Genomic DNA, 144,179 nt, shown 5'->3' with positions numbered 1-144,179 from the left:
ATATAATATTCTGGGTCACACATATCAACAAAAATGACTATTAATGGCAAAATGCCACTGGGATTTTTTTTATTGCTTCTAATCTAAGCTTTATATTTTGTTTCTGTTTTTAAATAAAATTAAGTTCCCTGACAAGTTGTTTCACGAGGCATGCACCCAAACTAATTAAGCTTATTTTCTTAGGGATTTATAACTTATGGTTGATTGACTTTGTAACTGAACTACATAATCTTCTTGCTTTGAAACCCCTGATATTCGTGGCTTTACAATATTCATCTTGCCAGATAATATCTTTAGGAGTGTGTTTACAGAAACTATTGTTACTCTAGAGCACAAATTTAAAATAGTCTCAATGTTGCAATAGTGCACTATCTATATTATAGCAATAGAAATGCTTCCAATGTAGGGAGAAGCCCTATCGGAGCAATCGAATAATACACCCCAGCCACAACCATCATTAGACATTCAACCATTCAAAAGCAGATAATTTAGCTGCATATGATCAAGTCACAGAGGAATAAGCACAGTGAAATGAATGTATAATTGGTAGGACAAACCTTTTTGGACCCAGTATTGTGGTTTGAAAGAAGTTGTGATAATTGAGAGAGGCAAAACACCTAGTGCTTCCAGCTATGGAAAATTCTATAAATGTTTTATACAATATCATTTTGAACCTCCGCATGCAAAAGCTATAGAAAGCTGTTATCCTGTGCCAAGAATTTAATAATGAAAATGCCCTGATTTAAAAAGCATATCATCAGGCTTTGCTTTCAATTTACATTGTAAACGAGAGCTGAATCTAGGATCACCTGAAACATTGCATTTTAAATTATATCATGCATATTAGTTCACTCTAGTGGTCCTGTGTATATGAAGATTTGGTTGTGTCTTCGGTGGAATATCAACACTTTCTTACTTGGACCATAAATTATAAATTCTCAGAGTTTCCACCGTGGCACAGTGGTTAACGAGTCCGACTAGGAACCACGAGGTTGCAGTTCGATCCCTGGCCTTGCTCAGTGGGTTAAGGATCCGACATTGCCGTGAGCTGTGGTGTAGGTCGCAGATGCGGCTCGGATCCCGCATTGCTGTGGCTCTGGCATAGGCTGGTGGCTACAGCAGCTCCAATTAGACCCCTAGCCTGGGAACCTCCACATGCCGTGGTTGCGGCCCAAGAAGAAAAAAAAAAAAAGACAAATTATAAACTCTATAGAGATTAGGTGGGTTTCATACTTCTTACATGTACAGTATTATTTGGTCTAGCTATCAATTAGCTATCAATATAAGGTTTTGCTTCAAGCCTAGCTCTCTGTTGTCTAGGCCTGCTCTCTTTTTTCAGTCCTGAAGACTTATATTTCCACATTTCACCATCACTCCTATTCACAGTATCCATCTAAAATATTACTATCATTCTTACCTCAGTGAAATAAAAATAAGATCTGTTATCTATCTGTACACATTAGTCCAAGCAGATGTTGCCTGCTCCCAATTATAAAAATTCTAACCTGGTAATCAAGTTTCTGAATGCAGCTCAAAGATCTGTAGTCTAACAAGTGTTTTTGAGCCTTTAACTTCATAGCATAGAGAAAAAAAAAAACAATTTAGCTATTTGGAAAGTATATTTCCAGGCTCTTTCAGATAAGCAAGAGAAAAACTGATTGCCAAAAAAAATTCACAAAATGAAAACTGCTTTATTTTGTCTTATTGCAATTGAAAGACTTGATAGACATTTGTGTAACTATTAAGAAACAGAATAGGAGAATGTTTGAGATTACTTCCAGGGAAGGTAAACAGATAAAAGGCTTTTGTTGCTTCAGCTTTTAAATAAAAAAGACAGTGTCTACCAGGAAGCCTGGCCTTAACATCATCCACAGTCACACAGTGTGAACACACAGCCATTCAGTAAAAGGCCATGTGAATTCATACACACAGCGAGTCTGAACTATCAGCTATGCATTAACAATTGGCTTTTTCTTTAAAATTGTGATAAACTATATATACATGAAGTTTATCACTGTAACCATTTTAGAGTGTAGCTGTTTACTTTGATAGGCTTTTTTTTTGTATGTATCAGATTATTGGGGGCTAATAGTTGGGGGACCTTGTGTCCCATAAGTAGCAAAGTAATCATAGAAGCTCTCTGAACTGAATGGCAGGTAAATCCCTGCTCTGACTTATGCCAGAAAGCTGCAGGCAGAAACGCCCTGAATGGTCAAAGCAAACTCACACAACCCTGATATTAACCAGCACAAAAATCACTAATGATTAGAAGAGGATACAAACAAACAGCAGGCACAGATGAGGCATCAAACACTGGTTTCTTGAAGGGATCTAAACCATCAAACAGAGCTTTAAAAAAAAAGTTCCCTTTTCTACCTTGAGACGTGCCTGTCATTGCAAAGTTTAACAATGTGTGCAATAAGCGTTAGACAAGAAAGTGCCTCAGACTTGGGTTTCTTGGTGTTTATACTTCATTAGTCATTCAGATCGAGAACCCAGAGGACTAACTTTTGTTCTTCAACCAGCTGCATTCCACAGCCCCTAACTCCAGGTATGTTTCTAATAAGCCATCAAGACCAACCAGATACAACCTACTAAAAACATACTTCGATAATGACGTCCTTGGTTGTTTCTATGCCAGGAAGTGGCAACACAGTGTTGGGCTAGTCTAGTCAAAGTCAAGAGTGGCTTCTCACACCCCTCATGAGTGGAAAGCAGGTCACAAAACTGCGGCCACCACTTCTCTCCCTGTCCTAGCACCAGGAAGTTAACACACCCACACTTTGGCATCAGAGTCTCTGAGTTCAAATCTAGCCTCACTATTCGTTAGCCGAGTGACTTTGAGAAAGTTACAAAACTTCGGCAAGTCTTAGTGCCTCACTTGGAAAGTGAGGTGAATATTTGGTTCATGCAGCTATAGATGGTTAAATGAGCCAGTTTCAAAGATCTCTCATTACAGTGACTTCAATAGAAAGATAAACCACACAGGTACTAACCACAAACATACAAAGTTGGTAAATATTTCACCAGATATACACACACAAACACAATTTAATAGATAGAGCAGAAGGTAAATGCTGTTTGTTTTTTTCCCACAGACACATCCTCACCTCCTAGTATGGTGATTAACACATTGTTAGGCACGTATTAAAATTTTTTACCTCTATGATGAAATGAAGGCAAATTATTCTCTAAGGTATGTACCACCAAATGGAACTGCTGAATAATAAGGTCGTTATTTCCACTTTTACTAGGTATGGCCAAAGTAGTCTCCTAAATTGTTGTGAAAATCCTTTTCTATAAGCAATGTTTGCAAGTTTTCCTCTATCATACATACTTAATCACTACTCAGTAAGACTTTCAAAAAATACTATTTTGCTATATTTTTATTATTTTGTATCTCCTTATGTTTTGTAAACTCAAGTGCTTCTATCATGGTTACTGGCTGTTAAAGCTTCCTTTTCTGTATATTACCTATATCATTACCAAATTTTTATCAGCTATTGTAATTTTTCCCTATTGATTTGTACGTACTTTGCAGAATTCTGAACATCAACCCTTTTTTCTTACCTATTATTACATGTGCGAAAACACCTTTTTTCTACCTCATTTTTATCTTCCTTTACATTGTCTTTGCTTTATATGCTTTTAAATTTACTGTTCTAAATCAGTCAGCTATACCATTATGATTTATATTTTAATGCCATGTTAAAGAAAACCTTCAAGATTCCAGTGCCATAAAGATATGATCCTATAAAGAAAGGTAATACATTTTGCTTTTTTAAAAGTACAAGTAATTATTTTTGTTACTTTAGTTTGCATTTACTCGACAACTGCTAAGTTATGTATCTATAAGATTGTCAGTATTTTGGATTTGTTCCAAAATACATATCCCCTTTCCCTTTTACTATGTATTGCATTTTTCTTGTTAATTTGTAAGAGTTCCGTGTATATTATATACATTAACCTTTGACTGCTACCTATACTGTTAATATTTTATCCATAGTTTCATTTATATGTGGACTTTGTGTAGTGTATTTTGGAATGTTGGATTTTATTTTATTTATTTATTTATTTATTTTTGGTTTTAATTAATTAATTAATTTTTGTCTTTTTGCCTTTTCTAGGGCCACTTCCCACGGCATAGGGAGGTTCCCAGGCTAGGGGTTGAATTGGAGCTGTAGCCACTGGCCTACACCAGAGCCACAGCAACACGGGATCCGAGCCACGTCTGCAACCTACACCACAGCTCACGGCAACACCGGATCCTTAACCCACTGAGCAAGGGCAGGGATTGAACCCGCAACCTCATGGTTCCTAGTTGGATTCATTAACCACTGCTCCACGACGGGAACCCCTGGAATGTTGGATTTTAAATATATCAATATGTCTGTATTTTCTCTTAATTGCATTTGAATTTCTATTCTTCATCAGAAAGTTTTCTCCTATTCCTATAGGTTGCATATTATTACTTACATTTCTTTCAGTATTTTAATTCTTGTATGTTTAATATTTGATTACGTGGTCTCTTTAAATTTTATTATTTTGTGTAGTGAATAAGTCCACTTTTATTTTTTCCCAGATAGAGAGCCTGTTCTATAAGCACGATTTGTGAAGCAATTCATTCTTTTTCTAGTGAATTAAATGATTACCTTTGCCACATGTTAACTTCCAGTGTGAAATGTAAGGGTAAAGTGTTGCTAGAACTCTTGTGCCAAATCAGCAGTCTCCAAACAAGGGTGATTTTACGTTCTGGGGATTTCACGGCTGCCACAACCTGAACGGTACAGAACTCAGATGCTGCTGAGCACCCTACAATGCAAAGGACATCTCTGCACCCCCACCCCTACCCCCCCAACAAAAACCTACCCAGCTTCCATGTCAATAGTGATAAAATTGAGAAACCCTCCCTCGGCTCAGGATTGTTTGCAGGTATGATCCTGGATTTTCCTGGTGTGTGCTAAATCAAATAAATACAAAATATTCAGGTTGTATCTGGTTATCATAATTGTCAATAGTGAAATGCCTCATTAATGACCTATAGCCGCAATTAGAGGAAATCAAATTGGCAAGTATTCTCAGAGAATATATGTGGTAAGTGCTAATAAAAGATCAATAAAGATGAAGTTGGTAGCTTCCCTGGACTGAATGGATCTATGCAAGCTTCCAACATACGTCTTGCAACCACACTTTATGTTGGAATTTTTTGTATATGACTATTCCTATAAAAATTTACTCTGATCTGTAAATAAATAATTCCAAACAAGATATACTTCTAAAAACATTAGAGAATTCTCTAGTTCTCTTCAGTTTGCTAAGATATGTTTTTAATGATAGCTGCTTTCAAGAATGCATTGTAAAATATTTGTATTTGTTTACATACAGAATGTAAATCTTTAGTCCATGGCATAGAAAGACAAGAAAGTTGAGTTTGACAAACTCCTAAATCTCTTGCTGCAGTTGTCGATTCACCAGGAGCTCTGTTGTCTGTTGTATCCTTGACACAGCCATGTAAATTGGGAACATAAGTGTGTCTTGTGAGTTTTTCATCATTTCCAAGTAAAGGAGCATCTAATTAAGTCATCAGTCATGTCGAAGGCATAATTGTTTCTAATTCTGGATTCCCTTTTCTGTGACACTGATCCATTCTCTTATCCCTGCACCAAAATGTATTGTCTGAGTTGCCTTGATTTTAGGGTATGTTCTAATAATATGCAAAGAAATCGCCCACTATTCTCATTTTCATTGTCTCCTAGATATAACTTCCTGCATTTGCTCTTCATTTCAATCATCTGAATACTAATTTATTCTACCTCATTCCAAAAGAGAAAATAAAAAGGGTGGTGAAATTAACTTGTTATATTATACTTCAAATATAGTGCTTTTTTCTTTTTTTTCTCATAAATTGAAGGTTTCTGGAAACCCTGAGTCCAGCCAGTCTATTGTTACTATTTTTCCAACAGCATTTGTCCACCTCATGCCTCTTGTCACATTTTGGTAATACTCTTAATATTTCAAATGTTTTTACTATTATTATATGTTATACTAATCTGTGATCAGTGATCTTTGATGTTTTGTTTTGGCTTTTTTATGAATAAAGTATTTTTTAAATTAAGGTGTGTTTTTCTGACACACCTTAAAGAATGATATTCCACAAGTAGCAGACTATGATGTAGTATAAACATAACTTTTACATGCACTGGAAAACTAAAAAATCCATATGATTTGCTTTATTTCAATATTTGCTTTATTGTATCATCTGGAACCAAAGTTGCAGGTGTGCCTGTATTTGGAAAATGCTATTTTTGACATTCAGCCTTCCCATCAAGAATGTAAACTACCTGCATGTTTCAGGTACTTTTATCTTCAATTAAACTTTTATAGTATCTTCATTTCATTTCTGAGCTTTAATTACATGTATTCCAAAGTATTCTGCAGAATTATAGTGACTGATGTTCTTATGTTAAACTATCCAAGTATTCATGAAGTTAAACCTAAACTGTGTGCTTGTGAACTCACTCATGTGTGTGCGTCTCTATTCCTTAATGCATTACAGGATTTAGTTTGCTAATATTTTACATGCGTCTTTGTTGGTGATTTTGACCCATGATTTTCCTTTCTCATTTAATATTTGTCCTGTTGGTTTCTGAATATTCTGTTCAAAAACTTCTCAGTAATTTTATATCAAATAGTTACTTCTAAATTTACAAATGTGATGGAAAGAAACAATTAGTACTCTTTTTTTGCTAATAACCTGAATTTTCATAATACATGAACAACCTATATATTTATATCTATATGTTAAACATGTATTCAGGACAAGGTACTGTTAAGGTTATAGCTGGATGACTATAAAACAGTTATTCCTGTGTAAAGATTCACTGACCTCCATACAAATTAAATCTGAAAACTTAGCCCTATTCGTATCTTGTTTGAATTAAATTAACCATCTACTTATAAAATCTTCTCAAAAACATGGGTTATAGCATCATTAGATACAAAAGTTAATTATTCAAATAAAATGTTATAATGGTATGCAAATAATACCAAACAAGCTGCATTTAAAAAAACCAGAAAATTGTTATCTCCATATCAGTTTGCTCAGGCATATTTCTAATTACAGTTGCCTTCAAGAAATATATTATAAAATATTTATATTTATTGATACCTAGCGGGTAAATTTTGTACTGTTTGTGAAAAAAATGAATTTCTTAAGCACCAAACACAATAACTGGAACCAAAGCCAGCACAAGTGTTGCCAATGGTATTTTCATATGCTTAAGAATTGATCAGATATCACTCGCCCCTTACATAGGAGACTACTGTATAACATAAAAGGGCTACTAAGAAAGCTACATAGCAGTTCTTAAAACAGTAGTTATTTGCTTCATATAGCTCTCTGGAGATAAGATTGAAAATGTCACAACTATTCAAAAGTTGAAATAAGAAGCGAAGAGATCCAAACAGTTACGATTCACATGAAGAACTGATAGAGACTCATCCCGATTTCAGTGACATCCAAAGTCTGAAAGTCTTTGCTGGTAAAAAATTCAGTTTTTACTGAATATTTTTGATGTATTTTTTGATTTTTTGATAATTTTTTATTTTTTTAAAATAATTTTAATACATACTGGAAATTATATTTTAAAAGCCATCTTAGACAATTCCAACGCAGGTGCTATCAGAACACATTTTGAGAAACCCATTAAATGATCCAGATGCATCAGTTCATGGATATTGTGTTCATATTGTCACATATGAACGCACCTCTTCACTGTAGAAATTACCACCTGGTTTCCTAGTACTTAAATTACTGCATTAAAAGTACTTGGGAAACCATAATGATGAACATGGTGGTTGCAGCAAGCATTATGTTTATGTTTAATGTATTCTGTATGAATTATACAGTGGCCCATTTTTTTAATTGGCAATCCAGCTGTAGATGCTCTTTTTATCCATCATACTCAATTAAGCAGAACACCTCAATGCTCAAACACTTTGAAACAATAGAAGATAATTTCTTCTGTGGAAAAAAAGACTGTGAGGAAGGTCAGGCAGATGTTTTAACTACTTTAAGTGTTTTTTTGTGTGTGTAGTAATTATATTGGCTTTATTAAAACTGTTGAAATTATGTCAGTTGCTACTATTAAATAGTAAATGTGTATACTTTTGCTTACAATGTGTAGAGATCAAATATGGGAATCACTCTAAATCCTAAGGAAAAAAAGAATGATGCTGTATCATGAGCCAACTTTTTCTCCTTATTTTGAAGACATGGGATCTATCTCAGTTAGCAAGTAAATAATGACTTTACTCTAGGCTGCTGTGTTCTGTGTGGGACAGAATCATGTATCATATCTTTAAGTCACATATATATGAATTATGTATACACACACGTGAGTGTGTACTATACACAAAATGTAAATATATATTATATAATACACAGCTGTCCCTTACTTATGAGGGTTTGATTTATGATTTTCTGACTTTATGATGTGCAAAAGCAGTAAGCATTTATTGGATCTTTTTCCACAATAGCAATATTCAGAATAATATTCTCTCCTGATACTGGGTAGCAGCAACAAGCTACAGCTCCCAGTCAGCCATGTGATCCTGTGGGTAAGTAAGCAATATACTTATAATCATTCTGTACCCTTACAAACATCCTGAGTTTTTTCCTCACTGTCAGTGAGGTATTCAATGAGTTACATGAGATATTCAACACTGTATTATAAAATAAGCTTTGTGTTAGATAACTTTGTCCAACGTAGTTTAATATAAGTCTTCTGAGCATGTTTAGGTGAGTTAGGATAAGCTGTGGCATTCAGTAGGTTAGGTGTGTTAAATGCATTTTCAACTTACAACATTTTCCACACACATATACACCAGGGAGACATTCAGACAATTGTCAGATCCCAGGAGTAAAGTCTACTAGTTGCAACATCCATGTTGCAATCAGAGTATCAGTTAAAGTCACATTTCTTATAACATAAAAGAGAAACTGAGAGCTCTTGATAGATGTCTAGCTCTTTTCAGTATTTTGTTCCTGGTTGGAGTTCCAGGATCTGTGTCAAAGAAAAAACTAGGCAACTATCCTTCTGTGGTACATATACAGCTTTTCAGATGGTCTAAATGTGCATACGAGAGTACAGGTCATTTTATCTTTTATTCTGGGACCTTGATCCATGGGAAACAGCATATTACGAGGCAAATAAAATTGGTGGTATCACATTGCAACATTGGTAGTGTTGCTTCAACAAGTAAAGGCATTTATTACAAAAAGCCGCGCTAGCTCCACTCCCATCTCCCCTTTCCCAGAAAAAAAGTGTTCACATTAAAACAGAGAGGAAGAACATGAGGCCCCAAAGAGAAAATGATGTGGGGAGCCTCCAAAGCAGAATATATGAAGTAAATATTGATAAAATTGACTGGATAAAAATAAAAACACCAATATATCCAAGTGCTACCACTGCAACAAAGTTAAAAGATAAATAGCAAACTTGGGAAGAACATATGCTGCAATAATGGAAGGCAAATGTCACTGTCCTCACCACCGAGACAGTCACTACAACGGGAACAGATAAAGGGTGAACAGTGCTCAAGTCAAACAAAGAATAGGAACCTAAAATTTATAGCAGAAGTAAATGTGGTGGATGTGCCTAGAGAATATCTTACCAAGTGAAGTAAGTCGAGCGAAGACAAATATTATATCGTTTCACTCATATGTGGAATCTAAAAAATAATACAAATGAATTTATTGATGAAGACATAGCAGGCAAAATTATGATTACCAAAGAACAAATGAGAAAGGAGGAAGAAATTGAAGAGTATGGGATAAACAGAGAATCTACTATAAACAAAATAGAAAAACAGCAAAGATTTACTGTATACCACAGGGAACTATATGCAATATTTTATAATAACCTATATGGGAAAAGAATTTGAAAGATAATGGCTGTGTGTGTGTGTGTGTGTATAATTGAAAATAATCTGAAAAGATATATGTAATATGTGTGTGTATATATGTACATAAAACTGAATCACTTTGCTGTACACCTAAAATTAAAACAATATTGTAAATCAGTTATACTTCAATTTAAAAAAAAAGAGGAAATAAATGTGGATAAAAGATCACAAAAATTAATGAAAATGAAATTTAATGCAATTTCATCAGTTTAAACAAAATTGTATATCTTCTAGTAAAAGCAAGTTTCGGTATTATATCTAAATAAATTAGATTTTTTAAAAAGAAGAGAGGTAGAGAGAGAGAAATATTTTGTAAGTGTAATGCTATTTATCATCAAGAATTCTGTGTAATCAATTATTTAATTTTATTTTTATTTTTTTGTCTTTTCTAGGGCTGCACCCATGGCATATGGAGGTTCCCAAGCTAGGGGTCCAATCTGATCTGTAGCCACCAGCCTACACCACAGCCACAGCAATGCAGGATCCGAACCATGTCTGCGACCTACACCACAGCTCACGGCAACGCCAGATCCTTAACCCACTGAGCGAGGCCAGGGATCGATCCGGCAATCTCATAGTTCCTAGTTGGATTCGTTAACCACAACAGGAACTCCAGTAATCAACTATTTCATATGTTGCTATTGGAGGTGTAAATTTATATAAGCTACCTGGTTAATAATTTAGAAATCAAGAGTTCTATGTATTTTTTGACTAAGTAATTCTACTTTTTGGAATCTATACTAGAATGTAATGTCAAATAAGGGAAAAACAGGTATACACAAATATACTGAAACATTGTTTCTAAAAAGGCAGTTTAGACATTAATATTTAAGGATGGAGGAGTCACTCAGTAAATTATAATACATTAATATAATGGATTACTATGCACTTGCTTTTAAGATAAAATAATAAAACACTTCGGTTACTGGATACTGTATAGCAATGCATTATTAACTTTGCAGAAAGAAACCCAAGAGGAAATAAAATGAGAATAAAATATACCCAAAGGCCAGCAGCGGTCATCTCCAGATCTCCACGGCTACCTCAGAGATTCTGAACTGCAGTTTCATGGGGAGGATTAGACATCTCCTCCCAAGGTATCCTGATGCAGGCAGTCCATACTTTGGGGGGTCCTATTCTAAAGAATACAATCCATATCCCAATAAAATCCAAACTCGTCTATACGGCCCTTCATGAACTACTTCTTTCCCACTTCCAGTTTTATCTCTTACCCATTGCCACATACTACGTGCACATGGCAAGTGTCATTCTTTAAATAATTATTTCTTTCAGTGTGGACAAAGGTGAATACAGGAAGAGAATGTCTGGGGGAAGGACCTAGAACTCTGTATTTTTTTAACATGCCTAGTGATTCTGATACAGCAAGATGGTCTTAATATTCCCCTCAAATTGACTATACATTAGGCAAATTTCTTCTTTACTAGAATCCAATGATCTTTTTACTTAGAAAATTTAGAAAGTTTGCAATTGTAAATGCTTTCTGCGCCCCTGTGAAATGTATGTAAATCTCCCAGCCTCTTGCCAGGATTACATCCCAAGAAATATCTTTCTCAAGAAATCAGAAACCAGGAGTTCCTGCTGTGGTGCAGCAGGTTAAGAATCCAACTGCAAAGGCTCAAGTTCAACTCCAGAGCAGTGGGTTAAAGGCGACATTGCCACAGCTGGGGTGTAGGTCAGAGCTGTGGCTCAGGTTCATTCCCTGGCTTGGAAACTTACATGTGTCATGGGTGCAGCCATTTAAAAAAAAAAAAAAGCAAAAGAAATAGAAAATCATCTCTGAAATAAAAATATCAAATATCAAAAGAGAAAGCAACCCTCCCTCATACAGTCTTTGAAAGACTGAAAGAAGCTTCACTGGGGTAACAATTAGCAAACACAGATGGCCACATCACAGAAACAAGAATCTGTAAAATTAGGAAGAATTCCCTGGATAGACATACTTTTTTATTGGTCAACTTAATCCTTAAATGTCTTCCAGTACCTTACAACTCTCTCACTCCAGCACTTACTCTTCCACATTTTGTTTCAGGGCAGTTGGAGTCCAAACTCTCGCCCCCACTGCAGTCATCTAAGTGAAGACTTCCTGGCCTGTTTAACTTTGCCTGGTGCATCTTTGGCTTTGACAACACAAACACTGGAGACTTCCATGAAGGCCCTCAGCTCTTCTCTCTCCCTAGACGGTTTTCTTCGCCAGCCATGCTGCTCGCCTTGATAAGCGGGCCAACACCTACAGATTAACTTAGCTCTCAACCCCACAGAACGTTTTCTCTAACCTTCTCTAATCCTTTCTTCTCTCTCCAATCCCTGACAAATGATGATGTCTTCAACGTGTCTTGTTACATTGAAAAGAACATGAGTTTTGGAATCCTAAGCTATGATACATAGGATGACCTGTATCTACATCATGCAAGGTATTTTCACTACCCTCAACAACCTCTATGTTACACATATTCATTGGCCCTCACCCCAGCCACTCCTGACCCAATGCCTAGAAATCACTGATTTTTTTTTTTTACTATCTCCATAGTTTTGCCTTTTCCAGAATGTTACATAGTTAAAATCATATGGTATAAGCCTTTTCAGATGGGCTTCTTTCACTCAGTAATATGCATTTCAGTTTCCTTTTCATGTGGTATGAGTGAGGTTTCTCCTGGCACCAACCATGTATCTGCTTGTAGACTAGTAACAAGAGTTGGTGGACCTCAAATGGTTCATGGACAGACTTTGAGGAATACTGAGCTCCGCCCAGCTGTTCTCACATTGTTCTGATAGTACCCATTTCACAGATATCATCACATAACAGTATGAGAGAGAGGTTAGAGAGGGTTTCTGTCTCAGTTTGAGATTGTGTTTAGTATAAACACTGAGTCAGAAGCTGCGAAGATGACATTAAAATAAGGAAAGGTCACAGCTATAAGAGAAGTTTAGGAATACAAATTTCTTACGTAATGATGTATTATTCAAGATTCTCTACAAAACAGAATCAATAGGATTGTGTACATATATTGATTTATAAGAAGAGACGTATTACAAGAATTGGCTTATATGATTACGGAGGCTAAGAAGTCCCAAGACCTCCAGCTGGCAAGTTGGAGACCCAGGAGGGTTGAAGATGTAGTTCCAGTGAGAGTCTGAAGGCCTGAGAGCCAGGAAAGCCCAAGTTATAAGTTCTAGTCTGAAAATCGACAGGCTTGAGAACCAAGAACAGATGCCATTTCAGTTAGAGTCTCAAGTCAGCAAGAGACATTCAAGTAGGAGGAGTCCCCCTTCACTCAGTCTTTCTGTCTTTGTCAGGCCTTCTGCTGACTGGAGTCTTAGGAAAGGCAATCCGCTTTACTGAGTTTACGGATTCAGTGTTAGACGCATCCAGAAACACCCAGAATGTTTGATCAAATATCCCGAGCACCTTGCGGCCCAGCCAAGTTGACACATAAAATTACCATAATGAATGGCAAGAAAAATATGTCGAGTGCAAAGATTTGAAATGAATATTACTGACACTGATAATCAGATATTCTCATTTTTCATATCTTTCAAATTAGAATGATATATGGCCTAAAACACCTTTGTAGTAACAGTTTGGGAAAACTGTTTAGTATTACTATTACTTTAGTTTCTTTTTAAACAGTATTCTTTTTAAACAGTATTCCTATGACAGATCATCTAGAAAATCAAACTTTAAAATCAAACTTTAAAAATAAAAATGGAATCAACAGGATGCGCGCTATTGTCCTGATCAATGTGGCAGTGATAGTTCCAGAGCCACAGTCGCTCTGCTCTTCCTGGCCATTCCTCGCCCACCCACACATCCCTACAGTGGCTGCCATCCTGGAATAACTTGAACGTCACTTGAGAGGATGATTTAACAGCTGGTCCTGTCTCCAAAAATCTGTGATTCAGTGTATTTATTGGTTACGACAGCTAACGTCACAAAGGCAAAGAACTACAATAGACACATTTATTAGGAAAAAATTCACCAAATGCATGTTTTCTTTTACCAAAGAATAAACAGAAAATAGAAAACAAAGTCCAGATAGAAGAAAGGAATGAAACTCATTGCGGTATAAGCATTGAATAAAATATATTTTCGCTAAAATCTCATCTACTTAATTCCAATGGAATGGCAATAAATCCATCTCGTTCAGTCCCAACACGACATTTGGCCTGATGAGAGAACATTTAGTCATTTCAGTGTCCTGACTTTGCACATTTTCCCTACAAAAGCAGATTTCAGGACTCCAAATGACTTTCCGATCACTGATTCTACCGCCAGCTGTTGCAATACAACACAAGTTTTTGGCTATGAAACACATTTTTGTGTACTTCAATATTTATACTTTGGCGCATCTTTTTAACAGGTGTTAAGCTGTGAAGAGAGGCTTAGCATGAGAAGGCTAGAGAAAAGACTGCTGAAATAAAACCAACTTCGATTTGGAATAGACTTGCCTCTTGGCAGCTATGGCTTTTTAGCTATGGTTTTATCAATCTGCACTCAAATCTTTGGTTACTACAGCAGCTGATTTTGAGAGGCTGCCTAGTTTCAATTTTCCTACAATGGGATGGAGCATGAAGACTATCCTTGGGTTATTTATGCAGAAAAGCATTGGTTCTACCAATTATAATCTTAAAGCTAGCTGAAAGCTTAAAATAAAATCACATAAAATAATTTATGGGCTATTTGTTCCAAATAAAATAGTTTAAAGGAATTTATGATAGAATGTTGAAAATAATAATCTGGGTGAATTTTAAGTTTTTTGTGAAATGAGAAAATTTTCAATAGAAGGTGTTGAGCCAAAAAAATTACTGCATGAATTTTTCTACTGCCTCTTATGCAAATGCTTGCTTTGTAGATTTTTTTTTTAAGTTTTGAGTTTTTATAGCTCAAGGTCACTTTCCATTTAAAAACTCACTCCAGAAAGAGCTAAAGGAAGCCTCACAAAAATGCCTGGCCTATTCAGAGACCTGAGTAATTGCAAAGTGGATTTCTAAATGGAATCACTGTATTCATATATAAGGGACAGTGACGTTTGCCTGTAAAAGTTAGATTTAATACTAGAAATTTTTCCTTCACAAAATTACCTCTGTAACATGTTTTGAAGTATGCTGAATCAAAAACAATATATATTTTTTATTTATAGTTTTCTCTTAAAAATTATTCATTAAATTCTAATAAAGGCAAATATTTTGAGGGTGGGTCCAATAGTGACTGAATCATTTCTTTGCTTAAAGTTTGTCAATAATATTTCTTAACCTTAATATAAACTGAAATTCCTGCGAATGGAAAACACAATTTTTAGGACAGCCTTATAGCCTACACTCAAGTATCCTCTACAAATCTGTCATGTTACTTTCTATGCCTGAAATCCTCTAAATGCCATTCCTTCTCCTTAATGGTTTCATCTCACTCTTCAGGATCATTTAGAGGAACATTTTTTTTCTAGGTAGTCTCCCTGAAGAAACCCTCTCCTCATTTGCCCTTAACTCACTGCATCCTGGGTAGTTATATTGTGCCCAGCAGGCCTATCCAAGCTTCTGTCTCCCTTTCTGCTATGTGTTGCTCTGAATCTATCCAACTTCACCATGTTGACTGTAATTCCTCTTTACTCTCTGTTGTCTCAAAAGAATCTCTGAATTTCTTGGCAACAGAAACTATATCTACCTTGACTTTGAATGCCTAGCACCTATCTCTGTGACTGAGAAAGGATGAGTTCATTAATTATCTGCTGAATCAATATATAAATGAAGTACATACCTTGCCCCTGACCCCTGTTGTATCGGGGTTGACGGCATAAGGGTGATAAGCCCTTGGATTGCCTATGCTCTGATCATATAAACCGATCCAACACTGTAATAAAGTCATTGTGAATTCGTGGATGGCTTCTTCATTTAGGTCTATGTTTAAAAGGAGAAGTGAGTTATTCTGCATAAAATGCATATTTTTATGGCATGAAAAATAACTAAGAGTTGGGGGCAAGTGGGGAATACAAAAAAAAAAAAAAAGAAAAGAAAGAAAGAAGGGAGCAGGGAGAGAGAAGATGGGAGGAATGAGGGAAAGACCAGAATGACTGGCATCGGGCTAGAGCCGATGGGTAAAAGTGCCTCATAATTCATGCCGATGGATTAACCAGATGTTATTTAAGGCTAGTGATGTCTGCTTTTAATTCTAAGATATTAGCACTGCTGTGAAGTAAACACTTTCATTAATTGGAAATCTTAGGTTAAGTTCACCACAAAATACAAATATCTTCTGATTTTTTTTTTAGTGTTGCTTCTGTGTAAACAAGGGAAACAGGGCTGAGTTTCAAGTTAGGGCAAAGAAAAGAGATAAGAACAGCCTCAGGAGATGAAACACAAAGGATTTTCAGCAGCATCAGAAACCTGGAAGCAAAATGTGCCATGAAATTGCAAGCCCCAGAGAATTCACCAAAACCTGGGAAAAGTCATTGGGCAGGGATGTGGCTTAGGATGCTGCAATTTGTGTGTGTGTGTGTCAGTTTGTTGTGTGTATAAATGTCTTTGTGAAATAATAACAGAATTACAGCTGACTTTTAGGATATACATAACTTCCTGCAACTCTATTAAATCACTAAATTAACATCAAAAGCGATATATAACTTACCCTATTACATTCTCAAGGACATCAAAATACTACCACCAAAACTGACCTATCCACAGAGTAGCAATTAGAAAAATACCCCAAAGACTTATATATATTATAAAGACGAAGTTTTGACTTTAAGAAATAGTTGGAAAAGCTAAAAGTAAATTGATTTTTTCCTTTTATAAGAGAAAAACAGATTCATCCTACTACATAAAGTTTAAAACAACAATAAAGATATTAATTTTTTACTTGTACCATCATTTTTACAGTAATTTGAACCAGTCTTACTGTTTTTCCTATATTATTTAACAAACTTTCAAATATGTTAATGGAATTTTAATAGATGGTATACTATGTTTTATTTATAAATACCTGAAAATGAACAGTTATGCCTTGTGGCAGATGAGGTTTATTAAAATATGTTTTACTTAAAGTTAACCTATGAAATAAGTGTGGGAGTTCCTGTCGGGGCACAGCGGAAATGAATCCGGCTAGGAATCATGAGGTTGTGGGTTCGATCCCTGGCCTTGCTCAGTGGGTTAAGGATCCGGCATTACTGTGAGCTGTGGTGTAGGTCTCAGATGTGGCTCAGATCCAGCATTGCTGCGGATCTGGCATAGGCTTGAGACTACAGCTCAGATTGGATTCCTAGCTTGGGAACTTCCATGTGCCACGGGCGTGGCCCTAAGAAGACAAAATCAATCAATCAATCAATCAATAAATAAGAAAGAAAGAAAGAGAAGTAAAGAAATAAGTGTGGCCTGCTTTTCATATGGTATTAAAACAGATTGGTAAACTTTTATTTAAAAAGAACAAATATTTTGAGGTCAATTTAGTAAAGTACGGAATTCAGAGGAAAAATAACCACAGTGGTTCTTATAGTGCAAAGATCCCCTTCAGGCTAAATGATGGGATAAATGCCCACTACAATATGGACTATGTGTACATTGCTTTTCCTGTCATTGTTTCCACTTGGTGCATTTAATTTGACTGGCTCATGATGTGTCAAGATGAATTATGTCACACTTGTGCTCTTGTGAGAATGCATAAATTCCAGGGTATTTATGTCCTTTAACATCAGTTCAAAGCCCAAGAATTTTCATTTTACATGTTATGGGACCTGGACTTTCTCCAGATTTCTTGAACTCCCTCACTGTAATGAGATCCCATTTTGCCAAGTAACCTTCTTGAGTCATACACAACCATAAGCTGTTAAGTAAGCTCACCAAGTGCTGCCTTCAAAAAATTTATATGCCACCTTCTTTAGTATTAGCCTGTCCCATTTCTTCACTTGAATCATGCACAGCAGTGAAGTTAATAGTCCAGTGACATTCTAATCACTGTGAGGTCTTGAAGCTATCGCTGCTATACATAATTATGTAATTAGTTTTAAGAGTCTCTGTATCACTCTCAACAAGAAGTGAGTTTTAACTTATATTCTGGGAAAACAGACTTAAAATAATATCTATCTCCGACATGGTAAAAATTCCCATTAAATATACATATACTAAGATATTTCATTTATAAGGAATTTAATGATTTTCTTTCCCTCCCCTGCCTCCCAACATCTTCTGCTCCAGTAATCATGGGTATATAGCAACTAACTTTAAGCCTAGAGGAATAAAACAACCATTTTATAGACAGTATATGGGCTGACTGTATACCCTCTGATTGATATACTCAAGATTCTTAGAGTCGGCAGAGCATTTACCTAGCAGAAAATGAGGTTCATCAGACAGGGTACTGCAATACACAGTGTCCACCGTGGGCTGGACTCTGTCCTCCGAGCTGTTGGAGGGCCTCCCTAGGAATCAGCATGGAGACGGGTTTGGGAGCTCTCTGGCCATGGCGAGATGAAATGATCCTGTAATGCTATCACAGGATGAATCTGAGTGTGAGCTTGGGAGAGCCAGTGCAGTTCAGAGAAGATAGGAGATAGCATCAACCTGGCCGGACCTGATAAGGAGAGCCTGAATAACCTGATTTATCAAATGGAGTCTCACACGGAAGGGTTTTAAAGTTTCAAAGATGAAAATCGTTACCACGTCCTCCTGATAATCATTTCGGTACTTGCAAATTCCACAGTGCACTAACAAAGAAGGTCAGACTTCGCTGTTACATGCAAATTCTGGTGGTTTTTTCCCATCAATTATGTATTTTGTTTTAACAATTCTCTTTGCTTGACATTTCCTTTTTAATTCAGAGCTAAAAAAAAAGTTGTTAAAGTTTCTGGGAAAGAGGACTTTATAAAACTTCATGACTATGTGGACACTTTCAGCCTTGACATGCTCTGGTATACCCGGAAATGTGCCAGCTTGAGCTGTCCCCCGGGTTTGTTCTTTGTACCTCATTCTGGTAAGTAAACTGCTATCGTTTCTGCCAAACACCTGTGAGCAGTTCACCAAGCTGCATATTTTAATTCTGATGTTTATAAAGGTAAAAAATTATAGCCACCTGGACCGTCTTTTTTTTTTTTTAAGCCAAAACATAATTTTTACTGTGCAAATTGGTAAAACTATTTCATCATCACTAAGGTTTTGTCTCCTTGAACATAAAGTACTAAAAACTGGAAGCAACATCCCAAGGAGTTAGATACAAGGAAATTGCGTCAAAATATAAAAGGAAGTTTTTACAAATTGTGTTTTGTTATAGGTTCAGATTGTAATCATACAAAATGAGCCTCTAGATTGCATCTAACATATCTGCAGGGCCCTAGACTGTACCACTTTTCTTTAACTAGAACTTAATATCATGTCTGAAAATGTCTTTTATTTTTGTATTGTTATTTCCCCAATACAATTTTGTTTCTGGTTTTTGTTTGTTTGTTTGTTTGTTTGTTTGTTTGTTTTGGTGTTTGTGTGTGAAGAAATCAGACTTACGCTAAAAAGCACCAGGAAAGGAGAGTGTCATTTGTAAAAATTTAGGTAAGGTAATCAGGAGAAAGCCCTCATGGAAATGCAAGAACAGACCTGGAGGTCATAGAGAATTGAGCTGGAGGTTAATTTTGGTCTCAGGAGTCTTAGTCAGCTCGGGCCGACAAAACAATATATGTACGGTAGACTCAGCGGCTTAAACCACAAAAATGCATTTCTCACAATTCTGGAGTCTGGAAGTCCAGTAGATCAGGTTAGAGGTGAGAATTCTCTACCTGGCTTGCAAGCTTCTGAGTTTCCACTTTGTACATCAAGGTTCCCTTTTCTTCACATCCTCACCAATACTTGTTACTTGTCTTCTCGATAACAGCCATTCTGAGAGGCATGAAATGATAGCTCGTTGTGGGTTTGGTGTGTCTATCCCTGCTGATTAGTGATGCTGAGCAACTTTTCATGCCTGTTGTCCATCTGTATGTCTTCTCTGGAAAAATGTCTGTTCGAAGTTCATTTTTAATCTTTTTGTTTTGTTTTGTTTTTTATGTCGTGTGAGTTCTCTATATAGTTTAGATATTAACCCATTATTGAATATATTGTTTCTGAGTATCTTCTCTCATTCAGTAGGCAGGCTTTTCATTTCGTGGATAGTTTCCTTTACTGTGCAAAAGATTTTTAGTATAATGCAGTCCCATTTGCTTATTTTTACTTTTGTTTCCCTTACCTGAGGAGACACATCCAAAATAACATTACTGAGACTGTCAAAGAACACACTGCCTATGTTTTCTTCTGGAAGTTTTACGGTTTCAGGTTTTACAATTAAGTCTTTAATCCATTTTGAACTTGTTTTTGTGCATGGTGTGAAAGTGTAGTCCAGTTTCTTTCTTTTTTCTTTCTTTTTTTTCTTTTTTCTTTTTTTTTTTTTTTTTTTTTGCAGGCTCTCATCTATCGCCTGCCTTCTTCCCCCCCAACCCCCAAATGAAGGACAATTCTATGTTGTAACCTGCTTTTTTCCTACATGGGAATAAATGATCAATTTCTTTTTTTTTTTTGGTCTTTTTTTTTGTTGTTGTTATTGTTGTTGTTGTTGTGGTTGCTATTTCTTGGGCCGCTCCCGCGGCATATGGAGGTTCCCAGGCTAGGGGTTGAATCGGAGCTGTAGCCACCGGCCTACGTCAGAGCCACAGCAACGCGGGATCCGAGCCGCGTCTGCAGCCTACACCACAGCTCACGGCAACTCCGGATCGTTAACCCACTGAGCAAGCGCAGGGACTGAACCCGCAACCTCGTGGTTCCTAGTCGGATTCGTTAACCACTGTGCCACGACGGGAACTCCTCTTTTTTCTTTCTTTCTTTTTAAATACCTGTACAGTTTTCCCAACATCAGTTGTTGAAGAGAGAAGATGCTGTCCTTTCCTCCACTGTATTTTCTTGCCTCCTTTGTTGTAGATCGATCACCCATATAAGTGTGGATTCATTTCTAGGCTCTCTATTATGTTGATCTATAAGTCGGCTTTTGTGCCACTACAATACTGTTTTGATTACTGTAGCTTTATAGTATAGCTTGAAATCAGGAAGTGTGATACTTATACCTTTGTCTTCTTTCTCAAGATTGTTTTTCCTATCTGGAGTCTTGCGTTTCCACAAAAAATTTTAGAATTATTTGGTCTAGTTCTCTGAAAAATGCCATGGATATTTTGATAGAGATTACAGTGATTCTGCAGTTTGCCTTGGGTAGTCATTTTACTAATATTAGTTCTTTCAATCCATGAGAACAATATATCTTTTCATCTATTTATAACATCTTAAATTTCTTTCATCATTGTCTTTCAGCTTTCTGAGTATAAGTCTTTTACCTCCTTAATTAAATGCATTCCTAGATACTTTATTCTTTTCATTTATTCTATTTATTTAATTCTCTAAGATACTTAACTAATATTTATTGAAGGCCTAATTTAGTATTCTAAATTCTAAAGATAGAGTTCATGTTTTTACAGAGCTAGTGTTCGCAATAAGTAACTAAAAGGTAACAATGGGAGGAAAAATTATGTACACATGTTTCCATGCGGTACAGCGGAAAAAAAACAATACATACATACATACATACATAAAATAGTAAATGATATAATGATAAGATAAAAATGAAACAAAGAGAAAATGGAGTTGAGATGGGATGTTTTCAGCAGAATTTCATGAACAGTTTCAAGTTTAAGCAGAGGGCTTAAGGAAGTTAGGAAATCTGCCACTGGACTTCTGAGAAGACTATCTCAGGCACAAGTTAGAGCAAGAGCATAGGGTTTTTGGTGAAATTGAGTTTGGCAGGGTCTAGGTAATTCAGCTTTCATCTTCTTAATATATACCACTCTTGATAAAGAAATCACAACAAAAAGTCACAAATCCTTCAGTAGTAAAAATACGTTTGTATCTTTAAGAAATTAATAAATACATAATGCTTTACTGAACCAACACTGGCAGATTTGAAATGTATGTAAACAGTATTCTTTAAGGAAAACACCTTTAAGCTTACACTACACCCTATTTCTGGAGTATCTGCTTTTCCTAAATCTATGCTCTCTCCAGCCATCCCTGAATATCACCAGATGGTTTTTAGCAGAGTCCTCAGGTACGCCTTTTTATAATCGAAAACTTCTAATTAAAACATAATTATGAGATAGGATGTGAGTGCTCCCTTCATTTCTTTCTTACATGTAGATTTTAATAAATTATAAAATCATATTTTAAATTTTAAATCTACCCCCTTATCTTTTGCATCAACTTGTATCACAGTATGGATCTGTATCCTTCTCTAAGCTATGAACTTCCTGAGGGCAGGAAACATGTTTCATTTATCTTGGTACCTGTTTACCTATTACATACTTTCTTGCATAATATGTAGTCTTCAAATCTACTTGTTGAATAAGTGAAATGTAACTACATATAACTTCTCTAAGGAAAAGATTTGCAATATTAGAGATTCTAAACCTATCTCTATCTTTTTGAAAAAAGGAAATTAACAGTAAATAGTGTTATGAAGACTCTATTGTTTATTACCACTGACTCAGAATCTAGCATTCTTGGCCTGTGGTAGGCAACAAGTCTGTTTTGAATATTGAACTAAATTTTCTCTATAATCAATGGAGAGAATATTGGTCCTCAAAGAAATCAACTCAGGAATCCATCTGCTTTCTTCAAAGATTCAACCTTGCTCAAAAGGTATTAAAAAAAAAAAAAAAAAAGGAGCTCCCATCACAGCACAGCAGCAAAGAATCTGACTAGGGACCATGAAGTCGCAGGTTCAATTCCTGGTCTCGCTCAGTGCATTAAGGATTCAGTGTTGTCATGGGCTGTGGTGTAGGACGCAGATGCGACTCAGATTCTGCATTGCTGTGGCTGTGGCATAGGCTGGCAGCTGTAGCTCTGATTCGACCCCTAGCCTGGGAACCTTCATGTGCTGTAGGTGTGGCCCTAAAAAGCAAAGCAAACAAACAAACAAACAAAAAAACCCAAACTCATTGATTGGCTTCTTTACAGTTACATCTGATCATTGACCAGTCAGAGTCACTAAGTCTAAGTTCCAAAAATTGTTTCAGCAGAATTTCTATAATAAAGTGATAGCTGAGGAAGTGTTCACACTTAAATAGAAATGTATTCATTTAATGTAAAAATTGAGGTTTTAGAAACAATTATTAATCCATTAATGAGGAAACCAGCTCTTCTATAATACATCAATGCTGTCAGTAGAAAGAAAAAGTCCCAACATAATTACTGAGCCTAAACGTTTCATTAAATGATGAAACTCTTTTCAAGTGTGTATTATTAGCATACGTTTCTAATTGTCTCGCTGAACTTCGCTAACTCAAGATTCCTTCCTCTTTATCTGAGGAGTATCACAAGGCATCTCCTCTCTCTGAGAATCACAAAGCCCTGTCTACTGATCACAGGGAAAGCCCTTAGGTTGTACTCATACATAAATTTTAAAAGCCTGTAATCTTGATGAATCATAGAACTAGGATATGATGGTGGCTACTGCCTGTTTATCTCTCTCCTGAAATGCAGTTCTTAATCACAGAAAAGTGTTGGGGGAGTTTGCAATTCTGCATCTGTGGCCTTTATTTCCACCACAAAATCTAAGCTCTGATGTCATGTTATCAACATATAATATATTCTAAAGTATATGTGAGATCCTACTGTCTATAGCCTCTCAAGAGTCATTACCAATGCTCAGTCATCAAATTTATGTGCAATAACTAAGTATGCCCAGAAATATTGCCTTTTCCCTCTAGCAGACTCTTTTTGTTCAGATAACAGATCAAGGTGAGTTCAGTGAGGGGACTCATTTTCCTCTGTCAGTGATTGCGTTAGCTGTCACAACTGGAGCTAAAGTCATGTACTTTGGGTCACATTTTCCTTGATCCACTTCTGTTGCTGCCCTTGGCAATATCAGCAGCTGTGATTATTAGAACCACCCCCAGGGGATAGAATTTAGAATTTTGTTTTGGGGAGGGAAAGACAGTGAAAATGGAAGACTTAGTATCTGTGTGATGTTTATGACATTTTCAGGTATCATACAGTGAAGAGAACAAATACCATTTAATCATGCTTGCCTGGGCAAGAGCAGAGGCTACCATATATGGGCCATCGCTCAGGCAATAGCACATTAATAATTTCTTTTTCTCCCCAAGGAATTTGACTCATATTGGAAAAAAAAAAAAGATTGCATTTATGTCTAACCTTTTTCTAGCCTCAGTTCTACTGGATGTTATGTTGGTGTTCTTTTCATGGTTCTCTTCGTTTCTTATTCCTTTCCAGATCGAGGAGAAATCAATGCTTAAAAACAATCTTTTTAAAAATTTATGTCTATTCTGTAATCCAAAATAACAATCATTTTAAAAATGTGACTGAAGACCTAAAAAAAAGAAATGCTAATTCCCCTGAAAACTGAAGTTGCCTGTTTTCTTATTGGGCAACCCAGTGTAAGTTCACCTGCATGCCCCACAACAGTTTCTGAATCGTGTGAATAAAGAGTTTTGCAATTTAAAGTCACGCAAATATCTCACAGGTAAAATGTGCTGCCTCTTTAGAGCCCTAAGTATTTCTGCTGTTACATTTTGTGCCAGGTTTTAACAGTGGAAAAAACAAAACAAAGCAAAACAAAACAGTCCCCCCTCTACAGGGGACCAGGGTTCAATTGCAAATGTTTGCTTATCATTTTCTTATTATTTTAGCTGGATCCTTCCCTCCTTTATACAAAATCCATCCAGGTCCTTTCCTAGCTACTATTTTTGGAAGAAGGTGACCTGCTTTAAAAGCTTTAAATGATTGAAGTATTCTATTAGATCTGTCAGGAAGAAGAGTTTTTGTGAAGCAGGTAAATAAATACTTGTATAGAGGCATGCCCCAGCCCTTACGTCCTAAAGACACATGAAAAACTTCAATTTAGTTCCTAAGTCTAAACCAGTTTAATGTGGAGGCTCTTAATTCGCAATGGCAGAAATGATTTGAGAGAATGTTTTTACTTGTGTGAAATTTACCCACACACCTCATAAGCCCTGCAGATGCTACACCCCTTTTCCGCTTACATGCTTGGGTTCACATTCACAATTTGACTTTCTGCAAATAAACAATTAAATATCTCCAAGCTAAACTGGCCACCCTGGAGATGGCTTAGTTAAAATAAGAACTCAACATCTTAGTCATAGTTCATCTTGAGAGCAAGAGCCAAGGGGTGAAAGCATTAAATTCTGCTTCCACCTTTTGATACTTCCTTTTGTCTTTGTGCTGAGTACCCTTGAGGTCAAAGGTCAGCTGGGCTGCTTTGGTCTTGCCATAACTATGCTCATGTTTTTAGGGATGTGATACAAACATAAGACGAGTGGGGCTGAGGGAAATTCCTCTTGCCACTAAACTATACAGGGGCTTTATACAAATTGAAAATCCAGCATCTTTAATTCTACAGTACATTTTACTCTTTCCAGCCAGTTAGAGTTGTCATAGACATTTTAATGGCTTCTCACATGAAAGCTGTACACTTTTAACATCCGGATCATATTCTCAAGCTGAATTGTATTTACCTTAGGAAATATAAGCAATATTGGTGTCTTGCATAAAGAGTTAAGGTCTCTCAGATATCCAATTGTTATTCCACATTATAAAATAACTTAGTTGGAAGCATTTAGAAGTTAAAGTGCCTTTAATTTCTGAAAAAATATTAGTTTGCTCTCTGACCACAGTGATGTGTATGTAACCAATTTATAGAATACACTGAATTATGGGAAGGAGGGAGTGAGTGGGTACCAACAAGAAACGTGTTTCCCAGTTACAGTTTTCAACCAAGCTATGCTAATGTTATCACTCTGTTCACAGTCCTACGATAGGTTACAATGGCCTAAATGACTACGTCATCTGCACCCTCCCCTCCTTGCCCTGTTTATGTATGTGCTCTCTTCTTTCCCACAGCTGTCCTCCTGACTCCTTGTCCTCCAATACGCATGATAGTCGTGCTCCTTTCAGAGGACTTTGCATAGCTGTTCCCTGCTCCTGGAGTGTTGTTAGACTAACTCCCTTCAAGTCCTCATCTAAACCTCATCCTCTTATTGAGGTCCATGCTGATTAGTCTATTTAAAAATGAAATTACATAGATATACAATAGAGAAAAGACAGTCTCTTCAGTAAGTGGAGCCAGGAAAACCAGACACCTACAAGTAAAAGAAGGAAATTAGAATGTTCTCTAACATCACAAACAAAAATAAGGTTGAAATGAATTAAAGACCTAAAGGTAAGACCCAGATACTATAAAACTCCTAGAGAAAAGTATAATCAGATCACTCTGACATAAACTGCAGCAATATCTCTATGGATCCATCTTTAGAGTGATTGAAATAAAAACAAATGACCAAATAGGACCTAATTAAACCTAAAATCTTTTGCACAGCAAAGGAAACCATAAATAAAACATAAAGACAACATATAGAATGGGAGAAAATATTTGCAAATGATACAACCTAAGAGATTAATCTCTAAGATACATACTTTATGCAGCTCAATATCAAAAAACCAAACAACCCAATCAAAAAATGGGCAGCATATCTGAATAGACATTACTCCAAAGAAGACATACAAATGGCCAAAAGCCATATGAAAAGATGCTCAATAGCATTAATTATTAGATAAATGAAATCAAAACTACATTGAGGTATCACTTCACAGTAGTCAGAATGGCCACCATCAAAAAGTCTACAAACAATAAATGCTGGAGAGGGAATGGAGAAAAAGGAAACTTCCTACATTATTGGTGGGCATGTTAATTGGTAAAACCACTGTGGAGAACAGTAGGGAGGTTCCTTAAAAAATTATAGAACTACTATATGATCTAGCAACCTCATTCCTGGGCATATATCCAGAGAAAACACAATTTGAAAAGATATATGCACTCCAGTGTTCACTGCAGGACTTGTTTACAATAGCCAAGACACTGAAACAACATAAATGTCTATTGACAGAGGACTGGATAAGAAGATGTGGCATACATAGATATACCATGGAATATTACTTATACGTAAAAGAAATAAAACAGTGCCTTTTGCAGCAACATGGTGGGACCTAGAGCCAGAGAGAAAAAGACGTATATCACATGGTACTTTTCATATGCTGAGAAAAAAGAATGTATACATCTATGTGTAACTGGGTCATGATGCTATACAGTAGGAAAAAAAAATTGTACCGGGAAATAACAATTTAAAAAATTAAAAAAATAAAGTAAAATAAAAATTAACAAATAAAATAAATAAAAATTAAAAAATACAAATAAACTATAAACTCATATACAAAACTGAAATATAGGCATAGACATAGAAAACAAATTTATGGTTACCAGAGGGGAAAGGAGGGAGGGGAAGAGATAAATTAGGGGTTTGGAATTAATATATACACACCACTATACATAAAATGAATAACCAACAAGGACCTACTGAATAGCACAGGGAACTAGCCTCAATATTTTGTAATAACCTATAAGGGAAAAGAAGCTCATATATATATATATACATATTCAGTTATATATATAAACTGAACCTCTGGGATGTATACCTTAAACAAATACAGCACTGTAAATGAGCTATACTTCAATTTAAAAATGAAAACAAAACAAAAGCCTGTTCTCCTCATTAAATATCTGATTTACCTCACCTTGCAATGTTTTTTCACCTTCTAACATAGAATGCAACTTATTTTTATGTTTATTATTTATTATTTGTCTCATCCATGATATCACGATGTAATACCTATGATTACAGGAGCTTCATTCCATTCTGTGATGTATCTAAATTAACCAGAAAAGTTCATCTTATAACATGTGCTCAATAAATCTTTAAATGATGTATTTTGTCCTCAGGCTATGTTTGGCAGATGCTTAATTTCTAAATCCCTTTTAGGTGAAAGAAAAGATCAAGCCAATTTAACACAGTTTAAAATTTCAATCTCATATTTTCCTTTATGTCAGACATTCACTGTATTTCAGTCTAATGGACTTTGATTGAGCGCAGGATATTTTATTTTTTTCTCCCCCTGTGATGGCCAGTTTTTCGTTTGTTTGTTGGGTTGGTTGATTTTTTTTTTTTATTCTTTATATTTTTTAAAGCAATGATGGCCACTTACATGTGTCAATTTTATTAAGATATAGTCACCAGTTATTTACTCGAACACTGATCTAGGTGTGGTTGTGAAGGTATTTTGTAGATATGATTAAAGTTCTTCATCAGTTTACTTTAAGTAAGGGGTCATCCTAGATAATACAGATGGGCCTACGTCAATCATTTTAAAGGCCCTATAGGCAGACCTGGGGCTTCTTTTGAGAAAAAGAATGTTAGGCATTCTCTGGTAGTCTACTGGTCAGGACTTCATGCTTTGACCACTCTGGCCCAATTCAATCTCTCGTCTGGGAGTTGAGATCTCACACTAAGCCAATGCTCGCCATTATGACCGAGAAGAAGAAATCTGACTTGTGAATAGCAGGATTTTTTTTGGGGGGGGGGTGTCTTTTTTTTTTTTTTTCTGACGGATGCACCTGAGGCACATGGAAGTTCCCAGGATAGGGGTCGAATCAAAACTGTATCTACTGGCCTAAACCACAGCCATTGCAACACCACATCTGAGCTGAGTCTGTGACCTACACCACAGCTCACAACAAAGCCAGATCCTTAACCCACTGAGCGAAGCCAGGGATTGAACCCACATCCTCATGGATTCTACTAGGGTTTGTTCCTGCTGAGCCATGACGGGAATTCCTGGGTAGCAGTTTTAATTTGTGCCCAAGAGTTTCAGTCGGCCCTTACCAACAGCCTGACCACCAGATTTGAGAATTGCCTAACCTGACTTTGCAACTACATAGGGTCATTCCTTTCATTAAATCTCTTAATGCATATCTCCTACTGGCTCTATATCTCTGTATAACCCTGACAGATACGCCTCCTATACACTCACCCCTCTTCAATGTGTGTTGGGGCAACTCTTAATCAGGGAAAAGGAAAAAACCCTTTATTTCTTAAAAACTTACTAGGTGGTGTTGTTTTACTCACACTCAAAGACATCGGTGTCTCTTGAGAGGCACACTGGATAGTCAGCTGCAGCAGGGAGAACATCAGAAAGCTTTAAGGTACAAAGCATAGGTCTTCCTTCCGCATATTCCCCACAAAGGGAGATACGATTGGCTTTAACACTTCCCGGGCCACTTCAATTACCCTCAATAAAAAGTCTGCCCCACAGACGCTTGATTCTGCACTTTCTTCACCTGGAAGACTTCCCTCTCAGGTCAGGCGTTGCAAGATGTTTCAAATGTTGGTATTTTGATGACACCCACCTAAAGTTTATACATTATTTTTTCTTTTAATCTTTCTAGGGCCACATCCATGGCATATGGAGGGTCCCAGCTAGGGGTTGAATCACAGCTATAGCCGCTGGCCTACACCAGAGCCACAGCAACATCAGATCCGAGCTGTGCCTGCAACCTACACACAGAAGTTTATACACTGTTGACTCATCACATGGTAGGAGGGACAATGCCCCATATTCTCTCACAACACCATCTTTCTGCAGTCTTTTCTGCTCCAATACACACAAATCACAAGCTTGCTACCAAACTCCAACTTGAGAATCTACTGCTATTCTCTCCATCTCACAGCCACTATTGATATTTATGAGGGATTTGCTTGGCAACCTACTTACTTGGCATAGCTTGGGGGCTTCACACTGCAAGCACACAGAAGAGAGAGAAAAGCCACGGCAATTACCATGTAGATCAGTGATTCCTCACTCTCACCATTATTAAACATATTTTTATATGTTTATGTAAATATTTTCATATTTTCTGAATAGGAAAATGCAAACCAGGATGGAAAATCATGGTAAGGAGGAGATAATAATAACAGGGCCAGTTTTACAGCCTCTTTGTATATCCTGAAGAGATGTGTCAGCTGGTAGGATATTGGGACTCTTTTTAGGATATGAGCCATTTTGTGCCATTTGATTTCAGGTATGAGCCTTTAACCAAATTTCTGGGTAACAGAGAAAGCCTCATTCAGCATCTTGTTACATGATTCATCAATAGTTAAAGAGGAAGGAAATTCTGAAACATGCTACTACACAGATAAACCTGGAAAACATTGTATGTTAAGTAAGCCAGACACAGAGGGACAGATATTGCATAATTCCATTTATACGAAGCTCTAGAATCATTAACGACCTAGAGACAGGAAGTAAAATAGTGATTTTCACAGGACAACGGAAGAGAGGAAGAGGAAGTTACTGTTTGACAGATACAGATTTTCGGTTTGAGATGATGAAAAAGTTCTGGAAATGGACTATGGCGATGATTGCGCAATAGTGTGAATGCACTTAATGGCACTAAACTGTACACTAAAAATGGTTAAAATGGTGCATGTTATGTATATTTTACAGAGGGAGAGAGAGACAGATTCATTACAGTGACTTAATTCCTCTGAAGTTTAAGACCTTATTTGATGTGTTAAACCCACACCATAATCTAAGCAAGTTTCATAGGAATTTGGGTATTTTCTGTGCATCCAACAGAAATAACCATTACTAACTGGGGATATTTGAAGTGTTAAAGATATAATGTGCTACATATAAAACATATAGCATTGCTTGGAATTAAAAATATTCACCCATTAAGGACCTAATTTTGGATGAAGTATTGCTTTTCTGTGGCCCATAATAAAGTGCCACAAACTGAGTAGCCTGAAACAACAGAAGTTTATTCTCTCCAAGTCCTTAAGGCCAGAAGTATGAACTCAAACAGTTCACAGGGCCACTGTTCCTACAGAGGCTCAGGCGAGAATCTGTTCTTTGCCTCTCCCAGCTTCTATAGCAATGGTCAGTGTTCCTGGGCTTGTGGAGACATCACCTTCTCCTGTAGGAATTAATCCTTTCTGGGTGTCTCTCTTGTAAGGATATCTGTCACAGAATTTAGGGCCTACCTAAATAGTCCAAGATTATCTCATTTCAAGATACTTGATTTATTGCAACTAGAGATTCTCATACTAAGTGAAGTAAGTCAGAAAGAGAAAGACAAATACCATAGGATATCACCTATGTCTGCAATCTAAAATCTGGGACAAATGAACCTATCTATGAAACAGAAAATACTCACTGACATGGAGAACAGATCTGTGGTCGCCAAGGGGGAGAGGAAGCAGTGGGATGGATGGAGAGTTTGGGGTTAGCAGATGCAAACTACTACATTTAGAATGAATACGCAATGAGGCCCTATTGTACAGCACAGGGAACTATATCCAATCTCCTGGGACAGACCATGATGGAAGATTTTATATATGACTGAGTCACTTTGCTCTACAGCAGAAATTGGCACATTGTAAATCAACTATACTTAATTTCCTTACTTCTGAGTCAGAGGGAGCAGATGTACTTGGTGACAATGATAATCAGTGCTTCCCGTACCCTGTGCAGCAGTAATCCTGGAACATCATGTTCAAATTACATATGGGAGTAAAAGCCCTTATCCATGTGGAACTAAGACTTAGTCTACGACACCTGCTTCTTTCTGAGATTGTATCTAGATAACAGCACAAATATCTTTAGGATTCAAAAATTAGCTCATACTACTAACATACAAAGAAGTTAAGTGGAACATTTATTTTTCTGTGTGCAAATAGCAATGGCATATATTAGCTTTCTCTGGTTTTTGAAAGCTCCATATCAGTGTCATGAATCTTTAGCATCTGATTCTTAACCGTGCAGTCAGGAAGGATGCTGCATTATGCCTCTCTACAATTCAACTAAGCTTGTGATGAAGGTCTCTTTCAAAGCCCCTTAACCACATGGTAATTGTGTGTGTGGGTGTGTGTGTGGGTGTGTGTATGTGTGGGTGTGTGTAGGTTTTCCATCTAGGTGTAAAGAGCTCTGGTATCTGCCACATATTGTTTGTTCATGGCTCTACAAGATCTGAAGTATTGTAGAGCTTTGAAAAATCTGAAGGGGTTCGCAGGGGGTGAAGGTAAAGTTTTGGAAATGAGACTATATTAAAAAAAAATGCTTTTCTCTGGAAGAAAGGAAAAAACCCCATCAGAAACCACAAATATGCACTAAGCTACTTCTTCAAGTACTGCAAGTTGATTTGAGATTAATGAAGTAGTTTTGAAATATTTTGTGCGCAATAGAAAAAAATATGTTGAGGTAAGAGACATCCATGCAAACCTCCTCTGATGCTTTTTCAAAAGAAAACTAATTTCCCAAAGCAAAAAATAAACCATTCATCCAATTAATTCTCTGATCCTCCTAAGTTCAGCTACAAATAAATTCTATTAAAATATTAAATTAACAATGCTCAGAATGAATACTGTATTATTTTAAAGTCAAAATCATAATGTGGTCAAAGTGAAACTGTTACACCACATTTCTGTCTGTTACGTCATCATTAGCATAACATTTCTTCATCTGCTAATCTCCTCTGAAGGTCGAACAAGTTTTCGGCTCCATGTGTTTGAGATTATGGTCTTGGCATGCTATGGCTCATCCCTTCCTTTTCCTTGATCTTGGGACTCAATAATCAATCCACAGGAAATGCTCACTGTCTTTTGTTCCTCCACACTGTAAATTTTCAAGGGGCAGAAACCAGACCATAGAGAAGTTTGCAGTGTGTAAATCTGTATAAATCTGAGATTTAGAATTAGGTATCTTATTACTGTCACATGCTTACATTCCCCTGTACCACATCTTCAGTAATAAAAAGAGATATCTTATCTCCTTCTGCCTAGCTTCTTTATCTTATATTTCAATAAGTTTAGAACATGAGAGCGGAAGGAAAAGAAGATTGCTGGGTTTTGGTCCCCTTTCCAACTCCAATGATCAAATTATGTTTTCATTTGCTAAAAGTTTAATTTATATAGCATGGGATCTTCACTTATAAACAATATATGCAACGATGTCTCTTTTGAATAGCTCTCAATATTTCTAATATTTAAATAAATATTAAAGGTTTTGTTTGTTTGGGACATATGTGTGGCATATGAAGGTTCCCAGGCTAGGGGTGGAATCAGAGCTTTAGCTGCCAGCCTACAACACAGCCTCAGCAATGCAGGATCTGAGCCACATCTGTAACCTACACCACAGCGCACAGCAATGCCAGATACTTAAACCACGGATTGAGGCCAGGGATCATACCCCCATCCTCATGGGTAGTAGTTGTATTCGTTACTGATGAGCCACCACAGGAAGTTTCTGTATTGAGGGTTTTAATAGCCGGATGTCTCTTCCTATGAAATATTTTACCATATTAATTTATATATCTTTAATTTATATTTATGTAATATCAATATCAACAGGATGTCAAGAAGCTCCTGTTAAATTAATAACTCACCATAGGTTTGAAAGAGTTCAAAAGTCTCTCTTTTAGACTAATGAGTAAATGAGATTAGGGATCCCATCCTCAAAATAAACCCTGCTATTTGAATTTTCTTCTCACAGTTGCTGAGACTATTTTTATACATATTTTTAAAAATAACTAACTCTATATATAATCAGTATCTCTTTTTCCAAAAGAGGGAAATAAATAACTTTAGCACTTCAACTCCATACTGTACAAGTCCCATCAATAAAAATCTCATTACTGTTTTCTAGAATATCAGTTCTACCTCTTATTAAAGCACCAGTTTGTATTATTTTCTTCTGTGTTCTATTTAAAGCATTTCTTTCTTCTAAATCCCTAGTACTATCTCTTTTCAAATTGTAGTAGTGTCAGCATTCATTCAAATACAGAAGTTTTAACACAGGTAAATAGAGGCCTACACAGACCACGCAAGGGCTGAGTGATGGAAAGGTCAAGGAACCCTCCACAAAAAAGTCAAGCTGAAGTGCAAAAGCAGACCCTTTTTAGGAGCTTACTGGTAGCTATTAAAAATCTCAAGACTTGGGGGTGGGGTGGGGAAATCAGTGACAGTAACTTGTGTATTATTTGAATATCCCCAAATCGCCACATTAAACCAGGCAAACCAACAGCCAAGCTAACAACCCATGAACAATATTTATAACAAATATTATGTAGCAAACTCCAAATAACAAGAAGGTCAAAACAAACTACTGCTTTCCATAAGGCCAATATGGTATCAGAGCCAGAAGCAGAGGAAATCACCAGAGCCTCTGAAAGACGTGAAAACAGGAGATCATGAAAAATAGTCAATGTAATTTCACAGCAGCTAGAACTGGGTAATCATAAATGTCCCTCAGCAATGTCTGAAGATCACAAGGCAGATAACAATTTGTGAAATGTCAAAACTGACCAACCAGGGATCCCTTACAGGAAAGACTCCTCACCAAGGGAAGGGCATCTGGGATTGGAATAAATAAATAAATAAATTGAATAAAAAAGGGGATAATAGAGATGAAGGAAAGAGAAGGCTCATGTAAATGCGGGAGAGACAACAAAACTGGTGAACTTCAGAACATATTTGGCCTTTTTCTGAAAACTCATGGAAACAAGAGAAGACTATCTGAAGTTAAAAAAGATTATCTTGCATCCTAATTCCCTCTAAAATTTGGGGGATATAATTAAACCTTAAAAATAAGCATAAGAAAATAAGCAAAAAAATGAGACTATGTAGCAAAATATTATGGCTATGAATGATAACATACCAGGAAGAAATAAACAAAAAATAAATAATGAAACTGTAACGGACATAATTTTTTTCATCATTAAAAAATAAAACCTCTGGAAAATAAACAAATAAAGCATTTTTTTTTTCAGAAATGAAAACTAAGGTAGAAGAAATGCAAAACAAAACAAAACAAAATGACAATAACAAAACTAGAGAGTGAAAATAAGACTCTACATTCTTACATAGAAAGCAAAAAAAGAGATGAGGGTAATGTTTACATTTGGCAAAGAAGAGCCAACATATTTATAATTTCAATTTCTGAAGAAAATCAAATATGAGAACAAACAAATACTAAAAATTATTCCAGAAACTTTCCTGAAATATATATATGTAACTGAGAATATTAACCTGGAATCACCAAAAACAAAGTCATATTCTTATAAAATTACTCAAATTTAACAGTAAAAATTCCTTTGGTGATATAGAGAAAAAAGAACAAGTGACTTGCAAAGAAAAGGTAGCATACTATCATCAGACTGCATAAAAGCAATAGGCCATAAAATAAATGGAGTAACATACTTAAGATACTCGAGGGAAAATAATGTAAGCCACAGATTTTACATCCAGAAAAACTGACTTTTTAAGTACAAAGAGTAGAGCTAAATATTAATCACCAGAAATTTATTAATTGTTATTTTCATAGGCCTTTCCTGAAGAATTTACTAGAGAACAAGTTGAAGACAGCCAACATGACTGAACAGACAGTGCTAGAAATACCAGCAATTAGCACTAAGTGTATAATTACTCATTGAACTAAGATCAAATGAAAATTAAAAGGGAGAAATCATGATTAACGGCTTTATGTTCTGATAAGTTATAGTCAACTGTGAACTCTGGGTGGAGAATGGGGAGAGCCTATAGGAAAGAAAATGTTTACTGAGAGCTGAGTCATATAAGCATTGGTAATATTAGTATTGTTAATTTGAGATTTTTGTGAGTGTGTTGGCTAGGGCTGCCATAACAAAATTCCACAGATTGGGTCGCTTAAATGACAGACATGTATTTTCTCACATATTGGAGGCTAAAAGTTCAAGAAGCAGGATACTGTCTGGGTTGGCTTCTGGTGACTTCTCTTTCTACCTTCCAAATGGATGCCTTCTTTTGTATCCTCCCCGGCTTCTTTTCTGTGTGTGCATGCAGATATGAGAGACCTCTGGTATTTCTTACTTTTCTTATTAGGACAACAGTCCTATCACAACATTAAAACGACACCCTTATGACCTCACTAACTTTAATTACCTCCTTATATGCCCTATCTCCAAATACAGTAACATTGGGGGTTAGGGCTTAAACATATGAATTTCTAGGAGATAAAATTCAGTTCATATCAGCAAGTGTGATGTGGTAAAATAAATGAGTAATCATGAAATATTCTAATTTTATCATCTCCTGTGTACAAGTGCATGAGTAGTTTCTGGTTGCAACAAAAGTGATAAAAGATATAATATAGTGGAAGCTAAGTGTAAACCCTGTAATCCTGAATTTAATTCGGTAGTATCATTGTTTGCTTATGTAGTATTTTATGAACATACATACACATTTACTCACACACATCCTAGTTTTGACAATTTGAAAGACCTGGATGAAATTAATAATGCAATAGCAAAGAATACCTCTAACACCCAGATTGTAAATATCATTTGCTACTGAAAGAAATAGGGGTCCTTTAGATAAATGGCTGTGGTAGCAAGGATGCAATCAAATTCTACTAGAGTCATGTCAAAAAAAAATTGTCAGGGCTAATATTAAATTTACTCACTGGTAAAAGAAGGGAAATTTGAATATCAATAAGGAACACCATTTCAATGGATTGAAACTCATAAAAAAAAAACCTTTTAAATTAACGAGCTTTTACTTTGGAGAATAATAAGGGAACTTACTCATTTTCTTGACAAATGAGGGGGGAAAAAGAAAAAAACAAACGTGAATGTCCTATATTTTTTATTTGAGCTGTACCACTGGAAGACCAAATAATACTTTAAAGGAATTACCACTTTATAGAATTCTTTCTAGATGCTATTTCTAAATCATTAAAGTAGAATACCATCACTTTAAAGCCCCAGTGATTGAATGGATCTAAGCAGTTTACAATCTGCAGCTACTGGAGTTCCTGTGGTGGCGCAATGGTTAATGAATCCGACTAGGAACCATGAGGTTGTGGGTTCAGTCCCTGCCCTTGCTCAGTGGGTTAAGGATCCTGCGTTGCCATGAGCTATGGTGTAGGTCGCAGATGCGGCTGGGATCCCGCGTTGCTGTGGCTCTGGCATAGGCGGGTGGCTACAGCTCCAATTCAACCCCTACCCTGGGAACCTCCTTATGCCGCGGGAGTGGCCCTAGAAAAGACAAAAAAAAGAAAAAAAACAATCTGCAGCTACTGCTGTCACAAGAATAGCGTCAATCAGACATTATAAGCCTCCTGATGAAAGAATATACCACTATCTTTAGTTTTGTCAAAGGGTTGAAACTGGGGTCTGAACAAGCCTCTGAATGCACCTTCCTATATACAGAAAAAACGAAACAAAACAATGGATAGAAGTACGTCTTGAATTGCACAATGAGTATACAATCAGAAATATTTAGACCATGGGGAAATCTAGGTTAAACAGTTCTGGTTCTTAAACATCTTGAACTGCGTCATTAATGTGAAATCAGCAACATGCAAACAGTATATCAAAGAAAGGGATGAAGGGTGAGCCTGTAGAACAGTTCAGAATTAAAAGATATCAAATATTTTAAAAGGAGAGAGCAAGACACTATTATAGTATCTACTGTAATCAAAATTAGTTCCTTAGAGAGCAGTGGTATAGCCTTGTTAGTCTGTACCTCTGGGACTAACATGCTCAGTACATGAAAAGCTTTGAAAATGGGTTTTATGTGTTTTTGTCACTTGTGGGAGAATGTGTGTGTGTTATTTTATTATTCATGATTGTATTGGTGGCTGCAGATCATATTTGCAAAAAAATGCGTAAGAAAATATGTATCTTGCTTTAGTAACAAGTATCAGTTGTTAGATATAAATTTTCTCCCAAGTATTTCTTATATATATTAGAACACTCTCCAAGGCACTCAGACCTCAGAAAGAAATCAGATTCCCACTAGTTATCTGTAGACATAGAGAAGGTTGCAAACTATGCCATAATAAAAAACAAAAAACAAACCAAAAACCCCAAGAATATATAGTAAGAATTCAAAACTTCTACTCAGACTGAATTATCAATAAGAAAATCCCCAAAGAGGCTTTTTGGTGATATTGGCCCATTTACCCTCTGTTTGAGACTTTAAGAAAGGGAAAACTTATTGAGACCTTAGAAAATGGCTAATTTATTTCTTGGAAGATAGAAAAACAGCTTTAAAGAGAACTAGTTTCACTGACGTTTCTGGTTCTCTTTAATCTACTTGCATTCTTTTCTACCAAATAAATCACATTTCAGAGAGAACTGGAAAAGAGTCAGTGACTCTGGGATATATACTTGTTCCCCAACTCATTAAACAGTCCTCTCAGCTTCCATAAAATAAGTGCCTCTAGTGTCTGCCCAAGGAATTTTGGAAAGTTCTAGAATTACCATTCTTTTTGGGGGATTAGAAATGAAATATGTCTGTATCTATCCCTAGAGCCTCACCAACTGGGAATTTCCAACATTATGCCAAAGCCAGTAGCCAACTGTTTAAAAACAAAAAACAAAAATCAAAAACAAAAACAAAAATAAAACAAAGAAATCCTCAAGCCTATTTTCCTTAACAACAGACACTGGTCAATGATCATCTCTCATATTCTGAAATGTCCTAAAAGCCACCAAGTGAGCATAACTGCAGATTGTAATGTTAGCCATGATAATATTTTTTATTTATTTATAATTTTTGTGTGTGTGTCTTTTTGCCTTTTCTAGGGCCGCTTCCTGCAGCATATGGAGGTTTCCAGGCTAGGGGTCTAATCGGAGTTGTAGCCACCGGCCTACACGAGAGCCACAGCAACACAGGATCCGAGCCGTGTCTGCGACCTACACCACAGCTCATGACAAAGCCAGTTCCCTAATCCACTGAGCAAGGCCAGGGATCGAACCTGCAACCTCATGGTTCCTAGTCGGATTTGTTAACCACTGCGCCACGAATGGAACTTCTGATAATATTTTTTAAAGATCTAATTCATATTTATAAAACATATAGCTTTACTTTAATGAATTTATATTTATTTCTTCTATATATTTATTTTCAGCTCTTAAATATTAATATTTCTGAGTTAAATATCATGAAAAAAGTGTTTTAGTTCTTTGATAGTCTATAAGCTTAAGGACTTAAATCAGAATAATCATGTAAATGTCAAATAAAACACATAAAATGATAAAAAGTAATTATATCAAAACACCTATTAAAATATTTTAATCGTAATATTGTAAAATAATGTATGCACTTCTTGATTAATGTATTAAATATTAATATCTTGCAGTGAGTCTAATAACTACCATAACTTTAAAGTAGGAATATTTTAAGATTATCTGTGATGACTGCAATGAGCTATGAAGACATCTGATTGATACTGCTAACACTGTGTGGGGTCATCAAAATTCATGATTGAAACAAAGCTAAATTTCAGGAGAGGTTAATGAAAACAATGATGCAGTTTTTTTCCATCCAGTTATCTAAATTCTGCCCATCAACTCTTTAGGGATATTTAGCCCTTGGATGAAAAACCTCTGAATTAAGCCAACTTAATGAGACCTCTATTTCTTCAAGAGAAAAGAGTTCTCTTAAGTTGTTTCTTAATCATTTTATTTAACACATTATATATATTTATAATATTTCATATGACTATAACATTAGAAGTGTTATATTTAAATATTTTAGGTATGCTCAATTGCTTAAATAGTAAAGCAGTTATTAATAATTAACAGGTATACTTTCCGACCTTGATATTTCTTCTACATGTCACAGGAAAACTTTTACTTTCCTGGTGTAATTCTAATATTCATAACAAACAAAAAACCCAATTGAATAACCTAAGCTGTTTTCTTTTCAAAAATTTTCTCTCTTCTAATCTCATTTGAATACAACTTCTCTCCATCCAATTTAGATTTTATTACATTTCTAAGTAGATATATAGTTTTCCAAAGCTGAAATTAGCCATTTGTGTGTAACAAGTCATGGAGGATAATGGAATTTTCAGAAATCATATCACTAATCAGTTTCAATCCTGTATTGCTCCTTTCCTCTAACAGCCTAAAGAAAAGCAGAACGTGATTTTGCAATCCCTATCAAATTACCAATGAAATTCTTCACAGACCCAGAATGAACTATTTTAAAGTTCATATAGATAACACAAAAGATAACAAATAGCCAAAGCAATATTGATAAAGAAAAACTGAACTGGAGGAATCAGGCTGCCTGCCTTCAGACTATACCACAAATCTACCAGAACCCAAACAGTATGGAGCTGGCACAAAAACAGAAATAGAGATCCGTGGAATAGGATAGAAAGCCCAGAAATAGACCCAAGCACCTATGATCAACCAATCTATGACAAAGGAGGCAAGAACATACAGTGGAGGAAATGTAGTCTCTTCCATCAGTGGTGCTAGGAAAACTGGAAAGCTACAAATAAAAGAATATAATTATAACATTATCTAACACCATGCACAAAAATAAACTCAAACTGGATTAAAACATAAAATTAAGTCTAGATACTATAAAATTCCTAGAGGAAACGTAAACAGAACACACTTTGACATAAATCACGGCAACATCTTCTTTGATCCATCTGCTAGAATAATGACAATAAAAACAAAAATAAACCATGGGACCTAATTAAACTCAAAAGCTTTTAAACAGCCAAGGAAACCATTAAAAAAAAAAAAAAAGACAACATACAGAATGGGAGAAAGTCTCTGAAATGATACAACTAATATGGACTTAATCATATACAAACAACTCATACAACTCAACACAAACAACAAACAATCCAATTGAGAAATGGGCAGAAGACTTAAAAAAACATGTCTCCAAAGAAGACATATAGATAGCCAATAAGCACATGAAAAGCTGCTCAATATGCTAATTATTAGATAAATGCAAATAAAAACTACAATGAAACACCATTGCATGCTGGTCAACATGGCCATCTTTACCTTGTCTACAAATAACAAATGCTGGAGAGGGTGTGGAGAAAAGAGAACCTTCCTATACTGTTGGTGGGAATGTAAATTGGCATAACCACTTTGGAAAACAGCATGGCGATTCCTCAGAAAACTAAATATAGAACTGCCATATGATCCATCAATCCCACTCCTGGGTGTATATTCAGACCAAAAATTCAATCAAAAAGATAAATGCACTCCTATGTTCATAGAGGCACTATTCATGATAGCCAAGACATGGAAACAACATAAATGTTCAATGACAGATGAATGGATAAAGAAGATGTGGTACATATATACAATGGAATACTACTCAGCCATAAAAAAGAATGGAATAAGTCATTTGCAGCAACAAGGATGCAACTAGAGATTTTCATACAAGGTGAAGTAAGTCAGAAAGAGAAAGACAAATTCCATATGATATCATTTATATGTGGAATCTAAAATATGGTACAAATGAACCTATCTACAAAACAGAAACAGACTCACAGACTTAGAGAACAGACTTGTGGTTCTCCAAGGGGGGAAACAGGAGGGAGTGGGATGGATGGGGGTTTTGGGGTAGATAGATGCAAACTATTATGTTTAGGATGGATAAACAATGAGGTCCTACTGTCTAGCACAGGGAACTCTATCTAATCTCTTGGGATAGAACATAACAGAGGATAATATGAGAAAAAGAATGTAAATATATATATTCATATATATATTCATATATATATATGACTGGGTCAGTATGCTGTACAGCAAAAATTGGCACAATACTGTAAATCAACCATACTTTAATTAAAAAAAAAAGTAAGAGAAGAATGTGATCTTCAGGGACCACCAAATGGCCAAAGGATAAATTTAGAAATAGTTTTGTGATGTTTTCTCTAATGTTGTATTCTTTTATTATTTTGAGAATTTCTATATTAGGACTGAAAATACATTTAAATTATCTACGCATATCTTGGTTATCAGAAGACAAAACAATTCACATGATGGATCTCTTAAGTACTAACCTAGTGACCTCAAGTAAGTTATTTAGCCTTTTAAGAATGCAGTTTTCTTATTGAAAAATGGCAGTAATAGAAATCACCTCACAATTGTATCATGAGAAACAATATTACTAAAAACTTCCCATGCTATAAACCACTCTATTATTCTTGGTTATTTTTGCCATTATGAATTATTATAATTCATTTATTTATTCAACATATATGTATTCCATGTTCTCAATGTGGCAAGCATATCTTTAGATTTTGCATGTACATCAGTGAACAAGGCACTTTGATATTTCACTGTGTTGATGGTTGGAGGAACGACTTGATGTAAGATTGATGAGAATATCTTTACATGTATCCACATACCACACACAGACAAACCATAGTATGGCAGAAGAGAATGAATATAAATTTTTTAACAAAACCCACTAGATTCATATTTATAAGAAACTTATTTTTTATTTGCATCTAAAAAGTTACTAATTTGATATATATTACAGGAACATCAGGACAATATATTTAACTCAATTTAATTTAAGAACAATTTATGATGAAGTGATACTGCCAGACACTATACTTTTAGGCACTCTTAAATGACTCATAAATATTAAGAGCAAGAAAATAATATAATGAACTATAATACTATAAAGTTAAAAACTCAAGCAATGAATTATGAAGGCGTGAGATAAAGAGAAGAAAATCTAAATACATGATTTGAAAATGACACAAAGGTAAATTTCAATAAATACCTCAAAACATTAAGTTATAAAAATATTATAAATATCAATACTCTAGCATTAATGATGGTTAATATTTTGCTATATTTGTCGTATTTATGTCATATTCATTTGGACCTCAGGTACAATTCATGATGCATTATCTTCATCACTTTGTGCAAAGCCTCTCCCTTATTTTACTTAACTATAAAATATTTAAGATATATTTTGTTATGAATACAATCTCATTGTAATATATGTATATCTTAAGAACTATCCTACGTTTAGCTTAAAAACCTCAATCGTTACTAATTCTTGTTATATTGTATTCAAACCTATGTATAGTTCACAACTTATTCATTGTATTAAGGCAGGTTGTTCTGCAATAATGCTGTAGAATAAATCCTTGGTGGTTTAAAACACATTTGTTTCCTGCCATGGATATGCAGAGCAATTAAGTCTCTACTTGAGTGCAAACAAAGTCAGTGCTGCAGAGAAGTGTATTCTGCCCCCAGGGAGGCCATGTTTGGGGAAGGAAGGACAATAAACGGATAATGCTATCACAACAGTTGCTAATTCCTAGCCACCAGAATGATGAATTTTCTTAAAAAAAAAAAAAAAAGTCTTCTGATGCATTTGCCCAAATTACTATTACGTGTTAAACAGGAGCTGCTTTTCTGGATCTTAAAGTACTATCACCGATTACTGGCATTAGGTTCTGCCAGACTGCTTTCAGAATGCTTTGGCCATTAAACTCCACTACCAGAAAGACAGGAGGGTATTTCTTCTCCTGTAATGACACTACATTTGGTATCATTTTCCATTTTACTTTTTTCCAAGTCTGATGGGAATAAAGATATTGCTCATTTTTTAGGTTTTCTTTTTTTTTTGATTTATCTTATCAAAAGAGGTTGAATACTTCTTTCACAATTTGTTAATTCCCATTTGCCCATTTTTTCTTATTGATTTCCAGATATTCTGTTAAAAATTTAGATGTCGATCCATCAGTAATATATACTCACTCAATCTATCACCTCAAATAACATCTCTATCACTTTAGAGTTCAGAAATCCTTAGGGTTTCTTCATTATTATTTATTCAAATATTAATGGATATAGTCTTGGAGTATTACTTAAAGGAGTTTTTCTATCTACAAAGTAATAGAAATATTCTGTATTTTCTTCTACTAATTTTATTCTTCTTAGCTTTGGACTTTTGCCCATTTGGAGTTTATTTTTGAAGACCATATTTTGAAAACCCCCAATTTAGTTTCTGCTTTTTAACAAAAATATTTATTTCATAACATTTCATTTTCCAAATGATTTCTGTTAGAAATTAATGTTATGGCATGCAAATATTTTTTTAAATTTATTTTATTGAAGTGTACTTGATTAATTGTAATTTCTTTTTCTGACTAATTTACTTAGTATGATAATCTCTAGTTCCATCCATGTTGCTGCAAATGGCTGAGAAATGTCCCATTGTATATATGTACCACATTTTCTTTACAGCAGCAGGATCCGAGCCACCTCTGGGACCTACACCACAGCTCACAGCAATGCCAGATCCTTAACCCACTGAATGAAGCCAGGGATTGAACCAGCAGCTTCATGGTTACTAGTCAGATTTGAATCCATTGTGCCACAATAGGTGCTCCCACCACATTTCCTTTATCCACTTGATCTGTCAATGGACATTTAGGTTGTTTTCACTGCAGGTATATCTTATATCAAATTATCACATGTATATGGATTTGTTTCTGAGTTTTATATATTATTTCTTTAGCTTATAAATTTCTTATTTTTACATTCAGTCTCTCTCAACATCTTATATTTCGTATTTTCCAAATTTTTATTTGCAAGATTCTTGTGTTTATATTGGAAATATTCAAATGTTTAAAAAAATATTGCCAGAATTTTTATAGGAATTTCATTTAATTTATAAATACAGCTTTGGAAAATGACTATATTCACAGTATTCAGTGATCCAGTTAATGAACATGGTATATCTTCCCATTCATTGCATATATTTTTATGCTTTCTGATGGAGTTTAACAACTCTCTACAGATTTTTGTGTATTATTTTATTCATGTATTGTTTAAATATTTTCTATTTTTTGGTTACTTTCTTGAGTATATTGAAATGCCCATTTATTTTTTTGTTATTGCTGATATTGAGAAATGGCTTCAAATTTGTATTCTTATATTTTTCTGAAAACATTTCAAAATATATAATTATTTCTATTAGTTTTATAATTAGTTGGGGTGCTTTTCCATGTTGATAATTATATTATCTACAATTGAAATTACTTTTCCCTTACCTTTCTGTAATGACAACTCATATTTTTCAACTCTTACTGCATTGGGTAGCTCTCCTAAGATTATGTTTAAAAATAATGGAGATTGATGTTATAATTTTGTAGGAAATTACCTAATGACTGTGTTTTGAGAATGCTGTTTTCTGTATGTCTTTGTGTGTTTTGATTCCTACTTACAGTCTTGTTCAACATATTTTAGTAATGATGGGCCCTGACCTTAATCAATTGCTTTCCCAGGATATTCTGAGATGATAGTACTTTTTGTCTCCTTTAGTCCATCAATACAATGCCCCCCATCGATAATATTTTATTTTGAACCATCTTCATATCACCTCTGGGATACAACTAACCTGATCATGAAAATGTGTGTGTTTGTGTACATATACTTACAAACACAGTCTTTTGATTACCAATTTGCTCACTAGAAATTAGCATTTTATTGCATTTTAACTGTATTGTAATATTCATTTCCTCTACTGCTTTGGTATCAGTAATATTATAGATTCATATAAAGTGTTGAATAGCTCTCTCTCTTTAGCAACCTTTTTTTCAAGGAATGAGATAGCTAGCTAGCTAGCTAGCTATAGATAAAACCTAATGTAAATAATATAGAGATGAGGAACAAATATATATATTATTAATATCAATAATATTTTACTTATATCTCAGGAACATTTGGTTCATTATATATTCTTTTTAATTCTTGTCCTAGTTTTAACTACTTCACTCATCTGTTTCATTGAAATTTTCAAATATACTGGCTTACAAGTTTGGAAAGATATTTATCAATCAAAATATTTTACCTATATAGTTAGTTTTCACTTTTATTCCATATTTTAATCACTTTTGGTATAATATTACAATAAATACATATGTCTAAAGATCACAGTTCACTTATCTATTGATGTAACTTAACTTGTTTCTAATTTATAAGTATGTTTTATAATTATCATTGATGATGCCTCTTTTATAATGCCCATGAGTGAGAGATTCTTTGTTGTAGTGTTCTTAAATCTGTGAGTTGTGAGTAATAAGTTCCAAAATTCTTTTCGTTGTTCCCACTCATCATTGAAACATTAGATAAAATAAAATGAAGGATAGAAGAATATAATACACATAGTAAGTATAAATTATGTTTCTCAAATCATAAGCCAATTTAACATTTATGTGTGTGTGTGTTTGGATACTAAAGTAAAATGCAATATTTACTGTGGGGTATAGTGTAAGAAAGTAAAAAAACAGTACTCTAAATATATATCCTGAAATAGAATTCCTTTATTCTCAAGATGGAGACCATACAATTTAGCATTTCTTTTAATAAATGTCCCTCATAGCACAGTTTGATTGTACTTTTACGAGTTGCCAAAATTCCCATGACAGTCTACCTTCTCCCTTTTCTCATCTGTGGCTAGACTATAGCCCTTGAGGGACTAAAGGAGAAAATACGTGTTTCTGAATTTTGTTTTGGAAACTCAAGTCTGAGTTTTGTCCCTCTAACCTAATAGGTTGCTAACTGTGCAGTTCAGTTTCTTAGCTTTTTGTCTGTCTCTTCCTATAGTCAGCAGATATCCCCACAGCAGAAATATAGGACTCAACACTTAGGATTTCTGTCTTCTTTGTCCAGTAATTCTTTACTATATACTGTTAATTTTCTCATGCTTTCAAAGAGTTTTTTTCAAATTTGTTTTTAACATATTTTTGGCAATGAAGTACTTTCAATTAATAATTTTTAGAAATAATACTGCTGCACCCTTAATACACCATATCACAGTGTAAACATAATTTTTAGATGTACTGGGAGACAAAAACTAATAATTCATGTGACTCAATTCATTGTGATACTCACTTAATTACAGTGGTCTGGGACTGAACCAGAACTATCTTCTGAGGTATCCTGTATAAGGGAATTTTCCAGTTATCTTTACATTATAGATTTCTAACTCAATCCCGTTGTGGCATGAAAGCAGATATTGTATGAGTTCTATTATTTTAAATTTGTTAAGATTTGTTTTATGGTTTATAATGTAGCCAGCTTGGTGAATAATTCATGGGAGTTTGAGAAGAATGGGTATTCTTTTATTGCTGGGTGATGTAATTTATAAATGTCAATTATATGTGGTTGATTAATAGAATTCTTGAGTTCAACTATTTCCATTCAGATTTTTTGCCAGATAAGTCTGTCCATTTCTGATAGAGGGGTGTTAAATTATCCACCTATAATAATGGATTGATATATTTCCCTTCTTAATTCCATGAATTTTTATTTCACATTGTTTGATGCTCTTTGGGGGGATACATCTTCTTGGAGAATTGACTTCTTTGTCATTACCCTTGTCAGTACCCTTCTTAGCCCTAATAAATTTTCTTATTTTGAAGTATGCTCTGTCTTAAATTTAGAAAATTATTTCTTCTTCTTTTGATTAGCATTAGCATAGTATGTTTTTTTCTCCTCCTATTTATTTTTAATCTGTATGTGTCTTTATGCTTAAAGTGGGTTTTTATAGACAACATATAGTTGGGTCTGGCAGGAGCCTCTTGATGACTCGGTCCCTCTGGAGTTTTTATCTCTCTGAGTTGTATACACTGAGCCTCCAGCAATTTTTCACAGCTCAGGTTTGTTTACCAGGGCATTGGTCCCCATGACGGTTTCTGCTGGTGATTCTCTGCTGCAGTAAGCTATGCCTTCCTGTATTCACTTTTCTGAATCTACAATTTGTGGGGTAGCAATTTACCCTATGTCCTCTCCTCTCTTATGAATCCAAGAAGAGTTGTTGATTTTTCAACCCATTTAGCTTTTTTCTTGTTAGGACAGAGTGGTGACTTCCAAACTCCTTATAGGCAAAACCAGAAGCCAGGACTCTGCAGTATTACTTTTATGCAATATAAAGTTGGTAACTCAGTAAGTCAATTTAAGTTAACTATTCTCTATTCGGTAGCATTTAGTATTGTTATTAATTAGCACCTATCAATTAAGTGCTAATATTATTGTGATTAATTTACTAGTATCTTTCCCCTTGGAGTTTACCAAGAATTCGCAACCTGGGGATTATGACATGCATAAACTTACCATGAGCTCTCTAGTGTTTCCCTTTACTACAGTCCAAAATAATATCAATTCACTACTTGCCCATTAATTTTATCACTGGTTAGCTTTCACTCATAGAGAAGAGGTATCTGGTTCTGAAGAATTGAGAAAAAATGTATGGGAGAAATCCTTACAGTAAGATAAATATCTCAATCTTAGCTTTTCCCCTTCACTTCCCATCAGCTGGAAGATTTCTACCATTTGATTTTAGCAACAGAAAACGTATTCCTGTCACAGGCCAACGCTTCCTTCTGGGAGTAGAGCATGAACGTCAGGGTCCTAACTAACTTCCACCCCCCACTTTATGGACAAGAAAACAAGAATAGCAAGGCCAAGAAAAGAAAATGAGTTAAATGGCCAAGTAATATGTATTAGGAATACAGACAGATCTGCAATCTCTTAAATCCAATCCTTTTTTTACTTGGCTTGCCAGAATGGGCACTAAGAAATAAAGTCTTCCTGAAACTCATCAATATTGGCTATGACTTGACATAGGTTTTACGCAAATGCACTAACACAGGAAGGTATTTGTTACACTTTCATAGGAGAAAAAAAAATCATGCAATTACCTCTATTACAGGTAAGGAACAATTGTGCATACAGTTCTGCATAAATAACACTTTGACAAAGGAATAATACAATTATTCATATTCAATACACAGAAATTCGGGATTCAAATTGACTTATTAAGTTTGCAGTCTATATAGCCTGCAGTCATCTGCTTTTCCCCCAAGACACATATCAGATTTCAGCAGATTGAAATAAGATATATTCTTTTTGTAGTAACATTCTGCAACCTCAAAAAACCTTGACAGAATTAATTTGCCCAAGTTGCCAGAAATGACTATAATTTGTAAAAATTTTATACTCTTAAAATTTGGCCCACTTTTACCTTTGTTTGAAACTGAATAATAGAAATACACATGCATACTGTAATCAAATTCTATATTATATATGCCATGAATATTTAGTTCAATTATTCCCAAATATCAAGGGAGAATCTTCTCGAGGGAGATAAAAATATACAGAGTTGTTCACTGTATATACCTAAGCGAGTTATTTAACTTCTCTGGAGGCACACATATCTCATCTTCCTTGAAGTGAGGTAATGATCGTGTAAGTAGAGATTAAATCAACAATACAAAATGTAAGCTTATTTTTTTTATTTTTTATTTTTTGGTCTTTTTGCCTTTTCTAGGGCCACTTCCCGCGGCATATGGAGGTTCTCAGGCTAGGGGTCTAATCGGAGCTGTAGCCACTGGCCTACACCAGAGCCACAGCAACGCAGGATCCGAGCCACGTCTGCAGCCTACACCCCAGCTCACGGCAACGTCGGATCCTTAACCCACTGAGCAAGGCCAGGGATCGAACCTGCAACCTCGTGGTTCCTAGTCTGATTCTTTTAATCACTGCGCCATAACGGGAACTCCGAACAGTACAAAATGTAAGCTTATTAACATGGTGATCTACCAAGGGCAATGGTATTTGTTGATCTCATTTAACTAAGGCCTCTAAAGTATTAGTAAGGTTTTATTCTACATTTGTTAGAGTGACCAATATTTATGCAAATACATGGAATATTCACAGTTCTGTTTGTTTCATTTTCAATTCCTCCTTGGTCAGTAGGGCGTTTCTAGACCAAGACAATGGACGTGAAACAGTTGTATCTGCCACAAAGAATCAATGAGGCAGAAGTTAGGTTTAAAATAAGATCAGGCTGGGAGTCTCTGATTCATCCTCTTCCAACTTCCACTAATATATACACGCAAGGCAGAAATTTTTTAAAATTCCCAATGCAGAAAACCATGACTGACAGTGAGTCAATTGCCAGACACAGAAGGATTTCCTCTAGGTAAAAGCCTGAAAGCACCACATTGAAATATAACAGAGAGCTTTCCTGGGCTAGGCTACACTGGTCTGATTTCCTGAAAGTAAATGAGGAGAGATTTCTTTTCTTCTCCATTGTCATTCTCAGTAAATACAAAATGAAACAAAGACTGAAAATATCCTGAAGCTACCTCTTTTTGGTATGAATAATGTTTTTTTAGATATCCAAAAGGCCCTTTTCAAGGCAACCCTTTCTTTATCCAAAGGAGCAGGGCAATGCCCTGAAAGTTTAGCAGAAGTGGAGCACTGGTGATTAGAGGCAAACTATTTCAATCTGAGAGGCAAATTGCTGCCAATTCCCAGGAAAATTATCTGGGAAACCTGGCTCCTCAGTAGGATTGTCTGTAGGAACTCAGGGGATATATATTTTTTGGTTTTGTTTGTTGGGTTTTTTTTTTTTTCCCCCTTTGGCTATTTGCAGAGATTCTGATTTTCGTCAATCTGAAAGAGAGTCTGATTTCCACACATCCGCCAAATGACTGAGGAACAGTCTTGTGTGAGAGTCAGAGATTTAAGGCTGATGACTGATACGTCCACCAATTTCCTTTGGTTATTATGGACTCTGAAATCACAAGGTCCCTTTCTATCATGTTCTTCCATCTATCACAAATCAGTTTTCTCCTGATGAAAAGTAGGTCCAGTGTGCCGACTCCTCTGACGGCATTGTTCATCTCATCACTGAAATATTCAGCAGGCAAATGAGAAATTTATCAATAATGCTTAAAGCCAAATGGGATTTCTCCTTTTTCTGGGTAGCTGAAAGTTCACTGCCATAGTGTAACCAAGGAGAACCCTGGGAGGGCTTCCCGGAGTGGACCCCCACTCATGTCCTCCACCTGCCTTTTTATCTACAGAACAACCTTAATCAAAGAATCAATTTAATCAGAGAAGGGAGGAAACACAGGAAAAAGGAAAACAGTTAAGCAAAACAGAATAATGATACTTTGGCCATTCAACAAAGTCAAGGACCTTTAGTTAGTTTTTCTTCAAAGACTATAGTTAATATTCCCAGCCATGTCCTTGACGCTCTCTGCAGGTGCTGAAGCCCCCACCAGTGGAAAAGTCAACTGAATGCTGCTCACAAGCATGGAGACCTCAAACTGGTAGGAACCAGAAGGTTGATAAGACTGACTCCCAATTACCTCACTATCCACCAGTCAGGAACAAGTCTATGAGCTGATGATACGCTGCTTCTCAAACACTATTAGACTCCTTACTACCCCCCTTGGGTGTGGGGGAGGAACAGTCCTTGAGTCACTAGCCTTCTGTGTTCCCTCTTTCCCTGGCAATTAAAGCTACTTTTCCTATTTCTTCCAACTCTGTTTCCACATTTCTATTTGTCACTGGTGTATAGAGGCAGCCAATATTTCAGCAAAAATAGTATCATTTAATATCTTAAATTTGTGATGTCTCTTTTTGTAGTTTCATTTGTATCCTCTATATAATATGAGCCCAAATTTCATCTTCAAATTTGTTGTTTTCTATATAAGACCATACTCTCCAGATACGAATGGATATCCCCCTTTAATGTATTAAATATATTTTAATACAAGAGGTCCTTTCATTGTATACTCCAACTATGTGTCACACTTCAGTAACTATCAATGACACGTAGGAGACTTTTTTTTAACCTTCTTGCAGTAAAATTTCCTTAGTTTGTTATCATATTCACCATGTGATTAGACACGTCTCTGGGTTTTCTTTCTTGTGATTCACTTGCTTTGAGAGATGAATTTCAAAGATGTGTATATTCCTTTCAATAAGAACAGAAGTGAGGGAATTCTGGAATTTAATATTTATTTAATAAAAAAAAAAACAGTTGAAATTATCATAAGTCAATCGGTTATAGGAAGACTGTGACTTTTCACCTTTATCAATGAAAGTGATTTTTTGCTATCCAATCAAATTAAACTTGTAGTAGAATAGCAAGCTATTTGGTTTTTCATATTACCTCAGACCTTTAATTCCATCTCAGTAGAAATGTGAAGAATGATATAATAAAAACTGACTTGCCAACCACAACTTAATTAATGAAAATAATTATCACTAAGATCAGGAGGCCACTATCATGGTCCCAGAGAGATTTAAATAATTTGGCTCAATGTCACTCAGTAACATGCCGATTGTCAGATGTAAGGACTTCGAAATCTAGAATGAATATGTCTGCTACACCTCTTTCTCATATTTTATTAAATAGTGTGTATTATAAAAATAAAGCACAATTTTTATCACACCAGGACTTAACTCTTTATAGTAAAGCAATCTCATAATAGAGATTTTCAATTCAGGCAAAATGTTTGAAAGAACTATTACTAAATGAAATGCTTCCTGCTTACATACAGAATATGACTTCAAAAGAAATGTGATTTATTAATTTAAATGAGCATGTCAATACTTGGAAATTTACATGGGTAATTTTTTGAAGTATTCACTTAAAAAGGATATGTATTTATTCTAACATAAGTGTCATTACTCAAAATATTTAGGTAACTTCTCTTTGGGACTTGCTCTCTGTGCCTATAGCACATGTATTTAAATATCCATAATGGTGAAAAATAGCTGTCCCTTGAGAGTGGATTTAATTTCAAAAACATCTCAGAATCATTTAGAGGCAAGCGCTAGGAATATATTTGATGATCAGGCTGAACATTAGAGTCTGGGTTAGGAATAAATCTAAAATAATGAAAACTAATTTGTTTGCAAAGTTTATAACCTGCTTTTATGGTAATTCTCCCTCCAAAAAAACTCAAAATAATTTTGGAAATGGCAAATTTTTTAGTAAGTATATAGATTACTAAAGATAAATTTCAATGGCTATGAAGTATGAGTATAATATTTAAAATCAATCTTATTACTACAGAGTGAATTCATATCTTCTGATGTAATGCCTGGTATGTAGTAGAAAAAAAAATTGCAAATAGAAATAAGGAAAGGACACATATATTAATCACAGAATACCTATTGTAGGGAAAACACTTCAAAAAACCATATTACTTTTAAAAGTATTTTCTAAAATAATCCATACACATATACTTAATTTATACAACTAACATGTGCAGTACCTATTCTTACTTTTACTTTTATTCACAGTGCCTATACTCATATTTTGATAGTATATATATATATTCTACTTAAAAGAGGAGGTTGAAGAAAAACAGTTAATTTAACAATTATAAACCATATGAATATGTGTCCTTTGAAAGATATATATACATTGCTATCTAGCTTATTGGATTCCCTAGCTACATAGGGAAAAATCTTCTTAAAATTATGTAATTGCAAGCTTTAATTTTTAAATATTTTCAAGAATTCATGGCCCCTACTCACCAGTGCAATTTAACCTTTCTCATTCAAGTCATAGCTACTTTGACCTACTGTCCTTTCCCTGTGCTTTGAATGTGGCTTTACTTCTCCACTGAACAACTCCTACTTATTTTCCAAGACTTAAACCCAGTGTTACTTTTTCTGTGAAATAATAACAAAATCAACTCAATAGATTAAGTATCCTCCTCTCTGAATCTACAAAACTTCACGTGCATATCTCTGTCCGTGCACTTTTCACTGCCAATGGTTTATATGTGTGTCTGCTCTTTGCACCCAGGGTTCTTTCAAACAGATCCCTTGTCTTTCCAACTTTGTATCCCAACTATGAGCATAGTGTCTGGCACACAGAAAGCATTTCATAACTATCTATAGAATAAATAAATAAAACAGACTTTCTCTAACAACTCAATAATGTTCTAAAACCTGAAATACTTACAAACCTTTCGTTTTTGTCCTTTCACTTAGCACCACTACATTCTAATGAAAATCAATTTGAATAATCGATCTACAGTGAAATCTTTCAAAATATGTGTACCTTTCAGGCCATAATTTGGCTTATTATTATTACATACGCATTCTTAAAATAATTCACAATTCTTAAAATATACCACTGAGCAACTGGTTACTTAATAAATTGAGGTCATTTTCATTTTCATTGATTCATTAAACAAATATTGATTGAGAACATGAATACAACAAACTCAGACTTTAAAAGGAGTTTTTTTTAAAAAATCTCTTGTATCTCAAATTAATTTACTTTTTTTGTTCAGTTTACAATCCATTATACTCTAAACTTAAAAACTTAAGGGAAAAAAAGCAAATCTGTGCCATGGATACTTTCAGGGACCTTCCTACAGCAATTTGAACAGGAAGATGAAAATGACCCTTCTGACTTTTAGTTGATGCAATGATTTTTTTGTAATTCCTAGGTGAGTGTTTCTTTAATTTCTATGTTTTCTTTCAGAATTTAGGGCCACCTTAGTTTTTTAAAGTAGAAATCAAAACACTGTCTGCTTTATTGGAACAGGTCTTTTCAGTTTCTAGTTGATAGTTTTGTCTGAGAAAACTTTCTCTCCATCATTTCCTTTGGCGGACAGCAATATTTTCAAAGTCAATTCTTTAAAGTCCAAGTTCTCTTTGGATTTATAGTCTATACCCAAAATTTTGAAAGAACTAAATATTACATTTTTCCCCCATATTGACTAATTTCCATTATACATGATTATTTATTGTGTATATAAGTAATAGCAAATAGCATATATACAGATGATTTAAAAATCTAAATAGATCATCATCTAAATTTATAAAATAGATATTTGAGAAAAATGATGCTTCACTTGAAAAATATTTTTAAGAAGAAATTTTCTTTGAAGAGCAATGTGTAATGGGATTCATTTTTTCTATATTTGACTATAAATATCTAGTATCTTGAATCATCCAGAAATAATGAATACTTATATCTTTGCCATGGCTCAGTCTTCATGTATTTCGAATAATCATCCCAGAAAAAGACAAGGAAAAAAAAGGAAAGTCAAATTTGACACGCGGGAGGAAAGAGAAGAGAGAATGCTACTGTAGTGAAGCAGAGAAGATACATGGAAAAAGTTCTAGGGAGTGTCAGGCAGTAGTAAACAGTAGATATTCCACCAAATGAAAAGAAAAAGAAATAGAAAAGCCTAGATGAGGTCAACAATGGAATTGCTCTATACTCTATTTCAGTAACTTAAACTTTTTGGAAAAGTGCTGCGGCTATTGTGCATGCGATGGGGAAGAGAAAAAGCAAAGTAGTCAAGGGAGATCCATTTCAATATTTTATGAAACTTCAGGGTCGGGCTTGGGAAACTAAAAATTATTGAATGCATATTAGTTCCAGACATTGCACAAAATGCTTCTTATAGCTGGCCCTTCAGAAACTCTTCCCCTGTATTACTGCTAAAATGAGAAGAGGGTGAAAATTGTTTCAAGAGAGGACTTGAAACGCAAAGTAATTTTTCTAGAGTGTAAAACTTCCAGTACTTAAACAAAAAAAAAAAGCATGCTAATTCTCATGGTTATTTTGTATTTATGACAACTTTAAGATAAAAATGATGCTTCAAATTCTTCAGCACTGAGTAAAAACAATGACCCCAAATATGGACAGATTCTCCACACCCTCAAGTATAGGAAATCTGAGTTCAGCAGAATGACATACGTGATCCTACTTAATTCTTAATCTTGTTAGCAGTGCTGGAATGTTTGTAATATTATCCCAATTTTACAGTTGAGAAAACTGGACTTAATAAGTGAAAAATTGACATTTCAGTGACTCCAAATCCATGTAATTTTCACCACATCACACTCCCTTTCTAACAAGAAACCATCTCTGTCTTCAGTCTATGTTCACAGTAAACGGTAAATGAAAATTGTGATGGTTATAAATTTTAGTATGTTGAACCAGAAAGACCTGAATTTTGATAAGGCAGAAGGAAATGAGAATCCCTTCTTCCCTAGACCACAAAGCCCATTCTTTTTCTGAATATAAACTAACCTCTTTTGCCTAAGGATGGGTCCAGCATGGGTTGGGAGAATACTGAAATATTGCGTTGAACCCTTGAAGATCTGTCAGTGTTTTGGTCTGAATACAGAAGCAAGTACCTTTCAAGAATTCATAGGCTAACATGCAAACAAAGAAAAGGGCAATGATACCTGCTGGCAACATGGGATCCAAGCCGTCTCTGTGGCCTACTCCACAGCTCATGGCAACACGAGCAGGGTCACGTTTTGAACCTACATCTTCATGGATAATAGTCCAGTTTCTGCTGAGCCACAGTAGGAACTTCTGAAAAAGCTTTTATAGTCTGAGTTCTCTTGGAGATATCAGTTACATTGTTTAGTCTATAAACTTACTAGTTGACATATGCATTGCTTATTATTTTTGGTAAGTTCAACTCCCATATATGTTTTTCATAAGAATACTTGTGCATTATTTCAGATAGGGAACCAGGAATCTGCCACCCTCCATTATGTCATAAACCAATTACATGAAAAATAGTCATGTAAGGTAGCACAGAGATGGGTGTTAAGTATATCTATGTTAAAAAGATTTTTTAAAATTAGGATTAGAGATAATGCAGATAAAGCATCATATAGTTGTTTATATTTTATAGCACCTGATACAAATATTAGTATTATTAGAGGGAGAGGATCATTTAAAGTACATCGAAATTTGTAATCGAAAAGTTTGCCTTATAATTAGAATGAAATCATAAAATCCAATGCCCTGGATAAAATAAATAAGCATTAAATATAAGAAAATCCTTCCTCAGAAAGAATCATACCTGGAAATAAACTGAACCAGAAATTCTATGCCAAAATACTAAGGAAGTACCTATCTTCTAGGCACTTCCTACTTGCTAGACACATTTCTAGTGAATCCTCTGACCATAGTCTATTTTTATCATTGCCTTTTTCTAGAAGCTCTTGTCTATAAATACTAACCAGATGCAAGTCTATGTGGGCTCCATCCGAGGAAAATCAGTATTCAAAATATGAAATTTCTTACTTGCTATAAAATTCTCATTTTCCAGGTGCAAAACTATTGAACTATACCCTCTCTAGCATGCATGTGAACATTCTTCTAAAATCTGTATAAAAGCACCTGACAATTTAAAATTTTCATGTTCCTTCTTTATTTTAGATACCAAATTCTCAGTGCTACTTCATTTCACATGTAAACTGTGAATAAAGTATAAAGATTCAGTCTCTGCACATTTATAAAACCGTATCACCTCTTTCCCTTTCTTATACGCACAATATTTCCAATCAGAGCAGTGTGATTACGCATGCAAAAATTTGCACCTGTGCCCATTTACAAAAATCATATGTTGGTATGTACTAAAAATCAGAATTTTCATGAGTTGTGCATGACATTTTTTCAAAACAAATGCAAACTGAGAGGCTGTGGGAAAAAAGTCCATTATTTACATGTAATGTTCTGTCAAAAAACCCCAGACAATTTGGCTTTTTCTTACCCATTGCAGATACCGTTTTCAGGATGTGATTTTTTTTAAAGTTAAGATAGGAAAATAAAACCTATGACCACCAAGTCTATATTCTCTCATCAGTATTCTGAAGGGATTTTTTTTTTCACCTTGAAAAATCACTCTCACTTTTCACATTTTAACACCCAGCCATCAACTTTTCCATAAATGCAATCATACCAGGAACTTCTTCATCTGCATGTATCAAAAGGAAAATGTAAAAGATGTATATTTCATGACATAATAACAAATTTCATAATGGAATTCTTCATCCTTTGGAGATACTTTCTTTTCTCAGACTGATCCAATAGCTGGGTCATTCATAAGTGCAAGTTGGCAGCTTTTGTGTTTTATTTTGAGCTTCATTTCTTTGTCAAATTATCATTATTTCTGTAACGTCTATCTATCCAAAAGCTACCTTAGAAGATGTCTCTATTCTTCACTGATGCTATAGAAAAAGCTAATTTGCTCAGAAATTTACTTTCTTAAGCTGAACATTAGGAGACAAAGCAGACTTCAAAGTGGTTTAACATATCACTTATCTGGCCTAAAATAAAATTCCATTTTGAATAAATAAGTGCTTTATTTTTACATGAAGAATATAACCTCTAAAAATCTGCTGCTGCACCTAGAATCCTATAATCAGGACTGCAGTGTACAATCGTGTAGTGTGTACTTCATAAACATGAAGGGCCAGGTAGACCTGACAGACACACCAGATGCCCTCCCTCTATGCCAGGACGTCACGAGATTATTCTAAGTATTGAAATTGTGCATCCTAAGGTCAACAGTCCAAAGCCTGGTGCGTAGAAAATGGTTTTACTTGTTTCCTTTACCACTGTAATGAATTAGCATGAATTTGGTGTCTTAAAGAAACAAATTTATTTTCTTATAGTTCTAGAGTTCAGAAATCCAAAATCAGTTTCATCGGACTAGAGTTAAGGTGTCAGCAGGGCTGATTCCTTCTGGAGGCTCTGAGAGGAGAATCCTTTCCCTTGCTTTCTCTGGCTCCTAATGCTCCATGCCTTCCATTCATTGACTCCTGATGCCTTCTTCCATCTTCAGAGCCAGTCACGTAGCATCTTCAAATCTCTTTGTTTCCATGGTCATATCACTTTCAGTTGCTCTGACAGCCTTCCTCTCTCTTATAAGGCCCTTGGGAATACATTAGACCCAGTTGGATAATCCAGGAAAATCTTTCCATTTCAAGATTCTTAATCTCATTTGCAAAGTTCCTTTTTCCCATGTGAGATAACACATGCATCACAAATCCTAGGGATTAGGACAAGGACGTAATAAATTATAGCATATTTGTAGAAGAAAAATGGAATTGTATTGTGGTGGTAGTAGCATTAGTAGTGGTAGTAGTGTCAGCAGTTAGTAGTGGTAAACAAGTTATGGTTAACAACCAATTGGAAAACAACATCTTTTAAAATATATTACCTCTCTACGTCTTCTTGACCAGACTATAATTGGACAAAAATTGCCAAAGTTTAATTTCAACCCTTTGATTTTAGCACTTAGATGACTGGCATATGAATCCATCAAGTTTCTACATGATTTAACAAAGAGGTAATACGAATAGTGATAGATGCTTTCTTGAATTTTCTTTAAATCACTGGAGCCCAGTAAATCCTTGAAGTGATGTACAAAATGAGTGCATTTTCATGGGAAAGAGAAAGAGATTTTAAAAAATGGAAAGATAAAGATTACAATGTGTTACCCTAAGAGGTAGGTAATAGGATACATATAAGGAAAAGGAGTGGGAAGATGAAAAGTATATTCATCGAGTTCTTAAAATGTCCAGGCACAGTTTTAGTGCTTTGCTTATATTTGTTCTATTAATAATCATAGCATTACTATACAGGTACTATTATTATCCCATTTTGCAGATAGAGAAACTGGAACATTGAGCTAATGGTGGTGGGCCTTATATTCCAAGTACCTTGGACTCAGAGCCTACATTTTTTTTTTTACATTTTATTAAAGTACAGTTGATTTACAATGTTGTGCCAATATCTGCTGTATAGCAAAGTGACCCAGTCATAAATATACATACTTTCCTTTTCTCATATTATCATCCATTACCATCTATCCCAAGAGATTGACTGTAATGCTCTTTGCTATACTTCATTACTTATCCATTCTAAACATAATAGTTTGCATCTACTAACCCCAAACCCCAAATCTATCCCACTCCCTTTGCAACCCCCCACCTTGGCACCCACAAGTCTGTTCCCTATGTCTGTAAATCTGTTTCTTTTTTGTAAATACATTCATTTGTGCCATATTTTGGATTCTACATAAAAGTGATATCAAATGGCATTATTTCATTCTTTTTTATGACCAAGTAGTATTCCATTCTGTATATATACCACGTTTTCTTTATCCACTCATCTGTCAATAGATATTTAGATTGTTTCCATGTCTTGGCTATTGTGAATAGTGCTGCTATGAACAAGGGGTGCATGTATCTTTTTGAATTATGGTTTTGTCCAGACATATGCCCAGGAGTGGGATTGCTGGGTCATATGGTAGTTCTGTATTTAGTTTTCTGAAGTACTTCCATTACTGTTTTCCATAGTAGTTGTGACAATTTACATTCCCACCCAACAGTGTAGGTGGGTTCCCTTTTCTCCACACCCTCTCCAGCATTTGTTATTTGTAGACTTATTAATGATGGCCATTCTGAATGGTGTGAGGTAGTATCTCATCATAGTTTTGATTTGCATTTCTCTAATAATTAGTGATATGGAGCATTTTTTTCATGTGCCTATTAGCCATCTGTATGTCTTCTTTGGAGAAATGTCCCTTTAGGTCTTCCGCTCATTTTTTTGATTGGGTCATTTGTTTTTTTGGTGGTTGAGTTGTATGAGTTGTTTGTATATTTTGGACATTAAGCTTGTTGGTTGCACATTTACAACAGAGCCTACATTCTTAACTATCAAATCAAATAGGAATCTGCAGTTTGTCAATAGATAGCATGCTCCTCTAAACTCCAGGTTGTAGGCTGCACTCAAAGAGAAGTCATTAATGCCTGAGGTAGTAGGAGAAGAAAGATACGGACCATTAATTTGTCAGTGTTGGCATTTCCTTTACCTTTTTTCTTTTTTTTTCTTTTTCGTGGTCACACCAGTGCATACAGTAGTTCCCTGAGCAGGGATTGAATCCAAACCTCAGATGCAGCATGAGCCATAAGTGTGGCAACACTGGATCCTTTAACCCAGTGTACTGGGCCAGGGATCAATCCAATGCTTCTGTAGTGACCTGAGCCACTGCAGTAGGATTTTTAACCCACTGGTGGGAACTCCTCATTTATCTTTTTTAAATTTGAGAATGTCACCTTATCCCGTTCATCTGAAATGGGAAGAGAGAGAGCAGAGGAGGGTGTCTAAAAAATGAAATATACTAGTAAATATTGGTTTGCGTATTTAGTTAAAATAACTTCTTTTTCTCATCTGAAAGTTAACACATGTGGTTCATAGAAAATTTGGAAAGCATAGAAATGTCCAAAATAAAAAACATAATAATCTGATTATCATTATCATTCTTTCTTTACATAATTAAGATGTTTGATACCCTATTTATTTTTTGATGATGTTATCATTTATAAAATTTTATTTATTTATTTATTATTTATTTAATTTCTGCTATGCAGCATGGGGCTGTTACCCATACATGTATACATAATTTTTCCTCCCATTGTTGTATTGCAGTTAAGTATCTAGACATAGTCCTCAATGCTACACAGCAGGATCTCATTGTAAATCCATTCCAAGAGCAATAGTTTGCATCCGTTAACCTCAAGCTCCTGATCCTTCCTGTTCCCTCCCTCTCCCCCTGGGCAGCCACAAGTCTATTCTCTAAGTCTAGTATTTTCTTTTCTGTGGAAAGGTTCATTTGTGCCTTATAGTAGATTCCAGATATAAGTGATATCATATGGTATTTGTCTTTGTCTTTCTGACTTACTTCACTCGGTATGAGAGTCTCTAGTTCCATCCATATTGCTGCAAATGGCACTATGTTGTTCTTTTTTATGGCTGAGTAGTATTCCATTGTGTATATATACCACATCTTCCGAATCCAATCATCTGTCGATGGACATTTGGGTGGTTTCCAGCTCTTGGCTATTGTGAACAGAGCCATAATGAACATGCGGGTGCATGTGTCTTTTTTAAGGAGAGTTTTGTCTGGATATATGCCCAAGAGTGGGACTGCTGGGTAATATGGTAGTTCTACATATACATATCTAAGGTACCTCCATACTGTTCTCCATAGTGGCTGTACCAGCTTACATTCTCACCAACAGTGCAGGAGGGTTCCCCTTTCTCCACACTCCCTCCAGTACTTGTTATTTGTGAACTTGTTCATGATGGCCATTCTGACGGGTGTGAGGTGGTAGCTCATGGTAGTTTTGATTTGCATTTCTCTAATGATTAGGGATGTTGAGCATTTTTTCATGTGCTTGTTGGCCATCTGTCTATCTTCCTTGGAGAAATATCTATTCAGGTCTTTTGCCCATTTTTCCATTGATTGATTGGCTTTTTTTGCTGTTGAGTTGTATAAGTTGCCTGTATATCCTAGAGATTAAGCCCTTGTCAGTTGCATCATTTTAAACAATTTTCTCCCATTCTGTAAGTTGTCTTTTTGTTTTCTTTTGGGTTTCCTTTGCTGTGCAAAAGCTTGTCAGTTTGATTAGGTCCCATTGGTTTATTTTTGCTCTTATTTCTGTTGCCTTGGGAGAATGACCTGAGAAAATATTCATGAGGTTGATGCCAGAGAATGTTTTGCCTATGTTCTCTTCCAGGAGTTTGATTGTGTCTTGTCTTGTATTTAACTCTTTCAGCCATTTAAATAGGAATGTAATCAAAGGTAAGTGTTCAACAGTCCTTAAGCTTTGGAAATTTTGAGGATCACAATACTTTGAGAATCTGATAAAAGCTAGAAGAATATAGTATAATACAATATTTTGAATATAATTTCAGGAGGGTTCATTTGCAATCCCTCCCATATTCACATGCAGCTACAAATTAAAATTACCTCCTTCTGACTCTCCATGGCAATCTGGGATGTTGCCAACACTCAGTGCTATTATTTTGATAATGGAAGAAATGGAACACCAGGAGGCCTTGTTTAAATAAGTTTTTCAATGTTTCCAAATATGTTCTTTGAGTAGAACATAGTTCTTAATAAATATGGATTTTTTTTATATCCTCAAATCTGTAAGAAATTTACAAGAAACGATGATCCTAAGAAGGTAGTAGTTCCATTCAGGGATTAAGATGGCAGAATAGAAGGACTGGAGCTCAACTTCTCTCCTAAAAACAACAAAATTCCCAACTAAAGGCTGAGCAATCTTCACCCAAATGGACCAGAAACCTTTAAAAAGATATCCTACTCCAGAAGAAAAAGAAGAGGCCACATCAAGAGGTAGGAGGGGCGATTTCACGATATAAACAACCCCATACCTCCCGCGTGGGAAGCCCCACAGACTGGAAACTAACTGGTTCACAGAGACTCACCTACAGAAAGTAGTAGTTCCAATTTAAAGTTTACTTTTGATGACATCAACCATTTGTTTAAAATATTATTTTACTGTGATTGATTATCATTGCAGAAGATAAGAAAAATGTAGAAAAGTGCAAATAAGGAAAACATTACAAAAACTCCACAAATTAGTGATAAACTTTGTGTAGATAATTGTTATTTCTCTTTTTATTCATAAATGAGATTATATTATATAAAGGTAATCACAAATTCTTACATGGCAGACACTATTTTGCGCATTCTATATGTGTTAGCTAATTTTATTCTCCTGTCATATCAGTTAGCATCTCTGCACAGAAAAAGAAGCAGAGAGACTTTAAATAATTTCCCTAGGGTCATCAGCTTGTGAGTTGTGGACTAGGATTTAAAGGCTACTTAATTCAAGAATCTGCTCTCTTGGAGTTGCTATCTTGGCTCCGTGGAAACGAATGTGACTTGCAACCATGAGGATACAGGTTCTATCCCTGGCCTTGCTCAGTGGGTTAGGAATCTGGCTGTTGCTGTGGCTGTGGAACTTCCATATGCCACAGGTGTGGCCCTAAAAACACCCAAAAAATAAAAAATAAATAAAATAAAATAGAATCAGCTCTCTTAAACACTAAACTATGTTGGTTTTTAAATCAGGGGACAGTAAGAGACCACAATGCTGTAGAAATCACATCAGGCCTTTTAAAAAGTAGTAGATAGTAAAATAACCCACAAGGCAGACAAGAGGCAGAAAATTGAAACAGTACCCTAGAAGGCTGGGAATCTCTGAAAAAAAAAATTCCTTTCATACAGAACACTGTAAATCAGCTATAATGGAAAAAAATAAAAATTATTATTAAAAAATTCATTTCAGTGATTGATGCAGATGCTAGACTAAGAGAAGGGATAAAAAGTGACAGTTTTTAAGGGAGCACCCATGTAGAAATGGCTTTGGATGGAAAAACTCAAGATGTTACATACAAAATGGAAGAAAATAAAATGGTAGATTTAGAGGTAGCAGAAATAGCACTGAAGATAATATGAAAGCAATTCAAATATATGTGTTAAACGAATGGGTAAATGAAATAATTTGATGGATATGTGGCTTATTTAATTCTCACAACAAATCCTTAGGATCAGTGCCAATTTTATTCACATTTATAGCAAATGTGGTAAGAGAAGTTACTAGATTTGCTCCAGTGTCTCAGATAGTTAGAGGTAGGACAAGGATTCAAATTCAGCTGCTACTTCAAGCTGAGCCTCTAACTTTCAAAATTTTACTTAATAATAAGCTAAGAACTATTTACATCAAATTGTTACGAAATAAATTCAGCTTACTCATTAATAAAATCAGGAATTTGACTATGTCATATCCATCAAAATGACTCCTACTTTTCATCTATGAACCAAGGAATAAAAGCAAAACTAGGTTCTTGGTCACTTAAATTCAATGTTTCCGAAAGGAAAGACATCTAAATATTTAAAAATTTGGTTAACCTAATTTTTAAAAATAAATTTATTGGAATAATGCAATCAAGAAAACAGTAGAATACTGGTCATCGTTGCTAGAACTTCTTATCAGGAACGTAACTTCACTGGATTATGAAGGTCATACTTGACTGTAGGACAATTTAATAAATTATAAGATCCTGAGATTCCTTAAAAGTGCACCAATCCCTTAGATTATTTTAGTCACTTACTCTAAGCCATCATTTACTTTTGGCTTTGACTGTAAAGATTTTAGTTATTTTTTTTTAGGCTGTGTATAACATTTGTAGTTACATATATATAATTCTAAGTGAGAGCAAGGTTTTTTTAATATTATTTTTAAAAATTTGCTGAGTTTTTTAATTACAGGAAAAAGATGTTTAAGTATGGGATACTACTGCTGTCACTTGATTTATCTGTCACCACAAGTGAAAACATACATAGCTCTATCATTATATCCTAAACACTATTTTGTGTAGTTTAAATAGCAAATCTGATACTGTATTTTCATTCAATATTCTTCATCAAGAGCTGTTTAAATATTCAGCCAAACTGGAAGGCCATTTTTACTTGTATTAACTCTGGCTAATTTATATATAGACAGACAATGGAATAACGAATTATAAATGAAACTACTGATTTCATTATGGGGGAAAATGCCTCTGCCTCAACTTAAGCTTTCTGAGGAATTTGAAAATGTGTTTGTTTCCTCTGTTAGCTCTTTGGATATAGAAATAATTTTCAATTTCCAGTATGGAACAAATGCAAACATTTATACTCATTTTATTTTTCCAATTCATCACTGATAGAGGTAAGGACTTCTGGCATAAAAACACACCAGGAACATGAAAAACTGAAATGTTAGTGTATGTTTTTATTTCTGAATCCAATATAATTGGATTTATAGCAATTATTCCTCAGTGTATGTTTTTATTTCTGAATCCAATATAATTGGATTTATAGCAATTATTCCTCAGGCAGAGTCTCCCAAATGATTCTTGCAGGTCTTACTTTTTTAGTTTGTGATTTGTTTTTCCTATTCACAATAGCCAGGACATGGAAACAACCCAAATGTCCATCAACAGACGATTGGATTCGGAAGAGGTGGTATATATACACAATGGAATACTACTCAGCCATAAAAAAGAATGACATCATGCCATGTGCAGCAACATGGATGGAACTAGAGAATCTCATAGTGAGTGAAATGAGCCAGAAAGACAAAGACAAATCCCATATGATATCACTTATATCTGGAATCTAATATCCAGCACAAATGAACATCTCCTTAGAAAAGAAAATCATGGACTTGGAGAAGAGACTTGTGGCTGCCTGATGGGAGGGGGAGGGAGTGGGAGGGATCGGGAGCTTGGGCTTATCAGACACAACTTAGAATAGATTTACAAGGAGATCCTGCTGAATAGCATTGAGAACTATGTCTAGATACTCATGTTGCAACAGAAGAAAGGCTGGGGGGAAAATGTAATTGTAATGTATACATATAAGGATAACCTGACCCCCTTGCTGTACAGTGGGAAAATAAATAAAAAAGAAAGAAAGAAAGAAAAAAACAATGAATAGTTCATTTTTACCGGCTGCTTGAACAAAAATACCCGTGAATCTCTTCAGAGCTGGCACGGACTTGTGCCAGCACACAGACGTACCTCGTTTGGCCCTGTTGCTGTCACGTCAGACAGCTGCCCCCCCTGAGTCTCCACTTCCTTTTCTGGAAAGTGAGGAAGCTACCTCCAAGGTCCGCCACGAGAAAACCCCGTCTATGAAGACCACAGTGGAAAGCATCAAGCCCCGGGAAGGGTGAGCAACAGCAGTTTCATTGACGTTGAGTCCTAAATCATGAGGCCTTCCTAAAATGAAAAATTTCTCCACATACTTCTAGGAAAGAGGCTATTCAGGTGTAGAGATTCACCACACATTTGGAAAAAAAAAAAAAAAGAAATTGCACAGGTTTGCCAAGCTAAAAGGGAGCAGGAAATAAGGACACTGGCTCTTATTTGCTGTCTGTCCGTGAGCACAGTGAGTAATAACATATACATGAAAGAGCATGTTCTCAGCCTGTGTAGTATTGACACCTAATAAAAGTACCCTTTTCTAAAGAAGAAATGCAAAAACTACACGGCTAACACAGTGCTTTCACAAGACACACACGGACTAGCAGTGCACGTAACTTCTGTTTTCATTTTTTATCTACTTGACAGGCCTATAAAAGAATGAGATTTAACATCTGTATTTTCAGCTTGTACGCAGATGCACATGTGTGTGTGTCCACACACACACACACACGTACTGAACGACTGTCAACTGCCAAACCTGCCAAGTTCAAAGTTCCCAGGCTCTGCAGAGGAACGAAGGATCTGCTTTGGCAGCAGGGGAAGTGAAAGTCTGATCTCCAACACCCAGTTTCCCTCCCGGCAGCAGCTAATACAACCAAAAACTGCACTGAATGTAGTAAAAGAAAGATCACAAATCTAAGACTGTAAATGTTGCGGCTTTGGACTGACTCATTGAGTTAAACAGAACATTTTCTAAAGGAAGTCTTCCAGACTCTTTAAAAACAAAAAGGAGATGCTTTCCTTTGCAGGTTAATTGGAGACTGCAGGGCTCATCAAAAAAAAAAAAAAAAAAAAAAAAAAAAGATGTGGCTAGAATGAAGCCAGTGTCATAGATCCAAAAATACTCCTCCACGCCTTTCATTCTGAAGCCTGCAGAAGTACACAAGGCTCCTTCAGGTGCCTCAGAACCCTCCCCTAGATCCGTCTTGAAATGCCCCTAATGCCATTTCTAAACAGCATATTGTAAAACCATTTTTCCTTTCTGCTCAGACATGCATCCTTTGCAGTAAAGCTTACTACAGTATAGCGACACTTTCATGCATATATATTTTTTCCAATTAGAGTCAAGTCATAGCTGTGGGAATCTTAAAAGCAGTGGATTAAAAAGAAACATGAACTCACTAAAAGGAGTTTGAAGATGAACATAAGAAATTATTCAAACAGAATCTCCTCGGGCTATTTTTAGAACAAGCGCAAAAGAAAAGCTCTAAAATGTAAAAACAACAGAAATTTCTTCAATAGGCCAAAACTATTTATGCAGAGATATATCACTGTAAAAAAATAAAGTCAAAGCTGCCATTCCACCAAATCTTTTAGCCAGCAACTTTTATGTGTCTGTTCCAAAATTTCAGAGGCCAAATATACAAAGAGCACAGCACAGTTCCAGATAAGAACCTCCTTTCTCACATGCTTTGAATCACACTGCAAAGCATTTCAGACAAAACCTATGAAATAACTGATCTCTTCCCTCAGAAAGGATTAGAAGATCAGAAAAACCTTAATTATCTCATTCCTTGATTTTCTCCATTGTTTTTACATAGATTTCCCATTTCAGGTCAACTTGGGGGAAGCATCACCTACAGGGAAGAAGGTTATGCAACCTTTGGGCAGCTTGACAGCTTGTCAAACATCTAGCTTGGGTTGCAAGACAGAAGGAGCACAACAAAGTTTCTCTGACATTCTCCATCCCGGGAGCTAAAGAAAGAGGTAACTTTTTCTATTGGGGTTGTTATTTCCCAGGGGACAGAAAACCTCTTCCAATGCACGGCATCTAAAATGCTTCCTAGAGACCATGCACAGAGCATCATTACAAGAAAAAATATAAATCCATAAAAAAGCAGTTTTTAAAGGAGATTTTTCATTAATTTCAGTTTGCTCTACTGAGTAAACCAGACTGTCGCTAGCTCTGTGAACTTTCTTTTGTGCAGCCTGCCTCTAATGATAGAAATCTAAAGTCCAAGGCTTTACAAAATCATTTTCTTATTCCTTCCCTCCCCTCTCTTGACAGCCCTGATACCTTAAATACCTCCATGGCAAACATAATCAGTTGCAATGCAAAGAGAAAGGATCTTTTATAGGTAAAGCTTGAAACATCTTATTTACCAGAAAACTGTTGAAAATACCCTCTTATAGTAAAATAAGTCATTTAGAGTGGGGATAAATAGGAAAGTGGGGAGAAACTATAATCTATAGTAAATCAACTTGAAACACGACTCACATTCTACAAAGTGCTGCTATTTATACAAGTCATGAAAAGCACGAATGAACCTTTCCACAGAAAAGAAAATCATGGACTTGGAGAATAGACTTGTGGTTGCCAAGGGGGAAGGGGAAGGAGTTGGATGGATGGGGAGCTTGGGGTTAATAGATGCAGACTATTGCCTTTGGAATGGATGAGCAATGAGATCCTGCTGTGTAGCCCTGGGAGCTATGTCTGGTCATTTACGATGGAACATGTGAGAAAAAAAGAATGCATACATGTATGTATTACTGGGTCACCATGCTGTACAGTAGAAAATTGACAGAACACTGTAAGCCACCTATAATGGAAAAAATAAAAATAATTGTATTAAATAAATAAATAAATGAAACAAAAAAAAAGATAAAGAAAAGCAGGTGAAAACTGCGAAAACTGAAGAGCTGGAAAGAAATTATGTTAGCCTAAGTAACAAATAGAATGAAAGTAAGTAAAAAGTATGAATAGAAATGTAAAATGAACTTGACATTGTATCATGTTTTATTATGCTAATTTATATATAGACAGACAGATATGCTAGTGCGAACACATTGGTCTGATACGTTGATCACAATGCGAATAGCTGATTTAAAGGCCTGCCATTCAATCCAAAAGATTGATTCTATTCTCTTTACTTAAACTGAACCCTAACTTCATACGTACAAAGATTCAAGATCTACTCACTAAAAATCTTCCAGGAAAATAGAAATTGTTACCATTGCTTTTTATTATTATTTTTTGGGGGCCGCCCAGTGACGTGTGGAGTTTCTGGGCCAGGGATCAGTTTCGAGCCACAGTCGTAACTGCCCCAGCTGTAGCAACACCCGATCCTTAACCTACTGTGCCAGGTCAGGGATCAAACCTGTAACCCAGTGCTTCCAAGAGGCTGTCAATCCCGTTGCGCCATAGTGGGAACTCCCTATTTCATTTCTTTTCTGCCCAATTGCCAGCCCGCCTTTTCTTAATACATGAGTTACCATAATTTTTGTTGTCATTTTCCTAAAACAGGAAAACATGTCCTAATGTTTCTAATTCCTATGAATATGGATGAGAAATTCAGGCCCATTCTGTGAGTATAAACTCAAAGAATGTGTTGTGACAACGTCCTGTCTCATTGAGTATTTATACCTAAGAAACTCTTTCCAGAGGAGATCTTAAACTGCACAGATGCCCACGCCATGGTATTCTCAGATCATCTCTGGAAACGACAAATGCCTTTTACTAAATGAAAGTCAATGGCCTCACCCGTAAAAGTGAAAAGGAGACAATTAATAGGAGAGGCTTACCGAATATGATTTCGTTAATGATTGGAAAGCTCTCTCAAACACATAAAAGAGAAGGGGAAGTCTTCTTTAGAACGTCTGTGGTGTATTTTGCTAGTCATCTTAATTGATTTTTCACTTCAAAAAGCAAATGTGCAAAGAAGACAAAAGCAGAGGGCTACACCTCCAACATTATGCACCATTAACCGAGCCCTTCTCCATTTTAATGTGTCTGTAACTGACTCTGCAGCCCCAGACGAGTACAAAGAGCACCGATTGTGAGTACAGGGTAGCTTTGACTCTTTGAAAAATGCATGCTCCCTCTGAGTCCTTGGGTTCAGAAAAAAAGCTTTTCCTGGGCACTTCTTTTCAGCTGTTATTGCAAGGAAACTTCTCACTGATGTCAGTAGGCCCTTCACTTCTCTGTGCATCAGAGCTAAACGAATGGTTAAGAAGCCAGAGTGTATTGTGCCCTTAAAGACACTGGAAACTTCTGAAAAGGGCAGAGCAACATCTTAATTGACAGCTTGATCTCTCTCTCCACGTTGAAATTATTTTTTGCAAGACGTAACATTTCATAAAAATCTCCATAAACACAACACCAAAAACACAACACAGCAAACACCCTTGCTGTTTGAGGTTGGTCCCGAGATATATAAGACATGCTAGGATAATCATAGCACTTACTGATGTTTTTAAGGCTGCTTGTCAAATAAAATTTATGTTCACATTATCAGTATATAAAAATCCTAATTTTGCTCACAGGATTGACAATGGCAGAAAGTAGAGCTTACTATTTTCAAAGAAAGTTCAATACTAGTTTAAATCAGAATGCAGCAGCAACTTTCATATTCCAAGTCTGTCATTTAAAGGCGTGTGGGGCATGGGCTTTTGTATTCCATGCTTGTATTTCTCACATAGATTTTTTTTCCCCCAACTTTCCTGTTGACAACTTGTCTTTTCTTTCTGTGTTTGCCTGGTCAGACTAAGAGTTTTTGTAAACTGATGATTTCAGCTCCCTTATTATTCCACATTCCACTGCTGCACTGTGCCAGTCAAGCATTATGATTTTTTTTCACTCCAGCTGTGTTGAGCCACAAGTAGGTATGAAGCAATTGACCTTGTTGTTCCTTGGCTTGTATGATGCTTTACTACCCACTGTTTTGTGCCACTCACTTCACTTCACGCATCTTCTAAAGTCATGACCTCTGTAGGAGATATTACTCTCCAAGTAAGTTTTAGAAAAGCAAAACATTAACTACAATATAGCCAGAATCATGAACATATCAAAGAGAAGCAGATTTTTCTTAAAAGGAATGGCTTGTATTCTAAAAGGAAAACTAAGAGGAACTTTAGGCCATTTGTAAAGCACTATTGTGGAGAGCTATTTGTAGCATTTTAAAATACGGATTTATTTGTTTGCTCATTTGCTTATTGTAGGTACAGTTAATGCTTTCTGTTTTAGTGACGCTTCTAATGAATAGTCACATGGTGGCAGTAGGATGGATTTCAAACATTCGAAAGAATTAGGAACTGACCTGATAAGTAAATAAAAACTATCATTGAATGCTGTCGTAATCCGCAGACTTGGAAATGGGCATTTTACTTTCAAACCCTTTGCATCATTAGGAAAAGCTTCTGAAACCATAGCATTTGCGAAGGTAATAAAAGGCTTATTAGTGGGGTTACAAGCATCAATCAAATGTTAATACTGTTAATATTAGGAGGATGTCACTGAGAAAATCATAATTAATCTATACAAATGTAGATATAATACACATTAATAGTAGATTTTTCTCCTTACTGACAAACACATTTTTAGTTGACAATTTTTAGGGCAGAGTTTTACTATCCATCGCTATTGATGAGTATGTGATAATAACCATCCATATAGAGACTATTTCCTTGCTTAACAGCATAAACAAGACATTCAATATCATTAAATATCACTAAAATATTAAATGTACCTACCCATCAATGTTTAGCCAGGAGAAGAGAGTATTAAAACTGTTAATGGAGGGAGTTCCCATTGTGGCTCAGTGGTAACAAACCCTACTAGGAGAACGTGGGTTTGATCCCTGGCCCTACTCTTTGGGTTAAGGATCTGGCATTACTGTGAGCTGACGTGTAGGTCACAGACATGGCTCGGTTCTGGCGTTGCTGAAGCTGTGGTGTAGGCTGGCAGCTGCAGCTCCTATTCAACCCCTAGCCTGGGAACTTCCATATACCATGGGTGTGGCCCTAAAAAAAAAAATTAGGGGGAAAAGGCAAATCATTGATGGAGAAGTTGAGGTGTGGAAGATGGGAGGTGGAAAAACAAAGAAAGTTACTCACCATCACAGCTTGTACACTGACTTGAGTGGGCAACACTGTGCTTGCAGAAAACTCCTCCAGCCGCGCATCCTCTTCTGGCAGCTGAAGTGGACTCCCAAAGGTAGAGTTCTTGGAGAGGTCTTTGGAAGCTGTCATCTCTGTTGAAAATGTACACTAGTTCGTGAGGCCGTTGTTGTTTGACTTAGACTAGTAGCGAGTAATGCCCGCTATGATACGGAAGCTGGAGATGGGCAGGCATCTCTACATCTTTTCCTGACTGCAACAACTTTTGAAAGCAATGGATTCTGCTGTACTTTCTTCTCTCAGTCCCATGAAACATCCTCTTGTAACCAAAGCTAACCTGAAACCAATAGAGAAAAGGAATCGTGGAAAATATTTTTTTTTGAGCTTTAGACAGGAGTAGTAATAAGAAGTTGACAAAACACAATTCAGCACTGTACAACCTCTTGTCAACTTGGTAGCCGCACATACATATTGTAATCATGTTTAACTCTGAGTAAAACAATAACAAAATCATTAGACTCCACTAAAATAATAGGCCTCTACTTGTAAAACAAAAATTACAGTAATTTTTCTCAAAGGGAAGGTACAAAACATCCTATAGTCTTTGTTCCACCTTTAATGTCAGTTGCTGTCCAAGCAGAACTCATTCTTCTCATATCATGTTCCCCATTCTTTCCTTTGGGTAATCAACTTGAGTATTAGTTCTTCCCTAAGTGACTCTTAACTTTCCTTCAGTATCCTATACATAAACATAGAGCTTTAAAGTTAACTATTAGCAACTAATATTTTATTAGATGAGAGGGTAATACAAGAAAAGTAAAAAAATAAATAAATAAAAAGATTTTTAAGTAACTCTCAATTTCTTTACAAGTTCAAGTTTGGGTTAAATATTCTTAGCTCTATTTTGTACTAATTCAAGTTTGTTTGTTTTTTATTAGACTTAGAAGTCTTTACACATAAAATTCAAATAAGAGGCTGTATGCGGAGGGGCACATCTGTTTCAGCAGTAGAGATATGAGAATTAATCAGTCAAAGCCAAGGATTCCTGAAATCAAACCATTCGATCTATCGGTACCACCCCTGCTGCCCATGTAATAACCACGTCTCCCATTTCACTGCAGGTTAACTATTGCCCCTGGTTCCTGCCTCTCTGGGATTCCATTATCACACTGAATTTATTTATGTATTTATTTTATGTTAGCATTTTATTTTTCTAACGATTTCTATTTTTTCCATTTTATTTGGTTTACAGGGCTCTGTCAATTTGCTACTGTACAGCAAAGTGACCCAGTCACACATACATACATACATACATTCTTTTTCTCACATTATCCTCCATCGTTTTCCATCACGAGTGACCAGATACAGTTCCCAGTGCTACACAGCAGGATCTCACTGCTTATCCACTCCAAAGGCAATAGTCTGCATCTATTAAGCCCAGATTCCCAGTCCACCCGACTCCCTCCCCTTCTCCCTCTCCCCTCTCGGCAAACACAAGTCTGTTCCCCAAGTCCAGGAGTTTCTTTTCTGTATCCCACTGAATTTAGAGTGCCTGTTTCAGTGGCAACTTCCCCCGCGGCCACTGCTGAACCACAGGTAGGTGTCACCACAGAGCTCTTCACGGATACCTATGCTCTCCTGAATAATGTACTTGTCACAGTCCCTGTGCCCCCCTGGAAGACGCAGGACTGGATTTAAGAGTAGAGCAGGTCATACATATTAAATATATCCGAGCAGTCAATCGCTCTAAAATTTAGTATCTCTTTCTCTACCACATATCAAGAAATTCTGGCACCTCCAACTTAATTTACCATAGTCCACCTTTGCGTCCAGAGTCCAGTCAACCCACCTAGGAAACTGCTAGATCTAGTCCACGGTCCTCACATTAATGAGTTACATCCAGAAGTTTTAGTTAATTGCGCTCATATTAATGGATTCATTCCATTCCAACATCATATGTTTCTACCTTTACCATATGTTCTCATACATATTCTTCTTCAACTGCAAAATTCTTGCCATTATTTTTGTACATAAGAGAACCCTTAGCAATGACATTCTGTACCCTCCCGAAGCCCAGCAGGGATTGGGACTTGATATCATTGGAGGACATTTTTCAGCCTCCTATACCTACCAAATATTTATTTACTTACTTATAAGTGGTCATTCCTGATTATTTAGGCAAGAGTTGGTCTCCCCCTCTTTCTGCAAGAGTACACTAACTGAGGAGATTTTTCAGAATTTACACTGTCAGATTTGATTGTAATCTGCCTTTATGTCCCTAAGCCCATATTCTGTTTTGTGTGTGTGTATGTTATCTTTTTAGGGCCCCACCCACAGCATATGGGGGTTCCCAAGCTAGGAGTCAAACTGAGCTGTAGCCACTGGCCTATGCCACAGCCACAGCAATGCCAGATCTGAGCTGTGTCTGCAACCTACACCACAGCTCATGGCTATGCCAGATCCTTAATCTATGCCAGAGATTGAACCTGCATCTCCATGGATGCTAGTCAGATTCATTTCCCATCAGCTATGATGGGAATTCCAAGTCCACATTCTGGATGTTATAATTCCCTGATTAATTCTCTAAATTTAACATGAGACCCTGTAAGTCTATAATTTTAATTTAAATGTATTTTAATGACCATGGGGACAAATCTGGGGTTTTGTTTCTTGGTTGTTGTTGTTGTTTTTAATATAAAAGGTATCCAAATTGGAAGAGAAGGGGCAAAATTGTCACTCTGTGCAGATGACATGATACTATATATAGAAAACCCTAAGGACTCAACCCAGAAACTACTTGAACTGATCAACAAATTCAGAAAAGTAGCAGGATATAAGATTACCATTCAGAAATCAGTCACATTTCTGTTACTAACAAGAAAATATGAGAAAAGGAATACAAAAATATAATACCTTTTAAAATTGTACCCCCAAAAATAAAATACCTGGGAATTAACCTGACCAAGGAGTTGAAATACTTATATGCTGAGAACTATAAACCATTAATCAAGGAAATTAAAGAGGATTCAAAGAAATGGAAAGATATCCCATGCTCCTGGGTGGGAAAAATTAATATTGTAAAAATGGCCATACTACCCAAAACAATCTACAGATTCAATGCATCCCTATCAAATTACCCATGACATTTTTCACACAACTATAACAAACAATCCAAAAATTTATATGGAACCACAAAAGACCCAAAACTGCCAAAGCAATCCTGAGTAACAAAAACCAATCAGGAGGTGTAACTCTCCCAGACTTCAGGAAAAATTACAAAAAAGAATATATACATGTATGTATAACTGGGTCACCTTGCTGTACAGTATAGAATTGACAGAACACTTAAAAAAAGTAAACATGCCAATCATTTTTATCATTCTCTTAATTATTTTTTAAAATTATTTCATATAGTCTCTGCCTGATCCTCAAATACATTAACTCCAAGAAAAAGTTAACTCAGCCCCATTAAATCTTGCAAAAAGGGGCAAAAGAGAGCTATCTTAACCATTTCTATTTAAAAGCAACACTTTTCCTAAGGGCTCAACTTTTCCCACTTACAAGCCTGAAGGAGGAACTGCAGAGAATTACCTTGTGGTAGCCTATCTATAGCATTTTGTCTTTCACTTATTCTTGATTTATGCCAAAACTTATTAGTAAGAATGAAGAAAAAAAAATGCGAACAGGTGGAAAAAATCAAATGGCAACGACTGGTTGTCTTGGGATATAGTAGCCACAGCTGGCACAAATGTTATGCTTCCCTGTCCAATATTAGTTGAATATTATCATTCTGATGATCTAAGCTGAGGGAGAGAAAGCAAGTCTCTTTCCTGGTCTTCACTTTCTAAGGCTGAGATGTGTTATTAACTCTGCACACACAAGGGACACTTTGTTTCCTAACAGTGACCTTTTCATTCCACCATCTTTCTTCTTTGCTACTATGTATCGTCACTCTTGTCCCAGGATTTTTCTTATCCACAGGAGGAGCTTAGCAAATGGAAAGTGTCAGTAATACAGGAGTCAGTGATTTTCTCCGAAATTTTTTCAATTTCTTAAGTGCGAAGAAACAGAGAGCAGCTGTACTGAGTTTGTGATCTTAGCGCCTCCACGATCCTGAAAATACATTGCTGTTCACAGTCAAATCAAAGGATGGAAGGCAAGGTTTTTACGAGCAACAAAAGTTTTGAGATGCTTTGAACATCAATTCTTTTTTCTTTCTCTCTTGCCGACTATGATGAAAGCAACATCTTTGAAATCTTGAGGCATTAGTCCCTGTACCCTCTAATTTTTTCCCCTTTCTTCACCATGTCTGAGTCCTTGATCTCTGCCATCTGCTTATTCTCATACTGTGGCGCTTCACCTTTCATTTGTACCTGGGTCATCTTATTTCCAGGTGTGCAGCCTCTCCATCTTACCTCTGAACTAAAAACTGCTTTTGAAAAACCATGAATCTACCAAGGGCTACAGGGAGGAAAGAAAAGTGAAGGGAAGTTCCCTTAAAATAAACCACAGTATTTTTCAGATAAAGTTTAACAGAAGTCTTTTGGATTTTTTTTTTTTTTCTTCAGCAAACCTTTTAGAATACTTTATACAAGCTCTGGAGTTTTTGTTTCTAACAAGGTTGGTGTGATCAAATACTAATTGTTGTGCTTAAATAGAATACAGGGAATTTCAGACAAGAAGCTAAGATAATGATTTTAAATAGTTTAAGAATAATGGTTAATAGCATTGAAACGTCTTGGATTTTCTTTTTAAACAGCCTCTTTCATATCTGACTAAAGTAGGCAGGTGTTTTATGGAACAAACACAAGTATACTCTGTAAGATCATTATTCCCATTCTAAAGATTAGAATATAGTCTACTTAAAGACTCCTAGATAGCAAGTGACACAGCATTTTCACAACCAGTTTAGATCTCTACAAGTTGTCAACAAATGTATATTTAACTGAGATCTATTAAAATTAGGCAATTTTTGAAGTTCCTGTCGTGGCTCAGTGGTTAACAAATCTGACGAGGAACCATGAGGTTGCGGGTCCGATCCCTGGTCTCGCTCAGTGGGTTAAGAATCCAGCGTTGCCGTGAGCTGTGGTGTAGGTCACAGACGCAGCTCAGATCCTGTGTTGCTGTGGCTCTGGTGTAGGCTGGTGGCTATAGCTCCGATTAGAACCCTAGCCTGGGAACCTCCACATGCCGCAGGTGTGGCCCTAGAAAAGACAAAAAACCAAAAAAAAAAAAAGGCAATTTTTCCAAACTATCATTTATTTCTTACAGAATGAAGACACACATGCTCTCAATTGAGGAGTTGTATGTTCCTTCATTTTTGCAAAAATATTAATTGAGAAACTAGTGCTAATGGTCACATTGTTTGGTGTTAGGAATAAAAGATTAAATAAATAAGACAATAAATAAGGCAGCAAAGATCATCCGTATTTTAAGTGAAGTGGTTAAGATACTAAGATATTGCATGAAAAGTATCTCCTTCCACATGGTGGCTGATTAGTGAAGCCTTAGAAGATATTTAAATGGAGTCCTGGAGGATTAGAAAAAAATGAGTTAGGAAAGGAAAAGGGGCAAGTACTTTAGATAGAGGAAATTGTAATCAAAAAAGTCATTAGGCAGGCAACAGCTTGTTTGGTTCTGTTGATGTTTAGAGAACCAGTGTGGCTCTAGAGTAGTGGGTGAGAAGGAAAACAATTCAGTGAATTAGGAAAGGTGGTCAGGACTCCTGCAGGCATTTATGCACCACCTCAGAGAACAAGATGGGTGGGAGTGGGGCATTGGTGATCTTTTTCCAACAGGAGTTTTAATGATGTGGCAAAGAGCATAAACCAGAAAGATGTGTTCCAGTGCAAATTAGAAGTGAGGAAGTGGAGGCAGCATCTGTGTACAGACAGCTCTTTCTTTCAGAAAATTTTGCTACAAAGCACCCACATGGGGAAAAACATACATATATATATGTTCAAGTTTATAAAGATACATACAGAAGAACAATGTAACATAAAATACACTCAGTTAATTTACGTGTCGTAAAGCAGAATATACACTTAAAGAAAACTGGGTTTTATAATCAATTTTTAATAATTAATATGGGGTTCACAGGCTTAAAACAAATTCTGTCAATAAGCTACTGGTATAGTAATAAAATTAAAAATATACAAAACTGAAGGAATATCAGATACCCATATTTTCTTAGACTTGCATGTCAAATTAATTGCCTATGAAGATAAATGCTAAACAAGAAATAAATGTGGTCTCATGTCTGACATAAAATCTACTGCCTTGAGTAAGTTGCTGTAGGACTCAATTTTGTAGTCTTTATGTTTTCAAAAATGTTACAATAAATTATATTTTCTTTATATAGTCTATAACCAAGACCCACCAAGTTTACTCAAGCTATATATCATCCCTGATCGTTAAAGAAATGGAAAGATGGGCTTTGTGCTTGAACAGGAAAATTTGACATCATAAAGGTATAAATTCTAAGATAATTTACAAACTTACAATTTAATAAACATAGAGACAAATTTTTATCTGTTTTGTTTCTTTGTAACTTGATGGAACTGATTGTTGACTTCATGTACTCCTCCTCTACACTTTGCTCTTCTTAGTAATAATAGTTTAAGCTTCTTAGCTACTTAGCTTTAGATTTGGAATCTTGTAGAGTCATCCTAGCCCCCTGTTTCATGTTCACGTGATAATATTTTAAAAGTCTTAGTTTTAGATAGCCTTTGCTTTCATCTCTTCTCCATTGCCTGAACCACACCCTTTTCTGACATGGGCCCAGATTCTTCTGAGATGAATGATGTTAAGTAAGAGCTTCTCAAGCAGAAATGGTTACCTCTTCAATCATATAATCATGCTCCAGATTCAAAAAACATGTTTCCCTCTACAGGCGTACAGTGGCTAACTAGTGGGGGTGGACAATTCAGAGATTCAGCTTTGGAAATTGAGTTGCTGTTCTTTTGCTTGAATGAAATAAAAATGTGACAAAAACTGTATCAAGGTAAGTTGCTATATCAATACACTGCTAACCTAAGTGATAAATGGCTGTTCACAGAGTCAGTTTATTTAGCAGAAATTGTTTTTTAATGCATAATACTCTCAATCAACAACTAAATAGAAAACTGTGACTACTTTTATTTCCAATGCAATGTTTTTATTTTGAATGCAACAGAACCAAGCCTATAAATCAAAACAACAGGGAGGATTTTTACAGAGAGTAAATTATTTCAATCAGGTTTTATTAAAACAAACAAGGATATGTTATGGAATTGAATGCAAAATCCACATGAATATTTTAGGGTTAGACAAGAGACTATAAAGATATTTCACATTTATGGTTAGCCTCTTCGGGATCTCCTCCCCAATATATCCATGGATGTTAATTTTCCCTCCTTCCTATTTGGTAAAGTTTGAAAAGCATTGGTCTAATATAACTGAACTATTCTTAAAGGTTTTTAATTAAATATTCAGAGAGGTTAGATTCATACAGCTTTAAGTATGTTAATAATGAAAGAAGTTTGACTAGAATGTCCAGATAATATAAGGACAGTATATTTAGAAGTAAAATCGTTCAGAATCATATTATTAGGTGGTTTTACACAGAATGCCTGAAATATTTCCAGACACACCAATATTTGTAAAACTCAATCCTAATATCGGAGAAGGAAGCTCCAATTAATTCCCATTAGGTCAACTGAACATTGATATTTTTCAGTTCTTACCAGGTAAGGATGCAAATGTCTCAGGTTGACAAATTCTTTTTAAATTGATGATATTTGTAGCATAACAGCACAGGTTTTAGAGTTATGTAGTTATACCTATGATCCTGCCATACTGTAGAAGTATGAAATTGGACAAGTTATTTAACTTCTCTGAGATTTCGGTTATTCATTTTTAAAGCACAGATAATAATACCATGGTTCATCACAGAAACCCTGCAAGTGGTCACATGCTCTGTGGATTACCTGAGGAATGCAGAGGTTGAGGTATTTTAAAAGTGCACTAGCAAGTTTCTGTTTGGCTTCTCAAAGGCAAGAGAGAAAATATGCCAAGCTTCACAGACTATTTAGCATGCATCCCCTTGAATACTCTGATGCTCCTTAGCACTCTGTGAAAAGGTGGTACATCTTTCACCCAAATTATGACACAGACAATGCAAATAAAAACACCTAGGTATTTTTAATACCTAAGTATTTCTAAAAACTACTTCCCCATATTGCTTATATTCAGTTGATCTCCCAATTTAATATCCCCAGGTTGTTCTCCTGGGTATAGATTTGCCCTCCTACACTGTCACTTAACGCTGCTAACTTTAGGTTCCATCCAAAATTATACCATTTTCTTAAGGAGTTAAAAGGGCGAAGGAGAAAACAACAAACACAGAGGAGCAAAAGGAATGCATGTAGGATGCTGGGCTTAAGAGATAAGCTATGGGTATGGTGAAACATTTGCTGTACATGTGCACCATACTTAAGAGATAAGCAGGGCTGGGTTGTAGTATCCAGGGTTTAAGAGATAAGTTATGCAAAGGTTTGAACTAGAGGAGGAAATCTGTGCACAGTCTAGCTAAACACTGGTTAAATGGAATATTTAAGTGAAAACAATTGAAATTGATACTGAGTTCATGATTTGTCTATTCAAGGGAGGTAATGTCTACTGTCATATGATGGACTAAAAAGAAATGGGACTAGACTGTTACAGTAAGGTTCACAAACGTATTCTCTGACTTGAGATTGGATTTTTCTTGTGTATTTTTACGTTACTTGAAGACCTAGACTGCTTATTGAAGGGGCATCAGATGCAACCCTTCCTGAGATGGAAATCTTATGACAGCACTTACCAGCTTGCAATCGTTCAACCTCTACACAAACCTTTCACGAAAATAATTTAGACTTCTTGAGATGACATATCACACCCTTCAGGGCCTCTGCAAACCTCTCTAGTCTAACTATTTCATACACCCACACACATACACCCCACTAGTCCTATCAATATAAATGCAGTTCTTGCAATAGGTTAACTTTTTATTATTTATTTTTGTCTTTTTGTCCTTTTTAGGGCCGCACCCTTGGCATATGGAGGTTCCCAGGCTAAGGGTCTATTCTGAGCTGTTGCTGCCGGCCTACACCACAGCCACAGCAACAGGGGATCCGAGCCACTTCTGCAGCTTACGCTACAGCTCACAGCAATGCTGGATCCTTAATGCACTGAGCAAGGCCAGGGATCGAACCCACAACCTCATGGTTCCCAGTCGGCTTCGTTTCTGCTGCGCCATGATGAGAACGCCCCCGGGTTAACTTTTTAGACCTACAACATTCACAGCTTCACACAGGCACCTTCTTGTGCTCCTGCCCACATTTTCAATATTCAGATGCAACTCAAATATTTTTCTAGTCCCTACATTTTGGGGAGAGTGAATCTGCTCAGCACTGCACTATCAGTCTCTGCACTCCTCTATCCGTTGCATTCAAATCATTCTACCATAAATTGTAGGCCCATGTTCCTACCTCTCCCAGTGGAATTTAAATATCTTAAAGACAAGGGTTGTGGTTTATTTGTTTACAACACTTCTTATATGGAATATAAAATATGCAAATGCATTCTATAGCATAGCTGATGTGTGAATTAATATGATTTTATTGATATACATAGAATTGATATTTCACTTCTGATTTGGGGGTGTGTCTGTTTGAAAAACATTAAATACAAGGCACAAGTTAAAATCATTTGCTCTCCTACTATATAGAAAATAAATAATCATTAGCGTTTTGGTTTATTTTCTAAACTCACTCACATATCCACATGTGTTTATAAATTCAATAGAAACAAATGTTTTAGGACTGCAGTTTTTTATCATGTATCTTTCAAAAGGAAAACAACGGCTACTTTTAATAGGCTGGCTACAGCCACCAAAATTCCAGCATAGTAGTGGGTTATTTTCAAAGAAAAGAGCAACTCTTTTGTTTGGAAGAAATTTTAATGAGTCTTTTAGTTACTCTAAGCAAAGACTAGAGTAGATGGGAGAGACTGAGAGACACTGGAGTTAATTTGCTGGTGAAACAATGTAAAAGCAACTTTGTTTCACACACTACAATAGCATTGCTGAGTTTTAACTGGTTGTATGGCTGCCTAAAATGATACCATTTCCCAGCTTATGCGATGTGACTAAGCCACACAGTAAGATGTCAGATAAAGTTTCTTGAAACTGTCCAGACCAGAGCTGCTGCGCATTTCCTGCACCTTCTTCTTCATTCCTTCTTTCTGCTGCTTAGAATGTGTGTGATGGCTGGAACTCTACTTAGGCATAAACATTTCTATATGACTTTTGCGAACATGAATGAATCTTTGACACGTCTCTGATTGTTCTAGGTGGGAATATTCCTAGAAATGGAATGCAGGCTTCATGCATTTGCTTAACGTTATCAAATTGTACTCTAGAAGAGCTGCTGCAAAATAGTTACACAAACAATGGAGGAATGTTCCAACTCAAAATATTCCGCGTATCACTGGACACTCTCGTGTTTGAATCTTTCCTGATTTTTAAACAAAAGGCATCTGATATCTTAATATGTACTTTTTGTATTTACTGATAGATTAAATTGTATTAATCATCATGCCTTTTATAATTTTTGTTCTTTAAAATGTTTTTGTCCTTTGCATCAACTTTTTCTTGTATTCGTTCATGGTATTTTCCTAATAATTGAAGGAGTCGTATATTTAAATTTCTTAGTTTTTTGAATTGAGGTAGCATTGATTTATAATATTGCATATGTTTCATATGTACAAAGCTGTATTTCTACCTCTGTATACCCTGCAGCACGCTCACCACCAAAAATTTAGTTTTCATCTATCAACATACAGTTAATCCCCTTTACCCATTCCACACTCATGCCCCATGTCCCTTCCCCTCTAATAATCACCCTGTTCTCTGCATCTACACGTTTTTTGTTGTTTTTGTTTGGTTTTGTTTGTTAGCTTATTTTGTTTATCATATTCCATGTACAAGTGAAATCATATAATTTGTCTTTCTTTGTATGACTTATTGCACTGAATATAATACTCTCAAGTTCTCTTCATGTCCAGATGTCAAGATTCCTTTTTTTTATGTTTCCATCTTCTTTATCCATTTAACTGTTGATGGGCACTTATTAGACTATTTCCATATCTTGGCTATGGAAAATAAAGCTATGATGAACATAGGTGTACAATTCTTGCCATTAAAGATGAAATTAGTTTACTAGTTTGAAATTAATTTAATTCTCATATGGTATGGTTCTGGACACAAAATTTTAAATTATGTATTAAAATACTCTTCTATGAGGAAGATTATTAGCCAAAGGGAGAACATGGACTATTTACTGTTAAAAAAAAAAGTATATCTATACACACTGGCACATGCGGAGAGAGTAGAGAACAATGTCCAACATGCTGTAACTTTAGATTTCTGTGAAATCTTCTAATTCATATTGAAATACCCTGGCCTGCATCTATAGAGCTTAACAGAACTATTTCAGCAGTTGGCATTAACAACGCCTTACTCGTCAAGAAAATAGACTAGGCAGATAAACATGGGACTGTATTGCTTATTTCAGAATCTTTCTGCAAAACTACTTCTCAGAACAACATACTGCTCAAGGAGCCCTCTCTCGGGACAATAGATTTCTCCTTAGAGTAAACAGCCCCCTTCCCAGGGTAGTAAGTCACTCAACTGGGCAAACTTCTTGTTCATCAAAATACTCTGCCCACCAAATCCTTGCCACATTGTGTCCACCAACCCTAAACAAGTCTGTCATGAACGTCACCCAGTACTAATAAAATTTCTGCATCAGTGAACTCAGACCTGCCTATTACCAGATCCTAAAACTTTATGAATATACAGCTTTTCTGACTCCATCCCCCCCAAACACATACTTCAGAAGCACTACCAAAAGGTACACCAAGGTGGAAAGGTGAAGTCTCCCTTAAGACATCAGGCGATAAGCTTGGCTTACGCTGAATGACAGGTCGCCAAGTGTTTGTTTGACGGCATTTTTGAAGAGTTGGAAGTACATCATTTGGACTTTCCGGAACACTGAGACGTTTTGTGTCTCCTCCTCCCTAATTAACTCCCCTCCCTCACCCCTTTCTTTATCCTATCTTTTGATGTCAGCTAGGGGACATTTCCAATTCTAGTCCCTAGGAAATCCACTCATTTCATAAGGGTAGAGTGTGTGTGTGTGTGTGTGTGTGTGTGTGTGTGTGTGTGTGTGTGTGTGTGTATTTTTTAACTTTTTTTCCTCCTTTTCAGCTTTGATTCTAGAACAGGTTCTCAGTCATTCAGCTCTTTTAAGACTAGTTTTTGGCTATGGGTGCAATGGTGGAGGAGTCATACGGAGAGTGGAAGACTCATAGGTGGTCAAAATGAGCTTTTAATGGAATTACATTTCCAGTTAATTATTGTGTAAAAGGGGAACTGCTTCTTCCTTTGTCTTGGTTCACATTATGGAATTCTCCCCTTTTAATCCGACTGGATGAATCTGAGGGAAAAATGAAAGCTACACTCAGTCTTTTGTGGCATGTCCAAGAGATCTTGTAGCTCTTGCATCTTTCAGCAGCTGGGTGGGCAATGAGGGAAGAACAGATCACTTCCTTCAAATTCCACAAACTGGAATATTTCTTTCTATCATGTGACAAAGTAGGTATCAGAATCAACTATTAATTTCAATTGCATTTCCTTGTTATAGCAAGGAAAGTCATCTGGATTTTAGCAACAGGTAGATTGCCAACTTGGCTTGTCAGAAGCAATAGGAGTTTTGAAATGAAAGTATTTCATAAGTATATACAGATGTTCTAAAAATTTCCTTCAATTTTACTTTATATGTAATGCTTTATGAGTTTCATTTATGCCAAATCAATTGACTGCTTTCAGCATTTTCAACAGGAATATAATTCTTATTTTATCTTGTCTCATCATTCAGGTATCAAAGTACACTGCTTCTATTCTGTACATATAATTTTTTATGTAGATGTCTTTGCATACAGTATTCATTGCATTTTTCAGAGATAAACCTATTTATTATTTTATAACTAAAATTATTCAAATCTTTATCTTTTTTTTTTGTCTTTTTTTGACATTTCTTGGGCCGCTCCCGTGGCATATGGAGGTTCCCAGGCTAGGGGTCGAATCGGAGCTGTAGCTGCCAGCCTAAGCCAGAGCCACAGCAACGCGGGATCCAAGCTGCTTCTGCGACCTACACCACAGCTCACGGCAACGCCAGATCATTAACCCACTGAGCAAGGGCAGGGACTGAACCCACAACCTCATGGCTCCTAGTCGAATTCGTTAACCACTGCTCCACTATGGGAACTCCCAAATCTTTATCTATTAACTATAAGTTCTAGTTAAAATAGTGATTCATAATACTTATTTAAGGATAAACAGCTTATTTTTTCCAGTTAACTGCTTATAATTATATTTAGGTATTCTATTCTTCTTAAGCAGGAAACACTAAGCTTTACATTAAGATATCCTTTTGCAGCTGCTATATGCAATATTATGGCTATTATCTTTCTTTAAAGTGAAAAAAAAGGCAGTTTTATAAGCCCATTCATAAATCCTAATCCAAATTCTATCTATGTTGAGGTTTGTCATATAATATTTTGTTTTATAAAAGTCTTAGAAAATATCCCTTTTCGTTTTTGTCTTATTAAAATGCAAGTTGCTGGATATAGTTATAACCCCATGTTAACATTCAACTCAATAAATATTTATTGAAAAATCTACTATGTGCAAGATGCCCTGAAAGAAATTCAAATCGGAATCAAATCAGCTCATGATTCAAAAAGATATGTTGTCATGTATGAAGCAAGTCTGCTTGCCAAGAGAGCGTTAATGATGAAATGTTGCAGAAGATGATAAAGTGGTTTAGAAATCTCAAATTTATGGTAAAGATTGAGAAATCAGATTTAGACTTTACCTTATAAAATCCACTGGATCTAGATAAGTGGAACTGAAAGGATACAAGTTATAGTAGGTGTTGAATGAGAACATTAAGTCCCACAGTGTCTTCTGAGAACGGACAAGAATATTTCCATCTCATCTTCCCAAAACACTGTTACTTGAAATTCACCTTACGAACTGGTATCACATCGTGAGATTGTCCTTTTCATCTTAAATGGTCTACAAAGCACCGAGGGAATATTTCACAGGGAGGGGAAGGTAGGTAAGTTTATATAATTGAGCAAAGCTGGAAGGCAGGACAGTGTAAACGAATTAAAGATGGTAAGTAAGAAAAAGTTACTACTTATATCATGGAGACCCTTCTATGATCTTAGGTTGTATTACATTAGCTATCTTAGTTGCTCCGCATAATCGCTGGGATGCATTGAAATTGGCTTTATGACCATGACTCTGTTCCAAAGGTCAGAAAGGTAGCACTACAAGTGGTTTTTCCTTTCATCTGGTTCTATACCCAAGTTCTAAGGCGCCCACTTGGGATGATGAGATTACCTGACAGAAAAGGATTTTGGATATCACACTTTTACTAAGAGGATGCTCATTTTAGCTGTCAGCTAACTGAAGAATTTTTTATTTATTATTTATTTATTTTGTGATTAGCCTCTGGGTAAAATTACAGGTTTGGCCCAGGCATCTCAGCCATCTTCATGAAAACTTCACTTCAGAATTATAGGTAATCAGCCACTGCCACTCATGGTTTTCATTGTTTATTGTTACCCAAGTGTACCCTTATTATCTACAGAGCATAGATCTATGCAAACATTACCTAGATATAACTTTGAATAATGAGAAGACAAGGTAACAGGGAGTACATAGGCATTCCCTCTCTGAAACTTCTACAAAAGACTATTTCTACAGAAAGTAGAAAGGGATTGTGCCTGACCCAGGTGCTCTTGGTAGGCGATGGGAAGGAATTAATATTTTTCAAGCAGGAGAATGATATGATCAGAACTGAGCATTGCTGAATACAGTTTGGCAGCCAAGTTGAATCATAAGAAAAATACAAATTATGTAAATATAACAAATATAAATTCATGAAAGCCAGCAAGAAGCATCAAAAGGCATTTAAGACACAGAGTTAGAATGCAGAGAACATTGCAATTAATTGAAGCTGGAGGGGTGGTAAGAACAGAAGAAATAACTAAGTTTTCAAGAGTTGGTGGTTGGTAAATAATTTATAGACAGGGAATTAACGAGAAAGAAGTGATTTTTAGGTGGAAATAATCAAAATCAAGTTGTCCTCAAAAGGGAATACAGACAAATAAGTCCGGAAGACAGACTTAAGTCAGGTAAAATTAGTTATTCTTCTTTTGGCCGTGCCTGCAGCATATGGAAGCGCCCAGGCCAGGGATCGAACCTGCACCACAGCAGCAACCCAAGCTATTGCAGTAACAATGCCAGATCCTTAAACCACTGCACCACAAGGGAACTCCAGACATGATTTATGAAAGATAAGAATCAGAGATTTAGAGGTACAGATTTGGTTTGAATACACAAAATTATAATACTTTACTGCAAAATATATGATGAATTCATAATAAGGAAAAAGTTTATGTTTGGGAAAGAAACAGCAAATGGTTATTGTTGTTCTTTAAAACATGTCCTATTTGGAGTTCCCGTTGTGGCTCAGCAGTATTGAATCCAACTAGTATCCGTGAGGACCCAGGTTCAATCCCTGGCCTCGCTCAGTGGGTTAAGGATCTTGCGTTGCTGTGAGCTCTGGTGTAGGTCCCAGATGCAGTTCAGATCTGGCATTGCTATTGCTGTGGTGTAGGACGGCAGCTATAGCTCCAATTTGACCCCTAGCCTGGGAACTTCCATATGTCCTGGGTGCTGCATATGGATAAAGAAAAGAAAGAAAAAAAATATATTAATTTTCAAATAATTTTTTCCTTATTAAAATAAAACTCTAACACTACATTATTAGTGGTAATATTGAAATAAGAAACAAAGAAAACATAAATGGGAAAAGCAAGTAAGTTTAATATGGGGAAATTCTCTTTGGTTACTCATAGTTTAGAATAACTTCGAAAGCAAAGTCAGCATAAATTACCCTCGGTTTTCAAGTATTGGTGCACATTATGCTTATTTATGTCAGCAAATCATTTCAACGCTTGAATCAAAGTCTGTTGAATCGAAGTGGATAGATAGATGAAGAAAACTTCTACAGAATTTTATGTTAAATCAAGCCCAAATAAAAAATTGCATAATACATATTCTAGCATTTTGAACCAAAAGTTCAACATTTACAGCCCTCCGGCAAATGCTGTGGCTTCCAAAAGTATTAGGCACAGAGTCAAGAAGAAAATTCACTCTCCATTGGCGCCTACTAAATCAACACCTGTCATATTAAATCCCTCATCTATTTCCACTGTTTAGAAAACTCAGGGGCTAATCTTATTGTGAAAGGTCAATATAAAAACTACATGTTATGTATGAGGCTGGAATTGTGGGAAACACAAGTCAAAGAATGGTTATCAGCCATGCTTTAAATAAATATTTTTGAAATTTAGACTTTTCTAAAAAATTTAGTCAATGTATTTTACAATTGGAAGGAAGGGTTCTAAGAGATTATTTACCCCGAATGATTCGTCACAGAACACTTGGGAAGCCTGGAAGAAGCTTGAGTCATTCCACAAAGTTTTATTCATTCGTATTTTGAAAACCTAGATAGCGTATTATATGCACACTGAAATACTGGATGCTAAACAGGAACACATCATTTGTTAGTGGTTTTGACTTCCTGCTTTGGGGATTATTCAAGGTGGAGAGGAACTCGAGATAAAACCTCTCCTGCTGTGCTTGTTTAATTGAAGAGTATGAGGAAATTATAAATTCAGGTTTAAAGATATATTCACCCACATTGTCAAGGTAGTAGGCTGAGTATGAGATTCCCTACAAATTTCAGATATGGATAATGCGTTGTTTAATATTTTAAAGGAAATATACAAAGTATAACAAAGGGTAAATAAATGAAACAGAAATCATGAAAATGATAAAGTTAACATAAAGTGATAGTTTATCTTTAATACTCATTTTTTTTTTGCTTTTTTTTAGGGCTGCACCTGTGACATATGGAGGTTCCCAGCCTAGGGATCAAATTGGAGCTACAGTTGCCAGTCTACACCACAGCCACAGCCACGTGGGATCTGAGCCGCATCTGCGAACTACACCAGAGCTCACAGCAGCGCCGGATCCTTGACACACTGAGCAAGGCCAGGGATTGAACTCGTGACCTCATGGCTCCCAGTCAGATTCACTTCTGTGCGCCATGATGGGAATTCCTTTAATATTCATTTTTAATACGGTCAGTATAACTATTACTCTCGTAGATTGACTTTATAAGAATTAAATGCTATACATTTTACAGGTCAAATTTATATATGGAAGTTCTACTTTCAGCGTTGAACATGTGGTCCCCTTGCCTTCTCTAAGTATTCATCTTATGCATTTTGCGCTGCTGTAGCAAAGTGCCAATGGCCTGGGTGACATAAACAAAGGAAATTTATTCCTCACAGTTCTGGAGGCTAGAAGGCCAGAATCAGGTGACAGAATGGGTGGCTGTTGTTGGGGACCCTGTTCTGGATGGCAGACTGCTAACTTCCTATCGTCCTCACGTGGAGGAAAGGGCAAGGGTTTTCTGTGCTCTCTGGCCAAGGGCAGTAATCCCTGAGGACTCAACCTCTTAATGATCTCCCAAAGACCACAGCTTCAAATATCATCACATCAAGTATTACGTCTCAACATATAAATTCTAAGGAGACACAAATATTCAGTCCACAGTAGTATTTGATGGGTATTACCCAATGACGGTATTTCACTTATTTCTACTGCTACACAGCATCATAGATTACAAGTGCCCTCTTTACACTGGAACTAGAGTTATTGCTGTCTCCAATTAATATCAGTTCCTCTGCCAATTCCCAATTAGTCAAATATAAGACATTTGAAAAGAACCAAAAATCACTGGAAAATATCACTGAATTAGGGAAAAAATCCATTTGTTTTCAACAGCTCAAGTGCCATAAGGTAAAGCAGAACTGCCTATCTGGTTGTTAGATACAGCTATCTTGGTGCCTGTTATGTTTCACTCTATTCTCAAAGCAGTTCTTCTAACTCCATGTTCCCTTTACTGTTTGGTATAACTTTGTTATAATGGTTCTTTGTGTTTTGCTATTATTGTGTTTCTTTAAAGATTCATTTCCTGGAGTTAATTTTTGAACAAGGCAGCTCTGCAGAGGAAAGTGGAGCTAGCTGAGCACTAAGCGGGAGCTCTGGGACTAAGACCCGGACCACATCACTTTGTTTTCCTGAACAAGATTCTGCACGTCAGAATGCCTACTCTATGTCGAGTGTTGTACTCACCTTCGAAATAAAGCAATTACTTCATAATTCTAAAGTTATACAATTTCAGAATTTGTGGACATTTTCCAGTTCAAGATAGAATTAAGCCAAAGATAATTCCAATTTTTTAATTCAGAATGACCCCATAAGAATGAGGTTAATTTTTCATTCTTTTCCTAGCACAGAAATACTCTATCCATGCAATAAATATAATGTATTTTCATAACTTTCCAATTTAATGTACATTTCCTTCACATTAACAGACAATTATAAATAACATGAACAGCATATTCGATGGGGATTCAAGAAAATCACCTATTTCTTTGGTGGCTTTGCCTGGCATTTTACTCTCTGTGTTCTAGATATTTGCAATAGAAGTAAGCAGAACTTCCTTTTTTCCTCATTATGATCCTGGGAGGATTCTGAAGATCCTACACAAAAACCATTTAGCCTCATTCAGAAGAAAAGGGCATTATATTAAGAGAACATTGTTATTTACCTTATTGTGTAAAACATGTTTCACAATAAGGTTTGCTGCCCAAATGAATCAGTCCCACTTTCTACTCAAAGGGTGAATGATTATGGTTAAGTAGGAACACAGAAAAAGTTCTAACAGTAAATTCTGCTTTGAAATACAGTCCTTCGTGATAATGTAATTACAATTTTGCTGTCTTTCCCATTTTAAAGTTAACACTCTGAAATTTCATACAAACGGACAATCACTCTTGCCAGTATGCAAATTCAAATAATACAATATAGTGAAAGTACAGTTGGAAAATAGTTTTGCTGCATAACTAATTTACTTTCAACATGGCTGGTACACAAACAATTTTTCTAGTTTCCTCGGCAAGGCGAAGAAATGCAGATTTTAACATTAGGTCTGAGGAAAGCATGAGAGATTAGAAATGGCAGCACTAGACTCTTTCCCTCCCCTCTCTCTTACTGCACATTGAATGAATTTCCACAACACAAGCAAAACGCACATCAAAGCAAGAATCTTTAGACCTAAAAGTAAATGAACTTTAAAGGGAGATTTTTATGCAGAATATGTAATTTCTGCATGATCCCACAAAGCTCAAAGTTTTAACTAATGAAATAAGTAGGAATAACCTTTTAAGCCAAATGACATATAAACATAGCCCTTTTTTTCTTGATGAGTCTGGCCAATGGTTTATCAATTTCGTTGATCTTTTCCAAGAACCAACATTTGATTTCATTGATCTTCTCAATTGTTTCCTTCGTCTCTATGTTATTAATTTGTGCTCTAATCTTTATGTTTTTTTTCCTTCTACTAATTTTGGGCTTTGTCTGTTCTACCTTCTCTACATGTTTAAGGTGTAAGTTTAGGTTGTTTCTTTGCATTTTCTCTTCTTTTCTTAGATAAGATTGTATTGCTCTAAACTTCCCTCTCAGAACTGCTTTTGCTGTGTCTCATAGGTTTTGGATTATTGTATCTTCATTGTCATCTGTCTCTATGTATCTTTTAATTTCCTCTTTGATTTCTTCAATGATCCATTGATTGTTTAGTAGCATATCGTTCAGCTTCCAAGAGTTTGTATTTTTTGTTACTAATTCAGACCGCAAGGGGGGCAGATGCAAGCAGCCTGCACAGTACGTTAGGAGTCCAGGCAGTGGGGCTTTGGACAGGTGGCCTTCAGAGCTCACACCAGGCGGTGATTAATTTCAGTACCCAGAGGACTGTAGAAGGTTATTACATTATCTCCAGACCAACACTGCGAGGTCCCACAGAGACCACCTTCCGGGCCTGGGATGTTTTTGCCCTCCTACTCTCCTTTCTCTTCACCAGCTCCTGTTTGTAGAGGAATACCATTCACGACCTGACCACAAAGATGAGACTTACTTTTCCTAATCCATATATAAAATGTAAACTGGGAATCATAAAAATAACATCTCCTTTCCTATAACTTTTAGCATCAGTCAATGTCATAACCTTTGAAGCCAAATGACATATAAACAAAATCAGCGAAAGGTTAGCGACGTACATTTCACATGCTTATATCAATAGCCCTTTGTGACTATCAACTTGAGGAGGCTTGAGTGTTGTCACTCAAACTGACTATTCTTTAGTGCATTGATTTACTCCGTCTTCTATAGATTTTTTTATTTCTTTTATTCCTACTCTTTATTGTGTTTTTCCTTCCATGTTTTGTTTAAATTTACTAACTTTTTTTTTTTTGGTCTTTTTAGGGCTGCACCCTTGGCATATGGAGGTTCCCAGGCTAGAGGTTTAATCGGAACTGTAGCCACCGGCCTATGCCACAGCCACAGCAATGCCAGATCCAAGCTGCATCTTCGATCTACACCACAGCTCACAGCAATGCAGGATCCTTAACCCACTGAGCAAGGCCAGGGACCAAATCCACAACCTCATGGTTCCTAGTCAGATTTGCTGCGCCACGATGGGAACTCCTAAATTTACTATTTTTTGAGTTTTTAAATCACAAGCTCAGAAGTCTAGGTAGGACATTGATCTCAAACTTTTTTTAAAAAATATCTAAAGCACAAATTTTCCTTGTTATATTGCTTTTCCTGCAACCCACAAATTTTAATAGGTTTTAATTTTCATTATTTTCTTATATTTTCTAATTTCCCTTGTAATTTCTTCTTTGAACCAGGATTTGTTTAGAACTATTGTGCTAAGTTGCCAAATATTTGGGGGTTTTCAGATGTATTTTTTATGTATTACTAATTTGACTTTGTAGTTTTAAAGAACATACTTTGAGTGATTTCAATTCTTTTAAATTTATTAGATTTTTATGGTCAAGCATATGTTCCATCTTCGTTAATGTTCTTGTGCAATGTGAAGTAATGTATACTCTGCAGTTGTTGGGTGTAGTGTTCTACAAATTTTAATTAGGTTAAATCAGTTGATAGTGTCCTATGAGTATTCTACCTACTTTCTGACTTCCTGGTTGCTTATAAATTACTGATTGAGGAGTATTGAAATCATCAGTTTTCATTGCGGATTTATCTGTTTCTTCTTTCAGGTTTGTCAGTGTTTGCCTCATGTGTTGTAAAATTTTTATTTTTTGTGCATACATTATTCAGGCTAGTTACAGTTCTTGATTAATTTGCTTTTTTATCATTGGGGAGTGTCACCTTTTTCTTTGGTAATATTTCTTGTACTAAAGTCATTTTTGTCTGATATTAACACAGGCACCTCAGCTTTTTTTACTATTATGGTTTGAACCTCAGTCTAACTTTTTCCATATCTTTATTTTTAGATCATCTGTGTCTTTAAGATGAACATGTGTTTCTTACTGAGAGTATACAATTGGATTATTTTTTATCCATATAAGAATCACTACCTTATAATTGGAGTACTTGTCACTTACATTTAATGTGATTATTGACCTAGTAGGACTATTTTTGCAATAAGTTTTGTATTTATCTCATAGTTTATTTGTTGTGTTTTCTTTTTCTCAAGTAATTTGGATTAACTGAGTATTTCTGGTATTAGAACATATCTCTTCTTTGGCTTTCTTTTAATGCCTCAGGTGAAACGATCTGTTGACAAATACGCATCTTTAACTTACCACAGTTTCCACCCTCATCCTTTTGGCTAACTGGCGTAAATTTCACTTCTCCTTCTATTACAAAACTCATAGGCATTGCTATTGTTTTGTTTTAAATAATGATCTCTCAAAGTAATTTTAAAAGAAACACAAGAAAGTCTATTACATTTACCCAACAGACACTTTCATAGATCTCCTTTTGCATATTTCTATTTGGTTTAACCTTACTTCTTTGTCATGAACTGAGACATGAAAATTCTCTATGGAATTTTCTGAATTCTTAACGTGAGCTCTTCATTCTGATGACTGGATTCAAAAGTGTCTTCACCTTGTTTTTGTTCCGGTGATTACTTAATTTGATGATTCCCTCGTGATGGATCATCCCCATGTCTCACTCTCTGCGTGGCCCTGTGGAATTTTTACCATTCATACATGCAGTGCAGTTTACTAGTCAGAAGTCAAGGAGATCCCTATGCAGATTTCCAGACTTCTTTTTCTGCATAGTTTAAGCAAAAAATAAGCCACATTTCGCTTTTTCCAAAAAAAAAGACCTTAAATACATTTAAATCTAGTGACTCCATACCTGATATATACATTACTTTTCTTCATTGTTCTGATTTTTATAAATGGAGTGCAGAGGTATGAATTAAGGGGCTACAGCAATTTGAGTAGGGGGACAGTTCTAGAGATGAGAAGTGATTGGATTTGAAGCTTTATTTTTAAGGTACTACAAAATGGAAAACTGATGGATTGGGTATGGATCATTATGGTAGGAAAGGAGTCAAGGCTGACTCCAAGCTTTCTGGTGTAATTAACTGGTAGATTTGCGTTTTCATCTACTGAGGTAAAGCATCATGGGAGGGCGAGTTTGGAGTGTAGAACTCGAGTTTGATTTTGGAAAACTTAAGATTAATAAGTCAATTAAACATATAAATGGAAAGATATCAAATGAGATATGAATCTAGAGTTAAAGTTTAGTGCTAGAAAGAAAAATGTGAGAGCTGTCAATGTGTACATAGTATTTAAGCATATGAAAAAGGATGAGATCACCTGGTAAATAGACCAAAAAGTGATCCGACGGCTGGGTCCTAAGCAACATCAATATTCAGGGAATGGAGAGACAAGGAGACTTAGCAATGGAGACTGAGGAGTGGTCAGTTATGTAAGAAAAGAAATCAAAGGGTAGGGTCCTGCAAGACATCTGAGGGAAGTGTTTCAAAACAAAGACAGATCCACTGGGTCAAATACCTCCAATAGCTTGTCTACGCTGAGATGACAGGATGACTGGACTTGTTAGAGTTTATAAATGACAATGAAAAGATCTGTTTCACAAAATTCTACATGGAATGGATTAACAAAGAAATGTGAGCTGAAGATGTAGACAGAGCCAGCTAATAATGACAAATCTTCTGAGGAGTTTTCTATAAAGAGAAGCAGAGAAATAGAGTGGAAGTTGGAAAGTACTGGGGACAGAGCAGAAGCAGAATCCTGGAATAATAAATGGTAAGGAATGGGATCCAGGGGTAAAGGTAGAGTGAATCAATTTGGGAGTACTTTACTTATTAACAGGAAAGAAGAAAGTGGATAGACACAATAAGCTGGTATATTTGATGCTGAAATTCAGTTAAGTTCTCTTACAGTCAATACTATTTTTGCAATGTTAGGAAAAACAGGAGGCAATTTAAAATAATGTTAAAGTTTATTAGTGGTTTCCAGGAGTACCAGGTGAAGGAAGGTCTGACTAGGCACAGGACTTAATAAGGCCCACAGCATGAAGCATCACCACCTGCTGGATTCTGCAAACACTGGATCATAAAGAACAATGTTGACTTTTGGTAGAAATTCTTAAATTATTTTACATTCTGAAATGGCTTTAAAGTGATTTGACATCAAAATTTTAAAAGGTGAAAGGGAAGTATCTTTTTAGGTATTCTTATGAATGACAGCTTTTATATTTTATGGAAAATGTAGGTTAATGCCACTTAAGGTGCTTTAAAAATAATGATTAATCAGAATAGAGTCATCATGTAGTGGAATAGTTTGCTTAATTTCAAGAAATTTAGAAACTCTGGAATTAGGTGGGAGGGTCTTTTATTCTTCAGCAGATTTACAGAGGCTAAAAATTCTCCAAACAAATCCCCATACAATTTCTGAAGACAAATCATATAACTAAGGTAAAAGGAAAGAGAACACAGATGTTGCCCTGCCAGTAATGAAATTGAAATAAATGAGGTCCAAGGAGAACAAGATGAAACAAAGTCTGTCTCCTTACTCTTCTCTGTTAGGGTAAGGGGGCTAACATGAAGATTTGGGTTGAGATGGAAGATGATGTACAATCATAATTAGATATGCATTGGCTACATTTTCTTCACTTTGATCCTGCCTAAAGGGAATAAATCATGATTCATAATATACTCAGAAAGTGTATTTTTGCTGCTAGCTTCTAATCCCCAAAGGAATTGAAGAGGATGACAGTATAGCCCACAAAATTGCCAATTCTCTGTTTGCTTGTTTCTTTGGGGGTTTGCTATTATTATGTTTGTTTGTTTGTTTAAAATAAAAGTACACTTCCCCATGGATTTTTTCATCAAATATATTTGTAAGATATTCACTTCCGCATTTGTTTTAGGGAAAGAATTGCTTGTGTGTGTGGTGAATTATACAAAGGAAAATGGAAGTAAATCTAGAGAGTACATTCTTGTGAAAGCATATGTTCAGGGACTAGGAAATCAACAAACTCCCTGAAGTGAACAAAGCCTCCAGGATAACATGGAATGGGAGGTGCCCACCTCACAATGAATCGAGCAGGGAATTATAGCACTTTGCCTAGAAATCAGTTGTAAAAAATAGTTATTTTACAAAAATCCACTCTCCATACATCGGGTATACTTGGAAGCTAAAAAGAAAAATGTCTTTCCCATGGGTAACCTCAATAACGTGAAAATAAGTATCTACCTATGCAAAGAGAACAAGGTCAAACTATGTAGATAATTCAAGCTAGCAATATATTAGTAAAAAAAATAATTTTACTGGATAATTGCTTCAATTCTTTACTTCTTTTACATGATTGGAAACTATACTTTAAAAATTACATTGCAAAGCAATGTGAAATAAATTATCAGAGCAACATCAGCAATAAACTAATTTTTCACTGCAAGCCTGCTCTGCAGTCTCCCATAGCTCTACCTCAAGCTTCTTCACCCGGTTTTCTAACCTTATAAGACATTCAGAAATAGACATTTTCCTACCTCCCAAATATCCCTTGTTCCCCTTCTACAAAGATTTCTGAAGCATTGATAGCTATTGTTGAAAAACCAAAGTTGATTCACAATAAACTTTGCCTATGCTTATTCATCAATTTTAATTTTTCTTACTATCACTAGGAAAACAGTGATTTTATTTTTTAACAATCACCATTTCTATGGGGTTTGATCCCAATGTTTATCTCCAAATGGACATCATTTTTCCCCCAGAAACATTTTAATCCATGTTATAACTAGTGTATCTATGATTAGATTGTTAGTGTGTATGAATGATTATTTAACTAATCCCTTAATCTGTTAATATATTCATATTTAAATGTCATACATGATATTATTCTTTTTTTTTTTGGTCTTTTTGCCTTTTCTAGGGCTGCTCCTGCGGCATACGGAGGTTCCCAGGCTGGGGTCGAATTGGAGCTGTAGCCACCGGCCTACGCCAGAGCCACAGCAACGCAGGATCCAAGCCTCATCTGCGACCTACACCACAGCTCATGGCAACGCCGGATTGTTAACCCACTGAGCAAGGCCAGGGATTGAACCCACAGCCTCGTGGTTCCTAGTTGGATTCGTTAACCACTGAGCCACAACGGGAACTCCACTATTCTTTTAAAAATAGGATATTTATAGAATATTTCTGATAATAAAATAACAATTTCTTCTAATAAGTGTAAATATTTCCCAGAAGAGTCTCTAAATCTATATGATATTGATATTTACCAACAGAGAACTTTCTTGTTTAAAATTGTCTTTGTATTTTCATTCCATTGACCTCATAGCATTATTTTCATGCAATTCTCCTAAATATCTACCCTGAAGGGCTTATTCTGGCCAGGATCCAGGCTTTTGATTTTTCTCATATCAAATACAAGTCTGTATATATCAAAAACTGGGAAGACCAAAGGGAAAAGAGAGATAACACAAAATAAATCCCAAAAGATATCATGAATTCTATGAATGGCTTAAAGCCAAAATCAAGCCATTTAGATTTTGGTTGATGATTATGTTGGAGAATAAATTTCTGGAGCCAGAGCAATGGGATGGCTAGGTCCAGAAACTGAGTCAATAGATATCTCAAGTTTGTCTGCGATGCCAACAGAAATAATTTATTTTTCTCTGCACATTTCTTTTAATTTCTTGTCACCCCCATAGTGTATACCAGGCCAATCAATATACACTTTCTTGAACATTGTTCTTAAAAGAAAAATCCACTATTCTAAAACACATGTTAAAATACTTCGGTATCCTGCATCACCTTCCCTACTTTCTTAGTAAAAGAATAAACTATTTCCTACTGATGGAGTTTCATAGGCATACGGGTTCTATTAATGCTGAAAACGAGAACAGGCAATACAAAAGATAAAAAGCTCTTCTAAACTTTATTTCATGCCTGATCATCAGAGTCCTTGGAGTTATTTTCTGAGGAAGGTCCTTGACTCAGATAATATTAGGTTTGTTAGTGTTAAATAAAAATTATTTTGACATTTTTAAAATGGTAAGGGAGACTTTATTTAGGGTTACAGCAATTGATGTTAAGACTATTACAATGGAGGAGAGAAATATGGCTCAGTTCTAAATACAGCAAAGAGAGCTAAAGATTGATAAATAAGGACTGAAGTGAAGGAGACAGTAGATAGAAAATTATTAAGAGGAGCCATCTTAGTAAGATTTTTTTTTTTTTTTTTTTTGCCAAACCTGTAGCACATGGAAGTTATTGAGCCAGGGATTGAATCTGAGCTGCAGGTGTGACCTACAGCACAGCTGTGGCAATGCCAGATCCCCAGATCCTTAACCCACTGCACCACAGTGGAAATTCCAGTAGGGAAATTCTTGCTGAAGGCGGATCAAAGACTTTTACACCAAAGGTGGGGGATGAGGAACTTGATCAGATACCAAGGGTCATAGGTTATCAAGGATGGGATGATTCTTATTAAACTGACTTAGCAAAATTCTTGCTAAAACTGGACAATACAGGCTTAAAAGGACAGAAGGACAGAACAAAGGACAGACCAAAGTACAAGGTCAAAAAGAGGGCTCAGAGGAGTCTAACTAGTTTTCTTATTAGGAGAGTCTTTGTCAGTAGTAAGATTTAGAAACTCCAAACTGATGGTGGCTTAAACAAATGTGGATCTATTTCTCGTTAATTGAAGCACAGGGCTAAAATAAAGCTCTATGACCTCAGAGAAACAAACTCATTCTAGCCTGTTGCTAGAGCATATTTTTAAGACATGGTTTATAACTCAGGTCCAAAGTAGCCAACTAAAAATAAGTTTTCTGCCCCTGCACCCACCCATCATACACAGAACAGGCAAACGGCTCTGTACCTCATCTCAGCTCCATGCATTGCTGGCTTGGATAGCTCTATCATTGCTAGATTGTTCAATACGACTTTAGATTCTCATGGAGAGGTGTGGGGGCTGGGTGCTAGTTTCTAACTGGAGCTTTTTTTATCCAGGGGTTTCTCTCCATTATGTTCTCTCATTCCTCAGGGTTTCTCTCTCTCTATGTAACTTCCCAGGCAGAAAATCCTAGACTTCTTTACACAAAGACTGGTTTCCAGAAAGTAAAAATGCAACTGATAAGATTTCTTAACACAAGGGCCATCGAGTCATAGCATGTCACTTCTAGCACATTCTTTTTGTCAAGTGAAGTCAAGGTCAGCCTGTATTCAAAAGGAGAGAAGATGGACTCCATCGCTAGATGGAAGGATTATGCATATAACAAAAGTAATTGTTCGCAGCCACATTGGCAGACAATCCACCACAGTTAATCTTCAGGTCTTCATGTTCATTCAACAAACTCTTCTATACTTTGCCACTCTTGCCTAGAGGGACTTATTTATCATCTCGTCTTACAGATTTTGGCTCAGCCTGTAAACTTTTACACCTTTCATGATTGGCCAACACAGTAACTTTGGTTTGACTTTGTCTCTCCCAATATGGATTTACTTAAAGATTATTCCAAAACATGTATACATAATGATTAATTAATGTCAATATCAAATTCTGATATATGAATTCCTGTTAATATCAGGCATCATGACAAACCATGATGGAAATGAAATAAGTGGTGAGGTGTATTTGAACGGAAAGTGCTTCCCAAAATTATAGGTATCCCACTAAAAAGTTTGATTATATCCTCCTTGGAGAGATATATGGCAGAAGAGCAACTATTCAAACTGATGGCATTTCAAACCCACCACCAAGAAGAAAAATGTCCCCCGAAATATGTTCTGTTCAGAGCACTTGTGCAATATTATGCCAAATATTTTCAGAAGACGACACTGAAATACACATTTAAATATGTATAGTGGGAGAGTCAAGAGGAAAAAGTTAGCCAACTTCTTATTGTAGGTTTGTACAAATAGAAATATTTTATATTGGTTCAGAAAGTTAATTAGCAGAACCAGTGTTGGAAATTTCAAAGATGTATATCTTCTCTCAAATTAAGGAACATTTTTAGATCAACAGAATTACAAAACCAGTGGTGCTTCAGTCACAAGAGGTGTAAATTTAATTCAGTGCCTGGCACAGAGTAGATAATTTATATAATATTTTTTAATGAATAGTGAATGGCCATCTAAAAGGGCAAGATGAAAAAAAAAATTCCTCAATGAGCAATAGGAAGGTATAAGAATAAACCTCAAGGCCTCTATAACTCTGAAAAACTAAGGGGCAGACTCCCTTTGTATCTTATCTAAACAGGTTTATAAATAACAATAAAAAAATAAATTAAAAAAAAGAAATCAGTCATGTTGTAAAACTGCCAGATATTCTACCAGCCAGGACCACTGAGGAAATTACAGCCAGCGCAACAACCACGAAAGAGCACACTGGAGAAGTAATGACATTTTATTTAACTATCACTTGAGCTCTTTTCGTTTTTTTCCTTAGATGTGTTTACAGTAATGTGTATGTCTTTTGCATTATTATTCAGTTTTCATGCTTATTAAAGTTTATTTGCTCCAGGCCAATAAACACATCTGCTTAATTTTCTCTGTATTAAGTTCAGGTAGGTACCAAATAAATGTTAAGTCAAAATCATTTTCAAGATAATTTATCTCCAATTATTTGATTTTTTTTTTCATAATGTCATGCACTAAACCAGTATCTCAAGCCTGGGTAATTTTTGTAAGAAGGCACTATTATGATGAATGTATAAACACATACACCTTCACACATATACACACACAATACATATTTTCAAGTGATTTCACACAAGAAATAGATCCTATCTTTCCCCAGTCTCTTCATATTACAGATATTAATTCAATAGTGAAATTATCCATAAGCTATTTCAGGACAAAATGTATGCCCTCAAAGCTCATGGAACTTTTATTCTGAAATGATTTTTAAAACTATACAAGTCTGCCATAAGTAAATGATAGATATCTGAGAAGTGCCAACTCCATCTTTCACAAGCATAGTTCAACTTTTGTCAGAAGGAAGTGATCGTCAGGAAGCTAACTGAGAACCTTGATTTTTATGGGTGAGTTTTATAATTCTAGTCCACCATATCGTCAGGCATGGATAATGCTATTTCGCAGACCCATAAAAATAATGCCAGTTATCAATCTTTACTCACTCTGATGCTTATTATTACTATTTCAAAAACTGAAAGTTGTTCGAGTTAATACAGAGGTTCCTTTTTTTTTTTTTTTTCCAGCAAAAAGATAGTGTTTGTAAATACACTTGATGCATCACCGGCAAAGCATTACCAATAACAATGTCTTTATAGGAAGCGATTTGTTTTCCCCACCAATAATTTATCATTCTTAATAAGTTCACATAAATAGTATTATTTTCTTGAAGTTGAAATGTTCAAGCAAAATAAGACAGTTTTATTGACCTATTCATTTGTACTATTAAAATTAACATCTCAACATGCATTTATCAAATAGTCACTTATGAGCCAAAGAAGCATAAATAGGACCCTGGATTACATATAAGAAACACACTGAAAATAAATCAATGTATTTAAACCTCATTTAAAGTATAAATTTGGTTACTCATAGTCAAGAATCAAAAAAATGGCATTATCAAATGTTTTGTATAGTGATTAATAGTATGTCCTGTGACATCAGATAAAAGAGCTCCTCTCCTTTTAAATTATGTAACCCTGAGCAAGTTTATTTCTTTGAGCCTTAGTTGTTGTAAATGTCAATATGAAAAATAATGCTAAACTTCAGGGTAGTTATATGCATTAAATAAGGTAATGTATGTAAACAGATAAACACAGAAACTGGATAATAGTAAGCTCTCGATACAGGGCAACTAAAATCATCATTAGTATCATGTCAAAAGCACAGGAGTCTTAGATCATTTGAGTAACATCATCCAGCTTGTTATGACACAAAATGAACTGAAAATTGCTAGATTTAAGCTAGTAAACCCGAGATAGTCAGTTTTTGCTTGAGTTACCTATTTTGGATTCTATATGTCACTTTATGGTCATAGCTAATTTAATAAACTGTTTCAAAGACACTTACTCAGCTCTATTCCTGAATTCAGAGGCCAGAGGTCAGTTACAGGGTCAGGACATCAGCCTCATTTTGCCAACTGGATTTCCATTTCTATAAAAAGTGAGTCGGGTTTTATTTATTTACTTTTTTCCTTTTCCTACATACAGGGAAAATATTGAAGTGTCCTAAGGAGCCAAAGATTAAAAAAAAAAAAAATCACCCTTTAAAAAAAAAAAAAGATTTAAAGAGAGACTGGGTTAAAAAAAATTTAAAAACCTCTAGCTAAAATGACTTGAGGAGATACTGAGTAAAAAGTATATTTTATCCTGAATATTTAATAATATGATACATAAATCATCACACTAAAACCTGAATTGTAAGTTGACTCAGGGGAAGTTACAAAGGTTAAAGCTCAGAAAAGTAATAAATGAGGAAAGCATCCTTGTTACCTTGAGGGGAGGTGTATCAGGACAGAGGTTTTCTGCAGAACTGATTTATTAGTGCTTTCAAGCAAAAATGTGCTAAGAATCTTGTTCATAAAGTTCTCCTGCTGTTACTTCGTGCTGTTTCTACTTGCATGAGTGTTTTGTGTGCGTATATTTGACTCCTGGCCACAGATTTGCCATTAAAAAGTAAGACATAATCTTTTTCCTAAACAACAGAGAATCATGGGAGTTTTACACATAGAAGTACCCCATTTTAACTCTACAAGAGAAGGAGACTCATTACCCATATTTCAGCTTCTGTAAAGAATGAGAGGTGTCTGTGTTTCATGACAAAATGAAAAGAACCTCCATCTATCCTTGTCGCCCACGCTCAAAATTAGAACATTATCTTCGACTTTCTTGCCACCCAAACCCCATTCAGTCGTTTGCCCAGTTGTGTTAGTTGTACCTCTACTATATCTTTCATCCTGATACCCTCTTTTCCCGTCTCTCTGCAAAAATACAAGTGCAAATAACATGATCTTTTACCTGTTCTTAGCATGGTCTCCTAAGTAGCGTTTCTATCACACAGTTTCCCTATTCCAGTCCCTTCTTCTCTCAAACAGGAAATCATGCTGCCTAAAAGATTTCGCTGATTAAGACACTTACTTTTTTTGTCTTTTTAGGGCCTCACAGGCAGCATACGGAGGAAGTTCGAGGAGGAGCTGTAGCCGCTGGCCTGCACCACCGCCACAGCGACTCCAGATCCGAGAAGCACCTGCGTCCTACACCACAGCGGCGAATCCTTAACACTGAGCAAGGCCGGGGCAAGAACCTATGTCCTCACAGATGTTAATGAGATTCGTTTCTGCTGAGCCACGATGGGAACTCCCTCGACCCAAAGTTTTTAAGGATTCCCTGCGAGGAAAAACAGCTTAAATGCACCATGGTTTTAGCTCAGAAGAATTAGAATTTAAAAAGCTCGGCATCATTTAATTCAGATAATTTTTGTCAGGAAACTAAAATGCTAAAATATTTATTAATAGGTAAGGTTCTAAGATGGATGTATAGGGAGGTGAAAATTAACTTATAATAATAACATCATGGCTCTAGGGCTGATTAACTTCACCTGATCAAAAGATTTTGGATAGTCATTTGTTATTGGAACATAGGTAAAGGCAGAGTCACTAAAAAAAATGTTTAAAAATTAAATGAATTGATCTGAACAGATGAATATCCTCTAAAAAAGCAGAACCTAGTTTGGTCAACACAGCTCTCAATGCCCCCTCATGAGTCCAAACCATCTTTCTTAAATGTTCTCTTTATATTCTTTTCAGCTGGCCTCACTGCTTTCTTGACCTTTCCTCTCCCCATTGTAAATATTAAGGGAAACACAAGCTCAAACAATCCCCTACCCAGCAAAAAAAGTAAGCTGTTAATTTTTGACTGGTTTTGCCTTCATGTTTTCCCTCTGTCTTATTCGTCATTGAATTTCTACTGCCATTACATTTTGGTTGTTTCAAATATTTCTGTGTGGAATTAGAAGAAAATAGAAGAGAATGGGGGTCAAAGAACACGAGAGATCTGTATCCACAGGTGGGCTAATGCTTAGGGAAGGAAATGACTCAGTAATTTGGATAAACTGAAAATGTAGCAGAAGGAATTTTGGCAAGCTAGTCTATTGGAATGCACGTCCAGAAGCTTCCTTTGGACTGTTCTCCTGGAACTGTCAGCAAAGATGCCTCTTCTTTTTCTGAAATTATAAGTGACTTCAAGCTGCATGCAGCCATCTTCCCTGAGGGCATAACACTAACGATCCCTCTTAAATTGGAGAAGATGAGGCCAAGTGGAGAAACTGGGGGAAGAAATGAAAAGAAAAATCCCCCAAATATTATTTTGGCTCTTTCAATTAGCCATACCATCTGCGGACCAGTTGACCCCATCAACTTTTCAGTGCAATGAACAAAAATTTATTTCCTTTTTTTAAACTTCAGCTACTTTGAATTATTTTCCTTGCTCCTCTCCTCAAAATAATTTGATTAACACTGGAATAAAAAGATATATATTTTTGGTAGTGGATTTATGTATGTATCAAGTAAATCAAAAAGATATAATGAATCCTTTTTGAATCCATTTTTCATCAGTTAGAAGGAGCACTGGGCTGAGAGTATATCTTGTGGATTAAGATTTCAGTAAAGGGGAGTTCCCGTCGTGGCGCAGTGGTTAACGAATCCGACTAGGAACCATGAGGTTGCGGGTTCGGTCCCTGGCCTTGCTCAGTGGGTTAACGATCCGGCGTTGCCTTGAGCTGTGGTGTAGGTTGCAGACGCGGCTTGGATCCCGAGTTGCTGTGGCTCTGGCGTAGGCCAGTGGCTCCAGCTCTGATTCGACCCCTAGCCTGGGAACCTCCATATGCCGCGGGAGCGGCCCAAAGAAATAGCAAAAAGACAAAAAAAAAAAAAAAGATTTCAGTAAAGTTACTAAGAAAAAAAAAAGCATACATTTTTTATTTGGCAAGAGTTGGGTTTGTGTCCTAACCCTCATTTATTTGTTACATGTTGTTATACTATTTAAAGAATTCTCAAAGTCTTATTTGCTTCATGTCTAAAATAAGTATTCTAATAGCAGTATCTACTCCATTGTATTTTGTGATTATTGTATCAGATAATGAATGAAAATGTTCTCTGGAAGCAATGTACAATGAATACCAACTACTAATAATATTGTCATTATTTTTAATTTAATTTAAATGTTTTACTGATAATCATCAGCAAAATAAACCAGTAATAACAGCAATAACAACCATTATACTGTAGGGAGTAGGCAAATTTTCAATACTGATCTATAAATTGAGTAGTTGAAAATGTAAAGAATAATTTTTTTTTAGCCATTCCTGCAGCATGTTGAAGTTCCCAGGCCAGGGATTGAACCCGTGCCACAGCAGCAACCAGAGCTGCTGCAGAGACAATGCTGGATCCTTAACCCACTGCACCACCAGGGAATTCCTAAAGAATAATTTTTAAAAGGGAAACATCATGATATGCAAATATAAAATGTATACATATCAAATTAATCACATTAACTAACGAGAGTCAGTAAGATATAAAAATCTCAAAAAGATTCAAAGGAGAAATAAAAAAAACAGACACCTATACAACAGAGAAAACTGAATTGGGTTTAAGTCCTGCAATATTGTTTATTTTATTATTATTTATTTACTTACTTATTGAAAAAAAATTTTATTGTTATTTCCCCAATACAATTTTTTATCTACGATACAGCATGGTGACCCAGTTACACATACATGTATACCACATTCTTTTTTCTCACATTATCATGCTCCATCATAAGTGACTAGATATAGTTCTCAGTGCTGCACAGCAGGATCTCATTGCTAATCCATTGCAAAAGCAATAGTTTGCATCTGTTAACCCCAAGCTTCCAATCTAGCCCACTCCCTCCCCCTCCCCCTTGGCAACCACAAGTCTGTTCTCCAGGTCCATGATTTCCTTTTCTGTGGAAAGGTTCATTTGTGCCTTATACTAGATTCCATATATGTGATATCATGTGGTATTTGGCTTTCTCTTTCTGACTTACTTAACTCAGTATGAGCATCTCTAGTTCCATCCATGTTGCTACAAATGGCATTATGTCATTCTTTTTTATGGCTGAGTAGTATGCCATTGTGTATACATACCACATCTTCCCAATCCAATCATCTGTCAATGGACATTTGGGTGGTTTCCAGCTCTTGGCTATTGTGAATGGTGCTGCAAAGAACATGCGGGTGCATGTGTCTTTTTCAAGGAAAATTTTGTTGGGATATATACCCAAGAGTGGGATTGCTGGGTCATATGGTAGTTCTATGTATAGTTTTCTAAGGTACCACCATACTGTCTCCATAGTGGTTGTACCAGCTTACATTCCCACCAACAGTGCAGGAGGGTTCCCTTTTCTCTACACCCCCTCCAGCATTTGTTATTTGTGGACTTGCTAATGATGGCCATTCTGACTGGTGTGAGGTGGTATCTCATGGTAGTTTTGACTTGCATTTCTCTAATCAGGGATGTTGAGCATTTTTTCATGTGCTTGTTGGCCATCTGTATATCTTCCTTGGAGAAATGTCTATACATTGTTTAAATGTAAGGCAATTAAAAAGTTGCACTCAAACAGATAAAATACAACTATATTTCTATGGATTAGAATCATTTGCATTACTATACTATCAGTTTCCACAATTTATGGAGTTGTAAAATATCTCAAAGACAGCTAGAGGCACAAATCTATGTATAATTAGATAACCCTAGAAAGATCCACTAGACAATGACCGACATTTTATGAAAAAGACACCCAATAACGTTTTTGCCCATTTCCAATTGTGTCACAATTTTTTTCTAATGAAATATTCAAAGACATTTTCATTATCATTACCTGAAGAGTTACTGATGTGATAGCCCTAACCATCTTTGAACTTTATCCCTTTTATTTTATTATAAAGTCTACTTTTATTATTTTTTATTTTATGAATATGGTCTTTATTAATTTGAATGGATATTATTATTCAATTATTTAACCCCTATTGGATATTCTTTTTTTATAATTTAATTTATTTTTTATTTTTTTACTTTTTTATTTTTTCATTATAGCTGGTTTACAGTATTCTATTTTCTACTATACAGCATGTTGTCTCCTTTTAGAAACTTTAAGAAAAGCAATGTTGACTCTGTTTTCCATAGTGGCCTCTGGAATGCAAATATGTTCCTCTGTCTATAATGGATATTTGCCTTTCTGAGGACCACTAGTCTGGGTAATAACCATTGTACTGGTAATTCCTCAATTCATGTCTTCCATTTGGATCACTCTTCATCCACAACCAAAGTGCAAATTGTGCAGTATGAAAAAATCTTCTAAGGCTGGCCCCAACCTATATACCCAGTTGAATTTATCCCTGCTCTTCTCCTTGTCTTATGCTCCTGCTAAATTTTTGTAATATCTTTCAACAAATCCTAGGCTGACTGACTCTCTGTCTCTGTTCATGATATTCCCTCATTCCCAAAGTCCAATTATTCACATGTATAGGCTTAAGAGATTGTTTTATAGATTCTGACTGCCTAGTTTAAAGTCCTGGTCCTAGTCCTGTTTTTAGATTACTAATCTAACCTCTCTGTAACCCAGTTTATTTATTTGTAAATGAGGGCAGTAATGGTCCTTCATAGAGTTGTTCGTAGAATTAAATTAGATAAATCGTATAAACCACTTAATAAAATCCCTGGCACCTAATACACCCTTCTAGTTATCAAACAGCATCATCATTATCACCATTATCATCACATGCCAAGGTCTAGCACAATGCCACAATTTACCAAAATTTGGGCCATATCTCTTTATTATTATTATTATTATTATTATTATTATTATTATTATTATTATTTTGCTTTTTAGGGCTGCACCCACGGTATATGGAGGCTCCCAGGCTAGGGGTCAAATTGGAACCGCAGCCGCCAGCCTACACCAGAGCCACAGCAATGCCACATCCAAGCCGCATCTGTGACCTACACAACAGCTTACAGCAACACCAGATCCTTCACCCACTGAGCAACCTCATGGCTCCTAGTCAGATTTGTTTCTACTGAGCCACGAAGGGGAACTCCCATATCTCTTTAAATGAAAGAAAATAAAAAGCTTTGGTTTAGAAAATAGTTCTTAGTAATGGAGTGTCTCATCTGAAGAGATGAGTAAGAGCTATAAGTCTTTCAATGAAGCACTTGCCCACTTCTGTCAACTAGTCAAATGTTAGGGTAATTATAAGGCCCTTGTTTGTTTTTTCCTGGCCTTTCTATTAGTTCAAACCATGATAGCCATGATCTTGGACTCCCTTTTGAACTCACATTCTCACATGCTTCCTTGTTCCCAATTTGTAATTCTCAGGGGTTTTTTAGCTTTTGTTGTTATTCATTATTATTCCTTGTAGTCTGATTATTATTGGTCCTATAGTTAAGGCAAAAAAGAAATTGAAAGAGACTGCTACAATCCAAGATTTCCAGTCCCAAACAAATGCCTACCATTGACACAGGTTCTTAAGGAATATACATAATTTATTCCATACAAGAGCCCCAAATCTCACGGCAGTGTCCTGTGAACAAGAATAGATCATATTAAACTAAAGCATTCCTTTTGGTTGCAGCAGTGGCAGAAATTTACGGTCATCAGGAAATCCTTTTATATCCTTTTGTATACAATTGAAAGTGTTTTCGTAAACTCCCCAATAAAAAACCATGTCCTAGGCTCCTCACTTGACTATGGACCTCTAGATGCCATCACTCAGATGGCAAAGGAAAGCAGAAGACCTACAGCTGGTCAAGCTTAAGGGAGGCACAGCTAGGCGTTTCCAGTGTAGTGTTAACTCTCCACCAAGTAGAACCCTGGATCATATTTCAGAAGCAGAAAAGATCCTGTGAATTTCCAAAATATAAGATCTAAAGACTCATGCCAGGAAGACTTAACAAATTATACTCTTTGGAATCAATCATTCATTCACTTGACAAAAATGTATTAAAGACATAGATATCATGCTAATAATTGGAGGTAAATGGCGAACAAAGCAGACATGATGAAATATGCTTTCGTAAGGCATATAATTCAGAAGGGAGTCAGATAGTGAAACTAAATTTTACTCCCACAAGACGAATAGTGTTTGGATAGATGGAGAGAAGGGGTAGGGAAGATCTTATAGAAGAGACAACTAACCAAGCCAAGGAGGTTCCAGAAGGGCACAAGGTAGGAAATGTCAGCAAGTTGAAAATAAAGGGTGAGTGCAAACTAACCCAGTGAACCTTGAGGGAAGTGGAAAGCATGCCATAGAGCAGAGATAATATGACCAAAGGAACTTAGACTCTTATAAATTCCACTGATCACCAAATGGCTCTTTAGCCCTCCCCCCATATTTTACAGTCTTACTAAATCTAGGAAGCATTTATTATGAGAAACAGAATAGGAATCAATATCCTTGTCTAAGGTACAATGGAAATTGGAGTTAACATAATGATACAATCCAAGATAGAGTCTTTCAGATCAAGTACTAAAGTACTCTCCCATGTTTCAAATGGAAATTAAAAAACAAAAAACAAAAAAACATGCTTAGTATTGGGGGAGCATTGGAGATTATTGTTTTTGTGAATAGATAAATTTTGACAGTCTTCCCTCTGAGTAAGAGTTATGTCTTTGTATGACTACAAATTAAATAATTCAGCCCAATGGCTCAGAAAGGCTGGGGAATGTTGCATGGTCAGGAATAGGGATGAAGACAAATTTTCTGTCTCGAAATTTCCATTGTGGGATTTCTCCTAGAGTAAACTCCTTGGCTTCTCTTCAACCAGCTCTCCCACCTCCAACACACATACACACACGTATACACACACACACACACACACACATTTCTTCTCATGTTGGAAGAAATTATTGAGTGATGGTGAGTTGGGAGAAATAACTGGGCATGTTCGGCCCAGTCAATTCTTCTCTCCTGAAAGAGATACTTTCTGGTTTTTGCCGGAACACATGACAATTGCCCCACCCCTGTGAAGAATGACAGAGGTAGTCTGGCTGTCTCTTCGGTAAAGTCCAGCAGGGTGGTGGTAAGAGACATGGGTATGAATTTTTCTTGGGGGCTCAAATGAGTTAAGGACAACTGACCTAGAAACTCTTCAACATTTATTTTGTGACCTCTAATAAACTTGACAAACGCTAGCATGAGATGAGCTCTAAAAAGGAAATTGCCGTGTAGCATGAATTGCAAAATTTTAAAACGAAAGCTTTGCAACACACTTGGAGCATCAGGTGCTTTCTAGGATTTAGAGCTTTTTCACGGCCAACCTTAGCATTGTGAATTTCCACTCCTTCATTCAACAAATATTTATTATATCTATCATTTTCTTATTGACTGCCTACTATATGCAAATCCTGTTTTAGGCACTGGACATAAAACAATAAATAAATTCAAATATATACATTTATGTGTTATGGGTACATATGGTACATTAGTGATGATGAATGCTGAGGAGAAAAAGTGAAACAAGAAAGGCGGACATAAATTGCCGGAGGTGAGAGGGATTCCCGCCTATGAAATCAGACAAGGTTGGACTAGATATGGAAGCCCTACACACAGGCTAAAATTTGGGACTACCTTAAACTTACCTTTAAATATATTTGAAATAGTTATTTACAGGAGAATTTGAGTGTCATGTTGGAGAAGGAAAGAGAGTGAGTTTGCCTCATCCTTTTATTCAAAGACATTTGGTACTAACTCAAAGCTTTCATCTAAACAAAAGTCCTTTGGTTACTGGAACAATCCATCCTAGAAGGCAACTTATATAGGATGGAGTTCACTGTCCCTAAGAGGAGTTTAGAAAACACATTAACAAAAAAATCCTATTACATTACCAGCTATGTCTTAGCATATTATTGATTTTGCATTGCCCTTTATGGATAGGGACTCCTGAGAGCTGCCTGACTTCCTGATTCACCCCTTCTTCTGGCTCTGGGTAAAAGCAGGGAGTCTTATCTAGTTTCATCTCCAAATGAGAAATCACAAGGAGGAGAATCACAGATAGGGAGTAGAAGTAGGATGTGGAGAAGCTTGTACCACCAGGAGGAAAGAAGACTACAGGTTAAAAATTTACCAACTTCATAATCTAGCCAACGACTCTTACTGTAAATACAGTTTCTAACAAAAACTTTGTTTTAAGTAAGATATCTCTTAACCTGTCCTAAATGGCCCTTTTCTCTGTTCTACTATTTTTTTCTACATGAAATCCTAGAAAATGCTCATTTGGACTCTTTCACAGACATACTCTCCTGTTTTTTTTTTTTTTTTTTTTTACTGCCAATGTACTTGTTTGCTGCTAAGTACAAGAGTCACAGTGACAGCTTCCAGCTTCTTTGTTTTATGTACATCTTCAATTAGAGCTGGCTGAAGGCATCTTTTGCATTCTGTTATCCATTTTTTCCAAGGAAAGCTTGGTAGATTTTAGCTCTTTTCCATCAAATTTACCAAAACGGCTATTTCTTTTTTATGTCTGCTTTTGTGTTCATAGCAATTTCTTAGCTTCTTTTGTAAATTTGCCAAAAATCTTAATTGCATTTACAAAAGCAAGCAAATTAAATGCATAAAGGAATAAACCAAAAAAACACAGAGGTTTGAAGAAAAGGAAAAACAAAACAAAGTGGAATACAGAGAGGAGCATTTAAGGCTTATTTTATTTTTTGAAATTTCTAGTTACTAACTTATAATAATATGGGCAAAGGACGTTCGTTGTCTGCAGAAGAATTGAAATATTATGTCACATTCTTAAAATTAATTAATTAATTAATTTTTTAAAGTAGTCCAGTATCTAGTTGTTTTAAATCTCAGTATCCCTCAGTGTTCACGCCAAAGTAATTAACAAAGCGGCCTATTCAGTTGTAAAGAGCCTGAAAACAAGTTTCTAAAGCAATAAAAAAAAAATGTAAATTAAAAAATTTTTAAAAAATAAAGTAAATCTTCCTTGGGTTTTTTCTTTTCTTTTACATTTTACATCTATTTCATAATAAATTTCATGATATTCTCTTTGATGTTTAAAGAAAGGACATTTATTAAGGAGCCTTACCACAAAATGGAATAAGAATAGTATGCTAAAAAGTCACTAAAAAGCATCTTCTTAATGAAACAACATTGAATCAGAGAAGATTCCTCCATGATTCATGACAGTAAAATAACTAGTTTATAACATGATACCTAACAAAAGGCAGCATAGAAGTGAAAAAATATTAAGCTTCCACTCTCCAAGCTGACAAGTTATATTTGCATAGGAATAAGCATTCTTAAGAATTACTTCAAAGGCTAAAATTTCTAATGAGAATTAGCAGAACTTGGCCATATAATTACAATCCAATTTTTGACATTATGTGACCTAAGGGTGTCTAGTTCCAAATATTTTTCCAAGAGCTCAGATAAACTAAAAGCCTAAGAACATCTTTAATTATTTTGTCATGCTCTATCAGTTCTCACAGTTTAGGCAAAAGGAATCTGACTATTCTCAAAGTTATCTAATAATTAATCATTAGTCATCTCTTATTTTATAGTTGATCCCTTTAAGATCTCCATATTTCTAATAATTCTATTTTAAAATATTCCTGAGATTGAAAGTTCTGAAACTTGTCAGTCAATGAATCAGGATTCCACTGTACCAGTTAGGATGCTGTGTGTTGAAACTGATATAAGAATTAACCCAAACTAGGTTAATAGGAACAATTCAGATAAAGTTTCAGATGATTTTATCCAACTCTCTACTTATGTATATCCAGCTGCAAAGATGGTCCTCAATGATTATAGCCTCCTAGCATTCATGCCTTCCCACAACGAATCGATAGAACACTCTAGTAATAGCCACATGGAAGTTTCAAGATGACCCATAAAAGACAAAAACTTCAACGCTAGCCTTGTGGGACACTCACTCTGAAGGAAGCTTGCCATCATCTCGTGGAGAAGACCTTCTAGCAGTGAACTCAGACCCTTTGACAGTGGCTATTACCAACTCACCTTCTATGAGAGCAATCCTCCTTGAAGGCAGATTATCCAGCCTCAGTCAAGCTTTCAGATGGCTGCCACACTAGCCAACATACAGCAGCACTTCCAACCCCATGTGAGACTCCCTACATCAAACATTCCAGTTAAGATGCTTACTGATTCCTTACCCATAAAAGCCATGAAAGATAAAAAACAGTTATTTCTATTTTAAGCTAGTCAGTTTTCAGATAATATCCATTGTTATATAACAATAGATAACTAGTAAACTCTTCTGCCAAGTACAGATCTTGGTATATTTTTTTGTTCTGTGTACTCATGTTGGCTCCAAGCTCAGGCCTCAAATATTCTAGGGATATCTGCTAGCAGCTTGTGAGTGTGGGAAATTAGAGCAGTTGTGAGGGGTCAGAGCTTGTGAATCATTGCAAAGGCGTTGCTTCTGGCTGTTAGTGAGACGGTAAGCAATTGAAAGGATTTGGGCAGAATTATTGTATCTGGCTTACATTTTAAAGCATTATCCTGGATTCTGTGTTGGGAAGTCTATTGCAAACATTCAGGATAAGGATAATGTGCAAGGTGAGAATGATAGAAACAGTATGAAGGGGTCAGATTCACACATGTACTATCTGTGATACTTTTGCAAGTTACTAAACTCTCCTAAAATGTAACATGTCCTTTATATGTGAACCTGAGACAATACTACTTTCGTCACAATGGATTATACAGTAATATACAGAAGAAGAATATTTACTTATTTACTCTTGATCCCCAATCTCTAATAGTCACACAAACTATGAGTGGAAAAATGCATTCAGAGACCAAGGCAAATAGAATCCTGAGACGGTAGATCAAAGAATGAGGAGGATTTGAGATATTTAGGAAATCTTGATTTGTCTATTTCAATTAAGAAAACAACTGAAAAGGTGGGAGGAAAATGAGATTCCTTCATTTTATAAAACTGTTCCACTAGAGTAATTATAAAATAAAGGAAAATTAAGTTTTTCCACCTTTAAGCCCAACAAAACAATGTCTTGTCAATAATTATTTTTTGGATTTTTAGGGCCACATCCACAGCATATGGAGGTTCCCAGGCTAGGGGTCAAATCAGAGCTGTAGCCTCTGGCCTACACCACCGCCATAGCAACACAGGATCTGAGCCACATCTTCGACCTACACCACAGCTCACAGCGCCACAGGATCCTTAACCCACTGAGGGGGGCCATGGATGGAACCTATGTCCTCATGGATACTAGTCATTCATTTCCACTGAGCCACAATGGGAACTCTTGTCAATAAATTTTAATGAAAGTTGCTAAATCATTGGGGATTGGGATTGTTAATCTTTGCTAGTGTAATTCAGGACATTAACACAATGCAGAGGTCATCCTAAATCTAGATAACCAAACAAGATTCCTGAAACAGAGGATCAAAGTAGAGTTGCAAGGATCTCCTGGCTTAAATGGGGTTTGTTCCTATCAGTAGTATCAAAAGTGAGTCTTTAACCAGGTTCTGAAAGTCTCTAGATTTGGGAAGAAGAATGTAATAAAAAATTAGGTGGAGCTAGAGCCCTGCCCCGAACTCTCAATATTTTCCAATATACTCATTTGCAAGTAGTCTTATGTTGTTAAATATATAGGCATTTGGGGAAATTAAAAAATAATAATAATAAGATCAATAAATCATTTAAAAAATATTCTCTATGAGGGCCAATCCACTCCTTATTTTCTGATCCACTTGCAGTGCTTCTTAAGACTTGGTATGTAGTGAACAAAATTAACAAGCAGCTGTCATCTGACCTTCAAAATTTTTAGCCTTCACCACCTCTCCAAACATAAAACTAAATCCAGATAGAAACACATGCCAAATAATACAAAGCATAATCCAAAATGTACTTATTTACACAAGAAAAACAAAGATAACACTTCAAAAAATATGCAAAATCCCTTAAAAACACTTTTTAAAAGCTGGGCAAAGAATACGAAATACAAATAATATAATCCTAGATCTGAAAAAGAAATTAGCATAGCTAACGGTGGACAGTTATTTACTTTTATGCAGTTTGTTATTGTTGTTTCCTACGTTGCTTTATCCAAAGTATACAAATCTTACCCATTTTTACCTTCTGTAGGACAGCACTTTTTTATATCTGTGAAAATGGTAGGGGTTTTTTGTTTGTTTCTTTCAAGGTATGTCTTCACAGCCAATATTATTATCTGTAGCCTCTTGAAATAAATGATTATTATCATGAAGCATCTGGTGGTCCAGGTAAGGGAAAACTCTGGCTCTTTGTGTAATGACCTCACTCGACATATTAAATAAGCACATGGGGACCAGAAGAGCTTCTACTTGAGTATCTATCACTTTGAACAGGTAAATAAATTTCCCAGAAGTCATATGAGCTATGAAGCACCAGATACTAATATTAGCATTCTATACATTTTTTAAAAACTGATCACATTGTGAATAATACTCACTTTCTAAAAAATTAAGTATAGTGGGCCTGATTTCTAGGCCTTCATCAGAGTGTTATGCCTGGAAAAGCCCCTAGGTAAAGACAGTACTTTCAATAACACACAATTAAATCTGTTATGTAGTATGTGGCTAAGTGCGAGTGAATGAAACTGACAGAAATACTATTTTAAGACTTTACTAAAATATACATTAATATGCGTACATAAAAATATATCACTAGTGGAATCTTTATCACTAATAAATATATATCAAATATATATATCAAATATATCACTAATGTCATATGGCATTCTGTATCTACTTGTCTATGAATAAAATGTCTTCATAGGATAGATGTTATACCATCTGCAAAATGCAGCTCCCATGCTTTCTTCACATCCTGAGTTGCATCATTTACATTAAAAAGAAAAAGATTTTACTCTATCAATGCAAACATACCATGACAAAATAAAGTATCTTTTCAATCCATCATGTGCTTAATTAGCTGTGCTGTACAGAGAAAGACAGACACTTAGTAGGCCTGCAAAAGCCAGTGACTGGCTAATAATCAGTAGCAGTGGGAAAATCTCTTCAACTCATTGTGTCTTACATTTCACATAAAAATGATAGGTGGGCTGGTCATTTCCTAGAGAGAAATCGTTCAAAACAGTGGTCAGCTGTCACATGTGGTTCTTAAGCATTTGAGATGTGCTAGTCAAAGCTGAAATGCATTGTACAGATAAAACGTACATGAGACTTCAAAGATAGTACAAAATATGAAGGCAAAATATCTCAGTAATGACTCTATATTGATTATGTTTTGAAATTACAATGTGTTGTACTTGCAATAACTTAAATAGAATATAAAAATTATTTTTACCTATTTTGTTTACTCTTTTAATGTAACTACCAGAAAATATTTTTTTAATTAAATTTTTTTTTTTTTGTCTTTTCCAGGGCTGCACCCAACTGCATATGGAGGTTCCCAGGCTGGGGTCTAATTGGAGCTGTAGCTGCCAGCCTAGGCCAGAGCCACAGCAAAGCAGGATCTGAGCCATGTCTGCAACCTATACCACAGCTCACAGCAACACCAGATCCTTAACCCACTAAGCGAGGCCAGGGATCAAATCCACAACCTCATGGTTCCTAATCAGATTCATTAACCACTGAGCCACAACAGGAACTCCACTACTACAAAATTTTCAAGTAAACATGTGGATCACTTTTGCTGCTCTCATTATACTTCCATAGGACAGCACTGCCCTAGAGGTGGTTATAAACTTTTCCAAGCGTGTTCATTTTTTACTGTTTTACACGGTCAAGAAACGAAACATTTTAGGAGTTCCCGTCGTGGCGCAGTGGCTAACGAATCCGACTAGGAACCATGAGGTGGCGGGTTCGGTCCCGGCCCTTGCTCAGTGGGTTAACGATCCGGCATTGCCGTGAGCTGTGGTGTAGGTTGCAGACGCGGCTCGGATCCCGCGTTGCTGTGGCTCTGGCGTAGGCCGGCGGCTCCAGCTCCGATTCAACCCCTAGCCTGGGAACCTCCATGTGCCGAGGGAGCGGCCCAAGAAATAGCAACAACAACAACAAAAAAAGACAAAAAAAAAGAAAATCTCCAAAAGTATAAAAAGCTCTAAGGACTTAGCAAAAACTTAATGGATTTACTTTATTAAGAACTTCAACATTGTACATCAAGTATACATCAGGTTAAAAAAGAAAAAGAGGAGTTCCCGACGTGGCACAGTGGTTAACAAATCCGACTAGGAACCATGAGGTTGCGGGTTCGATCCCTGCCCTTGCTCAGTGGGTTAAAGATCTGGCATTGCCGTGAGCTGTGGTGTAGGTTGCAGAGGCAGCTCGGATCCCATGTTGCTGTGGCTCTGGTGTAGGCCGGTGGCTACGGCTCCGATTAGACCCCTAGCCTGGGAATCTCTATATGCCACGGAAGCAGCCCTAGAAAAAGGCAAAAAGACAAAAAAATTTAAAAAAATAAATAAATAAATAAAAAAGAAAAAGAAAAGAACTTCAGACAGAAACTGAGGCGATCTAAGCCACTTGAAGAAATGGAAAAGGAAAGGGATTTGGGGCCACAAAGAATCAAAATTAAAAATGATACATATTTAATAGTTTGAAAATATTTAAAAGGATAAAAAGGGCAACTAAAGTAATTAACATTATAATATATTGAGTAAGCTATCTTTTGTTTTATATGTTTTGAAACAGCTAAAGGGGATATGTACATAAAGCATTGGTATCATGTGCACTGGGATACTTTTAAATAAACCTATACAATAAAATGAATATAAGCCATATCATTAGGGTTGATATGTATAAAGTCTGTATGATGTGTTACATTCTTTTTATGTAATATCTGGGTTAATCCTCAGAAACTAAAACATTTTTCCCGTACGAAAAGGAAATTTAGACATATTGAAGTTAAATTACTTGTCCATGGCTGCCCAACTAATAAGTCACAAAATCAGAATTTAAACTTAGGAAGTCAAGCTCCAGAGATCAAGCTCTTCAGTATCAGATGTATTGATGATTTAGAATTATCTTATTTTCACATCCCACACCCTTAAAAACTTATACTTAAAAAGATAACATATCAAGTAAATAATATCTAGAGTATTAGACTCAAACTCATTTTAGAGGAAGCCACAGATTTCATATTAGCACCCTTGCACAGGGAAGTTAATAATTTAGATCAAAGGTCATTTTTATTTGGGAAGTTTTGGCCAAAGGTGCAGAGTACACGCTCTCATCCTTAAAAGAATTTGCCCAGGGAAGTTAATGTTTTAGATGAAACCTGATTTTTGTATGGCAAGTTTTGGCCAAAGTTCAGAGGAACCTCTCATTCTTAAAAGAATGTTAATGTTAAAACTCAATAAAGTACTACCTGAAAGACCCAGACACCAATCAGATAATAGGTAACAAGGTTGTTTTTGTTTTTTTTTTTTAATTCCTGTGCTTTTTCTTAAAATGGACCTTCATTGCACAAAATTCAATGGTAAATGTGGTAGGCTGAATCCAAGATGACCCCCTAAGATATCCTGCCCTCTGGTACACATGTCCTGCCCAATCTGTAAGACTCGGAATGTTACAGATTCCCCCCCACGATTAGATTGACCTTGTGATCTGGCACAGAGGACCTTGAGATAGGGAGATTATCAAGATGGACCTGAAGTCATCATATGAACCCTTTACAAATCAAGGTTTCTTTCCAGCTTGTTGCAAAAAGAGGAAGTCAGAAATTCAAAGCCTGAGATGCATTCAGGTGCCTTTGGTGGCTTGATGAATCAAGGAATGCAGGCATTCTCTAGGAACTGACAGGACCCTTGACTGACGGCCAGCAAGGAATGAGGACATCAATCTTATCACCACATAGAACTGAATTCCGCCAACAGCAAGAACGAGCATGGAAGCAGATCTCGCCCCAAAGCCTGACTGAAGAGCTCATCCTAGGTGAATTTATCTTTCTTTTTTATTCAAAATGATGAACTATGAGGTCCTCCCATTACAACTTTTTCTTTGTTTAATGGGATCCCTGGAAGGCAGGCTTCATCCAATCTCTGACGGCAATAATTCAAAGTAACAAGCACTTATGTCAAGCGAAAAATTTCATGACAAAACCGAAAAAATTATGCTTTTATTGAATTACTTTGTTATAAATTGTACAAATTATTTTATGGAAATGGAATGTTCAGACACTGCTGTATCTTGCTCCTCTAGTGAGAGCTAATCAAGTCTATCCGTTACCACGTGAGGGAAATTTTGTCCCATGGCAAGAAGAATATATTTAATGAGATAATATTGGCCAATGATCTGTAGCCTCATAATTTTAGCAGCAGAGATAAGATAGAACATGTCTTCTATTATTTCATGAAAACACACATAAAACTAATTTTAAGTTGTGTTCATACTAAGCATATTTAGAAATATTCAGCCACAACTGCAGAAGTCCTACATTTGTTTGTTTGATGAATTCAGTTCAATATCCTTTTCTTTTTGATTCATCACTCCCAAATTTTTCTAAAATCAATTTATCATTTTTTGGTTTACTGATTTTTTTGGGTCTCTGGGCTATTGGTGCCATTTTGTAGGATTAATCAGGGTTTTATTTAGAATACACCATTTGTTAAGTTCTCATCTTATTATTTATAAAGTAAGTTAAGTTTGTATAATTTCTGATGTGCTTTTATAACACACAATAGATTATTGAAGAAGTTTTTATTTAATTGGTAAATTCATTTATTCAAGAGGCTTGTTGAACATATGAACTTACCAGGGATCAAGAAATATTTTATGTAAAGGACAGCATAGCAAATATTTTAAGCTCTGTGGGCCATATGGCCTGTGTCACAACTACACAACTCTGTCATTGTAGTGCTAAAGCAGCCATAGACAATACCAAAGTCAATGTGAATGTTTGTGTTCCAATAAAATTTTATTTATAAAAACAGGCAGTGGATAGATTTGGGCTATGGGTCATTGTTTGCCCTATTTCTATTCCAGACAAAGGCTCTTCATGGGAAAGAAATGAAGGACAGTACACATTTGCCTGTATCATGTAGCATAATCATAGCTGTGCACATACTGACACTTTCTAACGAATAGAGACTCCATTATTACAGACAAATATTGAAAAAAAAAAAACAAAAAACAAATCGACATCATAATATTTAACACCATAGCTATGGTATCCTAACTTCAGTAAGTGGCAGTTATTACCTGGCGGTTAGAAGAACATGTAAAGAGAGGCACTGAAGAGTGTGTTCAGTGGGTAAGGGGATGCGGTTTGGAGGTCACACCAAGCCTAGTGCTGGCCAAGTGAACACGCTGAACCCAGCAAGGATCAGATGGCAGTGCAGCTGAGTAAATCCTCCTTGCTTAGTCCTGGAAGAGCCATTCACATCCTGTGACTTAAAACTGTCTCACTAACATTCTCTTACAGTTCAACATGTATCGGGTTCATAGATTTGTCTGGAATTTGTTATAAGAATCTAGAACTGAACAAGGCACATGCTGTTGTCCTGCAATATTATAAAACTCCACCCAGAGGTGGCAAATAGATTTCATCTTAAGTGCCACATTTAAATTGATAATTTTCAGTTTTGGCCTAGAAATCACAAATCCCTCCACTCTAGAGGTTGGCAGCCTTCTATAAACAGCTAAAGGGTAAATATTTTAGGCTTTGAGAATCATATAATCTCTGTCATAACAACTCAACTCTGCCATTATAACACAAATAAAACCATAGTCATTGTAAACAAATGGGTATGGCCACATTCCAATAAAATTTTATTTACAAAAACAGGCAGGCAGGGGGCAGGAGAGAGGGGATACCAGTAAGTCCTTGGCCTTAGTTTGCCAAATCCACTTCTACTCTTTCTCTTTTTCTTATGCTACTTTGGTGCAAAAGACATGGTCAAGGAATTAAAGACCTTAATGAGTGGAAAATATCCTGGACTTCCGTCACCACGTTGAGGGCTGCCTACTGAACAGTGGATTGAACGTGTAAGTGAGGGGGACGTAACCTAATCTTGGTTTTAAATCAGAGAATTTAGTTTACTCAATAAAGGAAATTTTGTGCAAAAGGTGGAATATATATTCCAGTAAAAATATAAGTTTTCATTTCACTTGGCTAAATACCTAATACTAGGATTACTGTATTGTATGCTCTGTATATGATTAAATTTTTATAAGAAACTGCCGAACTGTTTTCCAAAGTAGCTATGTCATTTTGCATTTTCATTACCAGTTGATCAGCATCCATAGCCAGGACTTGGTATATGTATGTATATACCAAGATGTGCCCCAAAAAATAGGGTTCTGTGGTACTGGCACATCTCAGTGAAGCCATGAAACTAAACCTACATGGTACCATAGTTACAAAAATATTGTTCATAGCAAATTGCAAAAATGACCATAATGCCTTATTGCTTTCTGAATCCAGTCCCCTTTGTATAGTAACTTTACCACTATTTCTCCACCCCTTAACTCTGAGCTGGCTTTACAAGTTGACTTAGTCAATAAAATGTAATAGAAGTAACAGGTTAGTGTTGAGCCTGACTCTCAAAAGATTTTGCATGCTTCCACCCTTATTCTTGGAATCCTGGAACCCAGTATGTGCATGAGTCCAGGAGGATATGCAAATATGTGAAGCACATTGAAATCCTCCCAGCTGAGGCCATGTTAAACCAGCCAGCCTCCATCCAATACAGTAAGTACATTCACATAAGTGTGAATGACCCCAGTCAAAACCAAAGAACTACTTCGGTTAGGCCAGACAAAATTGCCAAACCATAGAATCCTGATTAAAGAAGCAGTGGTTGTTTGAAGTCACTGAGTTTTGAAATGGCTCCTTATGCAGCAATAGCTAATAGATAATGCTCTTTCATCCCTAATCAATTTATATAATCCAAAATAAAATGCTTCTGTGATTAAACAAAATTATTATTCTTACTGGCTCTTATTTCTGTAACTATTCAAATTTGCAACATAATAGGGTTTTCTTTAAAAATAAAATGTGACTCATAAAAGCATGCAGATTGGCTTCTGTAAGTAAGTTACACTCTTACTTCTGACAGCAATAAGCTGTGTGACCTTAGAAAAATCATTTAACTATTATTTGCCCTAGAATCTTCATACGTGAAATGAGAACACTGGAAAAATCACATTTTAGGGAATTAAATGTATTCTATTCATGTATATATATTATACATAAAGATACATACATACATATGCAATTGTACATGTGTTTTTGTGTGTATGTTTTTCTACATATATGTATTTTAAAAGAACTTTAAAGAACAAACTATAAATGAAGATGAGTCAGAAAAGGTGTTAGTTCCCCCAAAATACATAAAATAGGTGTTTCATATTTCCAAACCATTTAGGAAAGCCCAAATATATGGGAATCTATAATCAGTATACAAAGATGAAGAAATAAAAGCAGTAAAAATGTGTAACAGGAGTTCCCATTGTGGCTCAGCAGTTAACGAACCCAGATAGGATCCATGAGGATGCAGGTTTGCTCCCTGGCCTTGCTCAGTGGGTTAAGGATCCATCATTGCCATGAGCTGTGGTGTAGGTCACAGACGTGGCTCGGATCTGGTGTTGCTGCTGTGGTGGTGTCGGCTGGCAGCTATAGCTCTGATTGGACCCCTAGCCTAGGAACCTCCATATGCCAGGGGTACAGCCCTAAAACAAACAAACAAACAAACAAAAAACCCAAAAAATTTTTAAAAATGTTTAACAAGTGCTCTGATACAACCATTTCTTTGAAAGCCAACTGCCCAGTCTATGGCTGATATACAAGTGAAAGATGCAAGTAGAACTTTGTACAGTGAGAGTAAAACTTGTAAGTATTGATTGAATAAATCATATAACTTTGGAGGTAGCAGAAACTATAAAACTCGAATCAGCTCCCAGAATTCCTTTATATAACGCAGTTCATTTCAACAAAAAGTATTGAGAATCTCCACTATGGAGCATACTATGCATGGATTATGAAACTTCTAGAACAATCAAAGAATTTATATAAAGTCAACCAATTAGTAGTTGAGACCAGAACACAAGTTTCCTCATTTCCATTTTAGCGTTCTTTCTACCAGATGAGGTAGCTGTAAGAAACAGTGACAAAAGAACTATCTGTGACAGGTTATAATTATATATTACTTACATATTAAACAAAAAATTAGTTTAGTATATTGCAAGAGAACCAGTTATTCAATATAATCTTATTCTGAAAAGATTTTTTTAGAGGAAATAAGGTGAAGTTTCCCAATTTAACTAGAAGAGCCATATAATCAAACTTATATATCTATGTTTGGATTTCTGGGATCCTATCTATGCAGCATCTAAATTGTTCTGCCAATCACAGTTAGGAACTGGGTTATGAGCTGCTGAAATCAGTTCATGCCTCACCCATTTTGCTCCCTATCTTAAAAAAGGCCCCTTCTTCCCTTCGATAGGAGGAAGGTTTTCTCTTTTCTGACACCTGCTCTCTTTGTGTTACAAAACTCTCCATCTTCCTGTGCCACAAGTGTCTCCTAAAATTAACTCTTCTCTCTGACTTATAATACATCCCCTTTCCTCTTCTCTTTCTCAAGTATACTATACCATGTTTTGCAGACTCTCCTTTAATTTGAGATGATACTCCTACTTGGAGCGAAAGGAGATGTTCACATCTCTTGATTTTATGAAATAATGGTAATAGAATGATGGTAGTTGCTTTTTCATGTCTGTATTTGGGGGAAAAAAAGACTTCTAAGTGCTAAGAGAACCCACCCTTCAACTATCTTCCTCACTGCTTCAAGAAATCCACAAGTCCAGGAATCAAACAATAGAGTTTGAGATTGTCAAAAGTTCCAGATTGATAGAGCAGGTATATAGTCATCCATGAGTATGAGTGAAGTGGAGAGGGATTATTTCCAGAACCCTCCTGGATACCAAAGTCCATGGATAGATGCTCAAATTCTTTATATAATATAGCTGCAGTAATTTTTTTTCATATAAGCTACACACATCTTCATATATACATTAAATCATCTCTATATTACTTATGATACCTCATACAATGTAAATGGTATGAAAATCGTTGCTGGCAAGCAGCAAGTTCAAGTTTTGCTTTATGCAAATCTCTGTAATATTTTTCTATTCTTTTCAACCTACAGGTGTATGGGTCAAATGCAGAATGCACAAATACAAGGGGCTAACTACATTTACAAATTCTTAACAGAGTTAGAATGCTTTACAATTTGTTGATTGTTATTCCAAGAATTAATTAAACTGTACATATAATATCAGAGGAATGTTTTATTTAATCAATTCAAAAGAGAGTTAAAAAAGTAGGCAAACATTGTTGACAGTGAGTTATTGATAAATAATAATATTTTCAAAATGTTTGACACTTTCTTGAAAACTTTCACAAATGTTATTCTTTTAATAAGGCCAGGCTATGTTTCTGGTCTCATTTTACATGAAGAAACTGGAGTTAAGTGAGATTCACTAAGGATTTAATCATTGGAGGATCCAATTAGGATCTAATGAGGAATTCAGACAAAATATTTTGACTTTGATTCTGGGGTTGTTTCCATTTTCTCAAAATATATCATGTCAAGAGGTTCAAATGGCATATTTCATGGGCCCCAATTCACACAAGGCTAGGCAAAAAATGACACTTAAAACTTTCAAAGAATGTAAACCTTTGGAACACAAAACCTAAAGTCTTATTTTGCTTTTATACTCTTGCTTCTATTTCTTAAATTTCTTTAAATATTTTGATAAGAATTATACTTGGAAGTTCCTGTCATGGCTCAGCAGTAATGAACCTAACATCCATGAGTACGTGGGTTTGATCCCTGGCCTTGCTCAATGGGTTAAGGATCTGGTGTTCCCATGAGCTGAGTTGTAGGTCACAGACGTGGCTCAAATCTGGTATTGCTGTGGCTTTGGCTGTGGCTGGCAGCTGAGGCTCCAACTCAATCCCTGGCCTGGGAACTCCCATATGCCATGGGTACAGCCCTAAAAAGAAAAAAAAAAGAATTATACTTGGACTTAAAATATTAGGGTGCAGTGCTTTGGGCAGGAAACTCTTCTGCACACTGTATAGCCATATAGATTTTTATCTCTTCCTTGGGAAAAATACTATTATGTCAGAGAAATTTCAACAACAAATCAATAATTAAGATTTATATAGGAAGTTAGTTACAAAAGGCTGCTGCATGATGTGTGTGTCTATGTTTCTGAAAAGGTTTTTATTAATGAGCACCGTGATACTCTATTTGGAATGCTTTACTCCTAAATATGATTTCTACGTGTCCTGAAAGAAATTTGCAATAAATAACTTGATTTCATCATAGCTTACCCAATAAGGAAGGAAAGTGAGATGTGAATCAGTACAAAATCAAAAGACATTTTGAAGTTTGCTATATGCCTATACTCATCTAATCATTATTTATTTGTTTAACAACTATTTATTGGAAACCAATTATATGTTCAGCAACAAGACAGATCTTGAAGGTAGATTGATGAATGAAAAAAATTACAGATTTTTTTTTCTTCAAAGAGCTTACATGTCTAATGTAATAGTGGGAAGAGATAACATATATATATATAAAACATGTATATAAGTTATATACATATAAGTGTGAACAGATAAGTTATATAGGTAAGTTATATATATACATAAGTTTGTGTGCATGTGTGTATATATATATGTACAGTTGCAATGAAAGATAGATTCAGGAAGTTATATAACAAGATAAGAAGGGTATAGAAGCAACATTAGAAGCGTTAAAGAAGCCTTCTGAATGAGGAGAATTGCTAAAGAGTGAGTAGGATTTAAGCATTCAAAAGAGTGCAAACAGCCAACAATTATAAAAATGTGGAACTTGAAATATGGCATTTAGGACAGGGCAGGTCATTGGACTGAAGTTACTACATAGCTCTGATGAAAGAGGAGAAGGAATTTGAGAGTACTGTCGAAAGTGCTGGATGATGGAAATTAATGTAAAGTGAAGTGATAGCGAGAATGTTAAGAAACCAAAGAGCTTCACCTTATAAAGGAAAAAACGGAGGAAGTGAGAGAGAAAGTGGGATACTATAATTGAAAATTTTAACATATGGTTTCAGAATTAGAGAAGAAAGAAATAACTGCATTCTTCATTATAAGCATCTTACAAACAAAAATAATAACTAGAACCATGAAAAAAGATTGACATTCCAAATGGTGGACTATTCTTTAAAATAAAAGAAAATGCCTCACCTATAAAAATATTTCTAGAAATATAGTATTAGAAGATTTTCAGTTATTACATTCAATTATATTAAAAATTATTGTATCTGGTGGACACATGCACACTAAGATATACAGCATACCAATACGGTATATATATGGGCCAGTGGAGACCTGCTATCTAGTGCAGGGAACTTGGGCCATTGTTCTGTGATAATCTATGTGGAACAAGAATCTGAAAGAGAATTGATGTGTTTACATGTGTAGCTGAATCATTTTGTTGTACAGTTGAAATTATTACATCATTATAAAACAACTATACTTCGATGACTTTAAAAATGAAAAAATAAAATAAAATAAAAAAGGAGATAATCATCAAGAGAAAAACAGCAATCCCAAAAAGATTATACAAATTTTTAAAAAAATTTAAAATTTAAAATTATGAACCATAATGAAAGTTGCAGAATGAATACTGAGAAAATCCTATCAGTAAAGTTGGAAGAGAAAAATCAGGACGTGCTCCTAGAAATTAAAGTAAATTAAAATTTACCCCTGGAACCTTTCCAGTACACTTAAAACTCCAGTGAAGGATGGCTGAATTGAAAAGTTCTCAACAAATCCAAGGTTTGGCTTGGTTAAGAGATGATGTGGATTATGCTGAAAATAGGTTTTGAATCATATGGACTCGTTTGGTACTTGTTCGCAGGGTATTGGTTTATTTTTCGAATAAAATATCTGTGGTTAAGACTGGACTTCTAGTATTAGCGTGTAGTTGTTCCTCTAATTTAACTAATTGTTCTGGGACCTTTGTCTCTGTTGTTAGTTCAGCTGGTTACAGGCAGGCCAGCAAGGTCTTTGTGCTGCAGAGCTTGCATAGCCACAATCAGTGACAGGTTGGCCAGCATTTGCCATGCTTGGTTGAAACAACAGTTTATTTAGAAAGTTTGGGCCTCCAGATCATGGCCAGTGAAAGCACCCAGATCAAGAGTAATACGTCCAACCACCCCCAGAAACGCTAGGTAGCTCTACCTAACAGGCTTTTTTTGTCTGATATTGATTTTCCTTCCCAGGGAATTGTCTGATTTCATCATTATGGGATATGACATTGATTCCATTATTACTTCACAAATATGACTTTAAATGTACTAAGCAGAGTGTCCTATTTCTCTTCTTGGTAGTCCACACTGTCTTTTAGAATGGCCCTGAGCTGCTACTTTAGATTCTTGCAGGATATCAGAGAGGGAATCTGAATTTATCACCTACCTCTTATAGCCTGAATATTGAGGACATTTTGGGAGATGCTAGAAGTTCAGGGTTCCCAGTTAGAATATTAATGTGGCCCAATATAAGTTAAAACTTGAACATCAAAGATTTAAACTTGCTACATACGAGGACTAATCAATGAAGAGCTCTCCCACTGCTTTTCCATTTGACAGCCCAATTTTGCCTATTCAGACACCTGGAAAGAAGGAACGGTGTCTCACAGTACGTTACTACAACTTTAATGCTGTGATCTTATCCATTAGGGCCTCCATACACAACATCATATTAATAAATGTACTATCTCCATCAAATCAGCACCTCATTTTGCTATTATACATTTGGTCAATATGTTCTCTTTGATGTCTATTTCTTCAGGCCATTTGAGGGCACAGCAAGAAAGTAGACATCTGCAAAACTAGGAAGAGAGCCTTTACCAGAACTTGCCCAAGTTGGAATCTTGTCCCCGATTTCTAGCTTCCTGAGCTACAAGAACATATGTTTCTATTTTTAAGCCACCTCACAGTGGTATCTTGTTATGGCAGATGAAGTTAGGATATGCATAAACACAGTTAGTATAAATCCATGTATTTTTTGCTCTGTCAGATGAGCCGATCTATAAGAAGTAACTTAGCAGTAATGAGCACACCTCCTCTCTAGATCTCAATTTCTAATATCATTCTCCAGTAAAAGTAACCAGGAATCTTTGGAGAACTAGCTGATTCTCAGACTAGGGAAGAAAATAATACAAGATAAGTTTGAAGCAATTGTAGTGCCAGAAAGCAATAAAGTTCTCAAAAAACAGACACAGAGAAAATAAAGACAAAAATAAGAAAGTACTCAAAACCAACCAAATAAATAAATATTATATCCTGGAATCAAAAAAAGACATCAGATGAAAAATAAAATCTGAATAAACTATGGACCACAGTTAATAACAATGCATCAGTACTCATTTATTGAAGGTAACATATGTCATGCTAATATAAAATGTTAATAATAATAAAATTTGCAGAGTAAGATGGCAGAGGAGTAAGAGGTCACGCTCACCTTCTCCCACAAATACACAAAAAAACCACATCTACATGTAAAATGACTCACACAGAACATGCACTGAATGCTGGCAGAAGAACTTAAACCTCCAAAAAGGACAAGAAACTCTTGACATAACAAAAGAAAAAGAGAGAGAAAAGGAATCAGGACAGGACTAGCATTTCCAAGAGGGAGTTGTGAAGGAGAAAAGGAACCCACATCCTGGAAAGCCACCTAACTGACAGAAAGACCAGCCCAGAGGGACCTCAAAGTAACCGAGAAAAGTGCAGCAGCTGGACTGAAAACAACAAAGCAGAGCAAGAGCCACACAGATCATCTGAACCACTGGCCCAGACACCACAGCTTGAGATGCTTAGGCAGGGGTTGGACGCTGAGACTTAGGCTCTAGAGGTCAGTCCTGGGGAGAAGACTGGGGTTGGTGGTGTTGAGACAACCTAAGGGGCTAGGGAGCAGTGCGCCACAGGCAGGGGACGGGAACGCCACAGCAGAGAGAACCTGGGAGAAGGCCCGGACTCCAGGAGAGGCAAGGTGCCATTGTTGGGGAGGGGTGGACACCATCGGAAACTCCCTGCACCTGAGTGTGCACAGGCCCGTGGGCTCTCAGAGGGCGGGGCGGTTCTGGTGCAGGCCAAGAAGCCTCTTGCTCGTTTAGGGGAGATTGGGCGCTTCTTGGGCAGGCTACCAGTGGCCAGGCACCTCTTATGTGGACTAAGGGCATCAGGGGGCTAAGTGCGACAGGGTGCCTCTTGCATGATCTACAAGCGGCAGGGACAGACCACAGCAGTCGTCTCAGAGGCCAGAGGGGGGTGTGGCTTGCCACCACTGGGGGCCTGTGAGTGGGCTCCACCTGTGACCCCAGTCACCTGAGGGGTTAGCAAAACATAAAAAAAGTACCATACGCTGTTGCTCTCACTCCCCTGGGAACACACCTGCCCTGCAGCTGCCACTGCCAAACACTCTGGGCAGCACCCAGTCACTTGGTCACTGTCCCTTCCAAAGACCCTACAACTTGGAGCAGCTGGTGCAGCACCTCCTGCATGGGCTAAGTGGGATGGGTTGCTTCATGCAAGGTCTACAGGTTGCAGGGGCAAACCGCTGCAATTATCACTGCCCCCAGAGGTGATCATGGTCTGCTCCCACTAGGGGTCCCTGAACAGGCACCACCTGTGGTTCCAATCACCTCCAAGGAGGGCACTGCAATTGAACACAAGCTGTTGTTGCTCTCACTCCCTTGGGAACTCACACACCCTGCTGCTTCTATTGCCAAATGCTCTGGTCACCTTGGAGATCTGCCTAGAGCTCATTACCACCTTCCAGGGCCCTGCAACTAGGAGCAGCCTTCACCACCTTCCTGCAGGTCCTTGCTGCTGTTGAGAGCCCAACAAACAGGCACTAAGTGCTGGCCCTACCCATTGCCTCCTTCTCCCTGAAAACACACTGAGCATCCTGGGGATAACAGCCTGCTTACACCAAAGAAAGAAACAGGTAAGATTCAAACTCCCACACCAAAAATAAATAGTAACTCCCCCCACCAAAATACAAAGGGGTACTCTTGCATAGAAGTAGCCTTATAAGACTACAGTTTGGCTTCCTCAAACTCACAGAGAAAGAAAAACACAAGCAAGATGAAGAAGCACAGAAACTATTCCCAGTTAAAGGAAGAGGAGAATTCACCTAAAACAGTCAGCAATGAAACAGACCTCTGCAGTCTGACAGATATTGAGTTCAAAAGGGAGACAGTGAAAATGCTGAAGGAATTAAGAGAGGATATGAACAGTAATGCAGATTCCCTCAGAAAGGAACTAGAAAATATAAGGAGGAGTCAAGACAAATGAGAAAATTCACTTGCAGAGATACAAACTGAGCTAAAGGCAATAAAGAGCAGATGAATAATGCAGAGGGACGAATTAGTGATGTGGAAGATAGAATAACGGAAATCACCCAATCAGGACAGCAGATAGAAAAAGCCAAATAAAAAAACATGAAAGCAATATAAGAGACCTATGTGATAGTATAAAGCGAGCCAATCTACTCATAATATGAATTCCAGAAGGAGAAGAAAAAGAAAAGGGGATTGAAAATATATTTGAAGAAATTATGGCTGAAAACTTTGCAAATCTCAAGGATACTGATATCAAGATACGGGAAACAGAGAGGGCCCCAAACAAATTGAACCCAAATGGGTCCAAACCAAGACATAGTGTAATAAAAATGGCAAAAGTTAAAGATGAAGAGAGGATTCTAAAGGCAGCAGTAGAAAAGCAAAGTGTTAATTATAAGGGAACCCCTGTGAGGCTATCAGTAGATTTCTCTAGAGAAACAGTATGGGCCAGAGGGAGTGGCAAGATATATTTAAAGTGCTGAAAGGAAAAAAAAATTGCAACCTAGAATACTCTATCCAGCGAGAATATCATTTAAAATAGAAGGGGAAATAAAGAATTTCCCAACAAACAAAAGCTAAGAGAATACAGCAATACTAAACCCATTCTAAAAGAAATACTGGGAAACCACTGACTGATTAAGATGGTGGAATAGAAGGACTGGAGCTCAACTTCTCTCCTAAAAACAACAAAATTCACAACTAAAGACTGAGCACTCTTCACCAAAATGGACTGGAAACCTTAAAAAAGATATCCTACTCCAGAAGAAAAAGAGGAGGACACAAAAAGAGGTAGGAGGGGTGATTTCGTGATATAAACAACCCCATACCTCCTGGGTGGGAAGCTCCACAGTCTGGAAACTACCTGGTTCACAGAGACTCACCTACAGGAGTGAGAGTTCTGAGCCACAAATCAAAATCTCACTTGTGGGGATCTGGCACAGGGAGAAAGAGCCCCAGAGCATCTGGCATTGAAAGCCAGTGGGGCTTGTGCACAGGAGCTCCATGGGACTCGGGGAAACAGAGACCCCATTCTTAAAAAGCGCACACAGACTTTCACATGCACTGAGTCCCAGGGCAAAGCAAAGTCTCTTTGGGAATCTGGGTCAAACCTGACCGCAGTCCTTGGAGGACATTCTGGGAAAACAGGGGTGAATGTGGCTTGTTGTGAGGGAGGGACATTGAAAGCAAAACTCTCGGGAATATTCAGCAGCTGCCTTTCTCTGGAGGTGGCCATTTTGGGAAAATCTGGCCCCATCCATCAGCCAGCACTGAGAAGCCCCAGGGCAAACAACAACCCAGGTGGGATCACAGCCCCGCCCCTCAGTAAACAGGCTGCCTAAAGACCCTCAGGCACACAGCTGCCTCTAATCCCATCCAGAGACTAAGCCCCACCTACCAGAGGGATTAGAATAGGCTCCTCCTACCAGGGGGCAGGCATAAGCCCCTCCCATCAGGAAGCCTACACCAAGCCCCCCTTACCGACTTCAGCCACAAGGGGGGCAGACACCAGAAGTAAGAGAGGCTACAACTCTATTACCTGTAAAAAGGTCACCACACCAAAAACCTATAAAAATGAAAAGACAGAGAACTATAACTCAGATGAGGGAGAAAGGAAAAACTCCAGAAAAACAGCTAAGCCATGATGAGATTCTCAGCCTCCAGGAAAAAGACTGTTGATGCTGAGGATGATGCAAGGCATTGGAAATAAACTGGAGGCAAAGATGGGTAACTTACAGGAAACATTGACGAAAGAGATACAAGATATAAAACTTAAACAAGAAGAGATGTGAAATACAATAACTGAAATAAAAAATTAACTAGAAGCAGCCAACAGCAGAACACAGGAGGCAGAAGAACGAATAAGCGAGGTGGAGGACAGATTAGTGGAAATTATGGATGCAGAACAGAAAAGAGAAAAAATATTGAAAACAAATGAAGAGAGTCTCAGAGAACTTTGGGACAATGTGAAACGCACCAACATCTGTATTATAGGGGTGCCAGAAGGAGAATAGAGAGAGAAGGAGACAGAAAAAATATTCCAAGAGATAACAGCTGAAAATTTCCCTAACATGGGGAAGGAATCACTCCCTCAAATCCAGGAAGCACAACAAGTACCATATAAAATAAACCCAAGGAGGAGCACCCCAAGACACATACTAATCAAACTGACCAAAATTAAAGACAAAGAGAAAATCTTGAAAGCAGCTAGGGAAAAGAAATAAATAACATACAAGGGAACCCTGATAAGGCTATCAGCAGATTTTTCAACAGAAACTCTGCAGGCCAGAAGGGAGTGGCATGATATACTCAACGTGATGAAAGGAAAAAAACCTCCAACCAAGATTACTCTACCCAGCAAGGCTCTCATTCAGATTTGAAGGAGAAATCAAAACCTTCACAGATAAGCAAAAGCTGAGAGAATTCAGCCACACTAAACCAGCCTTACAACAAATACTAAAGGAACTTCTCTAGGCAGAAAAAAAACAAGAGAAGAAGGAAAGGAAAAAGAGCAGCAAAAACAAATCCAAAGTAACTAATAAAATGGCACTAAAAACATACATATTAAGAATGTGAATGGACTAAACGCCCCAGCCAAAAGACATAGACTGGCTGAATGGATACAAAAACAAGACCCATATATATGCTGTCTTCAAGAGACCCACTTCACTTCTAGGGACATATACAAATTGAAAGTGAGAGGATGGAAGAAAATATTTCATGCAAACAGGGATCAAAAGAAAGCTGGAGTAGCAATACTCATATCAGGCAAAATAGACTTTAAAATGAAGAATATTTTAAGGGACAAAGAAGGACATTACATAATGATCAAAGGATCAATCCAAGAAGATGATATAACAATTTTAAATATCTACGCACCCAACACAGTTTCACCACAATATATAAGGCAACCGCTAACAACCTTAAAAGGACAAATCGACAATAACACAGTCATAGTGGGAGACTTTAACACCCTACTTACAGCAATGGACAGATCAACCAGACAGAAAATCAATAAGGAAACACAGGCCCTGAATGAAGCATTAGACAAGATGGACTTAATAGATATTTATAGGACATTTCATCCAAAAGCAACAGAATACACATTCTTCTCAAGTGCACATGGAACATTCTCTAAGACTGATCACATCCTGGGCTACAAATCTAACCTCAGTAACTTTAAGAAAATTGAAATCATATCAAGCATCTTTTCCAACCACAATGCTATACGACTGGAAATCAACAACAAGAAAAAACTGCAAAAAACAGAAACACGTGGAGAGTAAACAACATGCTACTAAACAACCAATGGATCCCTGAAGAAATCAAAGAGGAAATTAAAAAATACCTAGCAGCAAATGACAATGAAGATAACGACACTCCAAAACCTATGGGATGCAGCAACAGCCATTCTAAGAGGAAAGTTTATAGCAATACAAGCCCTACCTCAGGAAACAAAAAACTCAAACAAACAAGCTAACTTTACATCTAAAGCAGCTTGAGAGAGAAGAACAGACAAGACCTAAAGTTAGGAGAAGGAAAGGAATCATAAAGATCAGAGCAGAAATTGATGAAATAGAAGCAAAGAAAACCATAGAAAAGATCAATGAAACGAAAAGCTGGTTCTTTGAAAAGATCAACAAAATTGATAAACCCCTAGCCAGACTTATCAAGCAAAAAAGAGAGAGGACTCAAATCAATAAAATTAGAAATGAAAAAGGAGAAGTAACAATGGACATCACAGAAATACAAAGGATCATAAGAGACTACTATAAGCAACTATATGCCAATAAAATGGAAAACCTAGAAGAAATGGACAAATTCTTAGAAAAGTACAATCTTGGAAGATGAACTAGAACTAAGATGAACTAGAAAAGATGAATGGACCCATCACAAGAACTGAAATTGAAACTTTGATTAAAAAACTTCCAACAAACAAAAGTACAGGACCAGATGGCTTCACAGGTGAATTCTATCAAACATTTAGAGAGGAGTTAACACCTCTCTTTCTGAAACTATTTCAAAAAATTGCAGAGGAAGGGATACTCCCAAACTCATTCTATGAGGCCACCATCACCCTGGTACCAAAACCAGACAAAGACTCCACAAAAAAAGAAAACTATAGGCCAATTTCACTGATGAACATCGATGCAAAAATCCTCAACAAAATACTAGCAAACCACATCCAACAATACATTAAAAGGATTGTACATCCTGATCAAGTGGGATTTATCCCAGGGATGCAAGGGTTCTTCAATATCTGCAAATCCATCAGTGTGATACACCACATTAACAAACTGAAGAATAAAAACCATATGATCCTCTCAGTAGACGAGAAAAAGCCTTTGACAAAATCCAACAATTTCTGATAAAAACCCTTCAGAAAGTGGGCATAACGGGAACCTACCTCAACATGATAAAGGCCATATATGACAAACCCACAGCGAACATCATTCTCAATGGTGAAAAGCTGAAAGAATTCCGGCTGAGATCAGGAACAAGACAAGGATGTCTGCTTTCACCACTACTCTTCAACATAGTTCTGGAAGTCCTAGCCACGGCAATCAGAGAAGTAAAAGAAATAAAAGGAATCCAAAGTGGAAAGGAAGAAGTAAAACTATCACTATTTGCAGATGACATGGTACTATACCTAGAGAATCCTAAGACTCTACCAGAAACCTATTAGAGCTCATCCACGAATTTGGCAAAGTCGCAGGATACAAGATCAACACACAGAAATTGACAGCGTTTCTATATACTAACAATGAAAAAGCAGAAAAGGAAATTAGGGAAGCAATCCCGTTACCATCACATCCAAAAGAATAAAATACCTAGGAGTAAACCTACCTAAAGAAACAAAAGACCTATACTCTGAAAACTACAAGCCACTGATGAAAGAAATCAAAGATGATGCAAATAGATGGAAAGATATACCATGCTCGTGGATTGGAAGAGTTAATATTATCAAAATGACTATACTATGTAAGGCAATCTACAGATTCAACGCAATCCCTATCAAATTACCAAGGACATTTTTCACAGAACTTGAACAAAATATTTTAAAGTTTATTTGGAAGCACAAAAGACCCAGAATAGCCAAAGACATCCTGAAAAAGAAAAATGGAGATGGAGGAATCAGGCTCCTGGACTTCAGACTATACTACAAAGCAACAGTCATCAAAACTGCATGGTACTGGCACACAGACAGAAATAGAGATCAGTGGAACAGGATAGAAAGCCCAGAATTAAACCCACACACCTACAGCCAACTAATCTATGACAAAGGAAGCAAGACTATACAATGGAGAAAGGACAGCTTGTTCAATAAGTGGTGCTGGGAAAACTGGACAGCCACATGGAAAAGAATGAAATTAGAACACTCCCTAACTCCATACACAAAAATAAACTCCAAATGGATTAAAGACCTAGATATAAGACCAGACACTATAAAACTCCTAGAGGAAAACAGAGGCCAAACACTCTCTGACATAAATGACAGCAACATCTTCTCAGATCCACCTATCAGAGTATTGGCAATAAAAAGAAAAATAAACAAATGGGATCTAATCAAACTTCAAAGTTTCTGCACAGCAAAGGAAACCCTAAAACAACACAAAAAGATAACCCACAGAATGGGAGAAAATCTTTGCAAGTGAATCGACTGATAAGGGATTAATCTCCAAAATTTATAAACACCTTCTGCAGCTCCATACTAAAAAAGCAAACAACCCCATCAAAAAATGGACAGAAGATCTAAACAGACAGTTCTTCAATGAAGACATACAGATGGCCAAGAAACACATGAAAAAATGTTCAACATCACTCATTATTAGAGAGATGCAAATCAAAACCACCCTGAGGTAACACCTTACACCAGCCAGAATGGCCATCATCAAAAAGTCTACAAACAATGAGTGCTGGAGAGAGTGTGGAGAAAAAGGAACCCTATGACACTGTTGGTGGGATTGTAAATTGGTGCAACCACTGTGGAAAGCAGTATGGAGATGCCTCAGAAAACTAAACATAGAACTACCATTTGATTCAGCAATCCCACTCCTGGGCATCTATCCAGAGAAAACCATGATTCGCAAAGACACATGTACTCCAGTGTTCATTGCAGCACTATTTACAATAGCCAAGACATGGAAACAACCTAAATGTCCATCCACAGAGAAGTGGATCCAGAAGATGTGATACATATACACAATGGAATATTACTCAGCCATTAAAAAGAACAAAATACCAGCATTTTTTGCAACATGGATGGACCTAGAAACTATCATGCTAAGTGAGGTCAGCCATACAATGAGACACCAACATCAAATGCTTTCACTGACATGTGGAATCTGAAAAAGGACAGACGGAACTTCTCTGCAGAACAGATGCTGACTCACAGACATTGAAAAACTTGTGGTCTCCGGAGGAGACAGTTTGGGGGATGGGGGGATGTGCCTGGGCTGTGGGATGGAAATCCTGTGAAATCAGATCGTTATGATCATTATGCAACTACAGATGTGATAAATTCATTTGAGTAATAATAAAAATGGAAAAAAAAGAAATTAAATTAACTGCTATATTTAAAAAAAAAGAAATACTGAAAGGCTTTTCTAAATTCAAAAAAGAAGAAGAAGAATTAAGGTGGAGGAAACCACAATTGGAAAGCAATCACTTAAATAAACCAGTATACAGATCTACACGTGAACATGTTAAAAAAAAAAAAGACATCAAAATCATACAATGTGGGGAAGGAAAGTAAGAAAACATAGATTCTGTTTTTATTTTAATGATGTGTTTGAGCCCTATGTTACTATCATGCTAAAGCAAGCATATATGGGAAGTGGTTAATGTACTTAAAGAAACAGGACAACCACAAATCAAAACCAAACATTACATTCACAGAAATGGAAAAGAAAAGTACTCTAGCATAAAATAAATGGAAACCATCCAACCAAAAAAAGAAAAGAAGAAATGAGAAACAAAGAATCAACTGGAAAACAAAGTTTAAAATGGCAATAAATACATATCTATCAATAATCACATTAAATGTCAATGGACTGAATGCTCCAATCAAAAGACACAGAGTGGCAGATTGGATAAAAAAGAAACCTTCAATCTGCTGTCTACAAGAAACTCACCTTAGGGCAAAGGACACATATAGATTGAAAGTGAGGGGATGGGAAAAGATATTTTATGCCAATGGACAAGACAGGAGAGCAGGAGTTGAAATACTCCTATCAGACAAAATAGTTTAAAATGAAGGCCATAAAGAAAGACAAAGAAGGACACTATTTAATGGTTAAAGGATCCATTCAAGAAGAGGATATTACAATCATCAATATATATGCCCCTAACATAGGAGCATCCAGATACTTACAACAAATACCAACAGACGTAAAAGGAGAAATTGATGAGAATACAATCATAGTAGGAGACTTTAACACCCCACACATCAATGGACAGATCCTCTAGACAGAAAATCAGTAAGGCCACAGAAATCCTAAATGGCACAATATAAAAGTTAGACTTAACCGACATTTTCAGGACATTACATCCAAAAAAAACAGAATATACATTCTTCTCAAGTGCACATGGAATATAGAGATTCAAAAAACAATAGAAAAAATCCATCAAACCAAGAGCTGGTTCTTTGAAAAGGCAAACAAAATTGGCAAACCTCTGGCTAGACTCACCAAGAAGAAGAGAAAAAAACCCAAATAATCAAAATAAGAAATGAAAAAGGAAAAGTCACAACGGATACTACGGAAATACAAAAAACCATGAGAGAATACTATGGACAATTGTATGCTAACAAATTTGAAAACCTTGAAGAAACGGACAACTTTCTAGAGACTTATAGCCTTCCAAAACTGAATCAAGAAGAAACAGATCAACTGAACACACTGACCACTAGAAATGAAACTGAATATGTCATAAAAACACTTCCTACAAATAAACGTCAATGACCAGATGGCTTCACAGGCGAATTCTACCACACATACAAACAGGAACTTACACCCGTTCTCCTTAAAATTTTCCAAAAGTTTCAAGAAGAAGGAACACTCCAAAAGACATTCTATGATGCCATCATCACCCTAATTCCAAAACCAGACAAAGGTACCACTAAAAAAATAAAACTATAGGCCAATATCTTTGATGAATATATATGCAAAAATTCTCAACAAAATTTTAGCCAACTGAATCCAACAATATATAAAAAAGATCATACACCACGACCAGGTGAGATTCATCCCAGCTGCACAAGGATGGTTCAATATATGCAAATCAATCAATGTCATACACCACATTAACAAAAGAAAAGTCAAAAACCACATGATCATCTCAATAGATGCAGAAAAAGCATTTGACAGAGTCCAACATCCATTCATGATCAAAACTCTTACCAAAGTGGGTATAGAGCGAACATACCTTAATATGATAAAAGCCATTTACGACAAACCCACAGCAAATATAATACTCAATGGAGAAAAGTTGAAAGCCTTCCCACTAAAATCTGAAACAAGACAAGGATGGCCACTCTCACCACTGTAATTCAGTATAGTATTGGAAGTCCTAGTCACGGCAATCAGACAAACAAAAGAAATAAAAGGCATCCAAATAGGAAGAGAAGAGGTAAAACTGCCATTATATGCAAATGACATGATACTACATATAGAAAGCCCCAAGGAATCAACCCCAAAACTACTTGAACTGATCAATAAATTGAACAAAGTAGCAGGATATAAGATTAACAATCAGAAATCAGTCACATTTCTGTATACTAATACGGAAATATGAGAAAAGGAATGCAAAAATGCAATAACTTTTAAAATTGTATCCCAAAAAATAAAATACCTGGGAAATAACCTGACCAAGCAAGTGAAAGACTTATATGCTGAAAACTATAAACCATTAATCAAAGAAATTAAAGAGGATTCAAAGAAATGCAAAGATACTCTATGCTCCTGGGTGGGAAAAATTAATACTGTAAAAATGGCCATACTACCCAAAGAAATCTACAGATTCAATGTGATCCCTACCAAATTACTCATGACATTTTTCACAGAACTAGAACAAACAATCCAAAAATGTATATGGAACCACAAAAGACCCAGAATTGCCAAGCAATTCTGAGGAACAAAAACCAGGCAAGAGGCATCATAACTCTCTCAGACTTTGGGCAATATCACAAAGCTACAGTCATCAAGACAGTGTGGTACTGGTACCAAAACAGACATACAGACCAATGGAACAGAACAGAACCCAGAAATAAACCCAGGCACACATGGTCGATTAATCTTTGACAAAGGAGGCAAGAACATAAAATGGGACAAAACAGTCTCTTCAGCAAGTTTTGCTGGGAAACCTGGACAGCTGCATGCAAATCAATGAAACTAGAATACATCCTCACACCATACACAAAAACAAACTCAAAATGGCTTAAAGACTTAAATATAAGACAAGACAACATCAAACTCCTGGAAGAGAACATAGGCAAAACATTCTCTGACATCAACCTTACAAATGTTTTCTCAGGTCAGTCTCCCAAAGCAGCAGAAATAAAAGCAATAATAAATCAATAGGGCCTAATCAAACTAACAAGCTTTTGCACAGCAAACAAAACCAAAAAGAAAACAAAAAGACAGCTTACAGAAGGGGAAAAAATAGTTACAAATGATGCAACAGACAAAGGCTTAATCTCTAAAGTATACAAACAACTTATACAACTCAACATTGAAAAAGCCAGCAACCCAATTGAAAAATGGGCAAAAGACCTGAATAGACATTTCTCCAAGGAAGATATACAGATGGCCAACAATCACATGAATAAATGTTCAATATCACTGATTTTTAGAGAAATGAAAATCAAAACTACCACGAGATACCACCTCACACCAGTCAGAGTGGCCATCATTAATAAGTCCACAAATAACAAATGCTGGAGTGGGTGTGGAGAAAAGGGAACCCTCCTGCACTGTTGCTGGGAATGGAACCTGGTACGATCACTATGGAGAACAGCATGGAGGTATCTTAGAAAACTACACATAGAACTACCATATGACCCATAAATCCCACTCTTGGGCATAAATCCGGACAAAACTTTTCTTAAAAAAGACGCATGCACCCGCATGTTCATTGCAGTGCTAATCACAATAGCCCAAACATGGAAACAACCCAAATGTCTGCTGACAGATGACTGGATTAGGAAGAGGTGGTATATATACACAATGGAATACTACTCAGCCATATAAAAGAACAAAATAATGCCATTTGTGGCAACATGGATGGAACTAGAGACTCTCATACTGAGTGAAGTAAGTCAGAAAGAAAAAGACAAATACCATATATATCACTTATAATCAGAATCTAATACATGGCACAAATGAACCTTTCCACAGAAAAGACAATCATGGATTTGGAGAATAGACTTGTGGTTGCCAAGGGGGAGGGGGAGGGAGTAGGATGGATGGGGAGCTTGGGGTTAAGAGATGCAGACTATTGCCTTTGGAATGGATTATCAATGAGATCCTGCTGGGTAGCACTGGGAACTATGTCTGGTCACTTATGATGGAGCATGATATTGTGAGAAAAATGAATGTATACATGTATGTGTAACTGGGTCACCATGCTGTACAGTAGAAAATTGACAGAACATTGTAAACCAGTGCTAATGGAAAAAATAAAATCATTATATAATAATAATAATAATAAAGTTTGGTGTGTGGCATGTAGTTACTCTCCAGTATATTCTCAATAGTTCCATAAATCTAAAATGGTTCTAAACAATAAAGTGTATTAAATACATGCATTAAGTCAAGTCCTTTTTATCTGCATGTGAGCTTTTTCTTTTATTTGGAAAATAAAGTTTTATCCATCATATTATATCTTCTCTTATATTTTCAGCAATAACAAAGGTTCTCAAAGTATTATCCTTAGGCAGCAGTAGCAACAATTGAGAATTTATTAGAAATGCAAATTCTTGGATCCCATTTCAGATCTACTGGATCACAAATTCTGAAGCTGAAATAATACGTGTTTTATCAAGCTCCTCAGGTGATTCTAATACATGCTTAATTTGAGAACCATTATCCTATAATATTAACTACATATCTTGAGTAAAAATAACCTGAAAAAGTAACCTCATTATTTAGGGATTCAAACATTTTAGGACTAAGTACTCAGATAAAACAAATGTTCATTAAGAGACCAATAATCATAGGTTAATCATCTGCAAATTTGATAAGCAATGATTCCATACTATAAAACATTATGGGAGAATTTCCATGATAAGACTGCAAGTTAAATGTTATGCTCTCACTTATGAATCAGAAAAAAAATGGATTAGACAAATTAAATGACTTGGTCAAAGTCATACGGCTGCGGTTAAAATCATAGGTGTATATCCAAAGAGTTATAAAATTCTAAAGTATGGGCACTTTCCTCTATACCATTTGCTTTCCATTAAAAAGAAAAATTGAATACATTACACAGTCAAAAATTGATGAACCAGACTTCAAATCTTGACTTAATCACTTTTTTTGCTCTTTGATTTTGTCATTGAAATCATTGACTCTCAATTTCCTCATATTTGAAATAAGGCTGATAATATTTGCTTATTCTACACTTTTCTTATAAATATTAAGTTAATGCATGGTGATACATGTTAAACATTAAAGACAATTGGAAAAGGCTGTTATATTTCTGACTCCTTTACCAGATTTTATTACTGTCATGTTAATGGGACTTTTGGCAAAGATACTTTGTCTCAGTTTCTTACAAATATGAAGACTCATGAAGTATAAACAAAGGGTAAAAATAGAAGAAAAAGAAGCACATGTTAGATACATTTCAATTCTTTTTTTAGATAGAGGAGAGTCTGATGAGATGTGTAGCCTGACATTACACAGGCCCATGTGCATGGATAATCCAAAAATTTCAAATGAGATAACAAATTAAGCTGGTTCTGTGTAATGTGGAGGAAGAAAAAGAATACGTAATTATCTGTCACATAGATTTTTAAATACTTCAAAGTCAATTTAGATGTAGATGTAATACATTTCTTGTACTAAAAGCAGGATAATACAGAAACTGAGGAGGGTTCTAAGTAAATAAAGTAATTACAAGCTAATCACCTTAATTCATACAAAGCACAAGACATTCAAGAGCAGAGATTAGAACTGATCCTATGCAAATTATTTTTGGATGACTTACAAGAGATTCATAGTCAAGAGCCAGTGAATAATACAAGCTGGCATTTTGGACTCATGAATTCAAATTTAAGCATGAAAATCATACTGTGATTCTAACATACTTAATGCAGTTTTTCGATAAAATGAGCTTTAGAGAGATTATCTCAGCTTTTGAAATCACTCTCTTTCACTCTTAAGCAAAAAACAAAACAAAACAAAACTTTAACTTGTAACATAACAGAAATAGGTTATAGTATGCTTCAAAGATATACTTCCAGAATGTTCCAGAAATAACCTGTCTGCCATGACCATCTCAAGACATACTTTACAGGTGCACCAGTCAGGATTCTGTCAGGGAGGCAGAACCTCTAGGTGTGATGCCGAGTAAGTGATTTATTATAAAGGTTAAACCTCACCCCATTAGTGGAGCCTGGTGGAGAACTCCACAAAAAGTTGTTTCTTTTCAGTCTGAAAGTGGTCCTAAAGTCACTGCAGGGCGGCAGGGCCAGGAGAAAGGAAGAAAAGCTTAGACATTCCAAGGAAAACCCAGAAAAACTATAACTCACAAGGGCAAACAGGAACTACCGCAGTCTTTCCACAAACCACTGCTCTGTGGATCTGGGCGATGTGCAGAAGCAGCCAGTGATTTCACCACAGAACTGCCCCTTTATCTGGCCCAGCACTCACAGAAGATGAAGGAGCTGAGGGCCTGCTAACTGTCCCACAACACCAAGACAAGCCAGCCTATCAGCACAGTTGGGCAAGCTTTAGTGGTTCCTGGAGTCCAACGCTGACCTTCAGAACACAATAGGTACTGCTTGGCTTCTGCCTTCCAAACTGTATGCATTTTCCCCTTGTAGTTAACCCTCATCCAGATTTATGCAGAGAAGGAAATTCTGGAAAACAGTCCCAGCTTAAAACTTGACAGTATAAAACCACCTTAACAAGATTTTTTGATGAATCCCTCCCAAGTAATGGAGGGTCTAAGGCTAAAATAGGCAGTGAAATAATGCCACAGCCTTTACTCAGAATTAAAGGGTCCAGCATCAGAATGTCAACTCCAGCATTTCCTAGTTGTATGACGTCTTCGAAAAGTTGTGTGACTTCTTCAAAACGTTACTTAAACATTTCTGAGACTATTTCCTCATCTGTTACGGTTAAATGAGATAATGTAACTAACCACCTAACAGGGTTTCTGACTCACAGTAAGTGCTTAATAAATAGGAACTATTACT

General features: G+C 36.1%; 1 long non-coding RNA gene across 1 annotated transcript; it reads right to left on the bottom strand.

The window, feature by feature from the left end:
* Nucleotides 1-58,051: 58,051 nt before the first annotated feature.
* On the bottom strand, nt 58,052-143,560 carry LOC125131856 (uncharacterized). Its single transcript, XR_007136039.1, has 3 exons — nt 143,511-143,560; nt 71,784-72,123; nt 58,052-58,371 (listed from the first exon to the last, which is right to left on the bottom strand). It is a non-coding gene; the product is annotated as an uncharacterized LOC125131856 (long non-coding RNA).
* Nucleotides 143,561-144,179: the final 619 nt, after the last annotated feature.

The sequence above is a fragment of the Phacochoerus africanus genome, chromosome 7 (genome assembly GCF_016906955.1).
Source record: "Phacochoerus africanus isolate WHEZ1 chromosome 7, ROS_Pafr_v1, whole genome shotgun sequence".
Taxonomy (NCBI): domain Eukaryota; kingdom Metazoa; phylum Chordata; class Mammalia; order Artiodactyla; family Suidae; genus Phacochoerus; species Phacochoerus africanus.
Note: the sequence above shows the minus strand (reverse complement) of the source record. Positions and strands in the feature narration are given on the sequence as shown.